This window comes from Loxodonta africana, chromosome 3, assembly GCF_030014295.1.
Source record: "Loxodonta africana isolate mLoxAfr1 chromosome 3, mLoxAfr1.hap2, whole genome shotgun sequence".
In the NCBI taxonomy this organism is placed as follows: Eukaryota; Metazoa; Chordata; class Mammalia; order Proboscidea; family Elephantidae; genus Loxodonta; species Loxodonta africana.
This window is the reverse complement of record NC_087344.1, coordinates 179989444-180111339: the sequence shown is the minus strand read 5'-3', so window position 1 is coordinate 180111339 and position 121896 is coordinate 179989444. Positions and strand designations below refer to the sequence as shown.

General features: G+C 39.4%; 2 protein-coding genes and 1 long non-coding RNA gene across 13 annotated transcripts; 1 reads left to right on the top strand and 2 right to left on the bottom strand.

The window, feature by feature from the left end:
• Nucleotides 1-1250: 1250 nt before the first annotated feature.
• Nucleotides 1251-10532, bottom strand: PLEKHO1 (pleckstrin homology domain containing O1). Of its 2 annotated transcripts, XM_064282517.1 has the most exons (6): nucleotides 10400-10532; nucleotides 9619-9765; nucleotides 4785-4925; nucleotides 3695-3799; nucleotides 3201-3302; nucleotides 1251-2052 (listed from the first exon to the last, which is right to left on the bottom strand). In XM_064282517.1, the coding sequence occupies exons 1-6, from the start codon at nucleotides 10424-10426 to the stop codon at nucleotides 1369-1371; spliced, it is 1206 nt and encodes a 401-aa protein (XP_064138587.1). In that variant the 5' UTR covers nucleotides 10427-10532; the 3' UTR covers nucleotides 1251-1368. The 2 variants fall into 2 exon arrangements, with proteins under 2 accessions (XP_064138587.1, XP_023403155.2); XM_023547387.2 differs by lacking the exons at nucleotides 4785-4925; nucleotides 9619-9765; nucleotides 10400-10532 and having other exon boundaries at nucleotides 3201-3315; nucleotides 3695-3800.
• Nucleotides 10533-10702: 170 nt separating this feature from the next.
• LOC135230793 (uncharacterized) lies at nucleotides 10703-23347 on the top strand. Its single transcript, XR_010321533.1, has 2 exons — nucleotides 10703-11082; nucleotides 18236-23347. It is a non-coding gene; the product is annotated as an uncharacterized LOC135230793 (long non-coding RNA).
• Nucleotides 15517-109290, bottom strand: VPS45 (vacuolar protein sorting 45 homolog). Of its 10 annotated transcripts, none has more exons than XR_002785593.2 (16): nucleotides 108831-109290; nucleotides 108131-108265; nucleotides 106369-106429; nucleotides 102488-102567; nucleotides 99531-99599; nucleotides 99277-99414; nucleotides 98726-98836; nucleotides 96303-96437; nucleotides 95618-95731; nucleotides 95044-95211; nucleotides 83820-83978; nucleotides 83504-83611; nucleotides 82580-82701; nucleotides 59266-59397; nucleotides 23998-24161; nucleotides 15517-16149 (listed from the first exon to the last, which is right to left on the bottom strand). XR_002785593.2 is itself a non-coding variant. In XM_003409504.4 (15 exons), exons 1-15 carry the CDS (start codon nucleotides 108921-108923, stop codon nucleotides 16062-16064), a joined length of 1713 nt encoding a protein of 570 aa, XP_003409552.1. In that variant the 5' UTR covers nucleotides 108924-109290; the 3' UTR covers nucleotides 15517-16061. The 10 variants fall into 10 exon arrangements, 4 of the variants coding, with proteins under 4 accessions (XP_003409552.1, XP_064138586.1, XP_064138585.1 ...); XR_002785596.2 differs by having other exon boundaries at nucleotides 23998-24101; XR_010321531.1 differs by having other exon boundaries at nucleotides 23998-24095.
• Nucleotides 109291-121896: the final 12606 nt, after the last annotated feature.

Below are 121896 nucleotides of genomic sequence, written 5' to 3'. Positions count from 1 at the left end.
ACTCCTGAAGTGTTTTCCTTTTCTCCCTTCTTTCTGAATGTCACATTAAGGCAGTCTCATGCCCAGGGTCTACAGGCAATTTGTCTCCATTTTCTCTCCTTTTTTCCCTCGCCCTTGGCCTAGGTCATGGCTCTTGGAGGTGATTTAGGGATGACATCCAGAAGTTAGCAAGGGTACACTTCAAAGATTTTTTTTCTCCCCTTCTCCTTTTGTTTACTTGATTCATGAGGTTCTCTCCTCTCCTTCCTTCCAAAAATCATTCCTATCTTGCTTCCACAACTCTTCTCTGACCCAATCACTGCTGCTAAAACTGATCTCAGAAAACTTCAGAGCAAAGAAGCAAATACAATGAGTTCTGTAGGATCTACCATAGACAAGAATGCAAGTGGCCTGGCAGCTCCTGGTATCCAACTGGAGTCAGGAAGGGTGGTGGTGTGAGCATAAAGATGTTTTTCTTTAGTTTGGGCTATTAGTGTTGGAAAAAGAGGTTTGAGGAAGGAGAGGGAGAGGCTACAGGAAACCCTAGAGCGGCCAAAAGAGGAACCTGGACACATGTTTGGTTTTCCCCTTCGACCTACCCAGCTTGCATCACAAATAAGTTTCATTCTTAATTTACTTCTTCCGTGAGGTCAGCAGTCTCTAGTTCCCCTGTGCTAGGCCCCCTGAGCCAAATAACACAAACCAATTCCAGCCATCTAGTGTTGTATCTTTGAATCAGTGTTGGAAAGGGTATGGGAGGTGGAGGGTAGGAACACCCCAAGTCAGAAAAGCCAGGCAGCTCACTCTTGAGCAGAGGGACTGTTAAGAGTGAAAAGGCAGTGTCTGGCTGGGGAGATTTTAATTCCACAAACCCTCCTTAGGGCTGGGATAAATTTCACTTCTCCTATGTGCATGGACAGGTGGCGCTGGCTTCCACATCCTTAGAGTAGAGCTTGGCAGCTGAAATTTCACCCTCAGATTGAAAACCTGGAATGGGATATAAGGGAAAATCCCCTCCCCCTCTCACTGTCAACCTGGAAGCCTATACTTGTACTTGGGAGCAGGGTATACTCCCCACTAGGTCTCGGAGAGGGGTGGTGTGTGTAAAATGGTCAGACTGTGCTTTTATTACCCTTCCTTTTAATACTGCTATAGTGGTCACCTCCTCCTCGAAATGGAGGCAATTTATGTCTAGGCTGGGGGGCTGAGAAAGTAAAGCAGGCTGGGAAAGAAGGGCTGTAGGAGGGTTAGGCATCAGCAGAACCAACAAGTTTGACTGTGTTTTTGTTTTCTTTTTTTGACTGAGGTAAATAAAAAAGCTTTATCCTGCAACACTTGGAGATAAGAGTCTGTCCACCCCCCACAAGTTCCAGACCCTGTCCTCTTCCCTCACATCAGGCTCTTCCGGTACTGGCTGTGTTGGGTGCTCTGTCTGAGGTGGGAGTCTGGGGTCTGCAGGTCCATCTGTCTGTACAGGTCCCTCAGCTCCCTGACTTCCTGCAGCACCCTCTTGGCCTGGCTCCAATTCGACGATGCCTCCCCCAGCAGGCGCTCTGTCTCTAGCAGCAGCTGATCTGACTCGGAGTCAGGAGGAGACCCAGGGGGGTCCTTGGCCTTTCGCTTCCCATCTCCCAGTCCCTGAACCTCTGCCAGCAGCTCCTGAGTCTTCTCCAGTTTCCTTGCTACCAGGTCCTGAATCCGGGACAGCTGCCCCGGGCGGGGTAGGATGGGGGCTGGAGGGTGTTCAGCCCGCAACTGGAGGGTACGGGCTGGGGCAGCGTCCCGCTGAGATAGGATCTCCTCTAGGGAGGCACAGCGGCCTTTCTCTGTGGGGGTCAACTTCTTGGGTGCCTGGGGGGTATAGGTGGCCCCCTTATCTGGCTTCTCCCAAGGTCGGGGAAGGCTGGTTGCCCGGTCTGAGTCTGCTCTCCGCCGAATGCCTGCCAGCTGGGCCATCGACTTGTCCAAGTCGACCCGAAAGCTCTCAGCACAGGAGGTTGGTTCCTCAGGAGAAGGGTCTTCCTCCTGGATCAGGTCCAAGGTCAGCATCCCATCCGAGGTAGAAGTTGAAGCCTGGAGAAAAACAGGGTGGGGATGAAGAAGATAAATTGTCATGAGTGGGGATTTCAGGAGTGACTGCCTAAAAGACAGATGTAAGCTGTGGTCAATTTCGTCCTCGATTCCTTTCCTGAATGAGAAGCCCTCTACTCTTGATGAACCCTCTCCTTTATTTACTATTTTTTATCCCTGTGAAACTAATTTGAATTTATTTCATTTTTCTGTAAAGTAATTTCTCCTGCTTTTTCCCCATATTCTCCACTTCACTACATGCTTCTCAAAGACTGTCTTCATCCTCTGTATTGTGGACTACAAGCATCAGCTGGGTCTGACACACATGGGATATTCCAGGCAATGCATAACTGTCTTCTGCCACCTGCATCCTCTGAGCCACACACCTCAGCCCCCTCTGCTACTTGGGACTCAGAACCCCTTGCCTTTATAATAAAACTTGCTCTATATCCAGAATACTGTAATTTAAAATAATGATAAGGGTATTTCTTCAGTACCTCACTAGCAGTTATATACATGTTGTTTCAGCCATTCCTCACAGCAAACCTTCAAGGTAGGCAAGATTATTACCCCACTCTGCAGGTGGAGACGTGCAGCTTCAGAGAACCACACAGTAAACTGCAAAGCTAGATTCCAACTCAGGTTCTGTCCGACTCCGAAGCCTATGCTCTTTCTACAGTCCCTGGCTGTCTCCCTCCCTAGGAACTTAGAGCCTGGACGAATAAAAGAAACCACAACCTCGCGTGTTACAGCAGCTCATGGTGATCCTTCCTTCTCTGAAAGCCTGTGACACTTGATGTTGTTACCCACCAGGACAGTCACCAATATAGTAACTTATATTGTCTTGTACAATATTTAGCTCCTCTAGGTTTTTTTTTTTTTTTTTACTTTGTGGATATGTCTCATTTTCCTCCAAAGATGATAGACTTACTGAGGGCATGGACTTTCAGACTCACAGTAGGTGTTCAATAAGTACTTTTGATTTAGAGTAATCAGGCTCGGAGGTAGGGTGAAGGGATTTCCCTGGCCTTTTGACATTGGTATACAGAAATCTCCTAGAAATATCTCCGGTGATCTGAGATACAATTCTGAGATGGACTAATATGGAATTGGTCCTCCAGCAATTGTTACTTTCTTGAAGTCTTACATACCACAGCCATTAGGTGTCCCCGAGTTGGGGGGCGGCGGGAGTGCTGGATTTTTGCCCGGTCTCGAGTAGGGTGGGCGAGATAGCTGTCCTCCTCAACTGTGACCTGAAGAGATGCACTGTGAATCACGGTTTCTCTTCAGAGACTATCTCAACCCAGCATCCCCGAGGCCTGAATGTGCCTGGACTGGGAAATAAACCCACCCCATTAACTGCTTCTGGGCAAATCCTACACGCAAGGGACTTCCTCCCTGGACAAGAAGGGGCTCCTTAAGCTGGCCCAAGGCTGGTCCATGCATCATAAAGAGGGGAAGAGTAGTTGGCAGAAAAGACTTGGAGAGAAAATAGAAGGAGAAAAGGGTTTTTAGGGAGATAAAGAGGTAGGGCTGCTGGGGGCAGGGCAAGTAAATAGGGCCTCTGAGGTAATCCCCCCTCTTAGCGAGTCACAGCTGCTCCCTTGCACCCCAGCACCCCTCTCCCCATAATGAGCCCCCTGACCTCATCCAAGATGCGGTTCTTGGCTCGGGTGATAGCGGAGTTGAGGGCACTGATCCATGATTCCTTCTCTTCTGGACTCACTGCCAGGAAGATCAGGTTGGGTGCCTGTGAGGGGAAGATTCTTGTTTTAGCCAGGGTTTTAGAGATGGTACCTCACCTTGACAGTGAAGAAATAAAAAATCATATCTCATTCTCTTAGACCCAGCTCCTAGAAGGAGAGAGATTCTGCTTCCTGAGTCATCCATACATTAAGGAAGCCCAGCCTCTATTACAACAAAATGCTATACCTCAGAGGTTGTTTTATAAGTGACCAAGGAAGAGCTAAGAGAGTACTGAATATTAGCATGGGACTAGAGATAATCTGAGGAGATTTGGTAAAGGACAGGTACTAAAATAAAGATCTTTAATTGTCTGAAAAAACAGAATGTGACAGGAATGGCAGGAAACACATACTGTATTACTGGCCTGTTTGGAGTGGGCAAGGGTGAACTTGCTGTTTTTCTTGCTGGGTTCCCTCGAACAAGAGGTATTAGATTCGAGGTATTAGATTCAACCGCCTATCAGGGTACAGGGACTGTGATTTTCTCCCAAAAGATGTATATGTGTGTGCATATGTGCGTGTGTTAGACAGAAAGAGAGACATGGTCTTCATGGCTGGACAGTTCAAATGCTGGCCTGGCCAGAGGGAAGGAAATGGCCACAATATTCTCAGGGTAAACGACAAAAGCTGACGGAGAGAGTAATTCAGGGCATCACAGCCTAGAGAAAGCAGCTCTGGTGGTACAGTGGTTAAAGCACTCGGCTGCTAACTGAAAGGTCGGTGGTTTGAACCCACCAGCCACTCTGCTGGAAAAAGATGTGGCAGTCTGCTTCTGTAAAGATTTACAGTTTTGGAAACCCTATGGGGCAGTGCTACTTTGTCCTACAGGGTCGCTGTGAGTCACTATCAACTCAACAGCAGTGGTTTGAGCCAAGAGAGCTAAGAGAGAGAACTGGACGGAGGATGGTGTTCTCCTTCTCCCATTCCTCCCCCACCCCACCTCCATCAACACTCCGTTGGCCGTTGGCCGAGGTGGCAGGAAACACATACCGTATTACCAGGCTGCTTGGAGTGGGCAAGGGTGAACTTGCTATGATTTTTCTTGCTCCTGCTCTTAGATTTCCGGAGCTCTTCACACTTCTCATAGTCACTCAGATCAAACACCTCCTGAATATTTTTCTCATCTTTTACCTGGGGGAGGGTTGGGGTGAGGTGAGGGAGATAAGAATTACTTAGTCCCATCCTCCCTAAATTGTTAGTTTAGACCAGTCACAGGAACCAGGAAGAAGCCTGAGGAGGGGGAGGGATGGCAGGACAGGAAAGGGCCATCCTATTCAAGGCCTAAGACCCACAAAGGCCAGAGAGTAGGGGACAGGATTGGGGCCACCGCTGAATCTGGACTCCTAAGGTGGGTTTCTGTTTCAACTCCTTATCCCCACTTGCCTCAGCCAAGATACTATTTTCTGAGCCCCACTGTGCCTCTCCGCACCCACGGACCCCACTCTGTCCTTAAGAGAACATGGCTTACGTGGCTAATAGGTTGATCTGATCATTCTGAAGTCAGTCCGTCCCGATGGCCCTTGACCGTCCAGAGGGAGGAGATAAAGGCACAACCTATATCGGGGGATGCCTGGAAGGAATGAAGGACTTCCTCTGGGTCTCCCCAGTCTTATGTTTATGTTGTAGCCATCTCACCCCCATCCGGCTGCCTCCTCTAATATAAAATATTATAAAGCAACTTGTCTACCTCATTCATTTCAGGAGCTTCATCGTCATAGAACAGCAGCCCCCTTTGTAGCAGAGTTTGTTCAGACAAACTGAAAAATACAACTGCAGTTCCTACCCCTTCTTTATTTCTTTCCAAGGTACTGTGTCAATTCAGTCTTGAAAAGCCATTTAATTCATGTATGTATCTCTGGGTAAAGATGCACTTATAGTCTCCCTGTAGGATTAGACTTCAGAGTTGGAAAAAAGTATATGCTACCTCCTTCCATTTTTTCCAGTTTGAGAACCTCAGTTCCTTTATTGCCAGGAAGGTTCCCCCTGTATCTAAACTTAACGCTTCCTGCTGTAGTATCCATGTTGCGCTTTGGTTCTACCCTTAGCAGCTTCATCCAACGTTTGTGTCTTAACTCTCTTGCTGAATGTCTAGTAAGAGACCACAATCCTATCTACATCCTCTACTCCCAAGCACCCTTTTCTGAACATCAGAAAGCACATTCCATTAACCTTTCTTCAAAGGTCCACTTTAAACCTCCCAGAGTTTCTCCTCCTTTCCCCTGAAGTGTTCCCCATAGGCCTGGTATTCTGAAGACACGCAAGGACCAAAGTTAGAGAAAGGAGGCTAAGTCACCAGCCCAAATGAGCAGTCTATGATCAGAAAATGTGTTCACCCTCTGCTACTTGAGCCCGAAGTTAGAAGGTTCGGGAATGAGCTGGTCACGTTTTCCTGGGATGACAGATGAAAACCACCAGCGCTTCTTATTAAAACTAAGGAAGCAGATAAAAGTAGCCTCATGTGTTTCTTGGAAGATATCCACCCTTCCTGACTGGAATCTTTCATACGACAGCCCCACTGAAATGATTTGGAAAAGAACAGCTAGAATGGGTAGACAACTTGAAAAATGTAATCAATGTCACTGAATTGTACACGTAAAAATTGTTGAGATGGCGTGCGTTTTGTTACGCATATTTTCATCACAACTGAAAAACAAAATGAAACTCTGAAATAGGAATCATGTGTGGTATGGAGGTGACCTCATCTTTCCTCCTGGTTCTCATCAACCTTGAAGTGGGGAAGTTCTTTCCTCCATTCCCAGCCCATCTACAGTCTCGAGTCTGTCCATCTTTCTGAACTGCTGCTGGACCCAGGGTGCTGACAACAGACTAGGACAGATGATCACATAGCCCCATGCAGTTGAATGCCTGCTTGACCATTTGTTTTGGCATGGCTTGGCTCCTCCAGGGTGCTTCCTTTTCCAGGGCTCCCCAGATTTGGGCTGGGAAATGAGCAGAGGCCTTGGAGGATTACGGGGACAAATGTTGGCAAGGGGTGTCCCAGAAACATGGCACAGGGATGTAGGATGATGCATCACCCCTCCTCTCCCCCTCCTTCCCCAGAGTTGAGACTATCAGCAGAGGCCAGAAATCTTGGAGAGGAAAGTGCTGGGTGTGGGTATGTAGCCAGGGGAAGAGGGTTACTTGTTCTGTTTTCCTTAGGGGAAGGGAAGGGAAGAGAAGGGAAGGAAAAAGGTCATTCTGGCTTGGACACAAGCTGATAAGGAACTCTGGGGAGCAAGGGACATTGACAGAGGTCAGCCTTCGGTAAAGCAGGGGTAGGAGATGGGGTGAAGCAAACAGTAGGACAAATATATTCCAGTGCCAAGGGAAGATGGTCCACCCCAGAGCCTTTCCTCCACTGTATTCTGTTCTTTTTTCCCTCCATCTAATTCCCAAAGAAGGAACCCTGGTGGTGCAGTGGTTAAAGTGCTCGGCTCTTAACCGAAAGGTCGGTGGTTTGAAAAAAACCAGCCACTCCGAGGGAGAAAGATGTGGCAGTCTGCTTCTGTAAAAGAGTTACAACCTTGGAAACCCTACGGGGCAGTTCTACTCTGTTCTACAGGGTCGCTATGAGTTGGAATCGACTCTGCAGCAACGGATTAATTCCCAAAGCCTCATTTATAATTACTCATCTTCCAAAGTTAACCCTTCCTTTTCCTCGATTCTTTGTTCTTGGCCCACAAAAAGGAATGTTTCCCATGTTTATCAAAAAAGATGCACTGGACTCAATTTCTTCCACCATGACGTCTTCTATAAGGCCTGGCTTCTCTTCCTATATATCAACCCCAAGATCAAGAAGTACCCCAGCCCTGTCTGGAAAAGGGTGCCCTTTGAGAATCAGGAAAACAATTATTAACAACACAGAAGGATTTCTTTGGTGGAGGCAGGTGTAGGAGATCCTGCCTTTACAAGGGGAAGTAATAAAAAAGAAAGATTGGTGCAAATTCTGGGAAAGAGATTAAGAATTTTTTACATTAACACATTAAATTACAAATATTATGCATTAAAAAAAAAAACAAAAAACCCTTGAAACTAGTGGCTCTGGCACTTTGGAAGCAGGCAGAATAAAGCCTACAGCCCCCTATCAGTTTCACCTTTAATCCAGGCCCACTGTAGCAAGGAAACTGGCTCCAAAGAAGAGTAACTTCAATAAGGTTTGTTCCCTTTTTGCATATGCCTTTCCGAGCAAGGGGCAGTTGGCCCCATGACCAGTCAGATGCTCCTTACTCACAGGATACCAGACATCCTGGGCTGAGGTCATTCCATCCTTTCCCCTGCCTCTGTACCCCTTCCTCCACAAAGATCAAGTGTACTCTTTAGTCCCCAGACTGCTCTTTGGGCAAACATGAATAAGAAAGAAATGTCTTGTTTCTTTTACCCTTTCACTGTTCTCAAGCTTCCCCTCTGACCTGTGGAAAGTTCTCCCTGATTGCTCACTAAAGTTTCCTGCCATTATGAAGTTCAGGGAAGAAAGGCGATATACTCTGAGACTTTTTTTTTTAAACTGGAAAGTCAGAAATGATGGAGAAAACCTTCCTTATGATTTATGATTGGTAGACATGACCCTTAAAAATACATCCTTCTATCAAAGTCCTCTCACCTCACTCCTAAGACTCTTTGTTACCAAGTTCCTAGTTTAGTGTAAACAGTTAGGTTTAAACACCCCAAAGAGGGATTGCTTTGATCCTGGCACAGCTTAGCGTTTCCCTGGTTGCCTCAGTAGATGCTTTCAGATGAATACTTTCTCTTGGACTTTGTGTGTGTGTCTGTTTCAATACCATAAAAGGATTTATTTACCTAAATATAATCTACCGAACGTCTACTGCAGGCAGCAGCAGATGTTAGAACTGAGGGAGGACTTCCCAGTTGGCCCTGGGAGAGGGAACAGAGAATCAGAGAGAGGAAGGGCCATCCTAAGGGGAACACAGGACAGTCTCCTAGGGCTACACCAACACAGCCACAGAGGGAGGGACTGGAATAACTCCCGTCCTGTAAGGGCAATTTTCATTTTTCAGTATTACCTCGCATTATTGATCCTAAGAGTTAGGGACAAAAGGGACAAGAGGTCAGAGTCAATGATCTGGGCTCAGGTTCTGACTCAATGTAGACTATGGTTTTCATTTTCACTGCAGAGTCAGAGTTATCCAGAGACATACAGGGGTCTATAACTCCATTGTCACCCCCAGGAAGGGAGTGAAAAATGAATTCCTTCACTTATTTTTTAAAAGTGAAGTTGGGTGAGGAATAGAGAGCATATTACTTAGGGACTTCTAAGAGAAATAACTGCCTGCCACTCACAAATACTCTACTTGAGATCATACTTGACTGACCCTGGACTGTATGTGTGTTTTCAGACAATGTCTGCTAGGATTCAGGGTGGCTGAGCTGCTGATATGACCTGTGCATGCCCCTGCTAGAGACAGGAAGGGGTGAAGAATAAACTGCACAGTGTTTCAGCAGCAACAGCAAAGAAAAATATCCTGTGAGCAGCTAGACACAGGATAGGGTAGGGGGCAGCAGGGGCACTTAGAGCTTCTGGGACATCTGGGAGGGCACTGTCATTGTTGCCAGACAGGCATTTGCAAAGAAATAACATTAAATAAGAGGCAAACTCAACTTCTAATTCTTACTCAGGACTTCTCACTAAAGGGTGACCTCTCCCTGCAAATAAAATGGAGTAGAGATAAATCGGGACCCCTGAACTTGCTTCAAGAATAAAATGGGAGTGGGACAGGGGGTAGAGTAGAGGCAGATGAGCCTCCCTGTGGAGAAGTGAAGTGTGGAATATGAGAAAACAGGCACAGTTAGGGCTAGGGGCACCTACCTCCTTCTCAGAGATGTAGAGCTGGTCCCCTTTCAGCACCACATAGCGGTTTTTCCAAATCTCCCTGAAAATCCCTTTCCCGCAGAATTTCCGGACCCAGCCGACCTTCTCGGGCGGAGCAGACTGATGGTTTCCATCCTGAGGCCCCTGCCCAAAGGCAAGATTAAGAACCATCTGATTAGGTGATTAACGCTTTTTTCCCTCTCTCCAGTCCATCTCTGACAACCCTCCTCAGTTCCCCTCTCCCCGCTCTTCCTGTGACCACCCCCCTCCCACTCAAGGCTGGAGTCGGGGAGCCAAGGGTTCGGTCCCCACTTCTTTAAAGGTTTTCACTCCGAGGAACTCTCTCCCCCACAGCTCCCCTCCCCCGCTCCCAAATAAACAACTGAATCTGCGGGAGGCAGAGGCTGGGCCTGCGGGAAGAGTGGCTCCCGGATTTCTGTCCTGGCCCCCCCCGCCCCCTCCCCCAGCCGCCCTCCTCGCAGCCGCGGGATTAACGGCGTTTTATTTTATTTCTCATTGTCTCCTCGCCTCTGCAGAGCGCGATGCAAACGGCTGCCCGTCGCCCAGGGGAGGGGGAGGGCGGGGGTCGGGCAGAAGCTGAGCCAAGTTAAAACCCCCAAACCCAAGTGAACAAACCCAAGCCCCGCGGCGCCTCGTCGTGGGGCCGGGCGCCTCCGGCCGAGGGGGCTCCCAGGCCGCCGGCCGCGCGCGCCCCGACGGGGCCGGGTCCTCGGAGCACAAAGTCCGCGGCGGGCGCGGCGCCGGCGAGCGCACTCACCCGCTTGGTGGAATTGTTCTTCTTCATCCTGCCCGGTGGGCGCGGGCGCCGGGGAAGGGGCCGAGGGCGCTCCGAGGGGGCGCCTTCCCGGGGGAGGGAGTCGGAGCTGCCCCCGGCGCCGCCGCCGCTCCTCCCTCGCCCGGACGCTCCCCCTCTTTGTAGCTCCGGTTACACTAAAGGCCGGCCTCCCTCGCACTCGCACACACGCACGCCCGCTCCCCGCCCCCCGGCGCCCTCCATGCCGGCGCCCACGCGCCCGGGCCCCGCGCCCCGCCGCCGCCCGGCCCCGCCGCTCCCCGGGCCCCGCGCGCAGTGGGCGGCCCGGCCCGCGCCCCGCAGCTCCATCCGCCGGCCCGCTGACGTTGCGAGTTCAGAATAAAGGGCGAATCGCGGAGCCGGAGCGAGCGCCGCTCCCCCTCCTTTGTTTCTGACTCACGGAGGGTAAGGAAGACGGGAGACCTAAACCCAGCCGAGGACGGCTTCCAGAGGGGCAGGGGGACCGAGACTCAGACCCCTGGTCGCAGCGAGAGGTGGAGCCAGGGAAGACACGGACCGAACCTGCCGAGAGGGACGGCAGGAGATGGAGTGGATACTAAAGAGGCACAGATCGATGAAGACCCGAGAAAGCCGCAATCTAGACCATCTTCCTCCCAAACGAAGAACAAAAACAAGAGCCGGAGCTGGTAGGGCGTGTTACCAAGAGCTGACATTGGAATCCACGCTCACTCTGTGGTGGAGACAGTGGCCTGGGCAGGTCAAATGTTGGGGAAAAGTTTTATGCTTCAGAGGGTATCGATGTGTTGGAAGACGGGGTGGGAGAGAAGTTAATAGTAATACACATTTCTTCCAGTTTGCAAAGAGCTATTATTTGAGCCTTAAGAGAGTAACCCCAAGTATGAGGTGGATGGTATGATCTCCATTTCATAGAGAGAAAAGTGAGACTCAGGATGACTGAGGGATTTGCAGGCACACGCTGTAACTGCCGGCAGCAATAGAACTCTGTCTCCAAAGCCATTTTCCATTATACCAAGTGGCTTTAAACATAAGCTCCAGGTGATACCTGGATATCCCACCTTGCTGCACGGACTTATACTAATCCCATCCTATCTACGGCATTTGAGTCCACTGGAGGGAACGGCTGAATGCCCAGAAGATGTCCCAACTCAGAGCCTCTGCCAGTCCTTCCTAGGACCGGACCCTGGCTCTGAGCCTACAGGCCAACATCTCAGGAACTTTTTTTTTTTCCCCCAGGAGCTATTTGATGGGAAGAAGGGAGTCAGGAAACCCAGCTTTGGGTAGTGGTTTCATTACCGCTCTGTGGCCTTTGGTCAAGTCATTGAATTTCTTTAGGCCTCAGTTTCTCCACATATCAGATGATGAGGGATAAACTGCCATTTCCATCAACAAGGAAAGTTAGGGGAGTATATGTGATGGCCCATGAAAGTCCTTTGAAAATACAGTTATTGCCCTCCACGGTTTATTATTAAATGATACCCAGCTAATAAGCACACTGCCTGGCATGTGGTGGGTACACAATAACCACAAAATGAGTAAAAGTCCATGGTGTAGAGGGAAGAGAAAAACGAAAAACTCTTTTTCTGGAAATATCTCAAGATAAAAGTGTTGACCAGATTTATAGTTTGAAGGGTGGAGGATACCTTGGCTTTTTCTGGTATCTCAAATGAAGGCGGGACCCCTCTCTGTTCCCAGTTCCCTTTTTTCTGTAACCCAGTAATACTGATCTCAGTCTCTTTCTATTAACCATACTAATTAATTCCTTTACACGGACAACAGAACTTTCTCCTTTCAAAATCATTTGTCATTTCTTTAAATCTTTGGTGCCACCTTGTGAGGTACACAGGATAAATATTATTATTCCCACTTGGAAAATGAGAAAACAGGGTATGGCACATAACACTTAGCCAATTTACACAGAAAGTTACTGGCTGAGTGGTTTAGAACCCAGGCTTTCTGACTCCCAGTTTACTGTTTAGGCACACACACACACACCATATTCCCCAAGCCATTCCCTTCTCTTCCCACCATCCCTATTTCCCACTCCGCTGTTTAAAAAATGATGACAAAACCCAGGATATTGTCACAGGTGAGGAAGCAAAATGCCCTAACGGATTGGTGAGGAAACTAGCCTACATAATGATCTTTGGAGGGCTTTCCTGGCTGGGCACAGAGGAGTGGTTTGGATTTGCAATTTAAATAAATTCTGGTTTGTGGGAAAAAAGTAATTCATGACATTGCCCAATCTTCGTCCTTTCCCAGTAGCTTTCATTTAGTCAACAAATATTTGTGTATCTCTTACATGCAATGTAGGGAACCCAGGTGGCACAGTGGCTAAGCGCTCAGCTGCTAACCAAAAGGCCAGCAGTTGGAACCCACCAGTCGAGCTGCAGAAGAAAGATGTGGCAATCTGCTTCTGTAAAGATTACAGCCTTGGAAACCTTATGGGGCAGTTCCACTCTGTCCTATAGGGTCGCTATGAGTTGGAATTGACTCGATGGCAGTGGGTTTTTGGGCTCCTACATCAGGCAGGAGCTGGAGCTTTGTGGAACATCAGGCAAAGGGATTGCTAAAAAATAAAAACTCTTCCAAAGTAATTCTCAGATTCCAGAGCAGATGCATGTGGGCTGCAGAACCTTCCCCGCCTGTCTGTTCCTTAAGATGTTACATAAATCTCTGGCTCCCTATCTTACTGTTGATGGTCCCTTATCCTGCCCCCTTCCTGTTAACCTGCACTGCCTCATCCTGCCATCCTGTCCCTCCTTCCCTCGCCGCCTCCTGTCACTCACCTTTCTTCCTACACGCCCTGAATACTCTTCCTTGGCCCATTCTTCAAGCCGACTTCTTCCCTCCCACCAGGGGAACCGTCAGTGTTTCCTGAATTAGGAATTCTATAGGGACTGTTTCCAAAGGCCAAGGTGTAAGCGAGAAATCTGAGAGTAAGCACTTACGGGGTTCCTTCACACATTTTCATAGCGCTGCCTTCTCAGTGAGCTTGACTCTACCATACACACAAACCACAAAAATAACTTTGAGGTCAAATTTTCTCTTTGGTGGAGATTAGATACTGGGAGGACTCATGATGGGGTTACCTCCCTAACTGCACCCCTGGATAAGACACAATTGCCAGTAGCTTCATTGTTCAATATTTTATAAGTAACTCTGCTTAGGGGAGTGAGAAGGGAGCTATCAGAGAGAAAAAAAACCCAGTGCCATCGAGTCGATTCCAAACCCAGTGCCATCGAGTCGATTCCGACTCATAGCGACCCTATAGGACAGAGTAGAACTGCCCCACAGAGTTTCCAAGGAGCACCTGGCGGGTTTGAACTGCAGAAGGGTTTGTGAATTGTTGCCTGCCAGTTTATTGGGCGGAAACTGTTAATCTAAACAGTTGTTTAACTAAAACAAATATCCTTGGCTTTTGTACAGTAAATGGGACATAAAGGTTTTGCCTAGGGCAATTCAGTCTATGGGGGAGAAGATTATTAAAAGCATATGAGACTTTAATTAAAATAATGTCTTTAAAGGGAAAAGATAAAACGCCAGTAATAACGGAATCAGCTCTGTAAATCTCAAATATAAATGTTTTGAGTCTTGGACCCTTAATAAGAAGTATCAACTTCTGGCCTCAAACACCCTGAGAGTGGGGCTCATTTCTTAGACTTTCTCATACTGTTAGCTGAGTAAGCACAATGCGAACTGGTGATAGAGAAGACAATGGCATAAGAAAAATCTGTTCTTATTCTTCCCATTCCAAAGAATTTTCTTGTCAAAATGATAGGAAGGACAAATAATCCTGCTTGGAGGAGGGGTGGGGGGGGCGGTTATACGTATTTGAAAAGACTATATAATTTGTAAAATGCTGCATTTAAAGTATTGCATCCCAAGTGCAGTTGGTTTCAATGGCTTATAAAAAAGGGGGGGGGGGACAACCAAAAACAAATGTACCCAAAGGGACCCACAAAGAAAAAAAAAAGAACTTAGATTTTAGCTACAATATGGACAGAAGCCTTAGGGCATCACATGAGTGTGTGTAACATAAAGGAACAACTACTGAGAGCAGGGAGGAATGGAGAAATGGAGACTGAAAGAATGAATGACTAGTCAGCTTTGTTCTCTATTTCTGGAAACTGTTGATTAGTGGAATGGGAGAGCTGATAGAAAGTCATTTTGCACATGATTTTATATCCTCAACTTGGAGATAGTACTCAATTTTATATACTATTATTATTAGCCAATTAAGTGCTTACTATGTGCCAATGTTCTAAGTGCTTTACATGTATTAAGATTAGCTCTTATTTAATCCTTACAAGTCTGTGAGGAAGGTACTACTATTCCCATTTTATAGATGAGGAAGCTGAGCCACAAAGAGGCTAAGTAACATTCCCAAAGTCATGTGACTGTGACATAGATTTGGCCCTAGCCCTTCTGACTCTACCCATTGCCGTTGATTCCGACTCGTAGCGACTCTACAGGACAGAGTAGAAGTGCCCTATAGGGTTTCCAAGGAGCGGCTAGTGGATATGAACTGCTGACCTTTTGGTTAGCAGCCAAGCTCTTAACGACTGTGCCACCAGGGTTCCCTTCTGACTCTAGAGAACATTTATCAATGTAAAAGAAAAGTGTGTGTATATATATACATATATTTACAGAGAACCAGGGAGGGATTGTGCTGTGATGACTTAAAAATCGGTTGCCATCGAGTCGATTCCAACTCATAGCAACCCTATAGGACACAGCAGACCTGCCCCATAGGGTTTCCAAGGCTATAATCTTTGCGGAACCAGACTGTCACATCTTCCTCCCATGGAGCGGTTGGTGTCTTCAAACCTCTGACCTTTCGGTTCGCAGCTGAATGCTTAACCACTGTGCCACCAGGGCTCCTGGTGATGATTTAAGGACTCCTTAATTTCCTAACATTAATAATACCATCACTTTCCACTACTTTTAAGTGAAGTCAACACCAGATTTTACTATGTGCCTTGACATACTTTAAATATCCTTTGGGTAGAGGCCATAACTTCTCTATGTTTGCTGTAACACCAGCTCAGGCTCCACCTTAAACAGTTATTAACCCCAAAGAAACAGAAACAAACCACTTGTATCTTTTCACAAACAGATTTTTACTGTAGTCATATGTGGTTTCTCAGGACCAGAGAAATGTTCAATGTGGGGACAAACGAGTATTAGCTGGCTCTCTAATGAAACATGGGGAGTTTTTGGAAGTGGGTTGTGCAGGAATGTAGTTCTTGAAAAGTAAAAGGGTCCAACGGGGAGAGCAGAAATCGAGGAGTGTAGCATGTGCGTCGATTACTTTTTTTTTAAAACTCCTCTAGGCTCTGATAGCCCTTTTCTCAAGTAAGATTCTAACAAAATTCATCAGAAACGGAAGTGATTGTGCTACTAATACACAAGAAATACATTTACGTATTTTATAAAGAAACCACGAGAAAAGTGGGTTGGGATGGGTTCAGACTTAGTCTCAGCTCATCAGGTGGAGTCTCCAGTCTGCGCTGACAGTTCGGGAATCGGCAGGCTACCAGAGATGGGTGATCATAAACAAGCACAAAACCCAGGGCTCCTCTCAGCACCTCTGGCCAGTGGGGAAAACCTGCAGCAGGGTCCTCCCCACCTCTCCATCACCAGTTCATCTCCTGCTTGCTGATCTTGATGTAACTTGAGAGCTCTCCTTGCTTCGGCTGTGCAGTCCAGAAGCCAAAACTTCCTCTAGGAAACTGACAAGTAAATTTGAGGTTACTAAAAGGAAAAAAAAAAAAGCGCCTCCAAAGACAGGCTATCTTGCTCATGACATCTAAGCAGATGAAAAGATACCATGAATAGTACTCAAGGGGTGCTGGTCTGCTATTTAGGTTAGTGTAGAAGCATCGATGAGTGTTTCAACATCCAGACTAGAAGAGCCCCTTTGCGCTCTTCCTCAGGATCTTCCCTGTGTTTTTTAGGATTTAACTCATAAGATTTGTTAAGACTAATATTTTAAGTTTGACATTTCTAGTTAGGAAACCAGAATTTTAAATTTGTTTGTTGCACTGTGGTGGATTGTGTGTTACTATGATGCTGGAAGCTATGCCTCCGGTATTTCAAATACCAGCAGTGTCACGCATGATGGACAGGTTTCAGTAGAGCTTCCAAACTAAGAAGGACTAGGAAGAAAGGCCTGGTAATCAACTTCTGAAAAATGAGCCAGTGAAAACCTTATGGATCATAACAGAATATTGCCTGATACAGTGCTGGAAGATAAGCCCCCTAGTTTGAGGGGCACTTAAAATACCCAGTGGCTTCCACAATGGACTCAAGCTTACTAACGATCATGAGGATAGCAGCAGGACTGGGCAATGCTTTGTTCTGTTGTACATGGGGTCACCATGAGTCACAACCGACTCAAAGGCAACTAACAACATAAAAAAAAAAAATACCACCGCTTATTCATACTACTGAAACGGCCTCAGAACTTGTATTGCCTCTTAGTTTCTTCCGTATTCAATCTACTCTCCAAAGTGGCACCAGAGTTATTTTTTTAAGATGATATCCTATCATATACTCGCTCCTCCCTCTTCTGCCTTAAAACCCTCCTTTTGTTTACGGAATAATGCATGGATTGAAATTCAAGGCCTTCATAACGTGGTCTAACAATAACTAATACTTACATTGCATTTACTTTGTTCTGAGAACTGTTTTAAGGCATATGTGTATGTGTATATATATGTATGAAGCCCTACGAAGTAGATGTTACTCTTGTCCCCATTTTTTAAATGAAGAAACCAAGTTATAGAGAGGTTATGTGGCTTGCCAAGGTTACAACAGCTGGTATTCAAACCCAAGGTCTGGGGTCTGTGCCCTTAAGTACTCTGCAACACCACCGCACTCAGCTGGTTCCATCCCCCACTGGGCAGCCTGTGTGCTATCCATGCCTAGCCACTTGCTTCTCCCTAACATGTCATGGGCTTTCATACCTCCATGCCTTTGCTCTTACTATGTTCTGTGTCTGAAATGGCAGGCTAGCCCATCTCTGCCTAAGAAACCCTTTTCATCCTTTAAATCCAAAAGTTACCTTTTCTGTGAGGCCTTCCCCAACCTCCCCATACTGAAGCAACTACTCCCTTTGCTATTATCACCTTGTCCACTGTGTGTTATCATTAATTAGGTACTGTATACACAGGTAGTCCCCGACTTACGATAGGGTTCCCTTCCGATGACTCTGTTGTAAGTCAGTTCTGACATAAGTAGAATATCTCTTTTTTTTTTTTTTTAGTTTTTATTATTATTGCCTTTTATTATCAGTATCTTATAATCCAATCTTTGGGAGTTGGAAACATTACATCTGAGAATAATAACATCAGCAAATAACATGCTGCAACACTGTATGTAGTATGTATTACTAATGATAAGATGTACAAAAAAATCCCCAAACGGATGCCTAAGTGTGGTTGGTCATAACTCGAATACATTGTAAGTCGGAGACTACCTGCATTATTGTTGCCTATATAGACCAGGAGCTCCTTAGGGTGGGACTAAATCTCAGTGAGCTTTGTATCTCTAGGGCTTTAAATAGAGGCTGACATCCAGTAAGTACCCACTAAAGGTGTACTGAATAAATGATCCAATTAAAATAGCTACCCATTGGCAAGAGAGTTTTCTCTATAATATAGGGATTATTTGAATGATATTTATAAGTAAGTCCAAGACTCTAAATCAGAAGGAGACAGATTTATATTTGACTGAGGGTTGGCAGAATGACCAGGTATCTTATTATTACCGTTGTTTATTAGTTAAAGGCCTAGGCTTTTTTTTTTTTTTTTTTAGGCTTGGAGGATTTAAGCTGCAAACTCCTTTGCAAAAGAAAAAACTGGTGAAGTGGAGGAAAAGGACTAGAAGCGAAGTTCGTTTATCCATTTACTGAAATACAAGTACCTCTGTCTGGCCTGAGCATTTGGCCAGGTGGGCTGGAGACACTTGAAGGCTGGGAAAAAATGTCAGGAGCTGAGGAAGCACTGCTTTACTGAAAGACCACCCAGCAAGGCTCTGATTAGTGACTGCAAGAATGAAACAAACATGCTAGGAAGCCCTACGGGGATTTATCAGGTAACCCTTGCTTCACTTCAGAATCTGCTACATGTCCAAAGGAAAGGAGTAATTTTCCCGAAAGTATACTGAAAGATCCTCCGCTGTGTATCAAGACCCCACATTCCTGACTGCAAGGAGAAAACACTTACTATTTATATTTGCCAGGCCTAATTTTGTTTCCTGGGGCCATTGTGACTTTTTAGAAATTATCTATTTGGGGCCTCTGATGAGTCACTACATGGAATACTTAACAATTATGGGGGTTAACACACTGGCAGCCACATCCCACGTTTAGACTGTGTTTAAAAACAACAAAATAATGGCTTTTCTTTTCTAGAGTTGTTTTAAACCAATCTCACTTTAAAAGCAAACTCAAAAAGTCCCTTCTCCTGTGATAAGAAAGAAAAAAAAAAGTTCAATTTAACAAATGTTTACTGAGCACCGGTTATAAACTAGGCACTGAGCTAGGTGTGTGAACAAACACCTGTTAGGGTCCCTTCCTTTCAGGGGATCTCTGTCAGAGACAGACATGGAACTCAGTGGGAGAGGGGCTATAAAGGAAGAAGGCACCAAGAATTAATTCCACGGATGAGTGCTACTGCTCTTCTCAGTGGGTGCTGCCCCCAAGGCTGCTTTCCTGACTCTCTGGGTAGAAGGAAAGTGAGGAGAAAAAGGCAGAACCTGAAAACCCTCACAATGTATTTTAAAAAGTCAACCTCAAAAAGTCTAGTGTCCCACACTGAAAAGCAAATTTCTTCACTTTGGTAAGGGTCTAGGGACCAACACTTAAAGGATTTTAGATTTTAATTGCTAAAATAATTCAACTGAACAACTGTGTTCCTAAACAAAGCTACACTTAAATTACTAAAGATATGTCTACCTGCTTCTCCACTATGCTCTACAGATAGAAATTACATGTGAGTTTCTTGTTACACCAAAGACACCAAGAGTACCTAGAATCCAATCTGAAGAGTAGTATAATGAAAAAAGTGAATGGAACTTCCGAAAAAGATTTTCAGGCAAATAATGATAAAAGGCCCAAGATATTTGCTTTTGTGGAATAATAAACCAAAGCCCACTGCTGTTGAGTCGATTCTGACTCATAGCGACCCTAGAGGACAGAGTAGAACCGCCCCATAGAGCTTCCAAGGAGCGCCTGGCGGATTCAAACTGCCGACTTTTTGGTTAGCAGCTGTAGCACTTAACCACTACGCCACCAGGGTTTCTTTGTGGAGTAGTAATAGGCTCCTTATTATGGCCAGACACTTACATACAAATGCTGGGGTTGGGAGTGGGTGAGGGAGAAGGATAGGATGGAGCTTTTCATATCTCAAAATACTCAAAACTCTCCTCATCTCTCCATTTCCACTGCTTACAATTTGAGGGCCAACTACGGTGTTTTATACCTCTTTGCTTTTGTGTACTCTGCCTAGAAGGTTGCCCCATCCCTCTACATAGTAAAACTATTCATCTTTTAAAAACCACCTCTCAAATTATCACTCCTCCAGGAAGCTTTCCTTCATTGCATTGGCTTCTCCTTAGAGTTATGTACTTGTTCTTCTATGTTTCGTAAATATATGGAAGAATGTATCTGTCTGTGGTCAGTCTTCCTCGTAAGCCTCTGAGTTCTTGGAAGGCACAAATAATACATAAATTCTTTTTGCAAAAGTTTTAAACAGTATACATAAAGCTCCAGTCTTCCTTAACTCTCCTTCCCATTACTCTTTCCAGAGGTAACAACAATTTAGTCAACTGTTCTAGAGGTTGTGGATACAGCAATAAACAAAGTAAAAAACAAAACAAAAACGTTTACCTTCATGGAATTTTATATTCCAATGGGGGAGGAAGGAAGATAACAAAATTATTAAGTAAATATAAAATAAGAACACAACAATAATAATTATAGTGAACACATACATCACTATATGTGAGGCACTGCTCTAAGCACTTTACACACATTATTTAATTCTTACAACAATCTACAAATTATCCTACTTTCACAATAAAATTAAAAAAAAAAAAAAGAAATTATCCTACTTTACAGACAAAAAGACTGAGGTACAGAGAAGCTAAGGTCTTACATCTTGAAAGTGAGAGTTGGGATGCAAACCCAGGCAGTCTGACTTCAGAGTCTGTTCTCCTAACTATGATGCCACATTGCTTCTCTGTAGTAAGTCAGATGAGGAAAACGCTATGGAGAAAAATAAAGCAGGTTTAAAGAAGAATTGAGGGAGGGGGTGGTGTCAGTAGTATGAGGTTTTAAATCCAGGGGTTAGGGAAGGCCTCATTGAGAAACTGACATATCAGCAAAGACCAGAAGGAGGTAAGGGGACATATATCTGGGGGAAGAGTGTTCCAGGCAGAGAGAACAGTAAGTACAAGGAGATGAAGGCCTGGTATGTTCAAGAGCAGAATGGAGAGTAGTGTGGCTGGAGTGCAGTGAATACAGTGCTGGGTAGTAAGAGATGAGATCAGAGAAGTTAAGGCAGGAGATGGGGGTGAGTGTGAAGATGAGATCAGGTAGGTCCTTGCAGGTCACTGTAAGGCCTTTGGTTTTCACTTTGAGTAAGATGGGAAACATTTGGGGGGTTTTGCTCAGAGATGTGATAAGCCCTGAATTATGCATTTTAACAGGATCACTCTACTGCTACATTGAGAACAGGTTATAAGGGGGCACGGGTGAGCCAGGGAAACCAGCTGTAATAATCAGCGAAATGCTGGCGGCATGCACCAGGGCAGTAGTGGTGAGAGATGGTCAGATTCTGGACATAGTTTGAAGGCAGTGATCACAGTATTTACTGATGAGTCAGTATGCAGGTGTGAGAGAAAGGAGGGAGTCAAGAAACCACCAACGTTTTTGACCTGGGCAACTAACTGGAAAGATCAAAAGTTTGGTTTTGATCATGGTAAGTTTGTAAACTTATTAGACATTCAAGCAGAACTGTCAAGTAGGCAGTTGGATATACAAGTCTAGTTCAGGAGAGAGGTTCAGAATAGAAGCAGTGGTTCTCAGCTATGGTGACTTTACCCCCAAGGGACATTTGGCAATGTCTGGAGACATTTTTGGTTGTCATAACTTGTCATACTGGACTCTAGTGAGTAGGGGCCAAGGATGTTGCTAAACATCCTGTAGTGTTGTTTACAACCCCCTACAAAAAAAAATTATCTGGCCCAAAATGCCAATAATGCTGAGTTGAGACCAAAGATACAACTTTGGGAGTCATTAGGAGACAAACAGAATTTAAAGGCATGAGACTGGATGAGATCACCAAGAGAGGGTATAGAGATGGACCAAGGACTGAGCCCCAGGGATGCCAAAAATAGGAGAAACCAGCAAAAGAGACAGAGAAGGAATGACCAGTGAGTTAGGAGGACCAGGAAAGTACAGTTTCTGGAAGCTATGTGATAAAAGTGTTTCAAAGTGAATGATTGATGGACTGTGTCAAATGCTGCTGATGGGCCACATAAAGTGACCACTAAAAGCTGACTCTGAATTCAGCCATGTGGGAACCATGAAAAGAGCAATGTTGGGGAGAGATGGGGGTGAAGGCCTGAATGGAGCAAGTTTAAGAGAATATGTGAGGGGAGGAAGTGGAAAGAGTGAATGTAAACAACTCTTGAAGAATTTTGCTACAAAGGAGAACAGAGAAATGGGATAGCAGCTGGAGAAAGAAGGGAGATCGGAAGAGGGTTTTTAAAATGGGAAAAATAACAATATGTTTGTATGCTGCTATGAATGATCCAGTAAAAATGATTTAAGAGAGAGAGGGGAGAACAAGTCTGGAGTGATATCCTAGAATGGATGAGGTGGATGGAGATCTGGTGCCCAAGTGGAAGGGTTGGTCTTAGCTGGGAGCACTCACCTACTGTGACAGAATGGAAAGCAGTGAGTTGTAGTGGGAGCTATGGAAGTTCTCTTCTAGTGGCTTCTCTTTCCAGTTAATGTACATCCTTGAGTAATATCTTCTTGTATGTGTATCAATTGTATGTGTATGTTCAATTAAGTGTTTGCTGAATGAATACATGAATCATATTCATATTTTTTTGAAGAAGTTAAGACTCCCCACCCCTTTGGGACCAAGGAAGAATGAAGAAAACTAAAGACACATGGCAAAGATTGGGCCAAAGGACTAATGGACCACATCTACCATGGCCTCCACCAGACTGAGTCTAGTATAGCAAGATGGTGCCCGGCTACCACCACTGACTGCTCTGCCAGGGATCACAATAGAGGGCCCTGGACAGAGCTGGAGAAAAATGTAGAACAACATTCTAACTCAAAAAGAAAGACCAGACTTGCTGGCCTGACAGAGACTGGAGAAACCTGAGAGCATGGACCCCGGACACCCTTTCAGCTCCGTAACGAGGCCACTCCTGAGGTTCACCCTTCAGCCATAGATTAAGCAGGCCCATGGAACAAAACAAAACAAAACAAAACATTCAAACAAAACAGGCACACCTGCCCTGGGGCAGGGACTGGAAAGTAGGAAGGAACAGGAAAGCTGGTAATAGGGAACCCAGGGTTGAGAAGGGAGAATGTTGACATGTTGTGCGGTTGTTAACCAATGTCATACAACAATGTGTGTACTAACTGATAAGAAATTAGTTTGTTTGGTAAACCTTCATCTAAAGTTCAATTAAAAATAAAGAAAGAAAGAAGTTAAGACCCCAGCCTAAATGTCACTAAACGCTAAACTCCTGCTAAATATCCAAGAGCAATTTTATCAGGAGCAAAAGAAAAGGTTGGCATTCAATGTCTATGTCTGAAAATGCTGGAATTTCAAACACAGAGATCATTCTGCTCCTCACTGGATGTCTACTTGAACCATAAAGAACTCATTATTTCTCAAACATGCTGTACATTTTTTTGCTTTCCTGTCCTTACTTAGGCTGTTTCCTCAGCCCTGACTGCACTTTCTTCCTATGGAAATCCCATCTATCATTTAAGGTCTAGTTCAAATGCCATCTCCTCTGTGAAGCATTTACAAATAACTCTGTCAGAATTGATGATTTCTATTTAGGAAACATTTATTTAACTTACATACATTAACACTTCTTAAATTTTTATACTTAAGAACCCCTAAAAGCAGAGAATGAATTTATTGGTCCTGGGGGTATAGTCCATATTGGTATATCAGCTCAGAAACTTTCTTGGAGGTCTAGTATTTTGTTTTAAAAAAATGTGTAATAATTTACACCCTTTATAGTAGGGGTCCTTTGTCTTTCATAAAAGGACCTTTAAATTTTTGAAAAAATATATTTTAAGGTACTTATCAGTCTTATCAGTTATTTAACTCTACTTTTGCACATTCCCCGAAATTATAAGAAAATGGACATTTCAAAAGATGTGTCATGCTTATTTTGTGCCTTTCTGTGTCCCTGGGAATAACTATATCCTAATTTGAGAAATGCAGATTTGTTTCATTCCCCTACTAGACCATAACGTCATAGGAGATAGGGACATCTACATCCTTGTGTTTTAGTCCCTGCCCTAATAGTACCTTGTATAGAGCAGCCAGTCAATAGTATCTTCCCTCTTGCTCCCAAGCAATATGATCATAACATTTTGGTAATATCCTCGTCTGCCCATTTCTTCTTCCTGCTCCTTGACAATAAATAATGGCAGTAAGTGAGATGGTCACGGTCCCCTCCTGTAAAGGGTGTCCTGGAAATATGGGGGTAATACTTGGTTTGTTAGCTCTTAAAAACTGCTTATAAATCTCAAAAATGTGTTTTATGTGGTTGCTGAGGAATATATGTTATGACACGCAAAACAAAATTGATTACTGTCATCACTATATCCTCTTGGAATACACATTAGAGGTTTTTTTCTTACATTCTTTTTTTAAAATAATATTTTATTGTATAGCAGATTAGGTAATCTGTATAGCAGATTAGGTTCCCGTTCAATAATTTCTACCTAAATTGTTCACCAACATTAGTTACAGTCTTTACCACGTATGAACATTGTCATGATTTTGATCCTGGTTGCTCCATTTACAGTAATCTAGTTTCCCTGTCCTCTTATTTATTTTTTTTAATTGTACTTTAGATGAAGGTTTACAGAGCAAACTATTTCTCATTAAACAATTAATACGTGTACTGTTCTGTGACACTGGTTGCCATCCCATGACATATCATCACTCTCCCCTTCTCAAACTTAGGTCCCCCATCACCAGCTTTCCTGTCCTCTTGTCCTCACCCCGGAGCTGGTGTACCCATTGAATTGCATTTTGTTTTATGGGCCTGTCTAATCTTTGGCCTCTTATTTTGTTTTAAAGTAATTATTAACCATTTGGTCTCATACAGATGATTTTTTAAAAGAAGCACAGTACTCAAGGGTGGTACTATTTATTTTGTGAGCCTATCTGTTTCTTTGCTAAAAGGTGACTTCAGGGGATAGTTTCAGTTCAACATTTAAAAAGTATCTCAGGGTAATAGTCTTGAGGAGTCCTCTAGTTTCTACTGGTCCAGTAAGTCTGGATTTTGAAGAATCTGAGGTTCTTTTCCACATTTTTCCCTATTCTATCAGCATCCATCTATTGTGGCCCTGACCAGAATCATCAGTAGTGGTAGCTGGGCACCATCTAGTTTTTCTGGTCTCAAGGTAAATGAGGACATGATTCATATAGACAGTCTTACAGACTAGTTTCTTCTCTGAGTTTGGGGTTTCCTTCTTTTTCTTTTGCTGTGGATGAGTAGAGACCAATAGTTGTATTCTTAAGCACTTTAATAACCAAGGGTAAAAAATAAATACATAGCATTTAACAAGTCCATTGGTTTTTAAAGTGAATTAGGGAATCAACACGAGCTGACTAAACAGAGATTATGAATGTGTATGTCCAATTTTACATATATATATATCCATACATATGTATGGATATATATATAAAGGTACACTGATCATGACATTATGTTAGAGATATATTCCAAAACAGTCTAGAAAAAAAGGTCTTCTTGCCAAGGCCATGATTCATAGGGATTTCAAACTTACCACCATGTTGCAGGAGGACTGGTGGTGTAGTGGTTAAGAGCTCATCTGTTAACCAAAATGTTGGCAATTTGAATCTATCAGCCGCTTCTTGGTAACCCTACGGGTCAGTTCTACTCTGTCCTACAGGGTTGCTGTGAGTCAGAATTGACTTGATGGTAACGAGTTTGGTTTTGACCATGTTGTAAAGTTAGACCATTTTAAGGCTTATCTTTCTTCTGATTAAGATAGAAGGGAAGTACCCTGAGATAATTGTTAAACCTTAAGTCAAAAATATCCCCTTAAATCTTCTTAAAATCAAATAATAATTTAGCTTAACTAGTAAAAAATACCTGCCTTTAGCATTATGCCCTTTTAAGAACTATCTATATGAATCAAATTGACAACAGCAATTCACAAGATCAGATAGGAGCGGTACATACACACACTGGAATACTACACAACGATAAAGAAAAATGATGAGTCCACGAAAAATCTTGAAACATAGATGAAATTTGGAGGACATTATGCTGAGTGAAGTAAGTCAATCACAAAAGGACAAATATTGTATGCAACCACTATTATAAAGTAATAACAAAAACTTTACACACAGAAAAAAAATCCTTTGATGGTTACTAGGGATGGGAGGAGGAGGGACGGAAAATTACCAAATCGATATTAGATATGTGTTAATATTGGTGAAGAGAAAGACAATACACAATATGGGAGAAGTCAGCATAACATGACCAATGCAAGAGAGGACACTGAGAGGAATCCAAGAATAAAGGACAACTACAGTAAATACTATAGCATAGACAATCCTGCAACAAGAGTATTAACAAACAATAATTCATGAATGGATACGTTGGTAAATAGCTATGGCAAGAGATGTGGGAGGGTGTAAGAGAACACACCTACCAGCAGATAACGGTTTGGTGGTGGGTATTCTACATGTGTGACTGTAGGTGCTCCTCCTATATTAACATAGACAAGACAGCACACAAGGGGCACAGTCAGGGAAACCTCTTAGACATAACCAAACACATCATGGGAGGAAGTTCCTAGGCTCAAAGGCAAAGGACCATAGACTTGGGTGACAGCTACATCAACTGGCACAACATAGTTCATAAAGACAATGTTCTGCAACCTACTTTGATGAGTGGCATCTGGAGTCTTAAAAGCTTGTGAGCAGCCAGCTAAGATACAACTACTGGTCTCTTCCCATCCAGAGCAAAGGAAAGTGAAGAAAACCAAAGGACTAACAGATCACATGAACCACAGCCTACACAACCCCAACACCAGAAGAACTAGATGGTGCCTGGCTACTACTACCAACTACTACGACTGCGATCACAACAGGAAGTCCTGGACAGAGTAGGAGAAAAATGTAGAACAAAAAATTTCACAAAAAAGAGCAGACTTACTGGCCTGACAGGGACTGGAACCCTGAGACTATGGCCCTAAGACAACCTTCTGACCTGGAACTGAAGCTATTCCCAAAGTCCGCCTTCCAGCCAAACGATAGATAAGTACATAAAATAATAACATCCGAGAGGAACGTGCTCCGTAGAACAATCAATTATATGAGATCAAAGGGAACTATCTGTTCAAAAGCAAAGATGTGAAGGTAGGAAGGGGCAGAATGTCAGGACGAAAAGAAAGGGGAACCCAGGGCAGAAATGGGGAGAGTGCTGACACATTATGGGGAATGAAACCAAGGCCTTGAAACACTTTATGTACAACAATGGAATGGAAATCTTATTTGCTGTGTAAACTTTCACCTAATGCACAATTTAAAAAAACTTAAAAAAAAAAAGATTAGATAGGAACCTTAGGGGGCAGTGAGTTTATGTTAATGGAGGAGGAACAACTCAGAAAAGGAGGGTGAAAATGGTTGCACTCTCGAATGTAACCAGTGTCACTGAATTGTACATGTAGAAACTCTTGAATTGGTGTACGTTTTGTCGTACATATTCCTAACAAAATAAAAATAAAAAAAAAAAAAACGGATAGAAGGGAAGTAATAGGAAATTCATCTTTCCTTTGTTGTCAGTAAGTTATCATCTCTTTTTTGATTAACATTTTTCTTTTACTGTATTTAACATTGGGCAGAACATATCCAAACATGCTATTTATGTTTACAACTTAAGAAGTTAGAGAGAGGCGGGGCCGAGATGGCAGAGTAATCAGACGCTTCCAGTGAACCCTCTTATGACAAAGACCTGAAAAAACAAGTGAAACGATCATATTTATGACAAGCTAGGAGCCCTGAACATCAAAGGCTAAGTTGGAAAACGGACTGAGCAGCAAGGGAAGGGAGAGATCGTTCAAAGCGGAGAGGAGTTGCTGGACCTGAATCACCGGGAACCCTCAGGCACCATTCCCAGGAGCAACTGCAGTGGCCTGGTGGTAGCGTCTGGCCACAGTTTCCTCAGGGAGAAACAGCCAGATGCACAGCCTACTCACACCTCTGGAACCAGAGAAGAATGGCGCCCTTGGCAAAAGCTAAGTACTTGCATATATTTTGCTGCGTTCCCATCTCCCAAGCCAGCTTCAGTGGCTGTTGATTTCCTCGGGCCTGAGATAGGTCCTGCTGCGCGCCCTGTGCCATTCTCCTGGCCTTGGAGAAGGTATAAATTCACAATTCGGGGAAAAGATAATCTGCCGGCTCCACTAACCTGGGAAGCTCAGGACAGAAGCGGCTCTGATTCAAGCATAAATGGTCCGTGAACCTTGAATACCTTTCCCCCCTGCATGGACCTGTGTGGGCCTACTTCATGAGAACATGCCCTTGTTGGCAGACTGCAACTGTTTCGGCTGTGCGACAGAGAGATGGGTGTTTGATGTTTGACACTGCTTTGCCTATTAAACAGGGTCCTCACCTACTCACATCAGGGGCCTAAGGACTGGTGGCTCCACTCAGGTAACCCAGCCACCTGCGACAGGGGTCCAAGGATAACTGGTACCTCCCAGTCCTTACAACCAAAAGCAATGGGTGTCCATGGTCCATCTGCAGAACCCACCCACCTGTACGCTCTAGGGAACAGGGATGTGCTTTCCTCACAGACAATCGGAGGACGGTGGTCAGCCCCCTGCCTTGTTCAGGGCATGACCCCCTGCTGCAACCAGATACCGGTACCTACACCAATCACCCCTGCCCCTCTAAGACTGTAGGAAAGAGCCTGTACCACATGCTTGATGATCAACTACCTGGACACCTGAGCTGAATCCATACAAGAAAAGTGAATGGACTCCTAGGCTGATATACCTGATAACAGCTCTAGCCATCTGGTGACAGGATGTTAGAGCTTCAAAGGCAAAAATAATCAAGCTAGCTCACTCAAGCAACCTATTTGGGCATATCAAACCAAAACAAAGTGAGAAGCTAGGACACAGTAAGCAAACATAAAATGAACTAATAACTTACATATCGGTCAGAGACAACAGTCAATATGAAATCACATAAAGAAGCAGACCATGATCGCTTCAACAAGGTCTCAAAACAAAGAATCAAGGGATCTTCTGGATGAAGGTGCCTTCCTGGAATTACCAGGTGCAGAATACAAAAGATTAATATACAGAACTCTTCAAGACATCAGGAACAAGATCAGGAAGGAGATCAGGCAATATGCAGAACAACCCAAGAACACACAGATAAAGCTGTTGAAGAAATTAAAAAGGTTATTCAGGAAGAAAATGAAAAATTCAATAAGCTGCAAAAATCCATAGACAGCAACCAGAAATTCAGAAGATTAATAATCAAATTACAGAATTAGACAACAGAAAGTCAGAGGAGCAGAACTGAGGAAGTGGAAGGCAGAATTGATGAGATTGAAGATAAAACACTTGGCACAAATACATTTGCAGAAAAATCCAATAAAGGAATTAAAAAAAATGAAGAAAACCTAAGAATCATGCAAGACTCTATCAAGACAAATAACCTACAAGTGATTGGAGTACCAGAACAGGGAGGGATAACAGAAAATACAGTGAGAATTGTTGAAGATTTGTTGGCAGAAAACTTCCCTGATATCATGAAAGATGAGAAGATATCTATCCAAGATGCTCCACATAAGGTAGATCTTAAAAGAAAGTCACCAAGACATACTATAATCAAACTTGCCAAAACCAAAGATAAAGAGAGAATTTTAACAGCAGATAGGGACAAGTGAAAAGTCACCTACAAGGGAGAGTCAATAAGAATAAGCTCGGACTACTTGGCAGAAACCATGAAGGCTAGAAGGCAATGATGAGTTATATAAAGCACTGAAGGAAAAAAAATGCCAGCCAACAATCATATATCCAGCAAAACTGTCTCTCAAATATGAAGGTGAAACTAGGACATTTCCAGATAAACAGAAGTTTAGGGAATTTGTAAAAAACAAACCAAAACTACAAGAAATACTAAAGGGAGTTCTCTGGTTAGAAAATCAATAATATCAGATATCAACCCAAGACTGGAACACTGGACAGAGCAATCAGATGTCAACCCAGACAGGGAAATCACAAAAATAAATCAAGATTAAAAAAACGCTCAAAACAGGGAAACAGCAGTGTCATTATGTAAAAGAAGACAACATTAAAACAATAAAGAGGGACTGGTAAATGTAGTCACAGTTCTTTATATGGAGAGGAAGACAAGGCAATGTAAAGAAATAAAAGTTAGGTTTAAACATAGAAAAACAGGGGTAAATATTAAGGTAACCACAGAGGAGACTAACAATCCTACTCAACAAAATAAAATAAGAGAAAAAAATAGAGACTCAGCAGAAACAAAATCAACAACAAATATGAGGAAAAGACAATATATAAACTACTCAGCACAAAAAATTCAGTGGGAAAAAGAAACTGTCAACAACACGACAAAAAGACATCAAAATGACAGCACTAAACTCATACCTATCCATAATCATGGTGAATGTAAATGGACTAAATGCACCAATAAAGAGACAGAGTGGCAGAATGGATTAAAAAAAAATGATCTGTCTATATGTTGGCTACAAGAGACACACCTTAGACTTAGAGACACAAACTGAAACTCAAAGGATAGAAAAAAATATATCGAGCAAACAACAATCAAAAAAGAGCAGGAGTGGCAATGTTAATTTCTGACAAAACAGACTTTAAAGTTAAATCCACCACAAAGGATAAGGAAGGACACTATATAATGATTAAAGGTACAATATACCAGGAGGATATAACCATATTAAATATTTATGCACCCAATGACAGGACTGCAAGATACATAAAACAAACTTTAACAGCATTGAAAAGAGAGATAGACAGCTCCACAATTATAGTACGAGACTTCAACACACCACTTTCGGTGAAGGACAGAACATCCAGAAAGAAGCTCAATAAAGACACGGAAGATCTAAATGCCACAATCAACCAACTTGACCTCATAGGCATATACAGAACACTCCACTCAAGGGCTGCCAAGTATACTTTCTTTTCTAGTGCACATGGAACATTCTCTAGAGTAGACCACATATTAGGTCATAAAGCAAGTCCTGGGAGAATCCAAAACACTGAAATATTACAAAGAATCTTCTTTGACCATAAGGCCATAAAGTAGAAATCAATAACAGAAAAAGCAGGGAAAAGAAATCAAACACTCAGAAACTGAATAATACCCTGCTCAAAAACGACTGGGTTACAGAAGACCTGAGGGATGGAATAAAGAAATTTATAGAATCCAGTGAGAATAAAAACACTTCCTATCAAAAGAACCTCTGGGACACAGCAAAAGCAGTGCTCAGAGGTCAATTTATATCAATAAATGCACACATTGAAAAAGAAGAAAGGGCCAAAATAAAAGAATTATCCCTACAACTTGAACAAATGGAAAGAGAGCAACAAAAGAAACCCTCAGGCAACAGAAGAAAGCAAATAATAAAAATTAGAGCAGAATTAAATGAAATAGAGAACAGAAAAACAATTGAAAGAGTTAACAAGACCAAAAGCTGGTTCTTTGAAAAAAATTAACAAAGTTGATAAACCACTGGCCAAACTGACAAAAGAAAAACAGGAGAGGAAGCAAATAACCTGAATAAGAAATGAGATGGGTGATATTACAACAGACCCAACTGAAATTAAAAGAATCATATCAGATTACTACAAAAAATTGTACTCTAACAAATTTGAAAACCTAGAAGAAACGGATGAATTTCTAGAAACACCCTACCTACCTAAACTAACACAAACAGAGGTAGAACAACTAAATAAACCCATAACAAAAGAAGAGATTGAAAAAGTAATCAAAAAACTCCCAACAACAACAACAACAACAACAACAAAAGCCCTGGAACGGAGGGCTTCACTGAAGAGTTCTACCAAACTTTCACAGAAGAGTTAACACCACTACTACTAAAGGTATTTCAGAGCATAGAAAAGGATGGAATACTCCCAAACTCATTCCTGAAGCCAGCATATCCCTGATACCAAAACCAGGTAAAGATGCCACAAAAAAAGAAAATTAGAGACCTATATCCCTCATGAACTTAGATGCAAAAATCCTCAACAAAATTCTAGCCAATAGAATTCAACAATATATCAAAAAAATAATCCACCACGACCAAGTGGGATTCATACCAGGTATGCAGGGATGGTTCAACACTAGAAAAACGATTAATGTAATCCATCATATAAATAAAACAAAAGACAAGAACCACATGATCTTATCAACTGATGAAGAAAAGGCATTTGACAAAGTTTAACACCCATTCATTATAAAAACTCTCAGCAAAATAGGAATAGAAGGAAAACTCCTCAACATAATAAAGGGCATTTATACAAAGCCAACAGACAGTATCATCCTTAACGGAGAGAGTCTGAAAGCATTCCCCTTGAGATTGGGAACCAGACAAGGATGCCCTTTATCACCACTCTTATTCAACATTGTGCTGGAGGTCCTAGCCAGAGCAATTAGGCAAGATAAAGAAATAAAGGGCATCCAGATTGGTAAGGAAGAAGTAAAAGTATCTCTATTTGCAGATGACATGATCTTATACACAGAAAACCCTAAGGAATCCTCGAGAAACTACTGAAACCAATAGAAGTGTTCAGCAGAATATCAGGATACAAGACAAGTGTAAAAAATCAGTTGGATTCCTCTACACCAACAAAAACAACATTGAAGAGGAAATCACCAAATCAATACCATTTACAGTAGCCCCCAAGAAGACAAAATACTTAGGAGTAAATCTTACCAGAGACATAAAAGACCTATACAAAGAAAACTACAAGACACTACTACAAGAAACCAAAAGAAACCTACCTAAGTGGAAAACATACCTTGCTCATGGACAGGAAGACTTAACATTTTAAGAATGTTTATTCTACCAAAAGCGATCTATAGATACAATGCAATTCCAATCCAAATTCCAATAACATTTTTTAATGAGATGGAAAAACAAATCACCAACTTCACATGGAAGGGAAAGAGGCCCTTCTCCCAACATCAGCGTAGGTGATTTGCAAATCAGTTTTCCCATACTTCGAAGAAACAAATCATTCCAATTTTACAGGAAAAAAAAAAAAAAAAGAATATTCCACAGCTCATTTTATAAAACCAGCATAATCTGGATACCTAGACTAGAAAAGAAGAATATGAGAAAGGAAATTATGGGCCAATGTCCTTGATAGACATGCAAAAATCCTAAAAACATATTATCAAACAGAACTACCTGTTGCTGATGAGTCAACTCAGACTCGGACTCGTAGGGACCCCACAGGACAGAGTAGAACTGCCCCACACCATTTCCAAGGAGTGAATGGTGGCTTTTAACTGCCAACCTTTTGGTTAGCAGCCAAACGCTTAACCACTTCACCACCAGGGCTAGCAGAGTATAAAAAAAGATAACATACCATGAACAATTTGGGTTTGTCCCAGGAAGGCAAAGTTACTTTGACATTAGAAAATCTATGCCATTTACCACGTTAACAAATTAAAGAACAAAAGTTATATGATCATCTTATTCATGATAAAAATTCTTAGCAAAGTAGGATTAGAAGGGAACTTCTTTAGCCTGATAAATGGTACCTGTAACAAACATCACACTTAATGGTGAAATGTAAGAATCATTTTCCTTAAAATTAGGAATAAGAGAAACTCACTTTTTTTTTTTATTATTAACTTTTATTGAGCTTCAAGTGAACGTTTACAAATCAAGTCAGTCTATCACATATAAGTTTACATACATCTTACTCCGTACTCCCACTTGCTCTCCCCCTAATGAGTCAGCCCTTCCAGTCTCTCCTTTCGTGACAATTTTGCCAGCTTCCCACTCTCTCTATCCTCCCATCCCCCCTCCAGACATGAGATGCCAACACAATCTCAAGTGTCCACCTGATATAATTCGCTCACTCTTTATCAGCATCTCTCTCCCACCCACTGTCCAGTTCCTTTCATGTCTGATGAGTTGTCTTTGGGGATGGTTCCTCTCTTGTGCCAATAGAAGGTCTGGGACCATGGCCGCCAGGCTTCCTCTAGTCTTTAACTTTTTTATATGATGGAGTACATTGATTGTTTTTCTAATGTTGAACCATCCCTGCATACCTGGTATGAATCCCACTTGGTCATGGTGAATTATTTTTTTGATATGTTGTTGAATCCTATTGGCTAGAATTTTGTTGAGGATTTTTGCATCTACGTTCATGAGGGATATGGGTCTGTAATTTTCTTTTTTTGTGGCATCTTTACCTAGTTTTGGTATCAGGGATATGCTGGCTTCATGAATGAGTCTGGGAGTATTCCATCCTTTTCTATGCTCTGAAATACCTTTAGTAGTAGTAGTGTTAACTCTTCTCTGAAAGTTTGGCAGAATTCTCCAGTGAAGCTGTCAGGGCCAGGGCTTTTTTTTTTTTTTTTCTGGGGTTTTAAAATGACCTTTTCAATCTCTTCTTTTGTTATGGGTTTATTTAGTTGTTCTACCTCTGTTTGTGTTAGTTTAGGGAGGTAGTGTGTTTCTAGAAATTCATCCATTTCTTATAGGTTTTCAAATTTGTTAGAGAAGAAACTCACTTTTTTGCTTCTACTCAAAATCAAGATTTATAATGAAGCTTTTAGTAATTAAGACAGTGTGGTATTGGTACATGGATGGACAAATTGACAAATGGAACAGGAGAGCAAGCCCAGAACAGACTTATTACACATATGTAGGTTTGATAAAGGTTAGAAGAGTTGTTGCAGGTCAGTGAGGAAAGGAGGGACTATTCTATAAATGAAATGACTGGTTATCCATATGGCAGAAAAAAAAAAAATTGGGTCCCTACCTTACACCATATAAAAAACTAATTCCAGATAAATTAAGATCTTAAAAACAAACATCAAAATTATAGAATTTTTATAGAAGAAAACATAGAATACTATCCATCTTTCTGATCTTATGGTAAGAATTTCTTAAGATATAAAAAGTGTGAACAATAAGATTGATAAATTGAAGTACACTAAAATTAAGAAGTTTTGTTCATCAAAAGAACCATTAAAAAAGGGAAAAGCTGAGCCACAAACTGTGAAAAGATATTTGCAAAACATATAATTAACAAATAGTTGGGATCCAGAATATATAAAGAATGCCTAGATACCAATAAGAAGATACCTCAATGGAAATTGAGGAAATGTAATTACGAACACAATACCACTTGGCAAAAAATAGAAAGTCTAAAAAAACCAAGTGTTACAGAGAATTTGGATCAATGATGGGAATGTAAATTGGTACAACCATTTGGAAAACAATTTGTAATTATCTTGTCAAGTTGAACATGTACATATCCATTCCTAGGTGTAATCCTAAGAAAAACTCTTGCACATTAGAAGATATGTATGAATGTCACAGAAGCCCTATTTTTAATAGTAAAAAAACTAAAAACAATCCAAATGTCTATGGACAGACGAATCGAAAAGTAAACTGTGGTATATACACACAATGGAACGTTACACAGCACTAAAAAAATGAATAAGCTGGAATACATCCAACAATATCAATAAATCTTAGAAACAGTGTTCAGTAAAAAAGTATGATTCCATTTTTTATGAAGCTCAAAAACAAGCAAAACTAAACAATCAATTGTTTAGAAGCACATAGATAAGAGATAAAAATACAATCCCCCCTCCTCTCAAGCAACAAAATTAAACACAAAATTTAGGATAGCAGTTATGTCTTGTGGGGAGATAGGGGATGTAATTGGAGAGGAACATATGGGTAGATCCATATTTTTGGCAATATTCTAGCCCTTGGATTAGGTGAAGAGTTCAAGGGTGTTCATTATATTGTTATGCTTTCTTGTTTGCACATTATATATGTTCTTTTATAAATATCAAATATTATATTAAAATTCAATAAAGAAAAAAGGCTGCATAGATTGTTTTACTCTGAAGTTTTTCAAAATCTTTAACATGCTAATGTGAATCGTTACTGTTCAAGAGAAGGATGAAGGATGTAGTGTTTTCCAAACTAGTTTATAAAGTTTGTTGGAAACATTTTAGGTATTTTTCAATTTTAGTTGCCTACGAAACCTTCTTTTCATGTAATAACTGTTAAAATCTCCCCAAACAAATTTTCTACAAATTTTTGGAAATATTAAATTAAGATATATTTTCTTGATTAGAACATTTCCATTGGTTCTGACTTTCTTACAATTGATATAACTGCCCATTAAAAAATGTAGCTACTTCTTCCCACTCTCACCTTAGAATTAGACGAAAAACAAAGCAAAAAAACAAAAACAAAAAAAAAACAACCAACCAAGCAAAAAACCCAGGAGCCTTGGTCTTATTTCTTTGGCCAAAGCTCCTGAGTTTTTTGATGGGTTATTTCTTCTCCCATAGAGTGACTCATTTAATTCTTCATCTCCTATATGATCCTATTCCCATTGAGAAGAAATAGGACAAAATGCAACCAATGGGATTCTGCATGTATCCAGCATTATGCACACATCAGGCATTGGAGAATGAAGAGAAGGCAAGTACTAACCCTCACAGTCCACACAACAAAAGGTGGAGTCTCCAGAGACAGAACAGCCTGTAGTAGCAGTCACATCGAGGCTGAAAGGAGGTTATCACCTAAGAATAAAAGGAGCTATAGATATGCTCTCTGACCACTAGGAACATTCAAACTGACCACTAGGAACATTCAAGACCACATCAATTTGTCAGAACAACCACAACTACAGAAGTAGAATGGTGACCACAATAAGAAAAAAGAAATTATAAGAAACAAACCCCCAAATAAACCAGCTGTAGCAACCATGCATGCTGAAGGCTCTATGCCACCCTAATAATTATAGAGGTACTGACTCTGCAAGCCTTAAACGGTAAACTTTAAGTGAGCATAAATAGAAATCAGACTTCTAAAATTTTCTCTCCTCATGGACCACAAAGGTCATTTTGTATCTGGACTACTTTCATGGTAAATTTTATCACTGTCCCAGTATATTTTCACTTGGGATAATATAATTCAGCCTTTAAATTACATTAAGGTAAGGGTTTTCAAAATAAGAGATTTGGAAATAAGAGGTGGTAAAGATGAATATCCAAAGTCTTTTCTATTTCATCTTCTCAAATATAACAGTAATAACAACAGCGGCTGCAACAAGAGACATTTATTGAGTGCTTATCAAAAAAAAAAAAAAGTTTTTTTTTTTATCCTGTGACATTCTTCTAAGCATTTAAAATATATCATCTAAACATCACAATAACTCTATGAAGGAGCGATTATTTCCTCCATTTTACAGTTGAGAAACCTGAGGCACAAAAAGGGTAAATAATTTGTCTAAGATCACACAAGGAAACATGTGGCAAAACCAGGTAATCTGGCACTTAAGCCCACGCTCTTAATCTCTACGCTACTACCTCTTAAAAGACCAAAGGGTACCAGCAAGTGATTTATAAATAAATCCAACAGGTCCAGTTCAAGTCCAGAAGCTCTAATGATAATCCTAATGAAAGAACAAATACGTTTCCTATCCATTCTGCCACTCTCTTTATTGGTGCATTTAGTCCATTCACATTCAGTGTAATTATTGATAGGTATGAATTTAGTGCTGTCATTTTGATGTCTTTTTTTGTGTTCGTGTGTGTTGTTGACAGTTTCTTTGTTCCATTTAATTTTCTGTGTTTTTTTTTTAAATGTGTTTTCTTTTCACCTTTTTCATTGTTGTTGATTTTGTATTTGCTGAGTCTTTATGTTTTTCCTGTTTTTTATTTTGATATGTATGTTTGTTAGTTTCCTTTGCAGTTACCTTAATATTTAACCTATTTTTCTAAGTTTAAACCAATCTTTCATTTCTTTATATCGCCTTGACTTCCTCTCCATATGAAAGCTCTATTACTACATTTTTTTAGTCCCTCTTTTTTGTTTTAATATTGTCATCTTTTACATATTGATATCTGTTTCCCTATTTTCAGCATTTTAGATTTATTTTTTTTTCAGAGTAGGGTTTTCTTTATTTTTAAATAATATTAAAATATTTTTTTATTGTGCTTTAAGTGAAAGTTTACAAATCAAGTCAGTCTCTCATACAAAAATTTATATACACCTTGCTATATACTCCTAGCTGCTCTCCCCTAATTAGACAGCACAACTCCTTCCCTCCACCCTCTATTTTCATGTCCATTTGGTCAGCTTCTGACCCCCTCTGCCTTCTCTCTCATCCAGACAGGAGCTGACCACATAGTCTCATGTGTCTACTTGACCCAAGAAGCTCACTCTTCACCAGTATCATTTCCTACCCCATAGTCCAGTTCAATCCCTATCTGAAGAGTCAGCTCTGGGAATGGTTCCTATCTTGGGCTAACAGAAGGTCTGGGGACCATGACCTCCAAGGTCCTCCTAGTTTCAGTCAGACCATTAAGTCTGGTCTTTTTATGAATATTTGAGGTCTGCATCCCACTGCTCTCCTGCTCCCTCAGGGGTTCTCTGTCTGTGTTCCCTGTCAGGGCAGTCATCAGTTGTAGCTGGGCACCATTTAGTTCTTCTGGTCTCAGGCTGATGTAATCTCTGGTTTATATGGCCCTTTCTGTCTCTTGGGCTCATAATTACCTTGTGTCTTTGGTGTTCTTCATTCTCCTTTGATCCAGGTGGGTTGAGGCCAATTGATGCCTCTTAGATGGCCACTTGCTAGCGTTTAATACCCCAGATGCCACTCTCCAAAGTGGGATGCAGAATTTTTTTTTAATAGATTTTATTATGCCAATTGACTTAGATGTCCCCTGAAACCATGGTCCCCACACCTCTGCCCCTGCTATGTTGGGCTTTGATTTATTTTTGTGACTTCCCTATCTGGTTTGGTAACTCGTTGCTCTGTCCTGTGTTCTAATCTTGGGTTGTTATCTGATGTTACTGATTGTCTAACCAGAGGATTCCTTTAGTATTTCTTTTAATTTTGGTTGGTTTTTGCAAATTCCCTAAACTTCTGTTTATCTGGAAATGTCCTAATTTCATCGTCATATTTGAGAAGCAGTTTTGCTGGATATATAATTCCTGGTTGGCAATTTTACTCCTTCAAAGCTTTACATATTTCATCCCATTGCCAGTTGCCTGCATGGTTTCTGCTGAGTAGTCCGAGCTTAGTCTTATTGACTCTCCTTTGTAGATGACTTTTCATTTATCCCTAGCCGCTCTTAAAATTCTCTTTATCTTTGGTTTTGGCAAGTTTGATTATAATATATCTTGGTGACTTTCTTTTGGGATCTACCTTGTGTGGGGTTCAATAAGCATCTTGGATAGATACCTTCTCACCTTTGATGATATCAGGGAAGTTTTCTGCCAACAAATCTTCAACAATTCTGTATTTTCTATTTTCCCCCTGTTCTGGTACTCCAATCACTCGTAGATTATTCCTCTTGACAGAGTCCCACATAATTCTTAAGGTTTCTTCATTTTTTTTAATTCTTTTATCTGAGTTTTCCTCAAATAAGTTGGTGTCAAGTGCTTTATCTTCAATCTCACTGACTTCCATTGCCTCAATTCTGCTCCTATGACTTACTGAGTTGTCTAATTCTGAAATTTTATTGTTAATCTTCCGGATTTCTGTTTGCTCTCTATGAATTATTGCAACCTGTTAAAATTTGTCATTGTGCTCTTCTATAACCTTCTTAAGTTCCTCTACTGCTTTGTCTGTGTGTTCCTTGGCTTGTTCTGCATTTTGCCTGATCTCCTTCCTGATCTCTTGAAGAGTTCTATATATTAGTCTTTTTGTATTCTACCTCTGGTAATTCCAGGAAGTTCTCTTCCTCTGGAAGATTTCTTGATTCTTTGTTTTGCGAGCTTGCTGAAGCCATCATGGTCTGCCTCTTTATGTGATTTGATATTGACTGTTGTCTCTGAGCCATCAATACGTTATATTTATTTATTTAATGTTTGCTTACTGTGTCCTAGCTTGTTTTGATATGCCCAAATAGGCTGCTCATGTGAGCTAGTTTGATTATTGGTGCCTTTGAAACTCTAATGTCCTGTCATGAGGTGGTTTAGATTTGTTACTAGGTATGTGAGCCCAGGAGTCCATTTACTTTTTTTGTATATTCAGCTCAGGTGTCCAGATAGTCACCAAATGTGTGGTGCAGGCTCTTACCTACAGTCCTAGACAGGCAGGGATGATTGGAGTAGGGACAGGTATCTGGCTGTAGTAGGGGGTCACATACGGAGCAAGGCAGGGGACTAACTGCTACCCGAGTGTCTGGGAAGAAAGCGTGTCCCTGTTTCCTAGGGTACGAAGGTGTGTGAATTTTATAGCTGGACTATGGGCACCCAATGCTGCTGGCTATAAGGACTAGGAAACAGCACTTATTCTTGGACCTTTGATTAGATGGCGTGGGTGGAGCCACCAGTCATCAGACCCCTGATGTTGGTAGGTGAGGACCCTGCTTAATGGGCAGAGCAGTGTCAAATGTCATGAACCTGCCACTCCACCATATAGCTGGTACAGTGAAGTTAGGCTTCAGGTATATACCCTGTGGTACTATGCTAATGAGGGCCTACGCTGTTGAAATGGGCCCACACAGGTCTATACAGGGGTGAAAGGCATTCAAAGTCCATGGACCCCTTTTGCCTTTGCCTAGGCAAAGGAGTTGTACTTGTTCTCAGTTCCAGGCTTAGAGGAGCTGGCAGATTACTTTTTCCTGTTTGTTAATTTGTTCCTCCTCCCAGGCCAGATTGGCTCAGGGCGCATGAAGGACCCTATTTCCGGCCCAGGAGAAGCGGCAATCGGCAATTGCTGAAGCTGGCCCGGGACCCAGTGCAGAGAGCAGGGAGGGAGCAGGGAGAAAAGTTCTTCCCAAATGGGGTGATTTTTGATCCACACGGTAGGTTGGACACATGTATTTTTGTTGATCGAGGGCTGCTTCTTGCTGGTTCTGGAGGGTTGAGCAGACTCTCTGCTGCGTGGTCCCTCCTGACATGGAAAACGTGTCTCGAGCACCACTCCTTGCCTCACGGCGCCCCTCAGCAGATCCAGCCTGCAGGGTGCTGATTCCCGCAGGGTCAGGTCTGGCAACTCCTGCTGCTTCTGAATCGTCTCTCCCTCCCCCGCCACTCAGTCCGATTCCTCATCTTTGCCTTTGATGTTCAGGGCTCCTAGACTGTCATATATAATCGACTCACTTGTTTTTTCGAGTCTTTGTTGTAAGGGGGACCACTGGAAGCATCTGAGTACTTTGCCATCTTGGCCCTGACTCCAAGACACATCTTTCAATTGGGGAAGACAATATACTTTTGGCACAACTCAGGGCTGTGCTGAGGATAATAAACTAGTGACTTTACTATTTAAATAATTCCAGTGGCATAAAGTTAATGACATTAAAAATTTGTAGAATATTTTAATATTTTCTCTGATCATAAAAACACAGAAATGCAGATTATACAGGAATAAGTAAATGAGTCACTTTTGTCTCACTACACAGAGTTAGTGCTTTTGAGCTTTTCCTTCTATATTTTTAACTTTTTATTATTTAACCTAACAAATCCTGAAACAAATAAACCAAATATTGTATTGGATTTTAAATTCTACACAAAAAGGCCTATCTTACAAACTTGTAAGACACATGACCATTTTCCTATAATGCTTTTCCATAACTCAACCTTCTGGCTGTAAGAAATAGAAACTTATACAAACTAGCTTAATCAAAAGAAAACATTTACTAGATGACATGAGGGTATATCACTGAACCAAAATAAGAAGGAAATCAGTGCCTCATATCCTTTGACATTGAGTTGATTCCAACCCCTAGCAGCCCTACAGGACAGAGCAGACCTGCCCCTTAGGGTTTCCAAGGCCGTAATCTTTACAGAAGCACAATGCCACATATTTCTCCTGAGGAAGCAGCTGGTGGGTTGGAATCACTGACCTTTCAGTTAGCAGCTGAACACTTAACTACTGTGCTGCCAGGGCTCCTTTAGTGCCTTGTAAAGGCCTAGAATTAGGAACTGGAAGGCTGTTTTGAAACTAGACAGTATCTACCTCTCTTGTCTCTATTTCTGTCTCTCTCATTTATTGGTCTCTTTGTTCAGCTTCTCACTGTTTATGTTTCTTTTTTCTTTCTTTCTCTGCACTGGATTGAATCTGCCCAACAATTTTGGGGAAGCAACCTTCCCCAGACAAATTGATTTGTTTCCCCTAAATTTTATTTATTTTGTTGTTGTTGAAAATATACACAGGAAAACATACATCAATTCAACAGTTTCTACATGTACAATTCAGTGACACTGATTACATTCTTTAAGTTCCACAATCATTCTCACCCTTCTTTTCTGAGTTGTTCCTCCCTCATTAACATAAACTCACTGCTCCCTAAGGTTCCTATCTAATCTTTCAAGTTGCTATTGTCAATTTGATCCCATACAGTTCTTAAAAGAGCACAATGCTCAATGCAGACCTTTTTTTTTTTTTTTTTTTTTACTAGTTAATCTAAACTACTGTTTAGTTTTAAGAAGACTTTAGGGGATATTTTTGGTTTAAGGTTTAAAGATTATCTCAGAGCAATCTTCAACCACCCTCCATGGCTCCAGAAAGTCCATGAAAATTTTAAATTCTGTTCTCCATTTTCACCCTTTTGATCAGTATTCTTCTATGGAATCGTTGATCAAAATGTTCAGTAATGGTAGCTGGGCACTACCCACTTCTGGTCTCACGGCAAAGGAAGCAGTTGTTCATGGGGCCAATTAGCCACACATTCCATACATTCCTTCTATTCCTGACTCTCCTTGTTCCTCTGATGTTCCAGGTGAATAGAGACCAAATGTTCTGCTCAAATTGATAGTTTTTAAATTAAATTTTATTTTTAAGAGTTAGCAGCAACTAACCTCAGTGTTGGCAAGGGCACGTTGTAAAGGTGTAAATTGGTAAATTTTTCTGGCTGGCAATTTACTAATTTAGCATTTTAAAAATGTTTATATCCTCTGATGCAGTAATTTCATCACAACATTGCTAGGTACACAGAATCACACAAAGCTGAGACTGAATTGTAGCTCTGCACTTTCCAGCTATATGACCTAAGGCAAATTACTTAATTTCTCCATGTCCAAGTTTCTTTGTTTGAAAACTGGGATCATAAGAATCTTATCTTTGGATCATTAAGGTTTAAACTAGATAATATATGTAATGAAGGCAACGTATTGTCTAGCATATAATATATGCTCAATTTATTATTATCTCAAAAGAAAAATTTGACAATTATGTAAAGATATATACACAATAATGTCTGTTAGAGCAATGTTTATAAGAGTGAAAAATTGGAAACAATCAATATAAAACACTTAGAATATAAGGCAGGGATAATACTTGTTCTGTTCACCACTGTATAGGTAGTCTCAAGACAGATCCTGGAATATAGAAGGTGCTCAATAAATATTTGTTGAATGAACAAGTAACTGAGGATTGGTAAAATTGGACAACAGAAGGCTATTTAGTCGTTAAAAATGACAGATAAGTATTTTCCTGAAAGTACATGTACAGTACATTCTCTTTTATTTAGAAGTATATATGTACATGTTCGGAAACCCTGGTGGTGTAGTGGTTAAGTGCTATGGCTCTTAACCAAGAGGTTGGCAGTTCGAATCCGCCGGGCGCTCCTTGCAAACTCTATGGGGCAGTTCTACTCTGTCCTATAGGGTCGCTATGAGTCGGAATGGACTCCACGGCAATGGGTTTGGTTTTGGGTTTGGTATGTACGTGTTCACAGAAAAAAAGACTAAACATATATCAAGATGTTGACAACATTCCCTAGATGGTGGCATTATTATGGATATTTTTATTATCTACTTTTTGTTTGTAGTTTTTAGTTGCCTTGGAGTTGATTCCAACTCATGGCGACCCCATGTGTACAGGGTAGAACTGCTGCATGGGTTTTCAAGGCTGTGACCTTTCAGAAGCAGAACACCAGGCCTGTCTTCCAAGGTGCCTCTGGGTGAGTTTGAACTGCCAACCTTTTGGCTAGTAGTCAAGCACTTAATCATTTGTGCCACTCGATGACCTGCTTTTTGTTTAGCTGTTTTTAAATGTTCCCCTACAAGGATTAGCATGTATTGATTTTGAATGAAAGCTATTTTTTCTTAAATGCTATTTAAAAGAAATGTATGTTCCTTTGCACAAATAAACTGGAATCAGGGAGCACACCTAGATTTTAACCTTAGGTTAAATTCAGCTTTTATTATTATTTTTTTTAAAAGCATCTTATTAGAGTTATTCATTTATAAGTCTGTTAATATTAGACATTGAGATCCTTAAAGGTATAGAACATGTCTTCATCTATCTCTATCACCTTGAATGGAACCTTACAAATAATCAGCATTCAATAAATGCTTGTCATTGACAGGCATGCATCTATTATGGCTCTTGCATGGTGACTAACATCTTGATCACAGGAACAAAGTTAACTCCCAAAGAAGATCTCTACAAAGAAGGTGATGGTTCCAACAGCCTCAAAACTGATCCTGAAATGCCTTAAGTGAAGAGTGTCCTCTGGATTCCTCCCCCTTTGAAATGTAAATTCTGTCACAGTATCTTAATTTTTCTGTAAATAATTCAGAGATAGAACCAAACCCCCCTGGTTATAGGCGAGGTCCAAGTTTCTCGTGTTACTTATTTAAGTAGAAATCTATAAAGTACTTGTTGATAATATGAATCTGCCCTCTCCCAGCTTCAAATTTACTTAGAGAAATTCAAAATGCCAACTGTTTTCTGAACACTAAAGTATACTTTCTACAAAAAATATTAATGTCAGTGACTTACTCTGCCTGATTAAACTATCAGCTCTTAGATATCTCAGGTAGTGATTAAAATAATAAACTAATAGCTGCCACTAATTAATCAAGTTAACAATTTTTATTCAAAGAACAACCAACCCAAAAACCCATTGCTGTTGAGTCAATTCGGACTCATGGCTATAGGACAGAGTAGAACTGCCCCACAGAGTTTCCAAGGCTATACTCTTTACAGAAGCAGACTGCCACATCTTTCTCCCAGGAAAGGCTGCTGGGTTCCAACCTCCAACCTTTCAGTTAGCACCCGAATGCTTAACCACTGCATTGCCAGGTCTCCTTCAAAGAACGACACTCTTAAATCTCATTCTTAATTACCTCTGGATGAAAAATCTTAAAACAAAACTAAATGATTGCCCACTTTTGTATTTTTTTCCTGCTTTGGTTTACAATATTTCTTAGTAGGCAGAAAGCCTCACATGTTGTTCATTTGGTAAAAACACATTTCACCTACCTTGTAAGTGACATTTATAAGCAAAAGATTTATTTAAAAAGCATAAATATTCCTAAAATATTAGTTCAACTGAGTGCTTAGGTGCTCAAACTGAAAAGAGACTGCCTGAGTTCAATTCCAGCTCTGCCACTTATAAGCTCTGGGACTTTGGGCCAGGTACTTAACCTCTCTGTACTTCAATTTCCTTATCTAAAAAATGAGGTTGATGATAATAATAAAAATACCTAGTTCATTGGGTTATTATGAGAATTAAATCAAATTAAATGAGTAAAACAGCACTAGTCCATAAAAAAAAAAAAAGTCCATAGCAAGTCACAAATGTGAGCCACATATGTAATTTTAAGTGTTCTTTTTTTTAGTAGCCATATTAAAAACATAAAAACAAAAAAAATTAAATTAAATTTTATTTAGCCTATATGTCCAAAAGATTATCATTTTAACATGTGATCAATTAAAATATTAATGAGATATTTTACATCTTTTTTAACACTAAGTCTTTGAAACCAGTATGTGTTTTACACATACTAGAAAAAAACAAAAAAACAAACCTGTTGCCATTCAGTCAATTCCGACTCATAGGGACCCTACAGGACAGAGTAGAACTGCCTCACAAGGTTTGCAAGGAGTGCGATGGTGGATTCAAACTGCCGACCTTTCAGTTGGAGTGCGATGGTGGATTCAAACTGCCGACCTTTTGGTTGGCAGTTGAGCTCTTAACTACTGTGCCACCAGGGTTCCTTTACACTTATAAACCAAAAACCAAACCCGTTACCGTCGAGTTGATTCTGAACATAACGACCCTACAGGAACTGCCCCATAGAGTTTCCAAGGAGTGCCTGCTGGATTCGAACCGCCAACTTTTTCGTTAGCAGACATACCTCTTAACCACTACGTCACCAGGGTTTCCTTTAGCACACCTCAAATTAGGCTAGCCACATTTCAAGTGCTTAACAGTTACATATGGCTAGTGGCTACCTTACTGGACAGTGCAGGTGTAAAGTATTAAAACAGTATCTGAAACATAAACCTGTTGCCGTTCAGTTGATTCCAACTCATAGTGACCCTATAGGATGACTGAAACACAGTATGTGCTAAATAAATTTTAAGTCTTATATAACTATCACCCCCTTTTAGGAATTGCTATAGACCGGTGTTTCTCAGTGTGTGACTCACCACACTAGCTAATATCAGGTGACATTAAACACTGAACTATGTAGTGAGGAAAGCATTCCTTTTTTAATGATCTTTTAATTTTTCTGACTGAATCAAGGAGAAAGTGTCAGTTTGATACAAGTGTCTTGTTTTTTAAAAATTTTAATCAGTTTTAGTGAGTTATAGCTCATATATGATAAAATTCACTGATTTTAGGCTACTGTTTGATGAATCTGACAAATGTATATAGTCGTGTAGCCAACACGTCAATCAAGATATAGAAAGAACATTTCCATCACCTGAGCAAGGGCTTCTTAAAAAAACACAAAAAACATCCAACAACAAGAACCACGAAGCCAACCCCATACCTTTGCATACATAATGCCAAATTGCTTTCCAGAAAATTATACCAATTTACATTTCTAGTAGCACTGTTTGAACTGCCTCACTGCACAATAATCACAGATGGGGACAGGAGTTTATCAGTATTTGAGACGCTTATTGCAGCATTATTTATATGAAAAATTTGTAAATACTCTAAATGCCCAACGCTAATGGTTAAACAAAGACACCCTTAAAATGGAAATTATGCAACCATTAAAATTATTTTAAAGATTTTTTAATAACATGGAAAAATGCTCTCATTATAATTAAAAGTGAGAAAAACAGGTACAAAACTGTAGAGACAATGTGACCCTAACTATGTCAAAAATAAAACATGAAACAAAACTCAAAAACCTAATAGGTGAAGAAAAAAATATTAACAGTGATAAGTTCTACGTTGTATTATGAATGATTTTTACTTTTATAATTAATTAGGTTTTTTACAATGAGAATGAATTACTTGGGAAAAAAGAAAAGTCTATTCTTTATCTGTGTGCCAGCACGACTTTTTGTCTTTGCTAGTTAGAGGGAAAAGAATTAAAAAAAGGGGTAATTGATTTTTTTTTAATAGGATTATAGTTAATGAGAGTTTAATTGAATCCACTAGTATTACAGAGAACCTACTGTGTATGTGGGTAGTAACTGTTGGCTTGAGAGGGAATCTGGCAGTAGGAGGACTGCTGATCTGAGGTCACCATCTAGCAGTGTATGTATTTCTCTGTGTCAGAAGTCTGAAGGATTGCTGAACTGACAGCACTGGAGACTGAAGTGCTATCTTCATCTACAGCTTAGGCGGTGCTTAGGCAAACGGAGCACTGTTGGTTAATACCTCCACCTAGTCTCCCCCTTTCCTTCTACTTCTATCATGAATCCTGAGAAGACACAGAGGGATTTCTTCTATTAGGAAAACAACTCCATCTATATGGATCTGGTCCTTGGCCTCTCAGCTCACACAGCCAACTTAACGTCTCAATTCCTGCCAGCAGAGACTAGAACTCTTTAATATTGATTGACTTGTGAAGTGGCAAGGCAAGGGAGCTCAAAACCCACACCAAGATGCTCGTTTATTTGCAAGGCAGTACATGTGCTTCAGAAACAACACAACTAGAATAATGGCTCTGTCTCTTGTAGGTAAATAAATAATGGGTGTACCTTATTTAAATACATCCAGGAATTCACATTTTTACAATAAACACATGTTCGTTTTTGTGGATAATTCTCTTAAATCTCCTATAGCCAGGATGATTTTTCTAAAACACAAGTCAGATGTCACAGCTTTGATCAAACCCTATATAAAAAAAAAAAAATAGTGCTCTCTAATTCATGGACAAAGCCGGTACTCACAGTGGTCTATAAGGCCTTCCATGATCAGGCCCATGATACCTCTATAACTGCATCGCCTGCTACCTTCCCCATTGTTCACTCTGCCCCAGACTCACTAGCTTCCTTTTGCTTCTTGAACACACTGCATGCTCCTGACTTAGGAGCACCACTCTGGCTGTGCCTGGGATGCTCTTACCCCAGTGTCTGTTTGGCTCTCTCTCTTACCTCCTTCAAGCCCTTCCTCAAATCTCTTTTTAATGAGGCCTTTCCTGACAATCATGTTGAATAGGGCAACTTACTCCCACTGCCCCCCTTATACTACCAATCTCCCTTCACCTGCTCTACCTCCCCCCATATTGTTTATCACCTTCTGATTTACTGTAAAATTTATTTATTAAGTTTATTGTTTATTTTGGTTCTTCCCGTATTAAAATGTAAGCTCCATGAGGGTTAGGATCTTTGTTTTATTCATAGAGGTATCCCAATTATGCTCAGTAAATATCTGTTAAATGAGCAAGTGAACTGTTGACTTTATGGTGCTCTCATTTATTGAATAAATATTTATCTATTCTAGGCCTCATAATTAGGGCAATACAACTTCCAACTGTTCCACATAGGTATTGCTGCTCTAACAATGACTCATCAAAACCAAAAAAAAAAAAAACAAAAACCAAACCCATTGCCGTTGAGTCGATTCCAACTGATAGTGGCCCTACAGGACACAGCAAAACTGCCCCACAGAGTTTCCAAGGAGTGCCTGGCAGATCTGAACTGCCAACCTCTTGCTTAGCAGCTGTAGCTCTAAACCACTATACCACCAGGGTTTCCAACAATGACTCATATCATAAATAATTTCTAGAAGTTGAAATTTGACATTTTCCCCTCTAACTGAGGATATCTTAGGCTGGTATGACTAATCAGACAGATAAAGAGGGAAGTGGTAAGGGGGGAAAAGTAATATAAGAAAGGCAAGTATGAGACAGGAGATGTCAGTTTGCACACTGCAAACCTGCATGGACTCCAGTGACATGATGGACTAAGTGCTTGGGGCAGGCACTTGCATACATTTCAGGTCACTGCTGAATCCATTACCCAGATCCTTTTTCAAGGCAGGTTCTCGGCCTTCAAAAAAGCATGAAAGTTATACCTTTAAAGAGGCCTCTGTGATCAGTTACTATCTTTTACTTCTTTGTATTTCATTATGTACAAAAGGAGAAGGGAAAGCAATACAAAATTCATATTAAACTTCATATAGCTATTAAAAGAGAAGAAAATTGACCACCTCTCTTTATTCAGAGGCAATTTTATTAAGAATGTTGCTAAGGAGATAACTAGCTTCTGCAAAGTTCCCTGGTGTCTTAGCAAATATTTTAAATGGTGCTTAACTTTAAACAAAGATAACCATAATCAGACCTAATCAGAGCAGGACTATAGAAACAAATCATTAACTCCAGAAGATCTGCGTTTACAGAGCTCTGCTTTATGCAACCAGTGCTTGAATCACTGAAAAAAAATTGTCGCAAAAAAAACTGTTTTAAAGAAAGACGATACTTAAGAAGGGATGGCTTAAATTATAACTTAAATAGCAAGTGGGATTTTTAGATTCAAAGAATGTATGGTTTCTTTTAAAATCTATGGGATATGTATCTTTAGGTACTCTCTGGCTTAAGATGGAAGAAACTGACTTACACATAGGCCCTATTCTTTCACCAAAAATTACACTCATTTCTGGAAATATACCAGGGAGGGAAGAAAAGAATTGCTTTCTATACTTTATTTTTTAGTTTTGTCTACAACTAAGATCTTGTTTCAATATACAGTAAAGGAAATTTGAATGTACTTTAGAAACAGAGGGTATCCCAGGATAAAGGTTGTTAAAATTACTCATGAGGAGTAAGGGTACATGTATTTTCTAAGATGTAGGAGACCAATTCTCACCCATTTTACCCATTACATTAAGTAATGTGTCCAAAGGTATAAACTAGTAAGTGTTGGTGCTGGGATATGACTGCAGAATAAATGTGTAGTAAACTCAGATTTTATTAAAGAGTTGTAAAGATCAGGGGAAACCAAGTGACCTGTAGTCTAGAAATATCCCATGACAAGCATTTCCTACTCTAGAAGGATGTTGGTCTTGTTAGGTGTTGTCAAGTCATTTTCAACTCACAGCGATCCCATGTGACAGAGTACAACTGCCCCATAGGGTTTTCTTGGCTTTGATCTTTAGAGATACAGATTGCTGTCTCTCTCCTGCAGCTGAGTTGCTGGATGAGTTCAAACTGCCAACCTTTTGGTTAGCATCTGGGCACTTAACAGGTTGTGCCAGAAGGGCTCCTTCTGTGGAAGGACTCATCCAAAAAAACCAAACCCATTGCCATCGAGTAAATTCCAACTCATAGTGACCCTATAGGAAAGAGCAGAACTGCCCCACAGGGTTTCCAAGGAGCAGCTGATGGATTCAAACTGCCAAACCTTTTGGTTAACAGCCGTAGCCCTTAACCCCTGTGCCACCAGGGCTTCTAGAAGAACAGTAGCTTTTCTATCAGCACAACATGCTCACAGCTAGAAGATTGGATTTCTTTCCTGCTTATTGGGATATCCACCAATCTAAAACCCTCTGGAAGAGCCCATACCATGTTTTACATGATTCCAAGTATAAAAGGAGGGCACATCTAAAAATACATTCTGTTTCCTGATTGCCATAGTCTCTCAGAATAATGGTTGGTGCTGTAAGAGCTCTTGGTTATCTTTGTCACTTATTCCTATGGCCGTTTCCTTAAAAAAGAAATCATGTAGTACACAAGAAACTGCACAAATAAAAACTCCCTCAAAAATGAAACCCTGACAATTTACAGAAACAAATATTCAATTCTCCCCCTTCCCCCGCCAAAAAAAAAAAAATCAAGGTTTGTATTGTTAGCTCACAGCAGCCCTACTATATCCAATATACCAAAACTGTGGTTTTAAAAATATATATTAACCCCTCCATTTACTGAGAGTCCAGGACTTATATGTGTTAAGAAGCAGTTGGAGTTGGGAACTTACTGAATATGCTGCTAATATCCAAGGTAGCCCACATTTATCATGAAAACTGAGCTTTTCCATTAAAAGCTGAAGCTGTCTGTGCTGCTCTCAGTTATTTACAATAACTGGTCTCTGGAATATAAATTTCACTATCTTCTTTCTGACAGTGATAAATTTTACTATTTACTTCCTGGCTAGAGGCTACAGATTCATTACAGAAAATTATAAAAACCTGATATTGGATCATTTATGCTTTGCAAAGATCAACTAAATCATTTTCCAAGTTGGCAATTATCATGGCAAATCCCTCTTCCAGTTTCACTGGTCAGGAGCCAGTGACTAATCCTGGTCAAGATTTTATTGAACCTTCTATTGCTAAGGATACTTGCTCAAAGGTAATGTAGTATATTGCTTAGCATGGTGTTAGGTCAGACAAAGATCAAAACTGACTGCAGTTGGAGGCCTAAAGCTTTTGCAGGGCTGATTTACCTTCTTAATTTTATGCAAAAGATTATTTGCTCAGGAACTGTGTACTAGTTTAAGGAAAAAACTAGATTTTTTCCCCGTTTAAATAGTAAAATGAAGTTTTATTCACAATGTCATTAATTAGTCAAACTTACCTGAAAATGAATATTTACGGTAATATGACTAAGCCACAAATATATAAAAATCTTTGCTAATCTATTTTTCCAACTAAATCCAATGTTTTAAAACTTGAGACGTATTTAGTTTTAAACTTCTGATATTTCAAGTTAAAGGGAAGATGCTACAATCCTTAGGCACTGGCCATGGCGCTATGGACACTCAGTGGGAAATATCAATTCTCAGAAGGATCATTTAAGGGTCAAGTAATCGTTTTGAATTCTGAATTAAAGCCTACTTAAAAGCAAATGATTTATCTAAACATACATGAGAGAACCCATCTGGATCAAGAAAATAAATCTTATATAATTGTCATCAAATAGTAAAACCTTTTGAACCCTAAATTATTAAATATTATTTAGACAATAGTACAGTGTCAGACATTCTACTAATACTTATGAAGGAAATACATAGTCATTAAAAGCATGGGTTCTGGCTTCAAATTCTCACTCTATCTCTTATTAGCTATGTTTACTTAACCAAAACCAAACCCAGTGCCATCCAGTCAATTCTGACTCATAGCGACCCTATAGGACAGAGTAGAACTGCCCCATAGAGCTTCCAAGGAGTGCCTGGCAGATTCGAACTGCTGACCCTTTGGTTAGCAGCCATAGCACTTAACCACTACACCACCAGGTTTACTTAGACAAGTTAATTAACCTTTCCGTGCCTCAGTTTCCATATACAGAGTGGCAATAATAATATAGTACGTACCTTATGGAAGCCCTGGTGGCATAGTGGTTAAGCACTACAGCTGCCAACCAAGAGGTCAGCAGTTTGAATTTGCCAGGCACTCCTTGGAAACTCTATGGGGCAGTTCTACTCTGTTCTATAGGGTCGCTATGAGTCAGAATTGACTCGATGGCAATGGGGTTTTTTTTACGTACCTTATGTGAGGATTAAATGAGTTAATATATATAAAGTACTTAGTAGAGTACCGAGCGTACAATATATGCTCCATAAGTATGAACTATCATTATCGTTATCGTTATTACTGTTAGCAACAGCAGTAGCAAGGGGAGAAACTTGAATAAAATAGTTGTGGTAACATTGTGTCACTTCTGTGCTCAAAAATATTCAGTGGGGCTCCACTGACTATAGTAGTTCCCCCCTTATCCGCGGTTTCAGTTACCCATGGTCAATTGAGGTACACAGTGCTTGTGTTTTACTTAATAACGGCCCCAAGACTGAACAGTAGTGATGCTGGCAATTTGATATGTAAAGTGCTTCTATTTTTAGTTATTGTTGTTAATCTCTGTGTCTAATTTATAAATTAAACTTTATCATAGGTATGTATGTGTTATGGATTGAATCGTATCCCCCCAGAATGTGTGTCAACTTGGCCAGGCCATGATTCCCAGTATTGTGTGGTTGTCCACCATTTTGTGATCTGATGTGATTATCTTATGTGGTATTAAATCCTCTATGATGTTAATGAGTCAGGATTAGAGGCAGTTATGTTAATGAGGCAGGACACAATCTAGAGGATTAGGTTGTATGCCGAATCAATTTTCTGAGATATAAAAAAGAGAATCCAGCAGAGAAAAAAGGGACCTCATACCACCAAGAAAGACTTGCCAGGAGCGGAGTGCATCCTTTGGACCTGGAGTCCCTGTGCTGAGAAGCTTCTAGACCAGGGGAAGACTAAAGACAAGGACCTTCCCCTAGAACTGACAGAAAGAGAAAGGCTTCCCTGGGAGCTGATGCCCTAAATTCAGACTTCTAGCCTCCTAGACTGTGAGAGGATAAATTTCTGTTTCCTAAAGCCATCCACTTGTGCTATTTTGTTATAGCACCACTAGATAACTAAGACAGTACATACAGGAAAAACATAATCTATACAGGGTTCAGTACTATCAGTGGTTTCAGGTACCCACTGGGAGTCTTGGAACGTATACTCCTGGATAAGGGGGGACTATTGTACTGAATTAGGTACAAAATCCTCAGTTTGACATTTTAGGATGCAAGGCTGACCTTCCAAATAATATTACCTGATAGTTTTCAAATTAGAATAAAGCTCACATAATGGCACTACTATTTTGTACTCTCCCAAGATAATAAGTACACTGACACTTCCATTTCTGGAATTATGGCAGACTAGATAAGGTGAAAGCTGCTATTTATAAGGTTTTCACTGGTTAATGCTTTTCAGAAGTAGACTGCCGGGTCCTTCTTCCTAGAACAGAAGAGGACGTGGAATCAGGGATATCACTGCTGATGTCAGATGGATCCTGGCTGAAAGCAGAGAATACCAGAAGGATGTTTACCTGTGTTTTACTGACTATGCAAAGGCATTTGACTGTGTGGATCATAACAAACTATGGATAACACTGCGAAGAATGGGAATTCCAGAACACTTAATTGTGCTCATGAGGAACCTTTACATAGATCAAGAGACAGTTGTTCGGACAGAACAAGGGGATACTGATTGGTTTAAAGTCAGGAAAGGCATGCGTCAGCGTTGTATTCTTTCACCATACCTATTTAATCTGTATGCTGAACAAATAGTACGAGAAGCTGGACTATATGAAGAAGAACAGGGCATCAGGATTGGAGGAAGATTCATTAACAACCTGCGTTATGCAGATGACACAACCTTGCTTGCTGAAAGTGAAGAGGACTTGAAGCACTTACTAATGAAGATCAAAGACTACAGCCTTCAGTATGGATTACACCTCAACATAAAGAAAATGAAAATCCTTACAACTGGACCAATGAGCAGCATCATCATAAATGGAGAAAGACTGAAGTTGTCAAGGATTTCATTTTACTTGGATCCACAATCAACAGCCATGGAAGCAGCAGTCAAGAAATCAAAAGACACATTCCATTGGGAAAATCTGCTGCAAAGGACCTCTTGAAAGTGTTGAAGAGCAAAGATGTCACCCTGAAGACTAAGGTGCGCCTGACCCAAGCCATGGTATTTTCAATGGCATTATATACATGTGAAAGCTGGACAATGAATAAGGAAGACCAAAGAAGAGTTGACGCCTTTGAATTCTGGTGTTGGTGAAAAATATTGAATATACCACGGACTGCCAAAAGAACGAACAAATCTGTCTTGGAAGAAGTACAACCAGAATGCCCCTTAGAGGCAAGGATAGCGAGACTGAGTCTTACATATTTGGACATGTTGTCAGGAGGGATCAGTCCCTGGAGAAGGACATCATGCTTGGCAGAGTACAGGGTCAGCGGAATAGAGGAAGACCCTCAATGAGGTGGATTGACACAGTGGCTGCAACAATGAGCTCAAGCATAACAACGATTGTAAGGATGGCACAGGACCGGTCAGTGTTTCGTTCTGTTGTGCATAGGATCGCTATGAGTCGGAACCGACTCGACGGCACCTAACAACAACAACAACAGATAAGGTGAAAATTCTCTTGTGAAAAAACAAAACAAAACAAGAAATGCTGCGTAAAAAATGACAAACATCCTTTTAAATGAATAGCTAAGCCCTTAAGAAAGTAAGGGAAATCTCCATGGGTCATAGCAAAATCAGAACCAAAAATCAGGTTGGTAAGTACAAACTGATGCTGAGACTACCCTGTGTTGATAAACAAGGCGCTGTATCTTAACAGCCACACAGAGTCAGGAGACAGGCTTATATATGAGTAAGAAAGAGAGTTAGAATTGAGACTCCCACATAATATAGAGACCCTCACTAAAAAAGTGGACTAAAAAATAAATAAATAAAATCTATTTGTACAAGGAGATAACAAGGAAGCTTGAAAATCCTGTTACTGGCTCTGCATGGTTCAGGAACCCTTAAGTATAGAAATTAACATAGAAAAATTATTCCAGGCTGACAGTACTCTTGGGGTATCTGGTTTAAGTGAAGGTAAAACTATGCAGGAGAGATACGTTTTCAATTTAGGCTCCTCAGGAATCCCACAGAGAAAACTCTGTTTAAGATAACTTATAATCCAAATGGTAGAACACCTGAGGAATGAGTCATCAAAAGCTCATGTTGGCAGACACAACAGCAGAATTAGATCTCCAAGCACTTCAGATTATAGAATTAGTGTAATTAAGGAAAAATGAAGGATTTGACAATATGAGGAAAGAAGAAGGTATTATCAAAAACATTTAAGCAAATTTGAAAAAGAAGCAAATAGAACTTATAGGCATAAAAATATAATCTTTGGAATTAAAAACTCAGTGGATAAATTAAACACAGATTAAACACTGCTGAAAAGAGCATTACTGAGAATACAAATCTGAAAAAAAATTACACAGAAGGCAGCAAAGAGAGATAAATATAGACGACAGGTTAGGAAACATGAAGAATAGATGAAAGTCCAACATATATCTCACAGGAGTTCTAGAAGGAGAGAATAGAGAAAATGGAAGAAAGGTGTCTTGGTTATCTAGTGCTGCTATAACAAAAATACCCAAAGTGGATGGCTTTAACAAACAGAAATTTATTCTCTCATAGCTTAGGAGGCTAAAAGTCCAAATTCAGGGCACTAGCTCTAGGGAAAAGCTTTCTCTCTCCCTGTAGGCTCTGGGGGGAAGGTCCTTGTCTCAATCTTCCCCTGGGTCTAGGAGGTTCTCAGTGCAGGTACCTCAGGTGCAAGGACCTACTCTGCTCCTAGATCTTCTTTCTTGGTGGTAATGTGGTCCCTCTCTGCTTGCTTCTCTTTCCTTTTATGTCTTGTAAGATAATAGGTGATGTAGGTCACACCCCAGGGTAACTCGCCTTACAATGGATCAGGGTAACCTGAGTAAGGGTGCTGCATCCCACCCTAATCTGCAACACATAGGACAACTACATCAGATCACAAAATGGAGGACTGACCACATAATACTGGGAATCATGTTCCAGCCAAGTTGACACATATTTTTAGGGGGCACAATTCAATCCATGACAAGAGACAATATTTGAAGAAACAATGACTGGAAAATTTCCAGAAATTATGCCAAACATAAATTTCTATGCCAAGTGGTGTAACTACAAATTAACCCATATTTAGATACAGCATACTGAAACTAGAATACCAAAGACAAAAAACAATCTTAAAAAGAATCAGAGAAGAAAATATTGCAAATGAAAAACAACAATATTGAGAACAGGCTTAATAGCAACAACTGAAAATAGTATTTCATTGTCTTCTGGCTTTTAAGTGCTCAGAGAAAATGATCAACCTGGAATTCTGTACTTAAAGCTAAAGGAAGACAATTTTAGACAAAGACAGAAAGGTCAAAGAACTACTGAAATATGTAGCTGAAAGGAATACTAAAGGATGTTCTTTAGTAAGAAGGAAACTGGATCAGAAGGAAGAGCCAAGAATAAAGAAACTAAAAAAAAAAAGAAAATATGTAGGCAAATCTAAGTAGACATTGAATACAGAAAATAATGATAACTATTAATTTGGGGATTATAAAAACAAGGTGGAACCAAATGTTGGACAACAATAGCTTGAAAATTGGGAGAAGGGTGATTAGAGTTGAAATATTCTAAACTCCTTGTATTATTTATGAGAAAGAGATTAATTTTAGGCTCTATTTCCTCAGTAATTCAATAAATATCTTTTGAGGATAGGTAAAACTAATCTGTGGTGACAGAAGCCATAATAGTGATTATTGGTGGGTAGTTGTAATAAAGAGGGAGCATGAGGCATACAGGAGGCTTCTGGGGTGCTGGGTGGTGCTTACATAGATGTGTCTACTTTGTGATATTTCATTGAGGTGTCCACTTATCATCTGTATATCTTCCTATATATATGTAATAGTTCTGTAAAAGTTATAAAAGAAAACCTTATTGCACTGCTTATATCAAAATAAAATTCTAATAGATTAAAGATATAACTTTAAATCTGAGTCATAAAAAAATGAAAAAAAATATAGAGGTCAGTATTTAAATACTCTTGGCTAGGGAAGAACTTTCTAAGCATGACAGAAAGGCAGAAATCACTGGTGACTTTGACTACATAAAAATTTTAAAAAACAATACAACTTTTACACAACAAAACAAAATTGTTTTGTTTGAAACAAAAACATCAAATAGGGGAGAATGATTTGCAAAATATAAGCCAGACAAATGGTCAACATCCTTAGTTATTATATAAAATTCTTAAAAAAATTTTTTTTTGGGGGGAGGAATACCCAGTGGAAGCAATGGGCAAAGAACATGAACTGGCAATTCACAAAAAGAAATATATAAATGGCCAGTGAGTTTTAGAAACTGACAAAGAGGTATGTAACTTTCCCAGATTCACAAAAATAATAAGAGGAAAAGCTAGGATTCAAACCCAGACAATCTGACCCTTCAATAAATATTTGTTTAATGAATGAGTAATTACATATTTAACACTGAAAGATGTTTACCTCATAGATAAGGAAATACAGATAGTAAGACAGAATGTACAATGACATCCCTTTCTGCACACATACTTATGTAAATACCTACACAGGCTTAGAAAAAAGTCTGGAAAGACCACAATGTAACAGTGATTAGCATACGGGAGGTTTTTTTAATCTTTATACTTTCTGAACTCAAAAAACTTTCAGAATTAGCAAATATTACCTCCATAATAAAGGAAAAAATTACATTAAAAAATCAAATAATAAAAATACAAAATGAAAAAGCACACAAACACCTCCAGTAACTCCCAATGGATACAGAACACGGCTCAGCATGATTCTCTCAGGGTCACCAGTCATTAAATTGAATCATTATGCCAAGTTCTCCAGTCTCTTCCTCATCTGTCTTTTCTACTCTTCGCTGCCTAATTCATCTTCCTAAATACTGTGATCCTCAGGTAATTTCACTGATTAAAAACCTTGAACGATTTTCCATTTTCCACCCAGACAGTATGCATTTCTCAGCCTGGAATTCAAGGCCTTACACAATTCTGGCATTCAATTAACTTTTTTACTTTATTATACATATTCTAGCTAGTTGACTACTTGTTCTTTGTATATGTATGTCACCTACAGCTTTCTATAACTTGTTCGTGTGATTAATGCTGACTAGAATTTGCTCCCCTTCTATCTGTCCTTTTTCTACCTAATGCTCAGGTTCCCTGCTATCTTCTCCATGAAACATTCACTCATTTGCCTTAGCCACTCTGAGATTCCATAGCTCTTTTATCTGTCTTTCCAGGGCTTATTTTTTATGTTTTATCTTCCCTAATAAACAGTGACTTCCTTGTGGTAGGATCTTTATCGTATTATTCTTACTAAATACTTATTAAATGAATATAGTTTATTAGCAAAAATGAAACAAAATAACTCACAGAGTTCATTATCATTATGTTTAGGCATTTTCAAAGTGCCAGTCTGTAGCAATTCGATTTCTCCTTTAAACATAGGAAACAAATTATTAACAGTGCAGGCTGGCCTTTACTTTCCAAGTCTCTGTCCTAATAAAATGATTTATTAACCAAATGGGGTAGATCCTTCATCTGACACAGACCTCTAAATTATTTTATGAACTGGTACTGTAAAAACTACAGCATTTGGGTCAGCATTGATCAAACTTTTCCTATATAAAGGGAATTTATGCTTTATTTTCTGGGAAAAAGGAGAGAATTGTAGGACTCTGAAAGTTTTCCTTTACCTTTTCGTGTTGTGTACTGTTGTTCCTCCCAGGACAATCCTTACTCCAGGAGTGGTACGGTTCAGGTTATAAACTGTTAGAGCCTCTTCATATGTGGCTCCTCCAATCACAAACACAATGATATCCTGAGGTCTGCAATAATGAAGAAAGAGTTAATGTCACAGGATTAAAATTAAAAAGAAAAGCCAAGGATTTGTTATTATATGCAGAGTTTTAATTTCTAAGTTTTTCTTTTTTGGTGGAGGAAGCAGAATTAAAGCAGAATAGAATAAAACGTTTTAAAAAAGTTTTTAATTATCTGAAATTGGCAGGAAACAGGGCAGGAAATGCTGAATAGTGATTTGCTTTCTGTTTATGAGCGGATGTCTTATAATTTCTGTGCTGTGGATTTTAGAATAGCACAATAGCGTTTGCTGGGACCAAATGTAGAAATATTCTTTTATATTCAAGAGGCTGCAGAGCGCTTCACTGTGATATGATACTAATATAGCAATAATTTATGCTTGTATTATATATCTCTTTTCATATATAAGTCTTTGTCAAATACTTAGTACAGTGTCATTACAATGGTCTCTGTCCAAGGACCTCAAAGCATTTTGGAAAGTATCTGGATGTCCCCTGTCTTAGTCATCTAGTGCTGCTATAACAGAAATACCACAAGTAGATGACTTTAACAAAGAGAAATTTATTCTCTCACAGCCTAGTAGGTTACAAGTCCAAATTCATGGTGTCGGCTCCAGGGGAAGGCTTTCTCCCTCTGTTGGCTCTGGAGGAAGATTCTTTGTCCTCAAACTTCCCCTGGCGGAGGAACTTCTCAGGTACAGGGACCCTGGGTCCAAAGGACGTGCTCTGCTGCTCATGCTGCTTTCTTGGTGGTATGAAGTCCCCAATTCTCTGCTTGCTTCCCTTTCCTTTAATCTCTTGAGAGATAAAAGGCGGTGCAGGCCACACCCCAGGGAAAATCCTTTTACACTGGATCAGGAATGTAGCCTGAGCAAGGGTGTTACATCCCACCTTAATCCTCTTTAACCACAGGCAGATATTATGATTTATAACACATAGGAAAATTACAAAATGGAGGACAACCACACATGGCCTAACCAAGATGACACATTTTGGGGGCGACACAATTCAATCCATGACATCCCCATAACATAAAAAAAAAAAATGGAAACCAGAAATGCTTAGTATTTTGAGTGTATAAAAAGATTAGGACATAAATTAATGGCCCTTCTAGGAACTCCACCTCTTCTTAAAAATATTTGTTTCTGAATCCTTTGATGAACCAAAAAAAAGAAACCATGGGAATCAAAAAAGAAAAAAACCTGTGGGTACAGTTTTGATACTAGACATGCTAATGCATGAGCTCATCCACTAGCTGCATTTGGGTAGCACTGTGTTGTTTTACTATGTTTCAATCTTTATTAAAATGGCTTCATAACAAAGTGTGTAGCTCTCCTGCTAGTTCCTTCTATGTACATCAACAAGGAGATCACATTATTTTCAAAACAGTTACCTTGCCCGTTTCTCTTTTCTCATGCCATCAAAAACCAAAACCCAAACCTGTTGCCAACGAGTTGATTCTGACTCATAGAGACCCTACAGGACAGAGCAGAAATGCTCCTTACAGTTTCCAAGGAGTGGCTGGTGGATCTGAACTGCTGACCTTTTTGGTTAGCAGGCGGCCTCTTAACCATTGTGCCACCAGGGCTCCAGCCATCAAAAGGAAATAAAATTTAATCTTAGGCAAGTAATGTTATTAAATCACTTATTAGGCATAATTTAAAACTACATTAAGCAGAAGCATCCATTTTGGAGGTTACAGCATGAAACTAGGCAGAGATACCTTTAATCAATTTATACATACATGCTTATGTGTAAATCATAAACGAAAAAAAACACGCAACATCTCTTTTTTATTTGTCTCTTTCTAAAACACCTTGAAGGAATCAACTGAGAAAGTTATTTGTTCTAGCGGGCCTTCATGGAAATGGAATCAGATATTGTGGCTATTTTAAAATTTTTTATTATTTATGTAACAAAAATTGTCATTTTAACCATTTTTAAGTATATAATGTGGTGACATTAATTACATTCACCATGCTGTATAATCTTCGGCACTATACACTCCAAAAATCTCTCATCAGCCCAAACAGAAACTTAGCACTTTCGTAGCTATTTTTAAATGTTCAGATAATATCTGAATAGGAAACATCCTCATGAAAGGTATACAAGCTCCCAATGATGAAGAGGCAGTTATTCTGCAATTAGATAGAAAGTCAATTATGACATGTCTCTGTGGACTTGGGATTTAAAATCATGTCTCTGAAACACTAAATTTACTTTTTAAGTTAAAATAAGTTTCATTTGATATTACCCATCTGAAACAAAAACAATATATTTAATGCCACAGTGCCTTAGGAGTTAGTTATATACTCTGCAATCATTTTTTAAAATTGTTATTAAAAAAAATGTTTTGACTAGATAACTGCATGCACATGGTATGAAACACAAAATGGCATGATGTAAAAAGTAAGTTTTCCTCTCACCTTAGTCCTCTCTTCCCCAGTTTCTCTCTCTAGAAGCAGACACTGTTACTTATTTCTTATGTATCCTTTCAGAGATACTACATGTTTTTGTGGATATACGCATATGTATATATACCTTAAACACAAATGAAAGCATTTTTACATACACTGTTCTATACCTTACCCTTGGATAGACTGCACATTTTAAATTTTGATAGATATTGCCAAGTTACTCCACAGATGTCATTCCACCAGCTCTCAGGAAAGCATCTATTTCTCCACACCTTTGTCAACATGGTACATAATCAAAGATTTGGTACTTTTAAACTGACAGATGAAAAAGTGGTATCTCACCGTAGCTTCTTATTATGATCTGTTCAGTAAAGATCTGAGCTACAGGCACAGATCTATGTATCATCAGCATATAAATTTTAGAAGGTGTATAGTGTGAAAAAAGAAGGCTGGGGAATACCAGCATTCAAGGTTTGGTGGAGGAACAGGAAATCTCAATACAGACAAAGAAGAAACAATCAGAGAAAAGTTAAAAAAACAAGAATAGTATGAAGTTATGGAAGCCAAGTGTTTCAAGGAACAGAAAGTATCTAACAGTTTTAAAAACTGCAAACAGAACACTGAAGCAATACAAACCATCTTCTCTGATCATAACACAATAAAAACTAGAAATCAATAACAGAGAGGACATGGAAACTGAAAAACACGTTACTTAAAAAGTTTGGGTATCAGCTAAAATTAAAAATGAAATAAATTCTTAGAATCAAATGAGAATGAAAATATAACATATCAAAACCTCTGGGACACAGCAAAACCAGTGCTCAGAGGAGAATTTACAGCAATAAATGAACACTTCAAAAAAGAAGGGCAAAAATCTATCGTTTATCCTACAACTCAAACAAATAGAAAAGGAGCAGCAAAAGAAGTCCACAGTCACCAGAAAAATTAAATAATAAAGATCAGAGCAGAAATGAAGGCAATAGAAAACGGAAAAAAATAATAGAATCAATAAGACTAGAAGTTGGTTCTTTAGGAGGATTAATAAAGCTGACAAACCACTGGCCAAATTGACAAAGGAAAAAAATGAGAAGATGCAAATAACCAAAAAAAAAAAAAAGAGAAAGAAATGGGACAGTTAACTGAGATAAAAAGGATCATAACAGAATACTATGAAAAACTGTATTCCACCAAAGTTTGAAAACCCAGAAGAAATGGACAAATTTCTAGAAACACACATTACCTGTCTAAACTAACACAAATAGATGGAGAAAATTTGAATAGACCCATAACAAAAGAAGAAATCAAAGAGGGCTTTAAAAACAAAACAGAACAAAAACAAAAACCTCCCAAGAACAACAAAGAGTCCTGGGCCAAAAGGCCTCCTTGGAGAACTCTACCAAACATTCGGAGAAGAATTGATACAAATTCTACTCAAACTATTCCAGAACCTAGAAAAGGAAAGAATACTCCCTAATTCCTCCTATGGAGCCACCATAACCCTGATACCAAAGTCAGGCAAAGACTCCACTTAAAAAGAATATTTCAGACCAATATCCCTCACAGATAAAGATGCAAAAACGCTCAACAAAATTCTAGTCAACAGAATTCAACAGCATATCAAAAAAATAATACATCTTGATCAAGCAAGATTTATACCAGGGATGCAAGCATGGTTCAACATTAAAAAATCAATCCATGTAATTCACCACATAAATAAAACAAAGGAAAAGAATCATATGATCATCTCAACCGACATAGAAAAGGCATCTGATAAAATCCAACACCCTTTCCTGATAAAAAGTCTCAGCAAAATAGGAATAGAAGGCAAATTCCTCAACACAATTAAGGGCATATATGCAAAACCAACAGCCAATCATCATTCTCAATGGAGAAAGATTGAGAGCATTCCCCTTGAAAACGGGAATGAGAACAAGGATGCCCTTTATCACTACCGTTACTTAACACAGTACCAGAAATTCTAGCTAGAGTAATAAGGCAAGAAAGGGCCATAAAGGGCATCCAAATTGGAAAGGAAGAAGTAAAACTATCCTTATTCACAGACTACATGATCTTATACATAGAAAATACCACAGACTCCACAAGAAAGTTACTGGAACGAATAGAAGGATTCAGCAAAAGTGGCTGGGTACAAGGTTAAAAAAAACCACAGACTCCACAAGAAAGTTACTGGAACGAATAGAAGGATTCAGCAAAAGTGGCTGGGTACAAGGTTAGCACACAAAAATCAGCTGGGTTTCTCTACACTAACAAGGAAGACTCTGAAAGTGAAATCAAGAAATTCATATCATTTACAATAGTTCCCAAAAGGATAAAATACCTGGGAATACACCTAACCAGGGACATAAAAGACTTATACAAGGAAAACTATAAAACGCTACTGTAAGACACTAAAAGGAAAAAAAAAAAATTTTTTTTTTTCCCTACATAAATGGAAAAATATTCCATGCTCATGGATTGGAAGACATTAACATTGTGAAAATGTCAACACTACCAAAAGTGATCTACAGTTATAATACAATCCCAATCCAAATACCAACAACATTCTTAAAGAAATGGAAAAACTGATCTTCGACTTTATGTGGAATGGAAGGAGGCCCCCAATAGCTAAAGCAATATTAAAGAAGAACAAAGCAGGAGGCCCCTCAATTCCTGATCTCAAAACTTACTACACAGCCATGGTAATCAAAACAGCCTGGTACTGGTTCAACGACAGTCACATAGACCAATAGAATAGAACTGAGAACCCAAAATAAATCCATCCATCTATGGTCAGCTGATCTTCAACAAAGGGTCAAAGTCCATTCAACAGGGGAAGAAACAGTCTCTTTAACAAATGGTGCTGACAAAACTGGATACCCATACGCAGAAAAATGAATCAGGATCCATACTTTGCACAAAACTAACTCAATGGATCAAAGACCTAAAGGTTAGAGCTAAAACTATAAGGTTCCTGAAAGAGAATATAGGGTCAATACTAGAGGACCTAATTTTTGGCATAAATAGTCTATCAAACAAAACTAATAATGCACAAATGACAGAATATAAATTAGGTAACTGGGACCTCCTAAAAATTAAATGCTCAGGCTCACGAAAGACTTTACCAAGGGAGTAAAAAGAAAACCTACAGAGTGGGAAAAAATCTTAATGGGCAAAAGACACGAACAGACACTTCACCAGAGAGGACATTCAGGCAGCCAACAAATACATGAAAAGATACTCACAATCGCTAGCCATTAAAACCCAAACCCATTGCTATAGTGACTCCACAGGACAGAGCAGAACTGCCCCATAGGGTTTCCAAGGCTGTAAATCTTTATGGAAGCAGAATGCCACATCTTTCTCCTGCCATTAGCCATTAACCAACCCGGTGCTGTCGAGTCGATTCCGACTCATAGCGACCCTATAGGACAGAGTCAGAGATACAAATCAAAACTACAATGAAATACAACCTCACCCCTGCAAAAATGGCAATGATTTAAAAAACAGAAAACAACAAATGCTGCATAAGTTGTGGGGGGTGATTGGAGCCCTTATACATTGCTGATGGGATTATAAAATGGCACAGCCACTATGGAAAACAGTATGATGCTTCCTGAAAAAGCTAGAAATAGAAATACCTTATGATCCAGCAATCCTACTCCTAAGTATATATCCTAGAGATATAAGAGCAGTGATACGAATAGACATATGCATACCTGTGTTCATTGAAGGATCATTCACAATAGCAAAAAGATAGAAACAACCTAAATGATATGGATGGATAAGCAAATTGTGGTACATACATACAATGGAATACTATCCAACTGTAAAGAATAACGAGTCCACAAAACGTAACATGGATGAATCTGAAGGACATTATGCTAAGTGAAATAAGTCAATCACAAAAGGACAAATATTGTGTGGTCTCACTTTTATAAAATATCAAGAGTAGGTATACACACAGAAAGCAATGTTCTTTGGTGGTTATCAGGGATGGGAGGAGGAAGCAGGGGGAATCACTTTCCAGATAGTAGACACTTGTTATTTTTAATGGGAAAGGCAATACCCAGTATTAGTGAAGTCTGCACAACTTGTCCAAGGTAAATGCAGACACTAACAGGTTCTCCAATTTTATGGATTTGGGTGATTAGATTTGGCTTACTTGGATAATCTAGAATAATCTCCCCACCTCAAGGTCCATACATTCAACCACATCTGCAAAGTCCCTTTTGCCACGTACGGTAACATGTTTATAAAAAACATGTTTATAGGTTCTGGGAATTAGGCCATGGACATCTTTGGAGGGGCCGCTATTTTGCCTACCATAGGTGGTACTACCTACCCAATACCCAAGTCAGAAACTTTGGGTAATGTTTTATTCTGCCTTTTCTTCAGTTTCCTACCTTCTCACCCTGTTCTTATTCAGTTGATCATTGATTTGTGTCAGCTTTATCTCTGGACTATCTTGACTCCAACCTCTTACTCAGTTTCCCCTGCCTGATTGCCAGAGTCCTGCCACAGTTATCATTTACCTGGACTATTTATTGCAATTATATTCAATTTGTACTATTCCAATTTAAACTCCATTTGCCAGCCATCTTTATCTTCCCAAACATAGATCTGATCATGCCCTTTCTCTGCCAAAAGATAAAGGTAGTAGGAGCAATGCTTAGTTAATGCATGGTAGTTAGTGTCTTTCTCTACCAGGTCTTAGTCTATCTTTCTAATCTCGTTCTCTTTTTATACGCTCTTCTCTAGCCCTATCACTGGAAAGTAAGCTTCATGAGGTTAGGGATTTTTGTTTTGGCTGCTCACTGTTGATTCTCTCATTCTAGAAAAGCACCTAGCACATCGTGGGAACTCAATAAATATTTGTACAACAAATGACTAAATGATCACTCATTCTATTTGCTGTTCTCCCAAAGGACTATGTGCCAGTAGCAATCATTTACTGAGTATCTACTATTTGCCAGTCACCTTGCTTACAATTTTACAAGGCAAAAATCACAGCTGAGGAAGCAGAAACTCAGAAAGGTTAAATAATTATCCTACGGTCATTTTGTCTTAAACTCATGTCAGTCATGTTTTGGCCCCTACCATTACACTAAATAACTGCTCATCAAGGTCTCATGGCTAAATCCAAATGGCCATTTTTTCAGTCCTTGTCTTACTTGACCTATCGGCAGCATTTCACTAAGTTTTTCACTTACTTCCTTGATATACTTTCTTCACTTGGTTTCCAAGACATCACATTCTTTATTTTCTTCTTATTTCACTAGTTGCTACTTTCCAACGTCCTGTAATGGTCCTTCCTCATATTCCTGACCTCTTAACGTTGGAGTGCCCAGTCACTGCTCCTCTTTCTTCTCAATCTGCACTTACTAGATCTGCTTGGTCTAAAAGAGTGGCCGCTGTTGTTGTTAGGTGCAGTGGAGTCAGCTCCAGCTCACAGTGACTCTATATACAACAGAACGAAACACTGCCAGTCCTGCGTCATTCTCACAATTGTTGCTATGTTTGAGCCCACTGTGGCAGGCACTGGGTCGGTCCATATTGGTGGAGGTCTTCCTCTTTTTTTTGACCCTCTACTTTATCAAGTATGATGTCCTTCTCCAGTGACTGGTCTCTCCTGATAACATGTCCAAAGTACGTGAGATGAAGTCTTGCCATCCTTGCTTCTCAGGGGCATTCTGGCCACTAGCCATGTGCTATTTAATTAAAATTAAATGAAACAAAAAATTCAGTTCCTCAGTAGCACTAGCCACATTTCAAGTGCTCAACAGCCATGTGTGGCTAGTGGCTACCTTTTGGATAGCACAGCCATTTTCATCATTGTAGAAAGTTCTATTGGATAGCACTGCCCTTGATGGATGATCTCACTCACTTTTGTGGGTTTAAATACATCTATCTGCTGATAACTCCCAAATCTCTACGTCCAGCACAGACCTCTCTCCCAAACTCCAGACTTGTATATCTACCTGTTTACTTGACTTTCCTACTTGGATATTTAATAGGCTTTTCAATTCAGTATGTCCAAATTCCTCGTTTTCTCCCCCAATCTTAGCTGATAGCCACTCCATCCTTTCAGTTGCTTGGGACAAAAACTTTTTTTTTTTTTAAATAATTTTTATTGTGCTTTAAGTGAAAAAAAAAAAATTTTTTTTTCTAAAGTTTACAAATCAAGTCAGTGTCAAGGAGTGTGCTGTCACAATATAGGGAGAGCAACTAGGGTCACATAACAATGTGTGTATAAATTTTTGTATGAGAAACTAATTTCAATTGTAAACTTTTACTTAAAGCACAATTAAAAAAAGGGGGGGGGCGGGAAAGATGTCTTCTCCACCCTATCCCAAATAGCTGGGTAACTGATCAGCTCTCCTTGAATAACCAAACAGAAAATTTTCTCCAAGTTAACAAATACCATAAAGAGGTTCCTGTCTCTGAACTACAGACTTTTTTTTTTTCCACACCACCTAGTCCTAAGGCCCCCACATATAAGCTTCTATACACCTTACTACATACTCCCATTTACTCTCCCCCTAATGAATCAGCCCACTCCCTTCTTCCAGTCTCTCCTTTTGTGACCGTTTTGCCAGTTTCTAACCCCCTCTACCCTCCCATCTCCCCTCCAGACAGGAGATGCCAGCACAGTCTTAAGTGTCCACCTGATACAAGTAGCTCACCCTTCATCAGCATCTCTCTCCAGCCCAATGTCCATCCAGTCCCTTCCATGTCTGATGAGTAGTCTTCAGGAATGGTTCCTGTCCTGGGCCAACAGAAGGTTTGGGGACCATGACCACCAGGATTCTTCTAGTCTTAGTCAGACCATTAAGTCTGGTCTTTTTATGAGAATTTGGGGTCTGCAACCCACTGATCTCCTGCTCCCTCAGGGGTTCTCTGTTGTGCTCCCTGTCAGGGCAGTCATCAGTTGTGGCTGGGCACCATCTAGTTCTTCTGGTCTCAGGATGATGTAAGTCTCTAGTTCATGTGGTCCTTTCTGTCTCGGGCTCATAGTTATCGTGTGACCTTGGTGTGCTTCATTTTCCTTTGATCCAGATGGGTTGAGACCAATTGATGCATCTTAGATGGCCGCTTGTTAGCATTTAAGACCCCAGACGCCACACTTCAAAGTGGGATGCAGAATGGTTTCATAATAGAGTTTATTATGCCAATTGACTTAGAAGTCCCCTTAAGCCATAGTCCCCAAACCCTCGCCCTTGCTCCGCTCACCTTCGAATCATTCAGTTTATCCCAGAAACTTCTTTGCTTTTGGTCCAGTCCAGTTGAGCTGACCTTCCCTGCATTGAGTATTGTCCTTCCCTTCACCTCAAGTAGTTCTTATCTACTAACTAATCAGTAAATAACCCTTTCCCTCCCCCCTCTCATAACCACAAAAGAATGTGTTCTTCTCAGTTTATACTACTTCTCAAGAACTTAAAATAGTGGGCTTATACAGTATTTGTCCTTTTGCATCTGACTAAGTTCACTCAGCATAATGCCTTCCAGGTTCCTCCATGTTACGAAATGTTTCACCGATTCGTCACTGTTCTTTATCGATGCGTAGTATTTCATTGTGTGAATGTACCATAATTTATTTAACCATTCATCTATTGATGGACACCTTGGTTGCTTCCAGCTTTTTGCTATCGGAAACAGTGCTGCAATAAACATGGGTGTGCATATATCTATTCGTGTAAAGGCTCTTATTTCTCTAGGGTATATTCTGAGGAGTGGGATTTCTGGGTTGTATGGTAGTTCTATTTCTAACTTTTTAAGAAAACGCCAGATAGATTTCCAAAGTGGTTGTACCATTTTACATTCCCACCAGCAGTGTATAGGAGTTCTAATCTCTCCGCAGCCCCTCCAACATTTATTATTTTGTGCTTTTTGGATTAATGCCAGCCTTGGAGTGAGATGGAATCTCATCGTAGTTTTAATTTGTATTTCTCTAATGGCTAATGATCGAGAGCATTTTCTCACGTGTCTGTTAGCCGCCTGAATATCTTCTTTAGTGAAGTGCGTGTTCATATCCTTTGCCCACTTTTTGATTGGGTTGTTTGTCTTTTTGTGGCTGAGTTTTAACAGAATCATATAGATTTTAGAGATCAGGCGCTGGTCAGAGGTGTCATAGCTGAAATTTTTTTCCCAATCTGTAGGTGGTCTTTTTACTGTTTTGATGAAGTCTTTAGATGAGCATAGGTGTTTGATTTTTAGGAGCTCCCAGTTATCTGGTTTCTCTTTGTCATTTTTAGTAATGTTTTGTATTCAGTTTATGCCTTGTATTAGGGCTCCTAATGTTGTCCCTATTTTTTCTTCCATGATCTTTATTGTTTTAGTCTTTATGTTTAGGTCTTTGATCCACTTGGAGTTAGTTTTTGTGCATGGCGTGAGGTATGGGTCCTTTTCATTTTTTTGCATATGGATATCCAGTTATGCCAGCATCATTTGTTAAAAAGACTATCTTTTCCCCAATTAACTGACACTGGGCCTTTGTCAAATATCAGCTGCTTATATATGGATGGATTTATATCTGGGTTCTCAATTTTGTTCCATTGGTCTATGTGCCTGTTGTTGTACCAATACCAGGCTGTTTTGACTACTGTGGCTGTATAATATGTTCTAAAATCAGGTAGAGTGAGGCATCCCACTTTCTTCTTCTTTTTCAGTAATGCTTTACTTATCTGGGGGACAAAAACTTTTAAGTCATCTTTAACTCCTCCTTTTATTATACTCTAAATCCAATCCATCAAGAAACCCTACATCTCCACCTTCAAAATATAGCCAGAATCAGTTAACTTCCCACCACCTCCATGGATACCACTCTGCCAAGACACATCAATTTCTACCTCAATTTCTCTTATAGCTTCTTAGCCTCCTTCTACCTTTTCTCCCTACACTAATCACAGTAGCCAGAATGATCCTGCTAAAATATAAGTCAGATCTTCTCACTCTTCTGCTCAAAACCCTGCAAGGTCTCCCATTTCCTTCGGTAAAAGCTAACGTCTTGTTCCCTTTCCCTGCAATACTTCCTTTTGTTTTTTGGTTTAACTTATCTTTCAAGCATAAATTCAAATGTTACTTTCTCTAAGAAATTTCAGACTCTTCCTCGCTGAATTAATTGCTATTATCTTTTTTTTTCAGAGCTTTTTATGCATACATACACTGGGTACTTATTATACCGTATTATAGTTAGACAACAATAAAAACAAAAAGCAAAACAAAACAAAAACACCTAACTTTTTCCCTAGACTAAAAGCTCCTGGAAGGAAGGGGTCTTTTCAGTACAAAGCATGGTGCCAGGCACACAGTAGATACTTAAAAGTATTTACAAGAGGAAAAAACTGACTGTCAGTGATGATCTTGTAAATTACTTAGGTTTCCTAATTCTACAGAGAGATGATTTTTTTTTCCTATTCAGTCATAAATGTAATCTATTGCCTAACTGCTAGATAAAAGAAAAGAGTATGTATGTATTGGGAGGCAGGGCAAGACAGTTTTTTTATCAGCATCTGAGCACTGGAAGTAATCTCACACCTGATCAAACCAGAACATTAAAAAAAATTAGAAACCATCAAATCGTTTTATGGAGCTATCATAAAAACTGCCATTTTTTTTCTTACTGAACTACTGTTGCTCATTCGCCATTACATTGGGAATTGGTTCTAGAATGTTCTATATTATTAATATTTTAATATAAGCTCTTGTGGGTTGATGTTGCTGTTGGGTCAAATGTACTTTCTGCACAGCTCTTCTGTCATTTAGAGGAAATGCTGTTCTCTTTGTGTAGTAAAAATAAAATTTAGGGATGCTAAAATGAAATCACACATTTATTCATTCAAAAAATATTTATTAAGTACCTAATGGAAACCCTGGTGGTGTAGTGGTTAAGAGTTAAGCTGCTAACCAAAAGGTCAGCAGTTCGAATCCACTAGGTGCTCCTTGGAAACCCTATGAGGCAGTTTTCTTTTGACTTACAGAGCCGCTATAAGTCAGAACCGACTCTAAGGCAAGGGGTTTGGTTTCTGTTTTATAGATATCTAATAGGGCCAGGCTTTTTTCTAGGTAGTAGGGAAGATACTGATGGATGAGATGAAGTCCCCACACTCATGAAGTTTACAATCTGCTGGGGTGGGGAGGTAGACAGACAATAAACGTGTAAATAAATAAAGATTTTTAAAAATAATTTAAAAATTCAGTAGTGATAAATGATATACCGAGAATTAAAATGAGGTGATGTGGGAGAAAGTGCCAAGGGTTGCTACTTCTGACAGTAAGACTGAGAAAGAATTTCCAAGGAAGGCAATGATATTTTAGTTGATACATGAATGACAAGAAGAAGCCAGCCATGCAATGATGAAGGGAAAGAACACTCCAGGAAGAGGGAACAGGTGACCACGTGAAGGCTTTAGGGTAAGAATAAACTTGGTGTTTAAAGAATAGAAAGAAGGTTGATGTGACTGAGCATAGTGGACCATTCTGAAGCAGAGTCAAAATTCCAAATATGTAAGATTTTTTGCTTCTGAAGACCTTTTCCATATTCCTTTTCTCTCTTTAGAAATATCTTCAGTAATTACAAAAATATTCTTAAAACTGACCTGAAAAATGGCATGATTGGAATGTTCATTTACTCACTGATCACTCACACATTAAACACTTAACAAGATATTTGGTTGGTATGTGTTAAATACTTTGGTAAGCTGTGTGGTCACAAAGATGAATAAGATTTGTCCCCCACAAACTATCAAAAGGTTTGTGTCCTCATGAGACTATGTGAGCAACTTCTGTCTGGAGGCAAGATGAGAAGGCAGAGGTGGACAGGAGCTGGCTGAATGGACACGGGGACTACAGGGAAGAGAGGAGGAGTGTGCCTTCACATTAGGGAGAGAGCAGCTAGGAGTACACAGCAAGTATGAGAGACTGACCAGATTTGTAAGCTTTCACTTAAAGCACAATAAATAAATTAAGAAAAAAAAAAAAAGGTTGTGTCCTAATAAGGGCATAAAAAAAATAATAATAAGGGCATAGAGGTATATAATTAAATACACGTGCTAAAATGTTATAGATTTTGCCATCAAAGTCTGTATTAGATATAGTGGGTGCCTAAAGGAGGGAACAGTATTTTATAGAGTTTTTCCACTGGAGCCCCCCAAATGGATTAAATGCAATCTATGGTAGACTGGGCTTAGGCAGCCTGATCCCTTGGGCCAGTCATCCATGGACAGCCTCTTCTATTTCCTCCAGTGTGTGTACATTATCATGTTCTATGTGAGCCAAAGACATGAAAAAGGTTGGAAAGCACTGGAACATTCTACTGAAGGAGAAGATAGAGAAGGAACAGCATTACAGAAAAGATGTCACATGAATGAGTTTTGAAAGAATGAGTTAGTATTCTCCAAGTGGATGGGGGAAAGTGAAGGAAAGAATAGGAGAGAGAAAAACATTCAGGTGACAGGAGACACAAAGGTTAGCAACTGCTCAATTCTGGTAATTACAAGTAATTTATTATGGCTGGAGTGAAGCATGTGAATTGGGGACATAGAGAAAGAGAGGGAAGAGAGTAAGCAGGAGCCATCTCACGGAAGGCCTTGTATCTCACAGGCCATGGGGAATCACATGAAGGTTTTTAACAGGCAAATAACATGATCCAATTTGCTGCTTTGAGGATGATTTTGGCATCTAGCTGTGTGAGAACGATTTGGAGGGTGCTGCTGGGAAAAGCCAGGGAATGAATGGCTGCTGTAACACTTCTGGGAAGACATGATGAAGAACGAAACTAAAGGAACATCAGAAGGGGAGGAGAGGAGGCACTGGATATAGAAGACACAAAGATGTAGACTCTTCAATATTTGGCAAATGACTGAATGTGGAGGATGAGAGAAAAGGAGGAGTCCATGAAACCCTGGTGGCATAGTGGTTAAATGCTACAGCTGTGAACCAAAGAGTCAGCAGTTCAAATCCACCAGGCGCTCCTTGGAAACTCTACGGGGCAGTTCTACTCTGTCCTATAGGGTCGCTATGAGTCGGAATCGACTCGATGGCACTGGGTTATGATAGCTTTCAGGTTTTGGCTCTAAATTGTTTTTGGTTCCTAATTCAGTGGGAAAAAAGTCCAACGTTTTAAGAACATGCCAGGAGGAGACATGGAACTCTACCAAGTTTACTCTCTGTTTGTAACTTTCTCTGGGTCAGCTTGGATGGAAGACTGGCAGAGGGGCAGAGGCAGTTAAAGTATTCAGAAACAATAAAATTCTCAAGGCTGAAAGATTCTAAATTCTTAGAAAATTAGTAATTTTTATAGTAAGATTCCATGTGTAGTACTATGGTGAGGGACAACTCTACCCTGACGCCCGTAATACAGCTTATCTTCAGTAAATACCCACTGATTGCACAGATTATTTCAAGGAGAAAGGAGGGAGCTTCTCCCTTGCAGTGGTACAGTAACATTCTTGGTGATTGATGAGAGGACCAGACAGTAACACCTTTGTTTTGAACTCCTGATCTGATAAGCTAATTTAAAAAGCCACAAAGCAGACTAATGTGATTAAGAGCTCAGCTGCTAACCAAAAGGCCAGCAGTTCAAATCCACCAGCCACTCCTTTGAAACCCTATGGAGCAGCTCTACTCTGTCCTTCAGGGTCACTGTGAGTCAGAATCGAATTGACAGCAACAGGTTTTAAGCAGATTAATGAGGACCACCCTGGAGAATGATCTTGCTTCTCCATAGCTGGCCTCTGACCATCATTTGCCTCTACGGTATATCTGTCTTTTGTGGTAAAGAAAGCTGAGAATTGGGATGGAATAAATCCAAGTGGACTTCTAGCATAGCCAGAGAATGCTGTCCCTCAGTCTGATCATTTCAGAGTACCAGGATATTTCTGTATTACTGGAGAGGAAAGAAAATGTCATGGATGGTAAATTGTGAGTGTAGCTTATACAAATGAAAGGATAAAACCTAAGATACAAGGATAGGCTCTCAGAGCTTGGCTCAGTTGTATACTTTGCAAAGATGACTATGTCACATTCAGCTATGAAAACATTAATAAATGTTTTCCTAAGCCTCCTACTACTTGTTCAAGTCAGCTTAAGCAGTAACAAAATCTTTGAAAAAATTTTTTCAAAAAGACCCCTGATGTTTTTCCTTCTCATTCCTTTCCCCAAAGACTTTAAAAGTAGATGTTCTGATGAGGCCAATGTTAAGATATAGAGCAATTTTTTTTTATATGATGGTCGAAGCTAAGTAGAATAAATAAGTTCACTTCTTTGTGCACATCTTCCTGTGCTCTGTAACTCACCATAGCAACCCAAAGCATTAATTAATGCAGATGGCAAACATTAGAAAACAGCAGCCAGTTCACACTGTATATAGATATACAAGGACACACTGAGAACCCAACTCATTTACATCTTATTTTGTTAGAAAAATGGGCAAAAAATGTTCACATACAGTATTTCTGGAACTCATTATTTCTATACATGGATAATTTAAGCAGAAAAACTTAAACCTTTAAAAGGCAACATTTTATTAATTTCATGGAGCACTACACTTATGGCTAAAATTCAAATTTTTTAAATACACTTACGGGTGGTAAAGATCTTATAAGCGTCCACTGTGGGGGGGAAGGGGGAGCCCAATGAGAAAGAACTGCTACTTTCATAGAAACAAAAATAAGCTATTGCAACTAAACGTATGTAAAAGTAAAAAGTACTGCTTTTTTGAATTGACTGTTTCCGGAACGCATGACCACATAAGTTCCACTTTCTCAGCAAATGTATAAATTGCTTGGTTTTATCAGGGACAAGAAGCAACTCTGGAGTGAGAGGAAAAAAATCAACCTAATTGAATATGTAGAAATTCTATCTGCAGAAGAGTTGTAGACATAGCTACACAGTAAAACAGGTTAGCCATTAATTTAATAGTTAAGGGCTAAACAATATCTACAAATGTTCCTGGTTTTGCAAGGCTGTGTTCTTGTCACATCTCCTTTGATGCTTTCTAATACTAAAACAATAACAAAACCAAGAAGTTCTATTCTATCATGATGAGACTTAAATTATCATGAAGGTAACTAAAACCAGTGCTTCTTCTCAATCTGATGATCCAGAACCAAGACAGTGGTTACGGCTGATAATGGGGCTACGTTGATGCAGAGCCAAAATACTGTCGGGTTTCTGACAAATGGCAAAAATCTAAATTTTCTGGTAGCATCAACCAAATTTATTCTCTGATTTAAATTTTACAACTGTAAAGCTTGGCATATCGGCTGCTATAGATGCTTACAAAAGAAATCTGACAAACGTCTACTGAACACTTACCATTTGTAATATTAAAACAACAAAACCAAGAAGCTCTATCATGATGAGACTTAATTATCATAAAGATAACTAGAATCAATGCTTCTTCTTAAGCATGTACATATTTATATATACACACGTATATAATCACATTTATTCTTATATAGAGATTTTTTTAAAAACAAAAATGGGTGTTGTAGCATCTTGCTTTTCTGTCCAATATGTCTTAGAAAGCTTTGCATACTACCCTATGAAGAGTGGTTGTTGTTAGGTGCTGTCCAGTTGGTTCCAACTCATACTGACCCCAGGGCGCAAATTTGCTGGAGAAAATCGCACAGCTAGGCTCACTGGCCGTATTTTAAATTAATGACCACAGACCTCTAATAGGCACTCTATCCTGCCTAGAAGTTCTACTTATACTTCTCCAGTCAATTTTGAATCCCAGCCTACAAAAAGATGATTTCCCAATGTTTTCTCTTTTTTTACCCACCATTTTAGTTGATAGCTTGACATTACATTTTACTGAGAAAACAGAAGCAATCAGACAGGCTAGATCCCACGTTCCTACGTCAAAACTACATACTTCCTATATATATACACATACTGGGGTGGTTCACAGTAATCTGAATACTCCATATTCTGAGGGACTGATAACACCTGCCCGTTAGTAACAGGTACCACATACAATACTGCAGCACATAATTTGCTAATGTTCTCATTCTTATGCCAACCCCCAAAGATCAAATTCATAAAGATACTTGTAATAAAAGGCAGTAATAATGAAAAATGAAAAAAAAAAAAGAGGTATTTGATTCATGTCAGAATCGACTTACAATGGAGTCATTGGAACAGAACCTCCACTAAATCGGGTACTACCTGTACTTTGTCTCTTCTCCTGTTAAAATTAAACAAGTGCCATTGCTCCTATTGAAGGCAATCCCTCAGCTCTGCTCTAGATCCTCACTTCTGCAGCTTTTCTTCGTCTTCTGCATTATGTATTTCTCCTCTTTTGCTGAATCATTCTTACCAGATTACAAACGTGCCCTAGAACCTCCAATCTTTTTTTTTATTATTATTTTTATTGTGCTTTAAGTGAAAGTTTACAAATCAAGTCAGTCTCTCACACAAAAACTTATATACATCTTGCTACATACTCCCAACTGCTCTCCCCCTAATGAGACAGCCCACCCCCTCCCTCCACTCTCTGTTTTCGTGTCTACTTTGCCAGCTTTTAACCCCCTCCACCCTCTCATCTCCCCTTCAGGCAGGAGATGCCAACATAGTCTCAAGTGTCCACTTGATCCAAGAAGCTCACTCCTCACCAGCATCCCTCTCCAACCCATTGTCCAGTCCAATCCATGTCTGAAGAGTTGGCTTCGGAAATGGTTCCTGTCCTGGGTCAACAGAAGGTCTGAGGGCCATGACCACTGGGGTCCTTCTAGTCTCAGTCAGACCATTAAGTCTGATCTTTTTATGAGAGTTTGAGGTCTGCATCCCACTGCTCTCCTGCTCCCTCAGGGGTTCTCTGTTGTGCTCCCTGTCAGGGCAGTCATCGGTTGTAGCCAGGCACCATCTAGTTCTTCTGGTCTCAGGCTGATGTAGACTCTGGTTTATGCGGCCCTTTCTGTCTCTTGGGCTCGTAATTACCTTGTGTCCTTGGTGTTCTTCATTCTCCTTTGATCCAGGTGGTCTGAGACCAATGGATGCATCTTAAATGGCCGCTTGCTAGTGTTTAAGACCCCAGATGCCACTCTCCAAAGTGGGATGCAGAATGTTTTCTTAATAGATTTTATTGTGCCAATTGACTTAGATGTCCCTTGAAACCATGGTCCCCAAACTCCTGTCCCTGCTACTCTGGCCTTCGAAGCATTCAGTTTATTCAGGAAACTTCTCTGCTTTTGGTTTAGTCCAGTTGTGCTGACCTCCTCTGTATTGTGTGTTGTCTTTCCCGTCACCTAAAGTAGTTCTTATCTATTATCTAATTAGTGAATACCCCTCTCCCACCCTCCCTCCCTGCCCCCTCTCATAACAATCAAAGAATATTTTCTTCTCTGTTTAAACCATTTCTCGAGTTCTTATAATAGTGGTTTTATACAATTTTTGTCCTTTTGCAACTGACTAATTTCACCCAGCATAATGCCTTCCAGATTCCTCCATGTTATAAAATGTTTCACAGATTCCTTACTGTTCTTTATCGATGCATAGTATTCCATTGTGTGAATATACCATAATTTATCTATCCATTCATCCGCTGATGGGCACCTTGAACCTCCAATCTTTGAAAAACTTTTCCCTTAAGCCTCTTCTAGTTACCACCGTCCCATTTCTCTGCCTGTTTCACACAATACTTCTTAAAAAGTGTTATATATATTTGTTGTCTCCCCTTTATCTCATAGTTTGTAGCCCTCTCTAATTGGGCTTCCAGTCTCACTGAACCTGGGGAGTAAACCCACCAAAGACCTTCACACTACCAAATTTGATGAATTATTTATTGTCTTCACCTTCTTTACCTCTCAGAAGATTAGGAACAGCTTACTACTCACTCCTTAGTCTTTATGCCATGTCGTACTGGGCTGAACACTATACCCCAAACTGATGTCCACCCAGAGCTTCTGAATGTGACCTTACTTGGAAATAGAATCTTTGCAGATGTAATCAAGTTATGATGAGGCCACTGGATTAAGGTGCGTCCTAATCCAATGACTGGTGACCTTTTAAGAGGCAAATTTGGATACAGACACACGCACAGGGAAAACGGGCATGTGAAGAAGGAGGCAGAGATTGGAATTATGCTGTCATAAACCAAGAAGCCCTAAGGATTGCCAGCAACCACCAAGAACTAGAAGACACAAGGAAAGATTCTTCCCATGAGCCTTTGGAGGGAGCATGGCCCTGCATGATTTCAGACTTCTATGCTCCAGAACTGTGAAAAAATTAATTCCTCTTGTTTTCAGCCACCCAATTTGCAGTAATTGGTAAAGCACGTCTAGAAAACTCATATACTCTCTGGTTTTCTCCCTGCCTTTCTGCCTCCTCCTCAGTGTCCACACTGCTGGCTCCTCATCCTCTATCCAGTGCTTGGTCCTAGGCTCTCCTCCTAGTGATTTCATCTGGAACCATGGCTTTAAATATCATCAACATCTTGGTGACTTCCAATTTTATATGTGACATATCTCCAACTTAACATCAGAACTCGATTCATCCCTTATACCTTAGAGTTATTCTTGACTTCTGTTATCTTCCTCCCATTAATCTACTTTATTAATAAATCTATTGATTCTACCTTCTCTCCCAGCCTCCTTGTCCAAATCACCATCATTTCTTACCTGAACTAGTACAGCAGCCTCCTAAGCAGTCTCTCTCCCTGCTTTTATTCTTGCTCTCAATAATCCATTCTTCCCATAAGGTAATGTTTTAAAACATAATTCAGTTCATGTAATTTACATGCTTAAAGTTCTTCAATGACCTTCTATTACATTTGAAATAGAAGTTAAACTCTTTACCTGGGCCTGTAAGGCCCTATATGATTCAGCCTATCTTTTCATCCTCTTATCTCCCTGGCAACTCTATGGGGCAGGTCTGCTCTGTCCTATAGGGTCACTATGAGTTGGAACTGACTCAATGGCAACAGGTTTGGCTTTTTTGATCTCCTCACTATGCTCCAACCATACTGAACTTCTTTCCGTTCCATGAACGGGACAAACTTTCTTTCCTCAAGGCCTTTGTTCTGGCTGTTGCCTCTGCTTGAGATGCTTTTTACTCCTGATCATTATGTGATTGGCTCTTTCTTGTCATTCAAAACACAGCTTAAATACCACCTCCTCAAACAGACTCTGTCCATCTTAAATAGACCTCCCCACCCCTACAAAGTTACTTTGTAGCTTATTACCCTATTTATTTCCTTTATAGCACTTAATTAAATTATATTCTTTGTTTACTTGTTTACTATCTGTTCTTTTCATACAAGTTCCTGACGGGCAGGAATCTTTTCTTTCCTGTCACTTCTATATCCCCAGCATCTACAATAGCTCTTGGCATTTTAAAATGCATTTAATAAATACATGTTGTATAAAAAGATGAAGCAATTGAACTCTTAGCTGCATATATATTTAGGTTGTTGTTTAGGTGCCAACGAGTTGGTTATGACCCACAGAGACCCTGTGTACAAGAGAATGAAACACTGCCTGGTCCTGTGCCATTCTCATAATCGTTGCTTATGTTTGAGCCCATTGTTGCAGCCACTGTGTCAATCCATCTCTTTGAGGGTCTTCCTCTTTTTAATGATTTTCTGCTTTACCAAGCATGATGTTCTTCTCCAGGGACTGGTTCCTCCTGATAACATGTCCAAAGTACATGAAACTAAGTCTCACCATCCTTCCTTCTAAGGCGCATCCTGGCTGTACTTCTTCCAAGACATATTTGTTCTTTCTTCTGGCAGTCCACAGTATACTCAATATTCTTTGCCAACACCATAATTCGAATGCATCAGTTCTTCTTCAGTTTTCCTTATTCATTGTCCAGCTTTCACATGCATATGAGGTGACTGAAAAACCATGGCTTGGGCCAGATGCACCTTAGTCCTCAAAGTGACATCTTTGCTTCTTAACCCTTTAAAGAGGTCTTCTGCAGTAGATTTGCCCAAAGCAATACGTCATTTGATTTCTTGACTGCTGCTTCCATGGGTGCTAACAGTGGATCCAAATAAAATAAAATCCTTGACAACTTCAAAATTTTTTCTGTTTATCATGATGTTGCTTATTGGTCCAGTTGTGAGGAATTTTGTTTTCTTTATGTTAAGGTGTAATCCATACTGAAGGCTGTAGCCTTTGATCTTCTTACAGTAAGTGCTTCAAGTCCTCTTCACTTTCAGCAAGCAAGGTTGTGTCATCTGCATACTACAGGTTGTTAACGAGTCTTTCTTCAATCCTGATGCTGTGTTCTTTCTTCATATAGTCTAGCTTCTTGGACTATTTGCTCCACATACGGAATGAATAGGTATGGTGAAGGAATACAACACTGACACATGCCCTCCCAGATTTTAAATCACACAATACCCCCGTTTAGTTCAAATGACTGCCTCTTGGTCTATCTACAGGTTCATGTATTTAGGTAATAGTGACAAATGCTAACAGACACTGACAACTAATAAATATGCATTTTGTTGGAAGAACATCATTTTGAACTTTGGAAACGAATCATCCAAATTAGAAAGGTATGCTGTTGTACAATAAACATACAATATACTCTTCCGATGACCTATGGTTTCTGTGAGCTAATTTCTTGTTCAGTAATTCTTATACAAGCTTCATAAGCAAATTATAATTTTTACTTTTATCATACTAATTGGAAAGCTCAAGAATAGAATTATACTGTGTTTCAAAGGGCCTTTCATGTAAGTGAATAGCTTTGGGCTGGCTTTTATTCTTTCCACTCAGATTACATTTCTGAATCTTGATACCAAGGTCCTTAAACATTTTATCTGAATGAGTGTACTCTCTGAATTTAAACCCAGATGTCCTGCTTCTCAACCATGGAATTTTAAAAGATGATTTTTTAGGGGAGGAGTTTTTTTTTTTTTTTTTAAGAGACAAAGTTAAAAATATATATATACATATATATATATGCTTTTCCATATAAAAGATTCATCTCTGTACCTCAAAATGTTTTTCCCCTTTCAGAAATTCATTATATTTATAAAACACAATTCTGAGGCTCTTAGATTGTGATTCGCTGAAATAATAGAAGAATTATACCAACAGTAACATTACCCACACCAATCTATCCAATAGGATTCAGCTACATATTAGGCCCTTTATAACATGTGGTCCCAATAAAAAACATAAGAATACAATTTATAACTAGGTAGAATTTGTATATATTTAAAATTTCGGGTTAGCCTAAGTAAGTTTTTCTGGATAAGTTTTGTTTTAAGAAAAGCTAACTAACCATGGGATTAAAATGGCAACTACCAATAATTGCTTTCTTCAGTTACCATCTGAAAAGAAAGCCATCCTCCTCTCCTGTGTAACAAATGGCATTCGTTAATTAGGTCTCTCAGTTTGTATGCTGGCTACATTTGGCGAAGTCCAGTCCTCACCAAAAATAGTAACAACCTGTTCTGGATGGCAGTCAAGCAGCAAATCTATTTTTGGCTGTAACATTTGAAACTCCAAATGCCAGGTGCCATAGAACTGAACCTTACATGGAATAAGTAAACTGGTCTGATGCTAAAAGACAGAATACAAGGATTTAAGGCCCTCTTGCACCATCTGTTTCTTTATTCCAAAAGAAATAAAATGCTTTAGGCTTAGCAAGAAAATTCATATCTAACACTGACATGCCTAAAACCAAAAGAATGTTAGAACCAAAACAATAGAGGAAAGGGGAGAAGGATATAAGCTCCCTTGTAATCTCTTAATTACTCTAAATTTCCTATTGGCTCAGTGTTTCTTGATTCTATTATTTATATATTTTTACCTTACCTGTCTCTGAGTGTGCTGGGGCCTAGGTAAGGGTACTGGTTTTCCTTAAGCCTTCCTTTGATGAGATGGTCCAGGGTCTCATGTAGGAAAGGTTGATGCTGTGTATACACATTTTCTACTCCCTAAGATAGAGGAAAATGGTTCTTATGTCATTTTGGAGAAACTTGCTGTGTAACAGCTAATGATGTTCATATCAGAAAAAGACATATACTAAATAGAGATTTCATGGCATAAATTCAAATAGGAATTTTAGGAGATTTGAAAATGATTCTCATTAACCAGAAATGTCCCAATCTTGTAAAAATTCTTTGCAATTTAAGGTTTTTATTGTAAAGGAATTTTAAAAATGGATTTGCTTAAATCCTTTCTCATTTCTTTATTATTTCTCACCCTTTTGTGAAAATGTTAAATGACAGGTACAACAAATAAAAGGAAAAGACCGTGTAGAAAAGGAGACTAGGAACACTCAGGAAAATGGAAAAATTTCAGGAAACGATAACAGATTAAAACTAATTTTTGACCATTTAAAGAAAACAGGTTAGTACTTTTTAAAGATCTACAGTTATCTGCTGTATCTTTAATTTCCTCCAAAGATAAAATACCCAATGAATCTTAAATTATAAATAAGTGAAGTAAAATAGCTGTGACTAACAGACTGTCTGCCTTTTTACCCTCGGGTATTTCCTGGAAATATCTCCAGTTGTTTCCTGCTCAGCTTTTTGGCCCAGCGCTGTTGCCAGTCCAATACAGAAAGCACTTAAAGAGATCGTTTTCAAGAGAACTTCTGCTTTGATTTCATTTAATTGATATAGTACTCAATCAGCAGCAATCCTCGAGATACTTTGAAGATCACATTCATTCACTCACAGCCTCATGGGCTCCAGCTGCTTCTCATTCAGGAGAACATAGTGGAGGTATCTCTACCTTCAGTCCTTTGAGGAACTGTTTGGTAATGGCCACAGCATCTTTGGGGCTGAACAGATCGCTTCCTCTGACTCGTTTACCACCATATTCCACAACTGCAGACACGAGCTATAAAAACAAGAGAAGCAACCTTTTATTGCTTGGGGATCAGGGGGCTCACTTCATAAGAAAATAATCTTTTATGGAAATGAAGACTTGAGAGGACAGAATTATACAATTCTGTGAATAAAAAGTATGATTTATTCTTTGGTAGAGCTAAGAATACGATAACAGAGTTGGTACCTGTTTGGTGGGCTTATTGTATACATTTGGTTACCTTTCGATACTTCTCAGTAACACCTTTATTCCTGAGGTCCATCACAAGTCCTGGCAGGCTGTTGCTGCTATGTCGTTCATAATGTAGGGCATAAAGCATCACGAGACGTGCAGCATCAAACTCTGTCACTTTGGGGTTCTGTAGGAGCCTCTTTACATTCTGAAGAAAGACAGAATTGATATTTAACCCCCTTCACTTGAGTGATCTGCTGTATAATGCGTAAGACCTGATAATTATTGAATGGCAGTGATACATCTGAGTTCATGACTGAGATTACTGCTATGCCAATGTACAGGTCATATGCCTGGCAACTGCCTCAAGTACAGAAAATTAAATGCCTTTTGCCCAAGATAAGGCTTAAACGAGGAAATAAATTCTCATTATAACTGCTGTAAAATAAATAAGAATTTAACCATGGATAGTTGCTCTCTTCTTTTCCAGTAGCCGAAATTGTAATTTCCTTGCTGAAACAAGGAACACATACTATTTCTACCACTTCAAACAATACAGCATACAACAGAACTGACCAGCTGACTTATGAAACTCTATTCCTTTCTTTTAGTGTTAGTGACTGACCAGTGGAATGGAGACAAGTTCATAGATTTTTACATAGGTGGTCAGGGCTTAATCTGTAAGAAACATCACAAGTAACAATATGTCTCAACATGGTGTATAGAGATAACAGAGTACGTAATAGTGACAAATGTCTAAATTGAGTACTTAACATCTTAAGGGAGCAGGTACTGACAGCAAAGTGAGCCAGAAGAAACATTTAGGTTTTGTCAATCCTCACATTAAGGGTCTTCTATATAGTACAGATTTATATTTATTATGCAGCAGAAGAACACATAATTTGGTTCAAGCCAACAAATACCTTTTGAGCCCCTTCTAAACATAAGGCACCATGGCAGGCACTGCAGGAGCTGCAGAGATGAGTTAGAGACAACTCCTGTCTTCAGAGAGCTCACCGGCATTGGGAGAGGAGGGAGATGAAACAAATATAGTCTATTCTGCTACAAAGCATGTTTCTTTAATGTACTTTTGCTCTGTGAGATTGGTAAATATGAGAATGATGTCAGCACAACACAGAAGACGTATTGGTTCATATGTAATTTTTCTAGCATGGAAATATTTAGAAGAGGCCAGGGACAAAGTTCCTCATGATTAAAGTAGATTTAGCAATATATTAAGAAAAATGATGAAAATCCTGCAGTAGCTGGTTTTGCGACTTCAAGAGCTGCTGTACTTTCCTCTATGTTAAAATATCTGGAAGGGAGTCCTGGTGGCGCAATACTTATGGCTCGGCTGCTAACCAAAGGTCAGTGGTTCGAACCCATCAGCTGCTCTGTGGAAGAAGACCTGAAGCTCTGCTCCCATAAAGATTACAGCCTAGGAAACCCTATGGGCAGTTCTTCCCCGTCCTATAGGGTCACTAGGAATCAACTCCATAGTCTACAACAACCCAACAAGCTATCTGAGGAAGGGGCAAGTGTAAATTTATCTATGCTAAAAAGCAGAACAAAACAACAAACTAATTGATGAAGAAGGACATCCCCATGCTGTATCTTCAGTTTTGATCAAACTATTGTCTATGAGAAGCAAATGTCTAGAAGACCTTATACCTTGGGGGTGGGGGGACATAAGCCCCAGGAATGAGGTTGCAAATGATGGATTGAATCTTATTTCTAGGTGCAAATGCCAATGGATTTAACTGTGCTAGTATTTTCGGAAACCCTGGTGGCGTAGTGGTTAAGTGCCATAGCTGCTAACCAAAGGGTCAGCAGTTTGAATCCACCAGATGCTCCTTGGAAACTCTATGTGGCAGTTCTACTCTGTCCTATAGGGTCACTAAGTCAGAATTGACTCAATGACACTGGGTTTGGTTTTTGGTTTTAGTATTTTTTATTAGGATTGTTATTATCTTTGTTAGGGTTTCAATTACAAAGTTATGTAGGTTTTAAGTGGTCTGCTTAGAACCCTGTTTTTCCCCACAACCATTATTTTTAGTGTATGATTTTGCAGAATGTGAGGTTTTTCAGGAACACATATGTGGTGTTATAACAGAAACATATGCATGCCAAAAAGCAAGACAAAACAAAAAACAAAAAGTTGAAATTCCGTGCAATAGGGGAGAAGAGAAGACAAAATGAAGAGAAAGTATATCTGGTTGCTGAGAGATCAGAAAAGACTTCATGAAGGAGGTGACATTTCAAAAGACCCTGAAGAATCAGTAAGAGTTGGAATTAGTCTGAGAGACTGAAAGAGGTGGTACTATTAATAGAAATATCAGAATTAGAGGACAAAATGGCTTGGGCTGAAAGAGCCTTGAAGGGCACTGGATTCTAAGGCATAATTATTAGCATCTGTATGGTGCTTTACAATTTACAAGATGTTTTCACATACATTATCTTTTTAGTACCCTGAACAACCATGTCCATTGTCTAAGAACTTTTCTGTTCACGTTGAAGAGAGACTGTGATGAAACTGGGAATTTCCCAGTTAGCTCTCAAGTAGAAAGCTCTCTGAGCAAGATGGCCTGGGTTAACATTTCATCATCATCCTTAAGGGGTACAAAAGGAAGAAATTTCTCTTCTATAGATTTAGACCCTGTATTCATAAGAATTTCCTCACTTTTTTTCCCTTTTGTTGTACCTTATCCACAGAGCAGTCACTGAATACGGTCTATTTAGAACATCTGTTCAAATGTTGCACTAGTTTCTACTATAATGCAAATAAATTTTAGGGTACAAATTACTTTTCCACAGAGCAGCTGCTGAATACAGCCTATTAAGAATAGCTGTTAAAATGTTCCACTTGTTTCTACTATAATGTGAGGAAATTTCAGGGTACAATTATTAGCAAGTACATATACACAATTTCATACATATTTCAATCAACTTGGCCTAAGTTTAAAATCTTATGTAATCTCATCAGGTATCTCTCTGTTGTCACTTTTCTTATAGGCACAGTCATTCTTTTCACCTTGAATCTACTCAATTTCTGGGGACCTGTCTCTGTACTTTTAAGCAAACCTGATATACCAAAGTAACAACCAACTCACAGACTGGTACGGGGACAAAGACTACTTGCTGCAATCAGCTCATACCCTTTCTACTTGCTCCCTTTCTAATCACCATCACTTGGATCTTGACTCTTGGCTCAGGTTCCCATTTAAGAATCTTACTCCTTGAGATTTGGTATTGGTATTTAAACTCCTGGCTTAACTCTCAGCTCTCCTCCACACAATTGGCCCAGCTCTGACCTAGGTTTAGTTTGAGTGGACTACTTTGACTGCTTTTGAGACATGAATACCCAACCCATTGACCAGGTCAGTGCTCTGGCTAGACTCATCTATTTCCTTATGAGAAGGGACCTGGAAGTACAAGCTGAGTTTTCTTCACTTTTGACTATATGTCCTTGGAGAAGCAGGCCTTTTTGTCTGCCTAAATTCCATGTTAGCCTTTAACTTAATTTTGAACCATTTCCCTCATGGTTATTTGACTCATAGACCTGACTAACAGTGGAAAACATTATGTTGAAATTTCAGGGTACGAAACAGAGAAGCAGGAGCCCTGGTGGTACAGTGGTTAAGAGCCTGGCTACTAACCGAGAGGTCGGCACTTCAAATCTAACAGCCGCTCCTTGGAAACACTATCTGGCAGTTCTGTTCTGTCCTACAGGGTCGCTATGAGTTGGAATCGACTAGATGGCAATGGGTTTTAAACGAAGGAGGAAAAAGAATTGGAGAGGCTTCTAATTACACAGCAGGTGTGTGCTACATGGTAGTATTTGTATGTTGGAAATATGACAGAACTATAAATAAATGTTTTGGTTTCTCTTTTCTTAATAAATTTTCCATAAGCCTTGTGGCTATTGACAGAAAAGCATATACTGTCACATAATAACAATGACTGAGTTAGAGCAAAAGAGAAAACTATTGCCCACTTATGAAGACAAGATTCAAAAGCTTCCACCAAACTCCAGTACCCGTGTAGGACTAATCAAGGAAAAGGAAAAGAAAAACATACTGTCTTTGGAGGTAAATGCACTCACAAGATATCAATGAGAAAACAATTCTTTCCTAACATTTAGAGACTGTTCCATTTTTTCTGGTTAACTACTTTTCTTTTTTCCTACCAAAACCATGATAGAGGAGCACATGAAAAAGATTTTTACAGTGACATACCTACATTTTAAGCTATTGTACATAATCACAAATGAAGTCAGTAATTAAAAAGTCTATTTTTTGCTTTAATTTAACCTAAAGAACAGGACACCTTCCTTGCTATCTACTATCACACACTCAACAAATAGCAATATAAGCCAACAGATTAGGCAGCAAGACGGAGCTGGCAGAAGCTTCCAACATGCTGGTATGGATAAAATCGCATCTAATCTAACAGTTTGAGAGAATAGTATTATGGGGTGATAAAGAGCTTATCTAGCAAAATTATAAGAAAAGTGGCCAGGACCCAATTCCACTGACTGGAAACTACATCTGAGTCAGTATTCTTTTTCTTAATGACTAGTCAACATAAAATTTAGCTTTGCAGCACATCTTCTGCTGGTCAATGCTATTTCGATAACACTGGCTACCTGTTGGTTTAGAGAAGAAAGGATCATTTTTACTGTAAATGATCAAAGTAAAATTGTCTGCTAAATGTTTGGCAAACAATTTTCTTATGATTGCAATGAAAAGCAGAAAAAACTTTCTGAAACCAGGGAGAGACCCAAGTCCACTGATGACAGTGGACTAAAAAACATGTCCTGGGTGTCATAAAGAAAACAGAAAGTACCATCAAATAATAATACTGATAATGATGATAGCTAACATCTGTTGAATGTTACAAGTACCAGGTACCATAGTACGTGCTTTGCCCGTATCAGCTGCTGATCCCTCACAACGATCTCTGAGGTAGTACTGATACGATTCCACACTTTACTGAGGTACAGAGTGGCTAGGAATCATTTTCAAAACCAAGCCATCAAAGCCCCAAGCTCTTAGTTACATTACACTGCTTCAAATAGAACTATTTTTCCTACCAAGTATTTATAAGTCTTTACTATATGTCGTTAACGGGATGATTTGAGAGCTCTTACCCAGAGTCAGCAGAAGGAGTCAGCAATATAACAGATAGGTTCCTCACTCCAAATGAAAAGCTGTGATATGACAACATGGGAGAAAAAAACTCAACAAAATAAATTGCTCATATTTGAAGATGTTTCTCTTCATGGTGTGAAAAATCTTCTTTACTAATCAAGTGAGTTTCTTTTTCTGAGAATATGGACATATTTCAATAGTAGTATACTGCACTTTGGTTCTAGCGAAATTCTTAATCATTTTTGCGTAAGCCTGTGGGTAACTGGTTAGAAGTGTCAGCAATTTATAGGTTAATTTTTATATGAGCATTTTTTTCCTAACCATGATAGTTACCATTCAATAACGCAAACTCCATCTCTACTCAAAAACCCCAATTCATTGCTTCATGACGTATTATCATCTAAGGTCAAGCCAAGGAATGCTATAATCCATTGAGGGGTCAGGACCCCAGCATCCACTCATTATTAAACAAAAGTTCCCTTTATAAACCATTTAAATCATGTTGCCAAAGAAATCCTTTATGATAGGGAGCCCAAATCAACTGTTCACTGTAAAACTCCAATACCCTGAGTAAGAAAACCTTTAAAAGATGGCTTTTTAAAACACAAACTGGATCACAGTGGAGTTCATATTTTTAAAGTATCTATTTTTTAAAAAGCAAACAAAAATAAGATATTAGGCAAAGAATTACAGAAGCTTTTTCCAGCTGCTTTCCATATGGTAGATACAACTAAAAATACTAAAATCTGATAATAACTAAAGTTTACTTCTATTGTTTAAAGAGCAAAATAAAATGATAAACATAAGGAAATTTAAATTTACTTACTGGACAGGGTAAAAAAAATTTTTTTTATTTACTAAGAAGCAGAAATCTCATTATATTGAGATAAATAAAAAGTTTTGATAGGAACACTTCTATTAGGCCCACAAAACAACTATAAACTACTATTAGTAATGTTGTCTGAAGTAAGTTAGCCAAGTTAAGTAAATTATGATACATCTTTATAAAGGAATATTATTTAGTGATTAAAAAGAACGAGTCTTTAGGCTCTGATTTGGAACAGTCTCTTGGATACATGGTTAAGTAAAACAACAAAATTGAGAACTACGTGTACAGTATTTAAAAAAAAAATAAAACACGTTGCTGTCGAGTTGATTGACTCATAGGGACCCTACAGGACAGAGCAGAACTGCCCCTTAGGGTTTCCAAGGAGTGGCTGGTGGATTCGAACTGCCGACCTTTTGGTTAGCAGCCAAACACTTAACCACTGTGCCACCACGGCACGATGTGTACAGTATGGTATCACGTAAATTAAAAAAAAAAAAAGAGAGACACACACAGAGGCTTGCACGTATACAGAATAAGAATGCATGTGAAACTAGTAATAGACTCAGTTTTTACTACCTATCCCTTTCACCACGTATTTATATTATCTATTTAAGAATTAGAATTTAACATAAATAAAGAAATAATAAAGTATTCCTAGATATGACTACAGAAGCACAAGCAACAAACGAGAAAACAGATAAACAGGACTTCATCAAAATTAAAAACTTCTGTTCAATAAAGGACTTTAACAACAAAGTAACGGAAGAAAATTTTTGGAACCATGTATCAGGATAAGGGTTTAATATTCAGAATATATGAAGAACTGCTACAACTTAATAACAAAAAAAACAACCAACCCAATCAAAAGATGGGCTAAAGATATGAACAGAACTTCACAAAAGAAAACACACAAATGGCCACATTTGTGTATGCAAATGCACAAGCACATGAAAAGATGCTCCACATCATTTGCCATTAAGGAGGTGCAATCAAAACCACAATAAGATACCACTTCACCCACACCAGGATGGCTAAGATCAAAGAAAAACAGAAAACAACAAATGTTGGCACGGATATGGAAAAATTGGAAACCTTACCCATTGCTGGTGGGAATGCAAAATGGTACAGCTGCTGTGGAAAACTGTTTAGTGGTTCCTCAAAAAGTGAACCTAGAACTACCATATAACCTAGCAACTCCATTCCTAGGTATATACCCGAGAGACTTGAAAGCAGCAACACAGACACATGTACACCAATGCTCAGTGCAGCACTATTTACAAATAGCCAAAAGGTGGGAACAAGCAAAATGTCCATCGACAGATGAATGCATAAACAAAACGTGGTATATACATACAGTGGAATATTACCTGACCACAAAGAGAAACAAAGTTCTGATACATGCTACAACATACATGAACCCTGAAAACATCATGCTTGAGTTAAGTCAATCACAAAAAGGGCAAATATCTATGGTTTCTTATATGAAATATCTAGAATAGGCATAGAGACCAAAGTTGATTAGTGCTTACCAAGAGCAAAAGGGAGGGGGGAAAGAGGAAATCATGGTTTAGGAAGCGCTGAGTATCTGTTAATGGTGACAGAAAACTTGGCAATGGATAATCGTGATGGATGCACAATATGATCAATGTAATTGCTATCACTGAACTGCACATGTAAAAAATGTGGAGTTGGCAAATATTGTGTTATATATAGATTTTACAACTAAAAAAAATGACAATAAAGTTAGCCTAAAAAACTGAGAATTCTTTGTCAAGATTTAAGAACACAGGGACAAAATTAAGATAGTGATGACAGAAGCACTTCTCATAAATAGCAAGCAAATAGCATCTTCATGATTTTCAAAATGGTAGTGCTTTCAGAGGAAACCTTCATAAATGTTAAAAAAAAAATTAAAACCAACAACTATAAATCTTGGAAAAGACTTTGGTATAACTAGAACACCCACAGAAAACCTGGTGACATAGTGATTAAGCGCTATGGCTACTAACCAAAAGTTCAAATCCACCAGGTGCTCCTTGGAAACCTTATGGGGCAGTTCTACTCTGTCCTTTAGGGTCTCTGAGTCAGAATCAACTTGATGGCAACAGGTTTATGGGTAAAGCACCCACAGATAGATTTCTTGCTTTTGATTGTACCACATATTAAAAAAAAAAAAAAAAAAAGTTTAGAGAAAGAGGATCAACATTTACAAAGCACCTATTACATGTGAAGCATTTTATATATCTCACTGAATCCCTGTAACAATTGAAAAGTTTGAAATCATTATTCCCATTTTACAGATAGGAAACTGAGGCTTGGACAAAGTAAGTAAGTAATTTTCCCAAAGAAATTCTGTTAAGTAGAGACAGGATATAAGCCAGGATAAAACCAAAAACCAAACCCACTGCCATCGAGTCAATTCCAACTCACAGCGATGCTGTGAGACAGAGCAGAACTGCCCCATACGGTTTCCAAGGCCGTAAATTTTTATGACGTAGACTGCCACACCTTTCTCCTGCCAAGCAGCCAGTGGGTTCAAACTGCCGACCTTACCATGAGGCAGCTGAACACTTCACCACTATACCACCAGGCCTGGCTCTAAAGCCTGTGTTATTTACATTATACCATGATGGTTTTATTTTATAAATAAAGTACAATTGCAGGAAGGAAACAAAGAGATAAAACTTCAGAACATAAAACCAAAAAAACCAAAACCACTGCCGTTGAGTCAATTCCGACTCATTAAAAAAAAAAAAACTTTTTTGGGTTCTATTAATTAGGAAAAGAGCTCTGGTGACTCAGTGGTTAAGCTCTTGGCTGCTAACCAAAAGGCTGGCAGTTTGAATCCACCAGTCACTCACTGGAGCCCTACAGGACAGTTCTACCCTGTCCTATGGGGTCACTATGAGTAGGAGTCGACTCAAACTCAACAGGTAATCAACTAGGAAATCTGCTTCGTATAATAAGTGGTTTAGAAATGGCTCTCCCAAAGGAACTTAATTCCTAAATTACTTATTTGTCAGTAACACCACATTTTGCCATTTTCTAGGAACTTTGGAATCATCTGATTTGTACTGTCTTGGTATCCTGACATCCACATTAAATTCATATTTTCTCACCTTTGAACTGTCTCAGATTTTCCCCAACTGTACATTTTTACTAATGTCACTGAGTCTACTAGCCTCTGACTTTAGTTTGTCCATCTTAAAGCATCTTTACTAGATTAAATTTCTTAAAATACTTTCATTACCTCAACTTTCCACACAAGACCCTACACTAGATCTCTATGCCTATCTCAGCAAGTACAAATTCCTCTTACAAGCCTCTCCATAAACGGGTTCATGTTTACCTATTCAATTTTATATCCTAATTCTCTTCCACACCCACTCTCGACAGGTCAAACTGTTCATTATTTCCTGCATACTTCTGCATCTTTGCTTTTGCTGTTATCCTTGACTGAAATCCTCCTCCAAATTCTTTTCATTCTTTAAGGTCCAGCTTAATAGCATCTTCTCTAAAAAACTGTCCCTAATAACCTCATATCTTATAATCAGTAACATACTTTTGACTTAATTAAATGTTACCTTGAAACATCATCTAATTGTTTCTTGTGCTTTAGTTCTGGCTCTTTAACTAGACTGTAAATTTCCTGAGGTCAGGGTCTAATTATGTCACTTTTAAATCCTGTGGTAGCTCCCCATCATTTTAAGATTAAAGATCAACCACTTTTCAATGGCCATAACCAGACCCCAATTTATCTTTTTTGGGTTATCTAAGACCACTTCTCATCTCGTACCCTGCATTAGCTACACTGAATTATGCTGTTTCCTTCATTTGCTTTTTTTTTCTTTCTTCACATCTCCATGCTGGCATTGTCTCTGCTGGGAATGTTTCCTCCCGTTCTCTGCTTGATGCGCTCCTACTTATTCATCTGTCCAGATCCAAATGTAATGTCATCTTCTCTAAGAAGCCTTTCATGCTTGCCCTTAGGGAAAACAGCTGCTCCTTCCTCTGTATTTCCAAACTTGTTGTATGGTATTTGATTCATGGTTTAAATTTCTTTCTTCCCTACTACAGTGTGTGCTCTTTAAGAGAAAGGATTGTATCTTATTCATCTTTGTACCTGTACTGGGTTGAATATCCACCAAAAAAACCAAACCCATTGCCACAGAGTCGATTTCAACTCACAGTGACCCTACAGGACAGAGTAGAACTGCCTTATGGGGTTTCCAAAGCCGTAATCTTTACAGAAGCAGATTGCCTTTCTTCTGAGGAACGGCTGGTGGGTTCGAACCACTGGCCTTCCGGTTAGCAGTCAAGTGCTTAAACCACTGTGCCACAGGGCTTCTTCTGGGCTGAATAGTGTCCCCAAATATTCGTGTCCACTCAGAACCTCAGAATGTGACCTTATTTGGAAATGAAGTCTTGCAGATGTAATTAGTTAAGATGAGGTCATACCTGTTGAGTGTGGGTCCTAAATGCAATGACTGGTGTCCTTATAATAAGGCCACATGACAACAGAGGCAGAAGGGAGGGATGTGTCAAGGACTGCCGACAATCACCAGAAGCTAAGAAGAGGCAAGGAAGAATTCTTCCCCTAGAGCCCTCAGAGGAAGTATGGCTGGCTGATATCTTGATTTCGGAATTCTAGCCTCTAGGACCGTGAGAGAATACATTTCTGTTGTTTTAAGCCACCTGGTCTGTGGTAATTTGTTAAGGGAGCCCTAGGAAACTTGTACAGTATCCCTAGACCCTCATATCAGTATGTACATGTAGCAGGCATTCACGTATTTGTAGAAAGAAAAGCAGATGTTCAGTAATAAAACAAAACCTTAGATAATACATTTTCATATACATTATAACTTTTAAAATCTCAACCTGGTGAGGTAAGTATTATTATGCCTATTTTACATATGAGCGAACTGGCTCAGAGATTAAGTCAACAGCTCTGGATCACAAAGCCAGTGAGTGGCAAACCAAACACTATAATCCAGATTTTCTAATTCTAGTCTAGTACTCTTTCTGGTAGACTAGGGTACTTTCATAAATACTCAATTAACTCATTGAACCCTCTGGAATTCCCATTGCATGTTGTACTTTTCCTGTGGCTCTTACAAAGGTCTATCTTAAATGGTAATAATTTGTGTTCTTGTCTCAACTTCTTGTTACACTGTAAACTCCATGTTGGTGAAGAAGGATTACTTGCCTTTGTATCTCTTGCTCTGCCTGGCACAGTGCCTTACACATAAAAAGGTACTAAAAAAGTACTCATCAAATGGGACTGAATAAGATACCTGGAGAGCACTAGAATGGTCATTTTGACAGGCTAGTTCTTGCTCAACCTCCGAAACCTCCAGCAGATTCCGTTCACTGACCAACCGAGACAGCTCTCCAACCACTGTCACATGCTTTGATACAGTCCCAGACATCTTCTTAAACTGTGGATAATTCTCAACAAATGCCTGCCATGGGGAAAACATCAATAGGAGGTTCTTTTATTTCTTGACTGAGAATAGATACATATTAAAATAAAAAAAAAAGCAGGGATTATTTTCCACACAGACTAAGGAACCTACAACTTTCAATCACATGACATTTTGTTATGCTTAAAAAGAGAAGAACTGGTATATGTCAGCAGACTGAGTTTTTAAAAGTCCAAGTATAGCTGAAGAATGGAAAGAAGCACATGGCTTATTATGAAGTTTTCACTATATTGTTTACTAAAGAGAGACACCACAGAAAGTAAGTCTCGAACCAAATATAATGAATCAAGGTAAAAAATCAGACCTAGAAGATTCCAGAAATGTTGCTTCCATGAATGTTTCCAAAGTCTTGCATGTTAGCCATACATGTACATGTTCGATTTACCTTCATGTCTGCAATTGATTCTAGTTTTTGCTGTTCTTTTGGTTTCTTCTTCTGAAAGTCTTCCATGAGATTCTTTATATTGCTACCAATCTCAGCGAAGTTCAGGTACATATTCTGTGAAAAAGGAAGTTAGAAAAACAGTTCTATCAACTAGTCTGACTTTCATACAACTTAAAACAAGAAGTGAAAAAGAATCTTGTATACAGTTAGAAGTGAAAGACAAGAATCCCATTATAATTACCATTTTTGGACACAGGCCAGGACACTGATGATGAATACCATTACTATTCACACAAAGGGCTACTAGATAGAAAGGGAAGTAATTAAATTGGGTTTTTTCTATGAAAAAAAAATTTTGTAAAGGGTTAGAATCCAAGTCTTCTGCCTTTCCTTGGGATACAGTCTTATCTACTTCAGACTCCCAGAAACTCCCATTCTATACCAATACCAATACCCACTGCCATCGAGTCGATTCTGACTCATAGCGACCCTACAGAACAGAGTAGAACTGCCCCATAGAGTTTCCAAGGAGCATTTGGCGGATTCGAACTGCCGACCTCTTGGTTAGCAGCTGTAGCTCTTAGCCCCTACGCCACCAGGTTTTCCTACTCCCATTCTAAGAAGCCAATATTGGCCTTCTTACATAAACACAATTACGATATAAAAAAAATACCAAAACACCTACATTGGCATAGAATTCATCATTTTCAGCAGACAGGACCACTTCTCTCAAGTCTTTACTGATCCCTGGAACTCTGGAAAGATCAATCCGATTGTTGTTTATCCCTAATAGTTCATGGACCATGGCCTGATATGTCCACTAAATAAAGAATTATGACAAAAAAAAAAAAAAAAAGCTGGTAACTGACAAAACATGGAAATAGTCAATGTTCACGAAAACAAATAAAATTTAATAACATTCTTGGTAATCAGCCTTCTTTACATAGAGCTTCTCTATTTAGTTCAAATTATATTACTATTTTGTGCTATAATAAGCATTAAGATTGCCATTTTAATTAGTTAAACACTCAAAAGTCAAAATACTTTTACACTTTTGGAAGAAAGGTAACAAGATTAATTTTCTTGATAGAAAGAAAACAAATTAGATCTATCATTAGCTCCAATCTTTGCCTGTGAATTAAGAGTATATTTTTGGCTTCACAGATAGGGCTATATTGGTACTGCAGTTACAAGCTGTACCATTTCCTGTACGCTTCTGTGGTTTTCTGCAGCATGAGAAGTGTGTTCTTGCCGATCTGAGTGGTGCTATATTTATCTTGGGAACACTAATATTATCAGAAAAAAAACCTTGTGAGTTGATCAAAATACTGGCATATTCAGAAGCTTTCCTCTGCATCCATTTTATTTTATATTTTTACTTAATATGAATTGTGGAGAAGACTGGTTTCCAGTCTTAGGAAGAATGAACTTATTCAGCAAAACTGGAAAAGAGAAACTCCAAATCTTGCCTTCTCACCATTTATGGGGAATAAATCAATTTAGTCACAAGCCCATTAGACAAAAGTTAAGTATTCGCCAGGAATGTACTTTCTAAATCTTGGTATGCTAGAAGAATTTATATTCGTATAGCTTGGTTTAAGCACTCTAGATTTATCAAGAATTAATTTAAGAGATTATAAAAGAAGTTGCTTTATTCCTAAAACATGTACCATAGAAAAAAAGCAAGTTCCCTTAGGGCATTTAAAATAAGTACAACAAAATGTTTCATGCTCCCACAGACGGCATGATGTGCATGCCTTCTACCACAGCACTTATTATATAATTACAATTATCTGTCTACTTCTGTTCCCATTGGACCATGAACTCTTTGAGGGCAGAGACTGTATCTTTCACCCTTTTATTTCTAGAACTCAGTACACTATCTGGCATATAATAGGTTTTCAGTGAAATCTGTTAAATGAACAACTGGTTTTCTTTGGAAAACAGAATTACAAGCTATTATTTTTCTTTCCACTTTTTTTATTTTCAAGTTTCTTTAGCAAACATATGTAACTTTGAGTTTTAGGAATATAAGGCTATCCTATACCATAGAGAAGTTTCATTCCACAGCCACAGATTTCTTTTGGCATTAACATTATTATAAGCTGGGAAGAAACTAAAATATAGACTCTACTTTAAAAAAAAATTCATATTCACTATTAACAAAGCACCTATTATGTGCAAGGCACTGTTCTGGTACTTGAAGGAGAAAAAACAGTGGTAAGATACAGTCTATCTTGAAGGAATATATAACTGAGGAAGGGTGAAAACAGCCAAAGATATAACAAGGAAGCATGAGACATAGAGAGATGCAAGTTATATAGTGATTTTAGAAACAAAGAACACGTCTGATGGAAAGAATATAGGTTATCGAGAAATTAAATGGCTTTTGAGTGGTTTTAAGAAAGTGTTTTGATAGGTAGAGATGGGAAGAAAAGCTAGTCTAACAATTTTACAGTTTAAACAAAGGTTACAACATGAATAAAAACACCATGGCAGGAAGCCATGGGGCATATTTGGGCAGCAGTGACCTGTCCAGTTTTATACGAGGGTTGAGCCTTATTGCGAAGGCTCTTGGATGCCAATTTGAGTTTACACTCAATGCAGTAGGCAAATGGAAATCAATAGAGATTTTTAAGCCAGGGGAATAACAGGATTAGAGCTATGCTTTAAGTAATTTAACAACAATATGTCCGTAGAATATATTAGAGTGAGAAGAAATTAAAAGTGGGGAATCAACTAGATGATGATTTCAGCATTCCTGCATAAGATCAGGTAATTACCACCAAGGTAATGGCATTAAGAATGGGAAAGAGCAGACAGAAAGAAACATAGGAAAAGGAGAATCTACAGAACTTAGAAGTTGCCTTTATTAGGGGTGGGGAGTAGTGGCCAAAAGGGACAGGAAGGATGAGGTAGAAGAGTCAAAGATAACTGTGACTGGAAGAATGGTAAAACCAAAACATCAGGAAACACAAGGCAAAAACAAGAACAACTAAAAATAAGGAGGCAAAAAAACGGATCATGCTGTCGATTTCCATTTCTGCTTTTTGATGGACACTACTTAAAATGGTCTTTCTATTTTAGTAAGAAAGGGTTATTTTGCACCTGGTTTAGCAATGGGGTGATGGCATCATCACAGCGATCTAAAATAAGCAGCAATGGAGGAACCTCAGTTCGCCGGAATTCAAAAAGTTCATATTCTTTAGTTATCACTTGCTGTGGATGAGAGACAAAGACGGTTTGGTCAACCAATTACTTGCAGATAAAGATGATAAAAATAGGAAATTACACACAAAAACCATATCTAACAGTAGTTCCTTGCACCTGCACAAGCCTTCCATAAAAGGAATAAAAAGCTTCAAAAGTTAAGAGAGATTAGGATTTGAAACCCTGTTTTACAAGTGGTTTAACTGGACCAAAAAAGGTTAGTTTGTGGATGTTTCCTGAGTTAGAACTTAAGAATCTTAGCTTTAATTTATTGCTTTTGGTTTTGGATTACAACACACCTACCTCTTTGCCAGTAGCCTAATACATCATCTCCTTGGTTCTACATAAAATATATATATTTTTTGTTTCTGAAATAAAAGGTAGCCTTCTCTTCCATAGGGAAGTGAATGGCCTTCATGTTCTGGAGCCAGGGGCAGGCAATGCCATACCTTAACACATTCAGCGAGTCTCTTTGCTGCCTCTGACGAAAGCTGGTAACGAATCATGGGACACTTCTTCAGAGATAAAAGGAGAGCTGTCAGTCCTTGGGTTGTTCTGGATAGCTGCGCTGGATCCCAATTTCGACCCTTTTTATTAAAAACATATATCCAGAGAAAATATTTGAATTTTCTTTCACAAGTCCAATTACTTGTTGAATTAACTCCCACCTGATGAACTAACTTTATTTCTTTTCCTTCCATACCTGGCAGCAGCCCAAAATATTAAGGGAGAACAAATGTGGATTCACAGCAATGTAATCACCATAGAATTCCTGCAAATAAAGAACATCAGGATTAATCATTCCATAAACTCTCGTTTTACCATGCAGTAATGTTTTCATATGTGATATAATCCCAAAACATCAAACTCGATGAAATTCAGGTGCAACAGAGATACAAAAACTGCTCAATTAACAAGAGTCAACGTGAGGTAATCAATAAAATGATTATAAAACAGTAACAATCTTTCAAAAAAAAAAAAAAGTTGTAAAGACATACACGTTTTATTTCCAGAGACATCTATACACACTTGTCAATTAGTAAAAATAAAATAGTGCTATAAAATATACAGTGTTATTACTAACAATGCAGAAGAAAAACTGGATAACTGGGAGCTCCTAAAAATCAAACACCTATGCTCATCCAAAGACTTCACCAAAAGAGTAAAAAGATTACCTACAGACTGGGAAAAAGTTTTTAGCTATAACATTTCCGATCAGCGCCTGATCTCTAAAATCTACATGATACTACAAAAACTCAACTACAAAAAAGACAAATAACCCAATTAAAAAATGGGCAAAAGATACAAACAGCCACTTCACTAAAGAAGACATTCAGGTAGCTAACACATACATGAGGAAATGCTCATGGTCATTAGAAATGCAAATCAAAACTACAATGAGATTCCATCTCACTCCAACAGGGCTGGCATTAATCCAAAAAACACAAAACAATAAATGTTGGAGAGGCTGTGGAGAGATTGGAACACTTATACACTGCTGGTGGGAATGTCAAATGGTACAACCACTTTGGCGCTTCCTTTAAAGCTAGAAATAGAACTACCATACGATCCAGCAATCCCACTCCTTGGAATATATCCTAGAGAAATAAGAGCCTTTACACGAACAGATATATGCACACCCATGTTCACTGCCGCACTGTTTCCAATAGCAAAAAGATGGAAGCAACCAAGGTGCCCATCAATGGGTGAATGGATAAATAATGGTATATTCACACAATGGAATACTACGTATCGATAAAGAACAGTGATGAATCTGTGAAACATTTCATAACATGGAGGAATCTGGAAGGTATAACGCTGAGTGAAATTAGTCAGTTGCAAAAGGACAAATATTGTATAAAAAAAGACCACTATTATAAGAACAGGAGAAACAGTTTAAACAGAGAAGAAAATATTCTTTGACGGTTATAAGAGGGGGGAGGGAGGGAAGGTAGGAGCGGGGTATTCACTAGATAATAGATAAGAACTACTTTAGGTGATGGGAAAGACAACACACAATACAGGGGAGGTCAGCACAACTGGATTAAATGAAAAGCAAAGAAGTTTCCTGAATAAACTGAATGCTTCGAAGGCCAGAGTAGCAGGGACAGGAGTTTGGGGACCATGGTTTCAGGGGACATCTAAGCCAATTGGTATAATAAAATCTATTAAGAAAACATTCTGCGTCCCACCTTGGAGAGAGGCGTCTGGGGTCTTAAACGCTAGCAAGCGGCCATCTAAGATGCATCAATTGGTCTCAACCCACCTGGATCAAAGGAGAATGAAGAACACCAAGGACACAAGGTAATTACGAGCCCAAGAGACAGAAAGGGCCACATAAACCAGAGACTACGTCAGCCTGAGACCAGAAGAGCTAGATGGTGCCTGGCTACAACCGAGGACTGCCCTGACAGGGAACATAACAGAGAACCCCTGAGGGAGAGGAGAGCAGTGGGATGCAGACCCCAAATTCTCATAAAAAGACCAGGCTTAATGGTCTGACTGAGACTAGAAGGACCCTGGTGGTCATGGCCCCCAGACCTTCTGTTGGCCCAGGACAGAAACCATTCCCAAAGCCAACTCTTCAGACAGGGATTAGACTGGACAACGGGTTGGAGAGGGATGCTGGTGAGGAGTGAGCTTCTTGGATCAGGTGGACACTTGAGACTATGCTGGCATCTCCTCCCTGGAGAGGAGTGAGAGGGTAGAGGGGGTTAGAAGTTGGTGAAATGGACATGAAAAGAGAAGACAGAGGGAGGGAGCGGGCTGTCTCATTAGGGGGAGAGCAATTGGGAGTATGTAGCAAGGTGTATATAAGTTTTTGTGTGAGAGATTGACTTGATTTGTAAACTTTCACTTAAAGCATAATAAAAATTAAAAAAAAGAATATACAATGTTACACTCAGATAAAAAAGAACTTTGCTGTTCAGGGGAGAATATGATTTAAAATAGGCCATTATTTTTATTCATTTATAACGTAGCACATTCTTGTGAAAAATCCAAAATTTGTTTATTTGTTGTCCCTGAAGACAATATTCTTCACTTAAGTGGACATATCACAAACGTATTTAAGAACGACTCGATGGCACTGGGTTTGTTTTTTATGTGCTTAAGAAGGAAAAGGAAACATGGCATGGCCTAATGTGAGGTATTATATAATGTGCAGAGTAACTGCTTAGGAGTTTCCAAGTTTTAACCTACCGACAAGTCTGCTTATTAACTCCCAAAGCAAGATAATCACAAACAGAACTTTAAGACGCCTCACTCACAACCTTTACTTCCTATTCTCTCCCAATCAGACACAGTCCTGCTGATGAATATTCTTATACTGTGGCTCATAAACCTAGCATATGGCCTATCTGATTCTGTCCCCAATCCTGTGAAACCCTTCCTATGAATCCATCAACCCAATCTCCTTATTCTGTATTCTCACTGATCCCTTTAATTCTGTTTCCATTCATTTTGATACTTCTTCCAAACTTTCTAAATATGAGTATCCAAACCCATTGCCATCTAAGTTGATATAGTCTGGTGCAATGCATATTTATTTTGTCTGCTCAGGAAGCTCCCTTCTTTTGAGACAGCACCTTCCTTATTTTTAGATCGAATTTTTAAAAAAGGCCCAATACAAGAGATGTGTTAGAGAACCAGTATGTTTACCTGAACCTCAGCCACAACTTCCTGTTCATCAGCTTCAGCCAATGACTTCACATCACTCTTGCTGATGACATTACTGAAATCTGAAACAGACAAGTGAGTTGCGGTTGACTCAAAGGAGAGCATCTCTGCTGCAGTTAGACATAAATGGGCCTGAAATTTTACGCCTAATAAATAAGTGAAGTTTAGTACAGTACAGATTATGGCATATGTAAAACTGAAAATCTTCACATTGGAATGAGCAGCACAAATATGTTTAAATCCATAAATTCGTTGTAATACAAAAAAAAAAAAAATCACCATTGGAGGATGATAGGGAACCAAGCTATTATATTGATCCAAACCAAACCCACTGCCATTGAGTCGATTCCAACTCACAGCGACCCTATAGAACAGAGTAGAACTGCCCCATAGTTTCAAAGGAGCACTTGGTGGACTTGAACTGTCGACCTTTTGGTTAGCAGCCGTAAGACTTAGCCACTACACTACCAGGGTTTTCATTGTATTTATAGTAGTAAATAAATGGAAAAAAGTAAGGTTTTATCCTGTCTTTTGTATACAAACTATACCACTGGGTAACAAAATAGTAGATGAGGGGAAATTTCTTTTTATAGGCTATTCCAGCTAGAACAAAGAGGTCAAATAATAGTAGAATTCGAATAACACCACTTTTTTTCCAACCCCTAATGAATTAATTTGGGTTTTAATGAATTAATGGATATAAGCATTGAGCATCAACAGCTGCTAATAATACAACAAGAAAAAATTAGCAGAAATATACATCACCTATGAAGTATTCTTGCCAAAAAGAAATCAAATCTGAATTTCATTAAGCATCTCTATCCAACTACCAAATCAAAGAAGTCACTTTGAGGACTAAGGTTGCCTCACCAAAGCCATGATATTTTCAATCACCTCATATGCATGCGAAAGCTGGACAATGAATAAGAAGGCTGAAGAATTGATGCCTTTGAATTATGGTATTTGCAAAGAATACTGAATATACCATGGACTGCTAGAAGAATGAACAAATCTGTGTTGGAAGAAGTACAGCCAGAATTGCTCCTTACACGTGAGAATGGCAAGATTTCATCTCATGTACTTTGGACATGTTATCAGGAGGGACTAGTCCCTGCACAAGGACATCATACTTGGTAAAGTAGATGGTCAGCAAAGGAGAGGCAGGTCCTCAATGAGATGGATTGACACAGTGGCTACAACAATGGGTTCAACACAGCAACGACTGTGAGGATGGCGCAGGAACGGGCAGTGTTTCGTTTTGTTGTACATAGGGTCACTCTGAGTCAGGACTGACTCAATAGCACCTAACAATCCAACTACCACCAAGGGCCCTGGTGGCACAGTTGCTGAGTGCTCAGTTTCCAATCAAAAGTTCAGCAGTTTGAACTTTTGGGAGAAAGATGTGGCAATCTGCTTCTAAAAAATGTATAGCCTTGGAAGCCCTACGGGGCAGTTCTACTGTCCTATAGGGTTGCTAGGAGTTGGAATTGACTTGGCACCAGGTTTGGTTTTTGGTTATCTAACTACCAATTTACAGCAACTAGAGGACAGAGGAACATGCTGAATTTCCAGGAACATGTTAAACTGCCTCTTGGGGATGCACTCAGCAAAATCCAGGCTGTGGCAAACTTTACATACAATTCAGTTTCTTCAATAAATAAATAAATTGCAAGGAAAAGAGAAAGAGAGAGAACCTATAAAAGATTAAAGAGACGTGAACAACAGATCAACCAATAACAATATGGGGACCTTATTTTGATTCTGATTCAAACAAACTTAAAGAAAAGACATATGGGAACTGGAAATTTGAACACTGAACGAATATTTGAGAACAGCAAGGAATTATTTTTCATTTTTATTTAAATGTAATAATGGCATTTTGTTTTTCTTTTTTAGATGAGTCCTTATCTTTCAGAGATGCATGCTGAAAAATTTATGGGTCAAATTATATGATGTCTTAGATTTACTTCAAAATGATTTTGGTGGGGGAGTAGGTGGCAGGATAGCTAAAACAAGACTGGCCATGGCTTGATAATTGTTGAAACTGGATGATGGGTACATGGAGATTTATTATATACTATTCTACTTTTATATATATTTGAAAACTTCTATAATCAAAAGGTTTTTTTTTTTTCTTCTTCTTTTTTTTAAATAAAGGAGGGGAAAGGCCAATTATGGAAGTGATTAAGTAGACATAAAAACATACAAAAATGATAAAAAATGAGATGTGTTAGTTTAGTACTAATACAGATTGTACTGGAAGTTTGTAACGGATAAAAATACTATATACAAGTTAATTTTAGTTTATTTCAAATAAAATCCTGAAACTGATTGTTCTACACAAGAATTTCAACAGATTATCTTTAGTGGGCTTTAGTGCTAACTACTTTAATATATACCATATTTATATACATGTGCACGTGCACGCGTGCGTGTGTGTGTGTAGAGAAAGAGACTTACACAAATGTTACTTTTTTCTATCTTATTAAATAGTGGCATGTGCTGAAGAAAGTCTTAGACTAAAGTCTAGGTATCAAAACTCTAAAATTCCAAAGCCTCCAAATAAGCTTTAAAACTTCTCAAACTTCCTACATACTGAGTGTTAAGTTTTGTCCCTGGTTTTGGAAATGTCACCAAATAGACTACACTGCACTAATCCTATCTTCTCATAGTGACCCTATAGGACAGAGTAGAACTGCCCCATGGGGTTTCCGAGGCTGTAATCTTTACAGCTTCTGATGGTGCAGTGGTTAAAGCACTCAGCTACTATCTGAAAGATTGGCAGTTCCAAAGCAGTCTGTTTCCACAAAGATTTACAGCCTCGGAAACCCTGTGGGGCAGTTCTACTCAGTCCCATAGGGTCACTATGAGTTGGAATCAACTAGAGGGCAATAGGTTGGGTTTGGTGTTTTTAATCTTTAAAAAAAGCTAACTGACCCATCTTTCTTCTGCTGAGGGGCTGGTGGGTTCGAACCACCCACCTTTCAGTTAATAACAGCTGTGAGTTGGAATCAACTAGATGGCAATGAGTTTGGTTTTTTGAATCCTATAAAGATCAACAATGACATCTAGAGGAGAACAGATGCAACTTCCAAAGCAGATACATTACATACATATTTTTAAAATCCATACAAATTATATAGTACCCACAAACTTGGTTTATTTCAACCCCCTTCCAAAAAAAAAAAAAACAGTTGTGCACGTAAGAGTCATGCCCTGATGGCTTGTACTTTCAAGTAACACATAAAGTAGCAAAGAGAAGGTTTTCATCTGGTATGTAACATATATCTCTGCTTTTCCAACAAACTTAAGTATACCCTCCTCCCAAATTAATAAATCAGTACCTATACCTCAATTTGGAAACCCTGGTGGCATAGGGGTTAAGAGCTAACCAAAAATTCAGCAGTTCAAATCCATCAGGTGCTCCTCGGAAACTCTACGGGGCAATTTTCTACTTTGTCCTATAGGGTCACTATGAGTCGGAATTGACTCAATGGTAACGGGTTTGGTTTTTGGGTTTTTATATCTCAATTCATAAAAGTGTAAAAGAGAAATATACATATATTTGTTTTGTTGTTGCACATGTGCAATGTGAAACGTGGCTACTTAGAACTTGACACTTGCAAAACATATTAAAAAACAAAATAGAACTTAAAAAATGTTTTTGCCTAAGTGACCGGTGATGAATAGAAATCACGGTTAGCTCTCTGGAATAGAATGCTAATCACAAGACTTTCAATACTTTGAAAAGACATAAAAAACAGACTTTCATAGAGATGGATTCAATTAACTTATTGATGATATGATGTACTCAATGGAGCACACTAACTAGGATGTTTAAGTAGGTGAAATAACATACTTACAAATAAAATATATACTATATTTGGGTCTTCGGAGCTCCTGAATCAGATAATCTACATTCTCCTGGGAAAGAACAAATAAAATATGAAGAGAGTTACTTAAGTGAAAAAGTAATAAATATCATCTGTTGATTTATTTATGTGTCTACCGAGAGTCCACTGTGTGATGAGGTCTACATTAAATGTCCGTCTGTTCGGAGACAGTGAGGGTTGTGGACAAAAAAGAGATACATAAAATATAATGATCAAAAATGGTGCAGTGGTTAAGAACCTGGTTGCTAATCAAAAGGCCGAAAGTTCGAATCCACCAGTCGCTCCTTGGAAACCCTATGGAGCGCTTCTATTCTGTCCTATAGGGTCACTATGAGTCAGAATCGACTTGACAGCAACGGGAACATACATAAACACATTAAATATTAAGCAGATGCATCATCTTGGCCAAATTAAGACAAAAATACAAAGGAAACTGATGTCAAAGTACAGCACAAAATTGACAGTACTTCTGCAAATTTCTCTCAAGTTGCTTGTTCCTAAGTTCATCTGATCAAAATTCTCATATAAAATACCAAAATGTCTCTCTAGTCTTTTAAAGACAAACATTCAAGAGAAATAGTTAATTATATTTACTTTAAGGAGCCCTGGTGGTGACGTGGCTAAGCGCTCCGCTACTAACTGAAAGGTCGGTGGTTCAAACCCACCAGCTGCTCTGTGGGAGAAAGATGTGGCAGTCTGCTTCCATAAAGATTACAGCCTTGGAAGCCCTATGGGGTTTCTATGAGTCAGAATTGACTCAACGGCAACGGGTATATCCACTTTCACTTTCAATTTATCAAATCCAAGACTCTGACCAACTGCAACATTTGTGAAGTATTTGCAAATAAACCAAAACCAAACCCACTGCCGTCAAATGGATTCTAAAAATAGCAGGGTACAATTAAGGAATTTTGTCTTTATCCTAAAACAATGAGAAGTCATTGAAGGATTTCAAATGGGTGTGACATGATTTGATTCGTATTTTGGAAAGCACATAACCCGTAAACATGGTAAAAGAGTGCATTGGAGTTGAAGAACATGGATATGAGAGGCAAGAGAGTATCAAAATAATACTGTACTAGGAAAGGGTTGTTAAAGAAGAGGCTCAAGATAGATTCAGAAGGTGATGGACAAAGACTGACAGAAGGCTAAAGAACCTTTAGATTAGGGGAAGAGAACAAACAGGGGAGAGGAGTGAGGATGTAGAGGGATGGTTAAAAGCCCTGGTTGGCTGTAGAGGAGAAGCAGGGTCGGGCCATAGGAAGACTGGGTACATTAAAAGCAGACCAAATCAGCTAAAAGAGGGCTCTGAGTGTTGGGCTACTAAATATAGATTTAGTCATAGAAATAAAATTGAGCCACTATAGGTTCCTGAGTATAGAGGTGAAGAAAATGGTAAAGATTCAAGACACTGATAGCTGTATATAAGATTAAACGGCAATGGTATATGATGTGATAGGTATCCATGTTAATCCAGGAATAAAGTGATGTGAGTCTCTGTTCTGGCTTAGAAATAGCCAAGAACCTAAAAGACATCTTGAAGGAAGAATTGGCTGTGAGGGGCGAACAGAGAAGTGGAAGGAGAAGAATCAAGGTTATAACTCTGACAAATCAGGATAGTTATGATGCCATGAATGATGATAACAAAATTTATTTTGCCTACTTAGTATTTCAAACCAGGGTGTTCTTTCTGCATTTGCCTGGGTAGATGGCAGTTCAGTTTATGCAGTACCTTCGTAGGTCGAAGAAAACAAATGGCCTTCAGGTGTTTCATAATCTCTCGATTTTGAGAGTCAATGCGTTCAAAGAGGTACACTTCCTTCTGAAGAATCTCTGATTGTGTGTATACCATACTCACTATTCCAGTCTGTAAAGAAAAAGAACTAAGATCATGTTAGTCCAGAATAATAAAAACAAAAAGCAACACCAAAGACTTTGTGTGCATTTTCATTAATACTTAGCTCACCATTTTACTGAGCATTTCAAAGCATGTAGGCAATGTACCAGAATGAAAAACATGCTCTCTCTGAACACAGACAATTCATAATTTGCATCACCTTAAAGAGTTGTTTTGTTTTTTTAAAGCCTGTGACCAAAAAATAATAACCTGTCATCTCAGCTTTACTTTAAAAACACAACGTTGGCTGAAAATAAGAGCGCCATCCCCAAAGTCTTCCAAGTGCTCTGTCTCACACATTAATTATTTCTGATAGAGACACTTAGAAAAGGATTTCTAATTCCAATCAATTGTTCCGGATACCAGAAATCTTAAAACCCACTGGGAACGCTTTAGGCAACTTTTCAGTTCCCATACAGAACTGACTCTCATTTTAAAATCTTTAATTAAATACTAAATCCTACAGTGGAAAGCAGCCAGCTACTGGAAAGGAGGGGCAGTTGCTTCATAAACACTGAAGGAAAAGCAAACTCACCGTCTCTTTATCCATGAGAAGTACTTTCATACCGGGTCCACTGTCCTCTATCATTTTGGAAATGTACTGCTTCACAGCAAAAACCACGTTCATGGTGACGAATTGACAGGTGCCCCACAGCCCTTCCCGCCCCCTTTTTCTTGCAAAATTAATCCCTGGCCTGTTGGCGGGGTCTCAGCAGCTTCCTCCGCTCCTCACTTCGACTTCCGGGAGTCCGGGCGGCTGCGGTACTGGGAATTGTAGTTCCGCTGCGGGGTCCGGGGAACCAAGCTTTCCGGCGGGATGGGAAAGCCAGGTTGAGACCCCTTGGGCAGCCTCGCGCGGAGGATTCCTCCCTCACCTCCCGCCTGGAGGTGTTTGAGCCCCGGGCTCTCAGACTTCTTCCGGCCTTGGCTCTGGAGGCCCCGGCTGCGACTTGAAACGCCTCCTGGCTTGGGGAGAAGGGGGCGCCTTGCGGTGTGGAGGAACTTAGCGTAAGGCTGGCACCGAGGCAGGAACAGAGCGTGGCCGTGGTCAACTATTTGCCATTAACACTTTCTTGGGTGGCAGTGCGGAGTGAAGGGAAGAGAGGTGGCGTGATAATCCCAGCCGCTGGGGACTCGGAATTTGGTAATTCGCATGCGGTATTTGCTCAACAGCGGAGGGTAAGAGTCTTTCCTAGCTTCATCGAGTCATTAACAAGGTAGAGACCAGTTAAAACTTGTTACCACGGAGAAGCCCCCATGGGTGTCAGAGTAGAATTGTACTCCATAGGGTTTTCAGTGGTTGATTTTTTTGGAAGCATATCACCAGGCCTTTCTTCCTAGGCACCTTTGGGTGGACTCGAACTGCCAACCTTCCCGATCGCAGCCCAGCGTGTTAATGGTTTGCACCACCGAAGGACTCCAAGGCAGGCACAGTGCACCTGTATTAAGAGGCTGCAAAGCTAGGCCGGGATTAGTATTCTGAAGATTGAGGAATGAAATTGAACAAATATTTACTGAATGCATGAACAAAGGGAACGCCCTTTAGGGATATCTTGGGAGAGGCCTTGGATCCCCCATGGGTGGCCTGAAGCTGGCTGGGGTCAGCTGCCAAAATTCGCAGCTGTCGGGTCGCGCGCATTCCAGAAGCTTGGGGGCGGGGCGGGGCAGAGTAGGGCCTTAGCTCCCGAGCGCAGAGAGGGCGCCCTCCCCTCTCCACCGCCCACCCCCTCCCCACACCCGTACACAAATGCCCCTCCTCCCGTGGATTGCCCCTGGGTGGTGGTTACCCTCGGTACTTCCGGGAGCGCACTTCTACCCTCCGTGTCTGCGCACCGGGTGATGGGACTTCGCTGGCTCCATCCCGCTGTCCGGCGCAGGCGGGGCGTGGGTGATCTGTGACCCTCAAACTGTAGGCAAAAAAAAAAAAAAAAACGAGTTAATAGAATGGTAATAAGAATGGGTAGGGGGCGCATATTCAGAGGGGCAAAAAGCGAACTATCGTGGGGATTTTAACGAAAAGCTTAAATCACAAATTTTGATTTATGAAACGACAAAAACCTAGCGAGGAAATAAAACTTAAAGCCGTCGACTTCTAAATGTCTGCATTTGCGTTTATACCCCACAGGTCTCCTCTCCATCATGCCATTTCTCCAAAAAGAGGGTAAAGGTTTGTTTTCCGAACCTTAGGAGAATTGTAAAATCAGGAAAATAATGAGAAACAACTACAAGAAACCAGCGACTATAAATACTTTAAATATCCCCACCAAAATAATGACCAGTATTCGTTGGAGTCAGTTTAATCAATGGGTTCAACTTTACCAAATAAACCATTCTATCATTATATTGGAAACCCTGGTGTCTTAGTGGTTAAGTGCTACAGGTGCTAACCAAAGGGTCAGCAGTTCGAATCCGCCAGGCGCTTCTTGGAAACTCTATGGGGCAGTTCTACTCTGTCCTATAGGGTCGCCATGAGTCGGAATCGACTCGACGGCACTGAGTTTTGTTTTTTTTTTTATTTGTCATTATGTTACACAAAGCATACAATTAAAACTAGACCCGTAGAATGTTAACATTAATTCTGCTGTTAAAATTAGTTTGTGCAACATTGCACACAGTTTTCAAACCCTTTATGGGAGATCAGGAAACCCTGGTGGCACAGTGGTTAAGAGCTACGGCTGCTAACCAAAAGATGGGCAGTTCCAATCCACCAGGCGCTCCTTGGAAACTCTATGGGGCAGTTCTGCTCTGTCCTATAGGGTCGCTATGAGTCGGTAATCGACTCGATGGCAGTGAGTTCGGTTCGGTCTTTGAGTATGGGAGATCAGAAGCCGCTTGAAATATCATAGGATTCTGTCACCCCTGTCGGTAATCGACTCGATGGCAGTGAGTTCGGTTCGGTTTTTGAGTATGGGAGATCAGAAGCCACTTGAAATAGCATAGGATTCTGTCACTTCTAAGGAGCCCTGGGAAACCCTGGTGGGGTAGTGGTTAAGAGCTACGTCTGCTAACCAAAAAGGTCAGCAGTTGGAGTGCACCAGGCTCTCCTTGGAAACCTATGAGGCAGCTCTACCCTGTCGTATAGGGTCGCTATGAACCGGAATCAACAAGAGGGCAAAGGTTTGTTTTTTTTTAAAGGAGCCCTGGAAGCCCTGGTGGCGCAGTTGTTAAGAGGTCGCTGCTAACCAAAGGTCAGGAGCTCAAATCCACCAGCCGCTCCTTGGAAATCTTATAGGGCAGTTCTACTCTGTCCTAAAGGGTACCTCTGTCCAATGGGGTCTCTATGAGTTGGAATCTACTTCACCACAACGTGTTGGTTTGGAAGGAGGCCTGGGGGGCGCAGTGATTAAGCGCTCCGCCGCTAACCAAAAGGTGGGCAGTTAAATCCACCAGTTGCTCCATGGGAGAAAGATGTGACAGTTGGCTCCTGTAAAGATTTACAGCCTCCGGTAAACCCTATGGGGCAGTTCTACTCTGTCCTCTATGGTAGCTACAAGTCAGAATAGACTCCACCGCAATGGGTTTGGTTTGAGTTTTACATCACCTGTGAAATTGTCAAGAATGTGTTCATTTTTCTTCCCTTTTCGATTTTCCTATCAAGTAAATCTTCTCATCAGGTATTTTTCTATTTTTTAGATATGTTTTCAAAGGAAAGTCTTAAATTATATATTGAATTGAAACTATGAATCTTAACATGGATAAAACAAAAAACCAAGTCCACTGCAGACAGTGGATTCTGACTTATGGCGACCCCATGTGCTACAGAGTAAAACTGCTCCACAGGGCTTTCTTGGTTGTAAGCTTTACTGAAACAGATCACCAGGCCTTTCTTCTGTGACCTGGGTGGGCTCCAACCAAGAACCTTCAGGTTAGTAGTGGAGAGCAAAAAGTTTGAATTAAAATACTGTCCTTACCCATGTATAATGTTCATATATTATAGAATCTGCAAACCTAAGCTAATGAAAAATGAAACTCGCCTGCAAATCCTGTAAATTAGTGATATTGGAAAATTTACTTCCTATCTCCTGTGTTGGAAACTGTGATGGTGTAGTGGTTAAGAGCTACAGCTGTTAACCAAAGGTCAGCAGTTCAAATCCACCAGGTGCTCTTTGGAAACCCCATGGACAGTTCTACTCTGTCCTATAGGGTCACTGTGAGTCAGCATCGCCTCTATGGCAATGGGTTTTTTTTTTCCTTTGTCACTTTTTTTTTTTGTTTTGTTTCTTTTTTTGGACTTTGTATATTATAAGATTGTTTTCCATTTTCTGCATGTTTTAGAAAGAACAAAGAGGAAAAAAAGAGGCTTGCCCATGATTTGTACTTTTTTAGACAACAGTCAATCTGTAGATAACACGTGAAAAAAATCTGCGCCCTTTTGATTATTCCTATTTGGACATTTGTAACATATTGAGGGAGAAGGGAAATGCCTATTTTGATAAGGCTTACTGATGCATTCCATTTCCCATGAAATTCCACTGATGTCAGTGACTGTTCTTTTATGCAGTGAGTGATAAAATATGGAATATAAACAATTTGAGCAAAATACGTAAATGGTTATTATACACTTAAAGGATGCTGTCAGGTCCTAAAGTTTGTCAGGCTACTTCCTTCCTGAAGAAAACCATGCAAACCATTTTAAATGCCTCCAGATTAAGGATGTCTTTTGTATCCTCATACTTCTAAAAATAAGACTGAAACTGATGATACAATCCAAATTCTTGCTTTGTGACCCTCCAGAATAACCCCAGAATGATTATTCTGTTGTAGACAAGAAATAGTGAATTCAGAAGCCAATGTGAAGTGCCTTACTTATTTTTTTAGGGTGTAAATAATCTGTAACAACAAGAAATATTTTCAGTAATAAAGACATTAAATTTTTAAAATAATGACATTCTACAAATATGTATGGTTACATTAGCGATGAAAACTTCCAGGGCAGTTACTTGAAAAATTTATTTTTACTAGGTCCAAGAAATTGAAGTTTTAATGATGGAGAGCAAGAAGTTAAAAAATGCAACATTTAACTTTTATACATTTTATTTAGACTTATAAATATGTGGACAAATGAAATAATCAGAAACATTACCAGGATACTTTCATGTAACTCAGCTTTCTCCAAAGTATGTAGTATTTAAGGTTTAGTTGCCTGTTTATATTTAATCATAATCATATTTTCCCCCATCAGAACTCAAAGCTTCATTATAAAATGAAGAGTATGTAAAAAAGGTTCAGTAGAATTGTAATAATGATATGTCCAACTCTTAGTTATCTTAGATTATTAATCCCTTAGCGTCTTAGTCACTTAGTGCTACTGTAACAGAAATACAACAAGTGTATGGCTAGAAGTCCGAATTCAGGGCACCAGCTCCAGGGGAAGGCTTTCTCTCTCTGTCTCCTCTGGAGGAAGGTCCTTGTCATCAGTCTTCGCTTGGTCTGGGAGCTTCTCAGTGCAGGAACCTCAAGTCCAAAGGACACGCTCTCCTCCTGGCACTGCTTTCTTGGTGATATGAGGTCACTTCTCTCTTTTATATCTCAAAAGAGGTTGTCTTAAGGGACTATCTAATCTTGTAGGCCTCATCAATATAATTGCTGCTAATCCATTTTGCTACATCATAGTGATGGGATTTACAGCACATAGGGAAATCACATCAGAAGATAAAATGGTAGACAATCATACAAGAAAATCACGACTTAGCCAAGTTGACAGATATTTTTGGGAGGACACAATTCAATCCATGACACCTAGTTACCATTCTCCTTTTTGGTACTTGTTAACACTTCACCCACAAATCTTGGATAGGGAGGGAAGTAGAGATGAAATTCAATGACACTCAAGTTAATTTAATTTCCTGCTTGTTAGAAATGGGAAAAAAAAAATTGGAGAAAAAATGGTAATACTGTAGAGCTAGTGTAGACCAGTCCTTGGGCAGTTTTCTTAACCTCTCTGAGCCTCATTTCCTTATTTGATAAATGGTAATATCTTTACGTCATGAAATTGTGAGGATTAAATGAAATAGTGTGTAAAAAGTATTTTACAAAGTACCTGGCACATAGTGAGTACTCAAAAAATTTCAACTTTAATTAGAAACCAAAAGATAGACATGCCTATTAGCTTATTTTTTACTTACATGGACTTTATGCACTTTCACAAGGAAATTTAAAAATAAGTAATTTCAGAATTTGTAAGGTGTAGTTTGCAAACAATTTTCCTAATAACTTTACCCTGCATTACTATACAATAATAGAATTACTAATGGGCAAGTGTGGCCTGCTACATCAAAATTTGTAAAGCATACAATAAGAATTGACACCTTTGAGTTGTGGTATTGGGAAAGAATATTGAATATACCATGGACTGCCAAAAGAATGAACAAATGTCTTGAAAGAAGTACAACCAGAATGCTCCTTAGAAGCAAGGATGGCAAGACTACGTCTCACATATTTTGGACATGTTGTCAGGAGGGATCAGTCCCTGGAGAAGGACATCCTGCTTGGTAAAGTAGAGCAAAACAGAGGAAGACCCTCAATGAGATGGAGTGACACAGTGGCTGCAACAGTGGGTTCAAGCGTAACAATGATTGTGAGGATGGTGCAGGATTGTGCAGTGTTTCATTCTGTTGTACACAGGGTCTCTATATGAGTTGGAACCAACTCGACAGCATCTAACAACATGATTTTCCCAAAGACGAAACTGAGGAAAAATATACTTGAAGTGATTTCAGAGGCTTAGTGTCTACCAGCCTCAAATCAAACAGAATTTGGTAAATATTGATTATAATTGGTGTTCAGTGCTGAACTTTTTTGTAGCAAAACTATGTAATGGTTTTAAATCATTAAGTAAAAATTATTTGCATGAAGATTTCTGCACATTCAATAGTTTCAGGAATTCTATCTTTCTGAATAGGTTAGTTAACAATAGCCCCAGGGAGTTTCACCACCTCACCATGCCTACTGAACCTCTGTTGTACCCTGTGCAGGGTCCTTCAAAGTAATGATTCTGAATTCTTACAGTTGGTTATAAATAAATAAATAAATTCACTATTTTGAGATGACCAAAGAAGCCAGATTTCTCTGTATGGGAACCACTTTGCCAGGAGAACCATTCCTATCCGCAGAAATCATAGGTAGCATACTTGGGAAATCAAACCAGTTGCCTTCAAGTTGTTTCCAACTCATGGCAACCTCATGTGTGTCAGAGTAGAACTAGAATTGTGCTTCCATGGAGGGGTTGCAATGGCTAGTTTTTTAGAAGTAGATCAATAGTCCTTTCTTCTGGCACCTCTGCGTGGACTTTGTGTTAGCGGCCCAGCGTGTTAACCGTTTGCACCACTTGGGCTCCATGTAGTCTTTAGCCTAGCTTTTATTCATTTTTCATAGGAAACTCTTTTATACTGTGCTTAGTTTTACTCTGTTTTCCTACCTACATATGGAATATAAAAAAGTTGGTCATGTGCTTGCTTCTCTAAGAAATTGCTGACATTCATGAAATGAATTTAAAAGTGCTTTGTAATGTTAAGGAGGTGCATAAGTTGTTATTTCTTAAAAAAAAAAAAAAGATTGAATTAAATTTACTGCTAAGATCTCTTTTAGGATCTATGATTCTATTCTTGGGCTGCTCTTTGTGTTAAATATGTAGGAAAAAAACAGTGCCATCGAGTTGATTCTGACTCATAGCGACCAAATATGTAGATGACCATAAAATGTGATGAAAGTATTTTTAACGTTTTAGATGATGCTCCATATGAGCTAAGTACCAGAAAATACATATTCTTATGAATACCTAAGCTTCGTTAGCTGTAAAGGAGCCTGGATTATATGTTTTTCTATTGAAATAATTCCTTTAGAAATGACTTATTATTGACTTCATCAAAGCATTTGATCAAGATAATATGTTTTGCCTCACTAGAAAGAATATTTAATATTGTGAAAATAAGATAAAATATTTTATTTACACATCTTTCTACTTGAAGCAAATGAAATTTCCTTAATGTAGGACATGATTATTCAAGATTCTTCCTTTAATAATAATAATAATAAATAACAGCCACCTTCTGTTGAGCTTTTGCTATGTGCTGAGCCTTTTACTAGTGTCTCACTCAACCTTTGCAACTTTGAGGCAGATATTATTCTCTTATTACAGATAAACTGAAGTTCAGAGAAGTTGAATAACTTTCTTAAAATGACACGGAAAACAGCAAATTGAGAGAAGCTTATCTTTTTCTGTGAGCATCTCCCCATATACGACTTTGTACATGTCCTTTTTTTTTGGCACATAGTCTTTTTAGAAACTAGATTATCTTTTCTTTGAGAATAGAGAAGGTTTTTTTCCATCCCTTCTGCCTGGTACGGTGTTCTGTACACAGTAGATACCCAATAAATACTTAATGTTGGTGATATTCATTACAAGGCATGTTAAATAAGAGTTTTACATGGTCAGAACAAACTAAAAGATAAATAAAATTACATAGGTGATTCATGCCAATAATTTTATTGAATAACATGGAATAATTCTGGGGGAAAATATCAAGAATTTTCTTCTAAATTACTGGTAAATTATAGGGATGTAGACTCAAACTTAGGGTGCATTAATGGGGACGAAGCTCAAAACAGTGCTCAGAAGAAGTAAGCAGTGGTGTTCTTGTAACAAATGACATGACATTTGTTTTTCTGACTATCTTCCAGCAGTGATTAAAGACAGGATCAATTTCACAGAATTGTTGATTAAGAATTTACTATAGAGAACATTAGCTTTTTACAGTGTTAACTTGGCTTTGAACTTTTTCAGTGCTCAGACAGAGGGCGCCCTTCCATCACAAGAGACATACCAATAACTAAGAGGCTCCTTGTAAGGCTGGTTGTTGCCCCACTGAGTAACAGTTACAAGAATAAAGGAAAATGCATTGTTTTGGCTAAAAAAGATTACAGAATGTTTGTTTAATGTTGATTTTAATCCGCTTTTGGCTTTTTTTTTTTTTTTTGGCTTTAAATCTTCTCATTAGTTGCTGCATGAATTGACTGCCTTGCATTTTTTTCACTTTTTAAAGACTAGATAAAAGCTATAAGGGTCAAATCCAACAACATTCTAATCTGGGAGATTAGTTTCACAAATATAAAGTCACATTTAAAATTCGAAGGATGGGAATGTGATCATGGCTTCTATGTGTGTTTGAAATCATTAACAGTAGATTTGTCAGTACAAATATAAACACACTCATGCACACACGTACAAGCTAGATCATGTGCTAAGTACTTTCCATGGATTGTTCTCACAACAACTCAATGACATAAGTAGTACTGTTATCCACTTTCTAAAAAAAAAAAAAAAAAATTGAAGCTTAGAGATATTAGGAAGATTTTCCAGGGTCAAAAACTAATAAGTGACAAAACTGAGATTTGAACCCCGGAACTGTGAACACGAGAATCCATGCTTCTACCCAGAATACCGGAAATGACAATTTCCCCTATTCATGGCACAAAATATGCAATTAGTAGTAAAATGGGAGATTTTCCCTTTAATTTCCAGTTATTATTGAAAAGTTTACAGCAGCATCAGAATCACCATAACTTAATTTAGGAATAGTATTGAGAAATTAGAGTTTTTATTTCCTGGTGGTGTAGTTTTTAAATCTCAGATACTACAGAATGATTTGATTTCTGATCAGGAGAACAGTCAAGTTTAGAGAGTGCGTGAAAGAATGAAAACAAAAACAAATTGAACTGAAGACCAGGTGATCTGATTTATAGTCCCTTTTACTACTAATACCTGGATGAGCTTCAGAAGTGATTTAAGCCCGCTGGACCTCTGTCTTTCAAATGAAAGAAATGGGCTAGAAAACCTCAGTTTTATGTCTTGCATATGGAAATCCATCTCTTTGTTTTATATCTGCATTCTGTACATGTCTTGCCCAATTCCTGAAGGTGATAGATGAATATAAATCTAACAATGTCATGCATCTGCTCTAGTACTGATATGGAGCTCCAAAATGGTGTAAGGTCCAGAAGAACTACATGGTACCTGGCTACAACTGATGACTGCCCTGACAGGGAACACAACAGAGAATCCCTGATGGAGCAGGAGAACCGTGGGATGCAGACCTCAAATTCTCGTAAACAGATCAGGCTTAATGGTCTGACTGAGACTAGAAGGACCCTGGAGGCCATGGTCCCCAGACCTTCCGTTAGCCCAAGACTGGAACCATTCCCAAAGCCAACTCTTCAGACAGGGATTGGACTGGACAATAAGATAGAAAATGATACTGGCGAGGAGTGAGCTTCTTGGCTCAAGCAGACACATGAGGTTGTGTGGGCAGCTCCTGTCTGGAGGGGAGATGAAAAGCAAGAGGGGGACAGAAGCTGGCTGAATAGACATGGGGAATACAGGGTGGAGAGAAGGAGAGCAACTAGGAGTACATAAAAGCAAACAAACAAACAAACCCAGTGCTGTCAAGTCGATTCCAACTCATAGCGACCCTACAGGACAGAGTAGAACTGCCCCATAGAGTTTCCAAGGAGCTCCTGGTGGATTTGAACTGTCAACCCTTTGGTTAGCAGCTGTAGCGCTTAACCACTACACCACCAGGGTTTCCAGGAGTACATAGCAAGGTGTATATAAATTTTTGTGTGAGAGGCTGACTTGATTTGTAAACTTTCACTTAAAGCACAATAAAAATAACAAAATAGTGTAAGGTCCAGAGTATTTGTTTTTGACATTTCTGAGGACATGCTCTAATTTTCCTTCTATGTATGCATGAGGTTTCTGGGGATAGTCTGTTCATTCTTTCTTTAATTTGGGTTAAAGCATTTCCTTAAGTGGGAGAAGTAAAAGGATGTATCTCCCTTCTCTAGCTCCTGGTGGATTTTATCAACTTTCTGAGTGAAGACTGCATATATGTAGGGGCAGAGTATCTCTCTGAATATTCCTTTGCTTTCTCCTGTAAGATGTTTAAGAGCTATTCTTTTCAGGTAGTAAAGTGATGGCATCGAGGCTTAAGACAGGAGAGAGGTAAAGGGACTGATAGCCTAGCTCTTATGTGAAAGTCTAATTTAATTACACTATTTTTGACTGAGTTGAAACTTCTAAATTGGATGGCCCTTACCCTCTATGGGGTTGCTATGGGTCAGAATCAACTAGACAGCAATGTGTTTTTGTTTTTACTCTCTATGAGGAGCCCTGGTAGGGCACTGGTTAAGAGCTATGGCATGTGTCATGGATCGCATTATGTCCCCCCCAAAATGTGTCTATCAGTTTGGCTGGGCCCTGATTCCTGGTTGATTTTCCTATATGTTGTAAATCCTGCCTCTATGGTGCTAATGAGGGAGGATGGGTGGCAGCTGTGTTAGTGAGGCAGGACTCAGTCTACAAGATTGGATTGTGTCTCGAGGCAATCTCTTGAGATATAAAAGAGAGAAGCGAACAGAGAGACAGGGGGACCTCATACCACCACCAAGAAAGCAGCACCAGGAGCAGAGCGCATCCTTTGGACCCGGGGTTCCTGTGCCTGAGAAGCTCCTCAACCAGGGGAAGATTGAGAACAGGGATCTTTCTCCAGGGCCGACCAGAGAGAAAAAGCCTTCCCCTGAAACTGACACCCTGAACTTAGACTCTTAGCCTACTTTACTGTGAGGGAATAAATTTCTGTTTGTTAAAGCCATCCGTTTGTGGTATTTCTGTTACAGCAGCACTAGATAACCAAGACAGCATGCTACAGTTGCTAACCAAAAAAAGATAAGCAGTTCAAATCCACCAACCACTCCTTGGAAGCACTACGAGGCAGCTCTACCCTGTCCTATAGAGGCGCTATCAGTCGAAATCGACTTGATGGCAATGGGTTTGGTTTTTGGTTTTTACCCTCTATAGAAGTCATTTTTCTGTGTGTTCTTAGAGGAAAGTCTCTGGGGTACCTAAATAAGTGTCAGACTCTGGACACTGGTTGCTGGAGGATTTGTGGAGGGTGTTCATTCATTAGGAACCCTGGTGGTACAGTGGTTAAGCTCTCAGCTGCTAACCAAAAGGCTGGTGGCTCTAACCTACCAGCTGTTCCTCAGAAGAAAGATGTGGCAGTCTGCTTCCATAAAGATTACAGTCTTGGAAACCTTATGGGGCATTTCTATTCTGTCCTATAAGGTCACTATGAGTCGTAATTGACTTGAAGGCAGTGGGTTTTGTTTGACTCATTCTTTCAACAGGTATTTGTGAACACCTACTATGTGCTAGCCATGGAAATATAGCATTGAATAAAACAGACAAAAATCCCGAACCTCGTGGAGTTCACAATCTAGTGAGGGCAATCAGGCAATAAACAAAAAAAGTAAAAACTACAGTATTTTAGATGGTGATAAGTTCTATAGAGAAAAACAAAGTAAGTTTAAAGAAGGGAGATAGGGAGTATTGGGATGTGTAAGGTTTGCAGTTATAACAGGGTGGTCCAGGAATTTTTCACTGAAAAGCGAGTATTGAGCAAAAACCTGAAGGAGGTGAAGGGTGTAAGCCACGTGGTCTCTAGATCAAGAATCTTCAGATGAAGGGAAGAGCAACTGCAAAACCCCTGAGGTGGGAGTGGACTGCTCAAAAAACAGCAAAGAAGCCAGTGTAGCTGGAGCTGAGTCAGTGGTGGAGAAAGATAGGTAACGGGGGCCAGTTTGTGTACTATAAGGGCCTTGGCTTTTATTTTGAGTGAAACTGGAGAGCTTTGAGGAGAGGCTCAATCTTGCTATTTGGTGAGAATAAGTTGCAGAGGGCAAAGCCGAATCAAGGAGAGGCTTTTACAGTAATCCAGGTGAGAGATGATGGGTATTGGAGATGGTAAGAGAGTAGTTGGATCCTGGAGATTGGGACCATATTTCCTAACGGCTTAAGTGAGGGACCTGTGAGAAAGGGAGGGCTATAGCATGATATCAAGGTTTTTAACCTGACAACTAGAAGGATGGGGTTGCCATTAACTGAGATGGAGAAGGTGGCAGGGGAAGCAGGTTCTGTTGGGGAAGACTGCATTTCTTCCCTCAGTTGCAATGTCACTGCGTCACCCATACACTACATACCTGGAATACGGTCACAACCACTTTTAGCCTCTTCTCCTTCCAACCCATCCTGTATGCCATAGGAATCAAGAGTAGGCTCTGGTTTGGGAAAATCAAATTGCTAGATCAATATCCAAAGGTTAAACATACTTTGCATTTGCTTTGTTTGTATAATAGGGAGTTGCCTTTGCATTTTATCATTTCTGAAGTTGTATTTAATGGTTCCATAAACTCTGAATAGAACTACAGCAATATAATTATTTCCTCTGTTTTGCTAGAATTGCTTTTGTAATCCTGTTAAGTGGATTACTTTAAATAAGTGTTGTGTCTCTTCTTTATAAATTAATGTTTATACCCTTTGTAAATAAACAAAAAAGCCTTTTTGTTCACTGAACATTTTTATATTCTTTATGACCTGCTGTAAGATTGCACGGAGTTAAAAACTTGCAGTGGAATGGTGGTAGATTTGTATTATTTGTCTGATCTTAATGTTGTAACATACGGATTGTGCAAAATATATAATTAGCTCGTTTTTGTTATTTAACGTATGCTGGGCTGTAACAACACAGACTGGAGAAGATGACATA

Excerpts from the sequence above, each read along its gene's own strand:
- PLEKHO1 (XM_064282517.1), bottom strand. The coding sequence starts at position 10,426 with ATGAAGAAGAACAATTCCACCAAGCGG. Across the intron at positions 9,766-10,399 it reads AGAACAATTCCACCAAGCGG|GGGCCTCAGGATGGAAACCA; the intron begins GTGAGTGCGCTC and ends GCCTTTGGGCAG. Across the intron at positions 4,926-9,618 it reads TCTACATCTCTGAGAAGGAG|GTAAAAGATGAGAAAAATAT; the intron begins GTAGGTGCCCCT and ends ACCCTCCCCCAG.
- VPS45 (XM_003409504.4), bottom strand. The coding sequence starts at position 108,923 with ATGAACGTGGTTTTTGCTGTGAAGCAGTACATTTCCAAAATGATAGAG. Across the intron at positions 95,212-95,617 it reads AATCAATTGCAGACATGAAG|GCATTTGTTGAGAATTATCC; the intron begins GTAAATCGAACA and ends TCCCCATGGCAG. Across the intron at positions 59,398-82,579 it reads CCCAGCACACTCAGAGACAG|ACCTCAGGATATCATTGTGT; the intron begins GTAAGGTAAAAA and ends TCATTATTGCAG.